At 43.1% G+C, this 137,286-nt stretch overlaps 57 non-coding genes and 11 pseudogenes across 57 annotated transcripts; 36 read left to right on the forward strand and 32 right to left on the reverse strand.

The window, feature by feature from the left end:
* The first annotated feature begins 23,707 nt into the window (after nt 1–23,707).
* Nucleotides 23,708–23,781, forward strand: TRNAN-AUU (transfer RNA asparagine (anticodon AUU)). Its single transcript has one exon. It is a non-coding gene; the product is annotated as a tRNA-Asn (tRNA).
* Nucleotides 23,782–29,649: 5,868 nt separating this feature from the next.
* LOC135016480 (U1 spliceosomal RNA) lies at nt 29,650–29,800 on the forward strand (annotated as a pseudogene).
* Nucleotides 29,801–29,952: 152 nt separating this feature from the next.
* LOC135016349 (U1 spliceosomal RNA) lies at nt 29,953–30,115 on the forward strand. Its single transcript, XR_010214482.1, has one exon. It is a non-coding gene; the product is annotated as a U1 spliceosomal RNA (small nuclear RNA).
* Nucleotides 30,116–40,016: 9,901 nt separating this feature from the next.
* LOC135016210 (U1 spliceosomal RNA) lies at nt 40,017–40,180 on the reverse strand. Its single transcript, XR_010214345.1, has one exon. It is a non-coding gene; the product is annotated as a U1 spliceosomal RNA (small nuclear RNA).
* A 654-nt stretch (nt 40,181–40,834) lies between these two features.
* LOC135016312 (U1 spliceosomal RNA) lies at nt 40,835–40,997 on the reverse strand. Its single transcript, XR_010214447.1, has one exon. It is a non-coding gene; the product is annotated as a U1 spliceosomal RNA (small nuclear RNA).
* A 152-nt stretch (nt 40,998–41,149) lies between these two features.
* On the reverse strand, nt 41,150–41,313 carry LOC135016221 (U1 spliceosomal RNA). Its single transcript, XR_010214356.1, has one exon. It is a non-coding gene; the product is annotated as a U1 spliceosomal RNA (small nuclear RNA).
* A 674-nt stretch (nt 41,314–41,987) lies between these two features.
* On the reverse strand, nt 41,988–42,150 carry LOC135016389 (U1 spliceosomal RNA). The gene has a single exon (XR_010214519.1). It is a non-coding gene; the product is annotated as a U1 spliceosomal RNA (small nuclear RNA).
* Nucleotides 42,151–42,302: 152 nt separating this feature from the next.
* LOC135016532 (U1 spliceosomal RNA) lies at nt 42,303–42,466 on the reverse strand. Its single transcript, XR_010214617.1, has one exon. It is a non-coding gene; the product is annotated as a U1 spliceosomal RNA (small nuclear RNA).
* A 691-nt stretch (nt 42,467–43,157) lies between these two features.
* Nucleotides 43,158–43,299, reverse strand: LOC135016400 (U1 spliceosomal RNA; annotated as a pseudogene).
* A 152-nt stretch (nt 43,300–43,451) lies between these two features.
* LOC135016533 (U1 spliceosomal RNA) lies at nt 43,452–43,615 on the reverse strand. The gene has a single exon (XR_010214618.1). It is a non-coding gene; the product is annotated as a U1 spliceosomal RNA (small nuclear RNA).
* Nucleotides 43,616–50,376: 6,761 nt separating this feature from the next.
* Nucleotides 50,377–50,492, reverse strand: LOC135016515 (U5 spliceosomal RNA). The gene has a single exon (XR_010214600.1). It is a non-coding gene; the product is annotated as a U5 spliceosomal RNA (small nuclear RNA).
* Nucleotides 50,493–50,766: 274 nt separating this feature from the next.
* LOC135016489 (U5 spliceosomal RNA) lies at nt 50,767–50,882 on the reverse strand. The gene has a single exon (XR_010214573.1). It is a non-coding gene; the product is annotated as a U5 spliceosomal RNA (small nuclear RNA).
* Nucleotides 50,883–51,026: 144 nt separating this feature from the next.
* Nucleotides 51,027–51,189, forward strand: LOC135016371 (U1 spliceosomal RNA). The gene has a single exon (XR_010214503.1). It is a non-coding gene; the product is annotated as a U1 spliceosomal RNA (small nuclear RNA).
* A 671-nt stretch (nt 51,190–51,860) lies between these two features.
* LOC135016211 (U1 spliceosomal RNA) lies at nt 51,861–52,024 on the forward strand. Its single transcript, XR_010214346.1, has one exon. It is a non-coding gene; the product is annotated as a U1 spliceosomal RNA (small nuclear RNA).
* Nucleotides 52,025–52,176: 152 nt separating this feature from the next.
* Nucleotides 52,177–52,339, forward strand: LOC135016464 (U1 spliceosomal RNA). Its single transcript, XR_010214562.1, has one exon. It is a non-coding gene; the product is annotated as a U1 spliceosomal RNA (small nuclear RNA).
* A 671-nt stretch (nt 52,340–53,010) lies between these two features.
* LOC135016166 (U1 spliceosomal RNA) lies at nt 53,011–53,174 on the forward strand. The gene has a single exon (XR_010214303.1). It is a non-coding gene; the product is annotated as a U1 spliceosomal RNA (small nuclear RNA).
* A 152-nt stretch (nt 53,175–53,326) lies between these two features.
* On the forward strand, nt 53,327–53,489 carry LOC135016427 (U1 spliceosomal RNA). The gene has a single exon (XR_010214539.1). It is a non-coding gene; the product is annotated as a U1 spliceosomal RNA (small nuclear RNA).
* A 671-nt stretch (nt 53,490–54,160) lies between these two features.
* On the forward strand, nt 54,161–54,324 carry LOC135016289 (U1 spliceosomal RNA). The gene has a single exon (XR_010214424.1). It is a non-coding gene; the product is annotated as a U1 spliceosomal RNA (small nuclear RNA).
* A 152-nt stretch (nt 54,325–54,476) lies between these two features.
* Nucleotides 54,477–54,639, forward strand: LOC135016380 (U1 spliceosomal RNA). Its single transcript, XR_010214513.1, has one exon. It is a non-coding gene; the product is annotated as a U1 spliceosomal RNA (small nuclear RNA).
* A 615-nt stretch (nt 54,640–55,254) lies between these two features.
* Nucleotides 55,255–55,418, forward strand: LOC135016163 (U1 spliceosomal RNA). The gene has a single exon (XR_010214300.1). It is a non-coding gene; the product is annotated as a U1 spliceosomal RNA (small nuclear RNA).
* A 151-nt stretch (nt 55,419–55,569) lies between these two features.
* On the forward strand, nt 55,570–55,711 carry LOC135016386 (U1 spliceosomal RNA; annotated as a pseudogene).
* Nucleotides 55,712–56,403: 692 nt separating this feature from the next.
* Nucleotides 56,404–56,567, forward strand: LOC135016216 (U1 spliceosomal RNA). Its single transcript, XR_010214351.1, has one exon. It is a non-coding gene; the product is annotated as a U1 spliceosomal RNA (small nuclear RNA).
* Nucleotides 56,568–56,719: 152 nt separating this feature from the next.
* Nucleotides 56,720–56,861, forward strand: LOC135016441 (U1 spliceosomal RNA; annotated as a pseudogene).
* Nucleotides 56,862–57,556: 695 nt separating this feature from the next.
* On the forward strand, nt 57,557–57,720 carry LOC135016270 (U1 spliceosomal RNA). The gene has a single exon (XR_010214405.1). It is a non-coding gene; the product is annotated as a U1 spliceosomal RNA (small nuclear RNA).
* Nucleotides 57,721–57,872: 152 nt separating this feature from the next.
* Nucleotides 57,873–58,035, forward strand: LOC135016463 (U1 spliceosomal RNA). Its single transcript, XR_010214561.1, has one exon. It is a non-coding gene; the product is annotated as a U1 spliceosomal RNA (small nuclear RNA).
* A 670-nt stretch (nt 58,036–58,705) lies between these two features.
* Nucleotides 58,706–58,869, forward strand: LOC135016528 (U1 spliceosomal RNA). Its single transcript, XR_010214613.1, has one exon. It is a non-coding gene; the product is annotated as a U1 spliceosomal RNA (small nuclear RNA).
* Nucleotides 58,870–68,224: 9,355 nt separating this feature from the next.
* On the forward strand, nt 68,225–68,388 carry LOC135016520 (U1 spliceosomal RNA). The gene has a single exon (XR_010214605.1). It is a non-coding gene; the product is annotated as a U1 spliceosomal RNA (small nuclear RNA).
* Nucleotides 68,389–68,540: 152 nt separating this feature from the next.
* Nucleotides 68,541–68,676, forward strand: LOC135016461 (U1 spliceosomal RNA; annotated as a pseudogene).
* A 701-nt stretch (nt 68,677–69,377) lies between these two features.
* On the forward strand, nt 69,378–69,541 carry LOC135016530 (U1 spliceosomal RNA). Its single transcript, XR_010214615.1, has one exon. It is a non-coding gene; the product is annotated as a U1 spliceosomal RNA (small nuclear RNA).
* A 152-nt stretch (nt 69,542–69,693) lies between these two features.
* On the forward strand, nt 69,694–69,856 carry LOC135016330 (U1 spliceosomal RNA). Its single transcript, XR_010214464.1, has one exon. It is a non-coding gene; the product is annotated as a U1 spliceosomal RNA (small nuclear RNA).
* Nucleotides 69,857–70,530: 674 nt separating this feature from the next.
* LOC135016267 (U1 spliceosomal RNA) lies at nt 70,531–70,694 on the forward strand. Its single transcript, XR_010214402.1, has one exon. It is a non-coding gene; the product is annotated as a U1 spliceosomal RNA (small nuclear RNA).
* A 152-nt stretch (nt 70,695–70,846) lies between these two features.
* Nucleotides 70,847–71,009, forward strand: LOC135016313 (U1 spliceosomal RNA). Its single transcript, XR_010214448.1, has one exon. It is a non-coding gene; the product is annotated as a U1 spliceosomal RNA (small nuclear RNA).
* Nucleotides 71,010–71,683: 674 nt separating this feature from the next.
* Nucleotides 71,684–71,847, forward strand: LOC135016195 (U1 spliceosomal RNA). The gene has a single exon (XR_010214330.1). It is a non-coding gene; the product is annotated as a U1 spliceosomal RNA (small nuclear RNA).
* Nucleotides 71,848–71,999: 152 nt separating this feature from the next.
* On the forward strand, nt 72,000–72,141 carry LOC135016348 (U1 spliceosomal RNA; annotated as a pseudogene).
* Nucleotides 72,142–72,990: 849 nt separating this feature from the next.
* LOC135016340 (U1 spliceosomal RNA) lies at nt 72,991–73,153 on the reverse strand. The gene has a single exon (XR_010214473.1). It is a non-coding gene; the product is annotated as a U1 spliceosomal RNA (small nuclear RNA).
* A 468-nt stretch (nt 73,154–73,621) lies between these two features.
* On the forward strand, nt 73,622–73,784 carry LOC135016314 (U1 spliceosomal RNA). Its single transcript, XR_010214449.1, has one exon. It is a non-coding gene; the product is annotated as a U1 spliceosomal RNA (small nuclear RNA).
* An 849-nt stretch (nt 73,785–74,633) lies between these two features.
* LOC135016385 (U1 spliceosomal RNA) lies at nt 74,634–74,775 on the reverse strand (annotated as a pseudogene).
* Nucleotides 74,776–74,927: 152 nt separating this feature from the next.
* On the reverse strand, nt 74,928–75,091 carry LOC135016531 (U1 spliceosomal RNA). The gene has a single exon (XR_010214616.1). It is a non-coding gene; the product is annotated as a U1 spliceosomal RNA (small nuclear RNA).
* A 674-nt stretch (nt 75,092–75,765) lies between these two features.
* Nucleotides 75,766–75,928, reverse strand: LOC135016341 (U1 spliceosomal RNA). The gene has a single exon (XR_010214474.1). It is a non-coding gene; the product is annotated as a U1 spliceosomal RNA (small nuclear RNA).
* Nucleotides 75,929–76,080: 152 nt separating this feature from the next.
* On the reverse strand, nt 76,081–76,244 carry LOC135016188 (U1 spliceosomal RNA). The gene has a single exon (XR_010214324.1). It is a non-coding gene; the product is annotated as a U1 spliceosomal RNA (small nuclear RNA).
* Nucleotides 76,245–76,918: 674 nt separating this feature from the next.
* Nucleotides 76,919–77,081, reverse strand: LOC135016398 (U1 spliceosomal RNA). The gene has a single exon (XR_010214527.1). It is a non-coding gene; the product is annotated as a U1 spliceosomal RNA (small nuclear RNA).
* A 152-nt stretch (nt 77,082–77,233) lies between these two features.
* Nucleotides 77,234–77,397, reverse strand: LOC135016245 (U1 spliceosomal RNA). Its single transcript, XR_010214380.1, has one exon. It is a non-coding gene; the product is annotated as a U1 spliceosomal RNA (small nuclear RNA).
* A 674-nt stretch (nt 77,398–78,071) lies between these two features.
* Nucleotides 78,072–78,234, reverse strand: LOC135016365 (U1 spliceosomal RNA). Its single transcript, XR_010214498.1, has one exon. It is a non-coding gene; the product is annotated as a U1 spliceosomal RNA (small nuclear RNA).
* A 152-nt stretch (nt 78,235–78,386) lies between these two features.
* LOC135016223 (U1 spliceosomal RNA) lies at nt 78,387–78,550 on the reverse strand. Its single transcript, XR_010214358.1, has one exon. It is a non-coding gene; the product is annotated as a U1 spliceosomal RNA (small nuclear RNA).
* Nucleotides 78,551–79,248: 698 nt separating this feature from the next.
* Nucleotides 79,249–79,384, reverse strand: LOC135016422 (U1 spliceosomal RNA; annotated as a pseudogene).
* A 152-nt stretch (nt 79,385–79,536) lies between these two features.
* On the reverse strand, nt 79,537–79,700 carry LOC135016235 (U1 spliceosomal RNA). The gene has a single exon (XR_010214370.1). It is a non-coding gene; the product is annotated as a U1 spliceosomal RNA (small nuclear RNA).
* Nucleotides 79,701–82,929: 3,229 nt separating this feature from the next.
* Nucleotides 82,930–83,093, reverse strand: LOC135016167 (U1 spliceosomal RNA). The gene has a single exon (XR_010214304.1). It is a non-coding gene; the product is annotated as a U1 spliceosomal RNA (small nuclear RNA).
* Nucleotides 83,094–83,763: 670 nt separating this feature from the next.
* LOC135016346 (U1 spliceosomal RNA) lies at nt 83,764–83,926 on the reverse strand. Its single transcript, XR_010214479.1, has one exon. It is a non-coding gene; the product is annotated as a U1 spliceosomal RNA (small nuclear RNA).
* A 152-nt stretch (nt 83,927–84,078) lies between these two features.
* LOC135016200 (U1 spliceosomal RNA) lies at nt 84,079–84,242 on the reverse strand. The gene has a single exon (XR_010214335.1). It is a non-coding gene; the product is annotated as a U1 spliceosomal RNA (small nuclear RNA).
* Nucleotides 84,243–84,937: 695 nt separating this feature from the next.
* LOC135016460 (U1 spliceosomal RNA) lies at nt 84,938–85,079 on the reverse strand (annotated as a pseudogene).
* Nucleotides 85,080–85,231: 152 nt separating this feature from the next.
* Nucleotides 85,232–85,395, reverse strand: LOC135016218 (U1 spliceosomal RNA). The gene has a single exon (XR_010214353.1). It is a non-coding gene; the product is annotated as a U1 spliceosomal RNA (small nuclear RNA).
* A 671-nt stretch (nt 85,396–86,066) lies between these two features.
* Nucleotides 86,067–86,229, reverse strand: LOC135016450 (U1 spliceosomal RNA). Its single transcript, XR_010214552.1, has one exon. It is a non-coding gene; the product is annotated as a U1 spliceosomal RNA (small nuclear RNA).
* Nucleotides 86,230–86,381: 152 nt separating this feature from the next.
* LOC135016212 (U1 spliceosomal RNA) lies at nt 86,382–86,545 on the reverse strand. The gene has a single exon (XR_010214347.1). It is a non-coding gene; the product is annotated as a U1 spliceosomal RNA (small nuclear RNA).
* A 671-nt stretch (nt 86,546–87,216) lies between these two features.
* On the reverse strand, nt 87,217–87,379 carry LOC135016372 (U1 spliceosomal RNA). The gene has a single exon (XR_010214504.1). It is a non-coding gene; the product is annotated as a U1 spliceosomal RNA (small nuclear RNA).
* A 144-nt stretch (nt 87,380–87,523) lies between these two features.
* Nucleotides 87,524–87,639, forward strand: LOC135016491 (U5 spliceosomal RNA). Its single transcript, XR_010214575.1, has one exon. It is a non-coding gene; the product is annotated as a U5 spliceosomal RNA (small nuclear RNA).
* Nucleotides 87,640–87,909: 270 nt separating this feature from the next.
* On the forward strand, nt 87,910–88,025 carry LOC135016500 (U5 spliceosomal RNA). The gene has a single exon (XR_010214584.1). It is a non-coding gene; the product is annotated as a U5 spliceosomal RNA (small nuclear RNA).
* A 274-nt stretch (nt 88,026–88,299) lies between these two features.
* On the forward strand, nt 88,300–88,415 carry LOC135016499 (U5 spliceosomal RNA). Its single transcript, XR_010214583.1, has one exon. It is a non-coding gene; the product is annotated as a U5 spliceosomal RNA (small nuclear RNA).
* A 275-nt stretch (nt 88,416–88,690) lies between these two features.
* LOC135016516 (U5 spliceosomal RNA) lies at nt 88,691–88,806 on the forward strand. Its single transcript, XR_010214601.1, has one exon. It is a non-coding gene; the product is annotated as a U5 spliceosomal RNA (small nuclear RNA).
* A 6,755-nt stretch (nt 88,807–95,561) lies between these two features.
* LOC135016162 (U1 spliceosomal RNA) lies at nt 95,562–95,725 on the forward strand. The gene has a single exon (XR_010214299.1). It is a non-coding gene; the product is annotated as a U1 spliceosomal RNA (small nuclear RNA).
* Nucleotides 95,726–95,876: 151 nt separating this feature from the next.
* LOC135016438 (U1 spliceosomal RNA) lies at nt 95,877–96,018 on the forward strand (annotated as a pseudogene).
* A 691-nt stretch (nt 96,019–96,709) lies between these two features.
* On the forward strand, nt 96,710–96,873 carry LOC135016249 (U1 spliceosomal RNA). The gene has a single exon (XR_010214384.1). It is a non-coding gene; the product is annotated as a U1 spliceosomal RNA (small nuclear RNA).
* A 152-nt stretch (nt 96,874–97,025) lies between these two features.
* LOC135016387 (U1 spliceosomal RNA) lies at nt 97,026–97,188 on the forward strand. Its single transcript, XR_010214517.1, has one exon. It is a non-coding gene; the product is annotated as a U1 spliceosomal RNA (small nuclear RNA).
* A 654-nt stretch (nt 97,189–97,842) lies between these two features.
* On the forward strand, nt 97,843–98,006 carry LOC135016214 (U1 spliceosomal RNA). The gene has a single exon (XR_010214349.1). It is a non-coding gene; the product is annotated as a U1 spliceosomal RNA (small nuclear RNA).
* A 10,098-nt stretch (nt 98,007–108,104) lies between these two features.
* Nucleotides 108,105–108,267, reverse strand: LOC135016351 (U1 spliceosomal RNA). The gene has a single exon (XR_010214484.1). It is a non-coding gene; the product is annotated as a U1 spliceosomal RNA (small nuclear RNA).
* A 152-nt stretch (nt 108,268–108,419) lies between these two features.
* On the reverse strand, nt 108,420–108,583 carry LOC135016271 (U1 spliceosomal RNA). Its single transcript, XR_010214406.1, has one exon. It is a non-coding gene; the product is annotated as a U1 spliceosomal RNA (small nuclear RNA).
* Nucleotides 108,584–109,258: 675 nt separating this feature from the next.
* LOC135016288 (U1 spliceosomal RNA) lies at nt 109,259–109,421 on the reverse strand. Its single transcript, XR_010214423.1, has one exon. It is a non-coding gene; the product is annotated as a U1 spliceosomal RNA (small nuclear RNA).
* A 152-nt stretch (nt 109,422–109,573) lies between these two features.
* On the reverse strand, nt 109,574–109,737 carry LOC135016247 (U1 spliceosomal RNA). Its single transcript, XR_010214382.1, has one exon. It is a non-coding gene; the product is annotated as a U1 spliceosomal RNA (small nuclear RNA).
* A 2,729-nt stretch (nt 109,738–112,466) lies between these two features.
* LOC135016474 (U1 spliceosomal RNA) lies at nt 112,467–112,645 on the forward strand (annotated as a pseudogene).
* Nucleotides 112,646–137,286: the final 24,641 nt, after the last annotated feature.

Raw genomic sequence — 137,286 nt, forward strand, 5'->3', positions numbered from 1 at the left:
TTAAGTAAAAATAAAAGAGCAAAAATATCAATCCCAGTTTTGGATTACTTTAATTAACAAAAAAAAATGCATATAGCAGAGGATAGTTTCAATCTGCCTACCTCTGGGTTATGGGCCCAGCATGCTTCCATTGCAGTACTCTGCTGCACATGTAAGTGCAAGAGATCCTGAAGCACTCACTCATCATGGGAAAGTACCAATGCGTTTCTTCATTGGTTGATGGAAGAAACATCTTACAAAAACTCTCCAGATTATTGACTTTTTAAAGTTTTCTAGGAAACGTTCTAGATGAATGCTTATTAGCCTTTGTCAGTATGTACTTTTGCAAAGTGTCTCTGTGGTGCAATCGGTTAGTGTGTTTGGTTATTAACCAAAGGGTTGGTGGTTCAATCCCACCCAGGGATGTTATTGACCTTGTCATCAGATTTTGGTGATCTTTAAGTAGACAAGTCAAAATTTCAAACCCCCTCTTATGGTGTAGGGTACCTGGCCTACTCTGATGTAATCAGAGTTAGATTTGATTAAGTGATTTTATCAAAAAACAGCTAGGAAGCACAATTTAGCAGTGGGTTGCAGAGAAAATGAAATATGCTGGCAGAAAAATCCAATTGAGTGATTAAACAGCTCTTCATTTTCTGGCTTTATTTTTATGCTAACAAATTTGTTCTCTGAAAAGTGTCCAAAAAGCCAAGTATCGGATTAACATCTTTGTAGGGATGGTTTTTAACCTATTACTAAATTAAACTTGCTTCATTGGAAAGGCAGCAAGATGCATCCTCATTTCAATATCTACTGAAATAATACAGGTTGACACCAGGAAACATTAACGCCACTGCATCCTTGCTGCTTTTTCATGTGGAAGTCTGTTTAATGTGAAAACAAGGTGATATCTAATTAGCACACAGGTAAGGAATTAAGAAAATCTTTATTTAAGGGTGAAGATGTTTCTCACAAAATCGTTGCCCCAATGCATCATTGAAATTCAAGCTGGAAAGATGATTTTAATATATCACTTGTACATTTTGTATTGCTCTTCTGGTGACAATGTAGTTTGTTTTTGTCAATTACCATTTTAATAATCGGGTAAAGAAAATTAAGTGGATTTTTGAAAGAAAACAATACTGTCAATATACTATTAAAACAAATTAAAATGGTAAAAGTTATTGTACTTTAAGTAAAAATAAAAGAGCAAAAATATCAATCCCAGTTTTGGTTTACTTTAACAAAAAAAAATGCATATAGCAGAGGATAGTTTCAATCTGCCTACCTCTGGGTTATGGACCCAGCATGCTTCCATTACAGTACTCTGCTGCACATGTAATTGCAAGAGATCCTGAAGCACTCACTCATCATGGGAAAGTACCAATGTGTTTCTTCATTGGTTGATGGAAGAAACATCTTACAAAAACTCTCCAGATTATTGACTATTTAAAGTTTTTCTAGGAAACGTTCTAGATGAATGCTTATTAGCCTTTGTCAGTATATACTTTTGTAAAGTGTCGCTGTGGCGCAATCAGTTAGTGTGTACGGCAATTAACCAAAAGGTTAGTGGTTCAATCCCACCCAGGGACGTAATTGACCTTGTTATCAGATTTTGGTGATCTTTAAGTAGACAAGTCAAAATTTCAAAAACCCCTGTTATGGTGTAGGGTACCTGGCCTTCTCTGATGTAATCAGAGTTCGATTTGATTCAGTGATTTTATAAAAACAGCTAGGAAGCACAATTTAGCAGTGGTTTGCAGAGAAAAAGAAATATGCTGGCAAAAAAATCCAATTGAGTGATTAAACAGCTCTTCATTTTCTGGCTTTATTTTTATGCTAACAAATTTGTTCTCTGAAAAGTGTCCACAAAGCCAAGTATCTGATTAACATCTTTGTAGGGATGGTTTTTCACCTATTACTAAATTAAACTTGCTTCATTGGAAAGGCAGCAAGATGCATCCTCATTTCAATATCTACTGAAATAATACAGGTTGACACCAGGAAACATTAACGCCACTGCATCCTTGCTGCTTTCTCATGTGGAAGTCTGTTTAATGTGAAAACAAGGTGATATCTAATTAGCACACAGGTAAGGAATTAAGAAAATCTTTATTTAAGGGTGAAGATGTTTCTCACAATATCGTTGCCCCAATGCATCATTGAAATTCAAGCTGGAAAGATGATTTTAATATATCACTTGTACATTTTGTATTGCTCTTCTGGTGACAATGTAGTTTGTTTTTGTCAATTACCATTTTAATAATAGGGTAAAGAAAATTAAGTGGATTTTTGAAAGAAAACAATACTGTCAATATACTATTAAAACAAATTAAAATGGTAAAAGTTATTGTACTTTAAGTAAAAATAAAAGAGCAAAAATATCAATCCCAGTTTTGGATTACTTTAATTAACACAAAAAAAATGCATATAGCAGAGGATAGTTTCAATCTGCCTACCTCTGGGTTATGGGCCCAGCATGCTTCCATTGCAGTACTCTGCTGCACATGTAAGTGCAAGAGATCCTGAAGCACTCACTCATCATGGGAAAGTACCAATGCGTTTCTTCATTGGTTGATGGAAGAAACATCTTACAAAAACTCTCCAGATTATTGACTTTTTAAAGTTTTCTAGGAAACGTTCTAGATGAATGCTTATTAGCCTTTGTCAGTATGTACTTTTGCAAAGTGTCTCTGTGGTGCAATCGGTTAGTGTGTTTGGTTATTAACCAAAGGGTTGGTGGTTCAATCCCACCCAGGGATGTTATTGACCTTGTCATCAGATTTTGGTGATCTTTAAGTAGACAAGTCAAAATTTCAAACCCCCTCTTATGGTGTAGGGTACCTGGCCTACTCTGATGTAATCAGAGTTAGATTTGATTAAGTGATTTTATCAAAAAACAGCTAGGAAGCACAATTTAGCAGTGGGTTGCAGAGAAAATGAAATATGCTGGCAGAAAAATCCAATTGAGTGATTAAACAGCTCTTCATTTTCTGGCTTTATTTTTATGCTAACAAATTTGTTCTCTGAAAAGTGTCCAAAAAGCCAAGTATCGGATTAACATCTTTGTAGGGATGGTTTTTCACCTATTACTAAATTAAACTTGCTTCATTGGAAAGGCAGCAAGATGCATCCTCATTTCAATATCTACTGAAATAATACAGGTTGACACCAGGAAACATTAACGCCACTGCATCCTTGCTGCTTTCTCATGTGGAAGTCTGTTTAATGTGAAAACAAGGTGATATCTAATTAGCACACAGGTAAGGAATTAAGAAAATCTTTACTTAAGGGTGAAGATGTTTCTCACAAAATCGTTGCCCCAATGCATCATTGAAATTCAAGCTGGAAAGATGATTTTAATATATCACTTGTACATTTTGTATTGCTCGTCTGGTGACAATGTAGTTTGTTTTTGTCAATTACCATTTTAATAATCGGGTAAAGAAAATTAAGTGGATTTTTGAAAGAAAACAATACTGTCAATATACTATTAAAACAAATTAAAATGGTAAAAATTATTGTACTTTAAGTAAAAATAAAAGAGCAAAAATATCAATCCCAGTTTTGGATTACTTTAATTAACAAAAAAAAAATGCATATAGCAGAGGATAGTTTCAATCTGCCTACCTCTGGGTTATGAACCCAGCATGCTTTCATTACAGTACTCTGCTGCACATGTAAGTGCAAGAGATCCTGAAGCACTCACTCATCATGGGAAAGTACCAATGTGTTTCTTCGTTGGTTGATGGAAGAAACATCTTACAAAAACTCTCCAGATTATTGACTTTTTAAAGTTTTTCTAGGAAACGTTCTAGATGAATGCTTATTATCCTTTGTCAGTATGGACTTTTGCAAAGTGTCTCTGTGGCGCAATCGGTTAGTGTGATTGGTTATTAACCAAAGGGTTGGTGGTTCAATCCCACCCAGGGATGTAATTGACCTTGTTATCAGATTTTGGTGATCTTTAAGTAGACAAGTCAAAATTTCAAAAACCCCTGTTATGGTGTAGGGTACCTGGCCTTCTCTGATGTAATCAGAGTTAGATTTGATTCAGTGATTTTATAAAAACAGCTAGGAAGCACAATTTAGCAGTGGTTTGCAGAGAAAAAGAAATATGCTGGCAAAAAAATCCAATTGAGTGATTAAACAGCTCTTCATTTTCTGGCTTTATTTTTATGCTAACAAATTTGTTCTCTGAAAAGTGTCCACAAAGCCAAGTATCTGATTAACATCTTTGTAGGGATGGTTTTTCACCTATTACTAAATTAAACTTGCTTCATTGGAAAGGCAGCAAGATGCATCCTCATTTCAATATCTACTGAAATAATACAGGTTGACACCAGGAAACATTAACGCCACTGCATCCTTGCTGCTTTCTCATGTGGAAGTCTGTTTAATGTGAAAACAAGGTGATATCTAATTAGCACACAGGTAAGGAATTAAGAAAATCTTTATTTAAGGGTGAAGATGTTTCTCACAAAATCGTTGCCCCAATGCATCATTGAAATTCAAGCTGGAAAGATGATTTTAATATATCACTTGTACATTTTGTATTGCTCTTCTGGTGACAATGTAGTTTGTTTTTGTCAATTACCATTTTAATAATCGGGTAAAGAAAATTAAGTGGATTTTTGAAAGAAAACAATACTGTCAATATACTATTAAAACAAATTAAAATGGTAAAAGTTATTGTACTTTAAGTAAAAATAAAAGAGCAAAAATATCAATCCCAGTTTTGGTTTACTTTAATTAACAAAAAAAAAATGCATATAGCAGAGGATAGTTTCAATCTGCCTACCTCTGGGTTATGGACCCAGCATGCTTCCATTACAGTACTCTGCTGCACATGTAATTGCAAGAGATCCTGAAGCACTCACTCATCATGGGAAAGTACCAATGTGTTTCTTCATTGGTTGATGGAAGAAACATCTTACAAAAACTCTCCAGATTATTGACTTTTTAAAGTTTTTCTAGGAAACGTTCTAGATGAATGCTTATTAGCCTTTGTCAGTATATACTTTTGCAAAGTGTCGCTGTGGCGCAATCAGTTAGTGTGTACGGCTATTAACCAAAAGGTTAGTGGTTCAATCCCACCCAGGGACGTAATTGACCTTGTTATCAGATTTTGGTGATCTTTAAGTAGACAAGTCAAAATTTCAAAAACCCCTGTTATGGTGTAGGGTACCTGGCCTTCTCTGATGTAATCAGAGTTAGATTTGATTCAGTGATTTTATAAAAACAGCTAGGAAGCACAATTTAGCAGTGGTTTGCAGAGAAAAAGAAATATGCTGGCAAAAAAATCCAATTGAGTGATTAAACAGCTCTTCATTTTCTGGCTTTATTTTTATGCTAACAAATTTGTTCTCTGAAAAGTGTCCACAAAGCCAAGTATCTGATTAACATCTTTGTAGGGATGGTTTTTCACCTATTACTAAATTAAACTTGCTTCATTGGAAAGGCAGCAAGATGCATCCTCATTTCAATATCTACTGAAATAATACAGGTTGACACCAGGAAACATTAACGCCACTGCATCCTTGCTGCTTTCTCATGTGGAAGTCTGTTTAATGTGAAAACAAGGTGATATCTAATGAGCACACAGGTAAGGAATTAAGAAAATCTTTATTTAAGGGTGAAGATGTTTCTCACAATATCGTTGCCCCAATGCATCATTGAAATTCAAGCTGGAAAGATGATTTTAATATATCACTTGTACATTTTGTATTGCTCTTCTGGTGACAATGTAGTTTGTTTTTGTCAATTACCATTTTAATAATAGGGTAAAGAAAATTAAGTGGATTTTTGAAAGAAAACAATACTGTCAATATACTATTAAAACAAATTAAAATGGTAAAAGTTATTGTACTTTAAGTAAAAATAAAAGAGCAAAAATATCAATCCCAGTTTTGGATTACTTTAATTAACAAAAAAAAATGCATATAGCAGAGGATAGTTTCAATCTGCCTACCTCTGGGTTATGGGCCCAGCATGCTTCCATTGCAGTACTCTGCTGCACATGTAAGTGCAAGAGATCCTGAAGCACTCACTCATCATGGGAAAGTACCAATGCGTTTCTTCATTGGTTGATGGAAGAAACATCTTACAAAAACTCTCCAGATTATTGACTTTTTAAAGTTTTCTAGGAAACGTTCTAGATGAATGCTTATTAGCCTTTGTCAGTATGTACTTTTGCAAAGTGTCTCTGTGGTGCAATCGGTTAGTGTGTTTGGTTATTAACCAAAGGGTTGGTGGTTCAATCCCACCCAGGGATGTTATTGACCTTGTCATCAGATTTTGGTGATCTTTAAGTAGACAAGTCAAAATTTCAAACCCCCTCTTATGGTGTAGGGTACCTGGCCTACTCTGATGTAATCAGAGTTAGATTTGATTAAGTGATTTTATCAAAAAACAGCTAGGAAGCACAATTTAGCAGTGGGTTGCAGAGAAAATGAAATATGCTGGCAGAAAAATCCAATTGAGTGATTAAACAGCTCTTCATTTTCTGGCTTTATTTTTATGCTAACAAATTTGTTCTCTGAAAAGTGTCCAAAAAGCCAAGTATCGGATTAACATCTTTGTAGGGATGGTTTTTAACCTATTACTAAATTAAACTTGCTTCATTGGAAAGGCAGCAAGATGCATCCTCATTTCAATATCTACTGAAATAATACAGGTTGACACCAGGAAACATTAACGCCACTGCATCCTTGCTGCTTTTTCATGTGGAAGTCTGTTTAATGTGAAAACAAGGTGATATCTAATTAGCACACAGGTAAGGAATTAAGAAAATCTTTATTTAAGGGTGAAGATGTTTCTCACAAAATCGTTGCCCCAATGCATCATTGAAATTCAAGCTGGAAAGATGATTTTAATATATCACTTGTACATTTTGTATTGCTCTTCTGGTGACAATGTAGTTTGTTTTTGTCAATTACCATTTTAATAATCGGGTAAAGAAAATTAAGTGGATTTTTGAAAGAAAACAATACTGTCAATATACTATTAAAACAAATTAAAATGGTAAAAGTTATTGTACTTTAAGTAAAAATAAAAGAGCAAAAATATCAATCCCAGTTTTGGTTTACTTTAACAAAAAAAAATGCATATAGCAGAGGATAGTTTCAATCTGCCTACCTCTGGGTTATGGACCCAGCATGCTTCCATTACAGTACTCTGCTGCACATGTAATTGCAAGAGATCCTGAAGCACTCACTCATCATGGGAAAGTACCAATGTGTTTCTTCATTGGTTGATGGAAGAAACATCTTACAAAAACTCTCCAGATTATTGACTATTTAAAGTTTTTCTAGGAAACGTTCTAGATGAATGCTTATTAGCCTTTGTCAGTATATACTTTTGTAAAGTGTCGCTGTGGCGCAATCAGTTAGTGTGTACGGCAATTAACCAAAAGGTTAGTGGTTCAATCCCACCCAGGGACGTAATTGACCTTGTTATCAGATTTTGGTGATCTTTAAGTAGACAAGTCAAAATTTCAAAAACCCCTGTTATGGTGTAGGGTACCTGGCCTTCTCTGATGTAATCAGAGTTCGATTTGATTCAGTGATTTTATAAAAACAGCTAGGAAGCACAATTTAGCAGTGGTTTGCAGAGAAAAAGAAATATGCTGGCAAAAAAATCCAATTGAGTGATTAAACAGCTCTTCATTTTCTGGCTTTATTTTTATGCTAACAAATTTGTTCTCTGAAAAGTGTCCACAAAGCCAAGTATCTGATTAACATCTTTGTAGGGATGGTTTTTCACCTATTACTAAATTAAACTTGCTTCATTGGAAAGGCAGCAAGATGCATCCTCATTTCAATATCTACTGAAATAATACAGGTTGACACCAGGAAACATTAACGCCACTGCATCCTTGCTGCTTTCTCATGTGGAAGTCTGTTTAATGTGAAAACAAGGTGATATCTAATTAGCACACAGGTAAGGAATTAAGAAAATCTTTATTTAAGGGTGAAGATGTTTCTCACAATATCGTTGCCCCAATGCATCATTGAAATTCAAGCTGGAAAGATGATTTTAATATATCACTTGTACATTTTGTATTGCTCTTCTGGTGACAATGTAGTTTGTTTTTGTCAATTACCATTTTAATAATAGGGTAAAGAAAATGAAGTGGATTTTTGAAAGAAAACAATACTGTCAATATACTATTAAAACAAATTAAAATGGTAAAAGTTATTGTACTTTAAGTAAAAATAAAAGAGCAAAAATATCAATCCCAGTTTTGGATTACTTTAATTAACACAAAAAAAATGCATATAGCAGAGGATAGTTTCAATCTGCCTACCTCTGGGTTATGGGCCCAGCATGCTTCCATTGCAGTACTCTGCTGCACATGTAAGTGCAAGAGATCCTGAAGCACTCACTCATCATGGGAAAGTACCAATGCGTTTCTTCATTGGTTGATGGAAGAAACATCTTACAAAAACTCTCCAGATTATTGACTTTTTAAAGTTTTCTAGGAAACGTTCTAGATGAATGCTTATTAGCCTTTGTCAGTATGTACTTTTGCAAAGTGTCTCTGTGGTGCAATCGGTTAGTGTGTTTGGTTATTAACCAAAGGGTTGGTGGTTCAATCCCACCCAGGGATGTTATTGACCTTGTCATCAGATTTTGGTGATCTTTAAGTAGACAAGTCAAAATTTCAAACCCCCTCTTATGGTGTAGGGTACCTGGCCTACTCTGATGTAATCAGAGTTAGATTTGATTAAGTGATTTTATCAAAAAACAGCTAGGAAGCACAATTTAGCAGTGGGTTGCAGAGAAAATGAAATATGCTGGCAGAAAAATCCAATTGAGTGATTAAACAGCTCTTCATTTTCTGGCTTTATTTTTATGCTAACAAATTTGTTCTCTGAAAAGTGTCCAAAAAGCCAAGTATCGGATTAACATCTTTGTAGGGATGGTTTTTCACCTATTACTAAATTAAACTTGCTTCATTGGAAAGGCAGCAAGATGCATCCTCATTTCAATATCTACTGAAATAATACAGGTTGACACCAGGAAACATTAACGCCACTGCATCCTTGCTGCTTTCTCATGTGGAAGTCTGTTTAATGTGAAAACAAGGTGATATCTAATTAGCACACAGGTAAGGAATTAAGAAAATCTTTATTTAAGGGTGAAGATGTTTCTCACAAAATCGTTGCCCCAATGCATCATTGAAATTCAAGCTGGAAAGATGATTTTAATATATCACTTGTACATTTTGTATTGCTCGTCTGGTGACAATGTAGTTTGTTTTTGTCAATTACCATTTTAATAATCGGGTAAAGAAAATTAAGTGGATTTTTGAAAGAAAACAATACTGTCAATATACTATTAAAACAAATTAAAATGGTAAAAATTATTGTACTTTAAGTAAAAATAAAAGAGCAAAAATATCAATCCCAGTTTTGGATTACTTTAATTAACAAAAAAAAAATGCATATAGCAGAGGATAGTTTCAATCTGCCTACCTCTGGGTTATGAACCCAGCATGCTTTCATTACAGTACTCTGCTGCACATGTAAGTGCAAGAGATCCTGAAGCACTCACTCATCATGGGAAAGTACCAATGTGTTTCTTCGTTGGTTGATGGAAGAAACATCTTACAAAAACTCTCCAGATTATTGACTTTTTAAAGTTTTTCTAGGAAACGTTCTAGATGAATGCTTATTATCCTTTGTCAGTATGGACTTTTGCAAAGTGTCTCTGTGGCGCAATCGGTTAGTGTGATTGGTTATTAACCAAAGGGTTGGTGGTTCAATCCCACCCAGGGATGTAATTGACCTTGTTATCAGATTTTGGTGATCTTTAAGTAGACAAGTCAAAATTTCAAAAACCCCTGTTATGGTGTAGGGTACCTGGCCTTCTCTGATGTAATCAGAGTTAGATTTGATTCAGTGATTTTATAAAAACAGCTAGGAAGCACAATTTAGCAGTGGTTTGCAGAGAAAAAGAAATATGCTGGCAAAAAAATCCAATTGAGTGATTAAACAGCTCTTCATTTTCTGGCTTTATTTTTATGCTAACAAATTTGTTCTCTGAAAAGTGTCCACAAAGCCAAGTATCTGATTAACATCTTTGTAGGGATGGTTTTTCACCTATTACTAAATTAAACTTGCTTCATTGGAAAGGCAGCAAGATGCATCCTCATTTCAATATCTACTGAAATAATACAGGTTGACACCAGGAAACATTAACGCCACTGCATCCTTGCTGCTTTCTCATGTGGAAGTCTGTTTAATGTGAAAACAAGGTGATATCTAATTAGCACACAGGTAAGGAATTAAGAAAATCTTTATTTAAGGGTGAAGATGTTTCTCACAAAATCGTTGCCCCAATGCATCATTGAAATTCAAGCTGGAAAGATGATTTTAATATATCACTTGTACATTTTGTATTGCTCTTCTGGTGACAATGTAGTTTGTTTTTGTCAATTACCATTTTAATAATAGGGTAAAGAAAATTAAGTGGATTTTTGAAAGAAAACAATACTGTCAATATACTATTAAAACAAATTAAAATGGTAAAAGTTATTGTACTTTAAGTAAAAATAAAAGAGCAAAAATATCAATCCCAGTTTTGGATTACTTTAATTAACAAAAAAAATGCATATAGCAGAGGATAGTTTCAATCTGCCTACCTCTGGGTTATGAACCCAGCATGCTTTCATTACAGTACTCTGCTGCACATGTAAGTGCAAGAGATCCTGAAGCACTCACTCATCATGGGAAAGTACCAATGTGTTTCTTCGTTGGTTGATGGAAGAAACATCTTACAAAAACTCTCCAGATTATTGACTTTTTAAAGTTTTTCTAGGAAACGTTCTAGATGAATGCTTATTAGCCTTTGTCAGTATGGACTTTCGCAAAGTGTCTCTGTGGCGCAATCGGTTAGTGTGTTTGGTTATTAACCAAAGGGTTGGTGGTTCAATCCTACCCAGGGACATAATTGACCTTGTTATCAGATTTTGGTGATCTTTAAGTAGACAAGTCAAAATTTCAAACCCCCTGTTATGGTGTAGCGTACCTGGCCTTCTCTGATGTAATCAGAGTTAGATTTGATTCAGTGATTTTATAAAAACAGCTAGGAAGCACAATTTAGCAGTGGGTTGCAGAGAAAAAGAAATATGCTGGCAAAAAAATCCAATTGAGTGATTAAACAGCTCTTCATTTTCTGGCTTTATTTTTATGCTAACAAATTTGTTCTCTGAAAAGTGTCCACAAAGCCAAGTCTCTGATTAACACCTTTGTAGGGATGGTTTTTCACCTATTACTAAATTAAACTTGCTTCATTGGAAAGGCAGCAAGATGCATCCTCATTTCAATGTCTACTGAAATAGTACAGGTTGACACCAGGAAACATTAACGCCACTGCATCCTTGCTGCTTTCGCATGTGGAAGTCTGTTTAATGTGAAAACAAGGTGATATCTAATTAGCACACAGGTAAGGAATTAAGAAAATCTTTATTTAAGGGTGAAGGTGTTTCTCACAAAATTGTTGCCCCAATGCATCATTGAAATTCAAGCTGGAAAGATGATTTTAATATATCACTTGTACATTTTGTATTGCTCTTCTGGTGACAATGTAGTTTGTTTTTGTCAATTACCATTTTAATAATAGGGTAAAGAAAATTAAGTGGATTTTTGAAAGAAAACAATACTGTCAATATACTATTAAAACAAATTAAAATGGTAAAAGTTATTGTACTTTAAGTAAAAATAAAAGAGCAAAAATGTCAATCCCAGTTTTGGATTACTTTAATTAACAAAAAAAATGCATATAGCAGAGGATAGTTTCAATCTGCCTACCTCTGGGTTATGGACCCAGCATGCTTCCATTACAGTACTCTGCTGCACATGTAAGTGCAAGAGATCCTGAAGCACTCACTCATCATGGGAAAGTACCAATGTGTTTCTTCATTGGTTGATGGAAGAAACATCTTACAAAAACTCGCCACATTATTGACTTTTTAAAATGTTTCTAGGAAACGTTCTAGATGAATGCTTATTAGCCTTTGTCAGTATGTACTTTTGCAAAGTGTCGCTGTGGCGCAATCAGTTAGTGTGTATGGTTATTAACCAAAAGGTTGGTGGTTCAATCCCACCCAGGGACGTAATTGACCTTGTTATCAGATTTTGGTGATCTTTAAGTAGACAAGTCAAAATTTCAAACCCCCTGTTATGGTGTAGGGTACCTGGCCTTCTCTGATGTAATCAGAGTTAGATTTGATTCAGTGATTTTATAAAAACAGCCAGGAAGCACAATTTAGCAGTGGGTTGCAGAGAAAAAGAAATATGCTGGCAGAAAAATCCAATTGAGTGATTAAACAGCTCTTCATTTTCTGGCTTTATTTTTATGCTAACGAATTTGTTCTCTGAAAAGTGTGGACAAAGCCAAGTATCTGATTAACATATTTGTAGGGATGGTTTTTCACCTATTACTAAATTAAACTTGCTTCATTGGAAAGGCAGCAAGATGCATCCTCATTTCAATATCTACTGAAATAATACAGGTTGACACCAGGAAACATTAACGCCACTGCATCCTTGCTGCTTTCTCATGTGGAAGTCTGTTTAATGTGAAAACAAGGTGATATCTAATTAGCACACAGGTAAGGAATTAAGAAAATCTTTATTTAAGGGTGAAGATGTTTCTCACAAAATCGTTGCCCCAATGCATCATTGAAATTCAAGCTGGAAAGATGATTTTAATATATCACTTGTACATTTTGTATTGCTCTTCTGGTGACAATGTAGTTTGTTTTTGTCAATTACCATTTTAATAATCGGGTAAAGAAAATTAATTGGATTTTTGAAAGAAAACAATACTGTCAATATACTATTAAAACAAATTAAAATGGTAAAAGTTATTGTACTTTAAGTAAAAATAAAAGCTAAAATATCAATCCCAGTTTTGGATTACTTTAATGAACAAAAAAAATGCATATAGCAAAGGATAGTTTCAATCTGCCTACCTCTGGGTTATGGGCCCAGCATGCTTCCATTGCAGTACTCTGCTGCACATGTAAGTGCAAGAGATCCTGAAGCACTCACTCATCATGCGAAAGTACCAATGTGTTTCTTCATTGGTTGCTGGAAGAAACATCTTACAAAAACTCTCCAGATTATTGACTTTTTAAAGTTTTTTTAGGAAACGTTCTAGATGAATGCTTATTAGTCTTTGTCAGTATGTACTTTTCGCAAAGTGTCTCTGTGGCGCAATCGGTTAGTGTGTTCAGCTATTAATCAAAAGGTTGGTGGTTCAATCCCATCCAGAGACGTAATTGACCTTGTGATCAGATTTTGGTAATATTTAAGTAGACAAGTCAAAATTGCAAACCCCCTCTTATGGTGTAGGGTACCTGGCCTTCTCTGATGTAATCAGAGTTAGATTTGATTAAGTGATTTTATCAAAAAACAGCTAGGAAGCACAATTTAGCAGTGGGTTGCAGAGAAAATGAAATATGCTGGCAGAAAAATCCAATTGAGTGATTAAACAGCTCTTCATTTTCTGGCTTTATTTTTATGCTAACAAATTTGTTCTCTGAAAAGTGTCCAAAAAGCCAAGAATCGGATTAACATCTTTGTAGGGATGGTTTTTCACCTATTACTAAATTAAACTTGCTTCATTGGAAAGGCAGCAAGATGCATCCTCATTTCAATATCTACTGAAATAATACAGGTTGACACCAGGAAACATTAACGCCACTGCATCCTTGCTGCTTTCTCATGTGGAAGTCTGTTTAATGTGAAAACAAGGTGATATCTAATTAGCACACAGGTAAGGAATTAAGAAAATCTTTATTTAAGGGTGAAGATTTTTCTCACAAAATCGTTGCCCCAATGCATCATTGAAATTCAAGCTGGAAAGATGATTTTAATATATCACTTGTACATTTTGTATTGCTCTTCTGGTGACAATGTAGTTTGTTTTTGTCAATTACCATTTTAATAATCGGGTAAAGAAAATTAAGTGGATTTTTGAAAGAAAACAATACTGTCAATATACTATTAAAACAAATTAAAATGGTAAAAGTTATTGTACTTTAAGTAAAAATAAAAGAGCAAAAATATCAATCCCAGTTTTGGTTTACTTTAATTAACAAAAAAAAATGCATATAGCAGAGGATAGTTTCAATCTGCCTACCTCTGGGTTATGGACCCAGCATGCTTCCATTACAGTACTCTGCTGCACATGTAATTGCAAGAGATCCTGAAGCACTCACTCATCATGGGAAAGTACCAATGTGTTTCTTCATTGGTTGATGGAAGAAACATCTTACAAAAACTCTCCAGATTATTGACTATTTAAAGTTTTTCTAGGAAACGTTCTAGATGAATGCTTATTAGCCTTTGTCAGTATGTACTTTTGCAAAGTGTCGCTGTGGCGCAATCAGTTAGTGTGTACGGCTATTAACCAAAAGGTTAGTGGTTCAATCCCACCCAGGGACGTAATTGACCTTGTTATCAGATTTTGGTGATCTTTAAGTAGACAAGTCAAAATTTCAAAAACCCCTGTTATGGTGTAGGGTACCTGGCCTTCTCTGATGTAATCAGAGTTAGATTTGATTCAGTGATTTTATAAAAACAGCTAGGAAGCACAATTTAGCAGTGGTTTGCAGAGAAAAAGAAATATGCTGGCAAAAAAATCCAATTGAGTGATTAAACAGCTCTTCATTTTCTGGCTTTATTTTTATGCTAACAAATTTGTTCTCTGAAAAGTGTCCACAAAGCCAAGTATCTGATTAACATCTTTGTAGGGATGGTTTTTCACCTATTACTAAATTAAACTTGCTTCATTGGAAAGGCAGCAAGATGCATCCTCATTTCAATATCTACTGAAATAATACAGGTTGACACCAGGAAACATTAACGCCACTGCATCCTTGCTGCTTTCTCATGTGGAAGTCTGTTTAATGTGAAAACAAGGTGATATCTAATTAGCACACAGGTAAGGAATTAAGAAAATCTTTATTTAAGGGTGAAGATGTTTCTCACAATATCGTTGCCCCAATGCATCATTGAAATTCAAGCTGGAAAGATGATTTTAATATATCACTTGTACATGCTCTTCTGGTGACAATGTAGTTTGTTTTTGTCAATTACCATTTTAATAATAGGGTAAAGAAAATTAAGTGGATTTTTGAAAGAAAACAATACTGTCAATATACTATTAAAACAAATTAAAATGGTAAAAATTATTGTACTTTAAGTAAAAATAAAAGAGCAAAAATATCAATCCCAGTTTTGGATTACTTTAATTAACAAAAAAAAAAATGCATATAGCAGAGGATAGTTTCAATCTGCCTACCTCTGGGTTATGAACCCAGCATGCTTTCATTACAGTACTCTGCTGCACATGTAAGTGCAAGAGATCCTGAAGCACTCACTCATCATGGGAAAGTACCAATGTGTTTCTTCGTTGGTTGATGGAAGAAACATCTTACAAAAACTCTCCAGATTATTGACTTTTTAAAGTTTTTCTAGGAAACGTTCTAGATGAATGCTTATTATCCTTTGTCAGTATGGACTTTTGCAAAGTGTCTCTGTGGCGCAATCGGTTAGTGTGATTGGTTATTAACCAAAGGGTTGGTGGTTCAATCCCACCCAGGGATGTAATTGACCTTGTTATCAGATTTTGGTGATCTTTAAGTAGACAAGTCAAAATTTCAAAAACCCCTGTTATGGTGTAGGGTACCTGGCCTTCTCTGATGTAATCAGAGTTAGATTTGATTCAGTGATTTTATAAAAACAGCTAGGAAGCACAATTTAGCAGTGGTTTGCAGAGAAAAAGAAATATGCTGGCAAAAAAATCCAATTGAGTGATTAAACAGCTCTTCATTTTCTGGCTTTATTTTTATGCTAACAAATTTGTTCTCTGAAAAGTGTCCACAAAGCCAAGTATCTGATTAACATCTTTGTAGGGATGGTTTTTCACCTATTACTAAATTAAACTTGCTTCATTGGAAAGGCAGCAAGATGCATCCTCATTTCAATATCTACTGAAATAATACAGGTTGACACCAGGAAACATTAACGCCACTGCATCCTTGCTGCTTTCTCATGTGGAAGTCTGTTTAATGTGAAAACAAGGTGATATCTAATTAGCACACAGGTAAGGAATTAAGAAAATCTTTATTTAAGGGTGAAGATGTTTCTCACAAAATCGTTGCCCCAATGCATCATTGAAATTCAAGCTGGAAAGATGATTTTAATATATCACTTGTACATTTTGTATTGCTCTTCTGGTGACAATGTAGTTTGTTTTTGTCAATTACCATTTTAATAATAGGGTAAAGAAAATTAAGTGGATTTTTGAAAGAAAACAATACTGTCAATATACTATTAAAACAAATTAAAATGGTAAAAGTTATTGTACTTTAAGTAAAAATAAAAGAGCAAAAATATCAATCCCAGTTTTGGATTACTTTAATTAACAAAAAAAATGCATATAGCAGAGGATAGTTTCAATCTGCCTACCTCTGGGTTATGAACCCAGCATGCTTTCATTACAGTACTCTGCTGCACATGTAAGTGCAAGAGATCCTGAAGCACTCACTCATCATGGGAAAGTACCAATGTGTTTCTTCGTTGGTTGATGGAAGAAACATCTTACAAAAACTCTCCAGATTATTGACTTTTTAAAGTTTTTCTAGGAAACGTTCTAGATGAATGCTTATTAGCCTTTGTCAGTATGGACTTTCGCAAAGTGTCTCTGTGGCGCAATCGGTTAGTGTGTTTGGTTATTAACCAAAGGGTTGGTGGTTCAATCCTACCCAGGGACATAATTGACCTTGTTATCAGATTTTGGTGATCTTTAAGTAGACAAGTCAAAATTTCAAACCCCCTGTTATGGTGTAGCGTACCTGGCCTTCTCTGATGTAATCAGAGTTAGATTTGATTCAGTGATTTTATAAAAACAGCTAGGAAGCACAATTTAGCAGTGGGTTGCAGAGAAAAAGAAATATGCTGGCAAAAAAATCCAATTGAGTGATTAAACAGCTCTTCATTTTCTGGCTTTATTTTTATGCTAACAAATTTGTTCTCTGAAAAGTGTCCACAAAGCCAAGTCTCTGATTAACACCTTTGTAGGGATGGTTTTTCACCTATTACTAAATTAAACTTGCTTCATTGGAAAGGCAGCAAGATGCATCCTCATTTCAATGTCTACTGAAATAGTACAGGTTGACACCAGGAAACATTAACGCCACTGCATCCTTGCTGCTTTCGCATGTGGAAGTCTGTTTAATGTGAAAACAAGGTGATATCTAATTAGCACACAGGTAAGGAATTAAGAAAATCTTTATTTAAGGGTGAAGGTGTTTCTCACAAAATTGTTGCCCCAATGCATCATTGAAATTCAAGCTGGAAAGATGATTTTAATATATCACTTGTACATTTTGTATTGCTCTTCTGGTGACAATGTAGTTTGTTTTTGTCAATTACCATTTTAATAATAGGGTAAAGAAAATTAAGTGGATTTTTGAAAGAAAACAATACTGTCAATATACTATTAAAACAAATTAAAATGGTAAAAGTTATTGTACTTTAAGTAAAAATAAAAGAGCAAAAATGTCAATCCCAGTTTTGGATTACTTTAATTAACAAAAAAAATGCATATAGCAGAGGATAGTTTCAATCTGCCTACCTCTGGGTTATGGACCCAGCATGCTTCCATTACAGTACTCTGCTGCACATGTAAGTGCAAGAGATCCTGAAGCACTCACTCATCATGGGAAAGTACCAATGTGTTTCTTCATTGGTTGATGGAAGAAACATCTTACAAAAACTCGCCACATTATTGACTTTTTAAAATGTTTCTAGGAAACGTTCTAGATGAATGCTTATTAGCCTTTGTCAGTATGTACTTTTGCAAAGTGTCGCTGTGGCGCAATCAGTTAGTGTGTATGGTTATTAACCAAAAGGTTGGTGGTTCAATCCCACCCAGGGACGTAATTGACCTTGTTATCAGATTTTGGTGATCTTTAAGTAGACAAGTCAAAATTTCAAACCCCCTGTTATGGTGTAGGGTACCTGGCCTTCTCTGATGTAATCAGAGTTAGATTTGATTCAGTGATTTTATAAAAACAGCCAGGAAGCACAATTTAGCAGTGGGTTGCAGAGAAAAAGAAATATGCTGGCAGAAAAATCCAATTGAGTGATTAAACAGCTCTTCATTTTCTGGCTTTATTTTTATGCTAACGAATTTGTTCTCTGAAAAGTGTGGACAAAGCCAAGTATCTGATTAACATATTTGTAGGGATGGTTTTTCACCTATTACTAAATTAAACTTGCTTCATTGGAAAGGCAGCAAGATGCATCCTCATTTCAATATCTACTGAAATAATACAGGTTGACACCAGGAAACATTAACGCCACTGCATCCTTGCTGCTTTCTCATGTGGAAGTCTGTTTAATGTGAAAACAAGGTGATATCTAATTAGCACACAGGTAAGGAATTAAGAAAATCTTTATTTAAGGGTGAAGATGTTTCTCACAAAATCGTTGCCCCAATGCATCATTGAAATTCAAGCTGGAAAGATGATTTTAATATATCACTTGTACATTTTGTATTGCTCTTCTGGTGACAATGTAGTTTGTTTTTGTCAATTACCATTTTAATAATCGGGTAAAGAAAATTAATTGGATTTTTGAAAGAAAACAATACTGTCAATATACTATTAAAACAAATTAAAATGGTAAAAGTTATTGTACTTTAAGTAAAAATAAAAGCTAAAATATCAATCCCAGTTTTGGATTACTTTAATGAACAAAAAAAATGCATATAGCAAAGGATAGTTTCAATCTGCCTACCTCTGGGTTATGGGCCCAGCATGCTTCCATTGCAGTACTCTGCTGCACATGTAAGTGCAAGAGATCCTGAAGCACTCACTCATCATGCGAAAGTACCAATGTGTTTCTTCATTGGTTGCTGGAAGAAACATCTTACAAAAACTCTCCAGATTATTGACTTTTTAAAGTTTTTTTAGGAAACGTTCTAGATGAATGCTTATTAGTCTTTGTCAGTATGTACTTTTCGCAAAGTGTCTCTGTGGCGCAATCGGTTAGTGTGTTCAGCTATTAATCAAAAGGTTGGTGGTTCAATCCCATCCAGAGACGTAATTGACCTTGTGATCAGATTTTGGTAATATTTAAGTAGACAAGTCAAAATTGCAAACCCCCTCTTATGGTGTAGGGTACCTGGCCTTCTCTGATGTAATCAGAGTTAGATTTGATTAAGTGATTTTATCAAAAAACAGCTAGGAAGCACAATTTAGCAGTGGGTTGCAGAGAAAATGAAATATGCTGGCAGAAAAATCCAATTGAGTGATTAAACAGCTCTTCATTTTCTGGCTTTATTTTTATGCTAACAAATTTGTTCTCTGAAAAGTGTCCAAAAAGCCAAGAATCGGATTAACATCTTTGTAGGGATGGTTTTTCACCTATTACTAAATTAAACTTGCTTCATTGGAAAGGCAGCAAGATGCATCCTCATTTCAATATCTACTGAAATAATACAGGTTGACACCAGGAAACATTAACGCCACTGCATCCTTGCTGCTTTCTCATGTGGAAGTCTGTTTAATGTGAAAACAAGGTGATATCTAATTAGCACACAGGTAAGGAATTAAGAAAATCTTTATTTAAGGGTGAAGATTTTTCTCACAAAATCGTTGCCCCAATGCATCATTGAAATTCAAGCTGGAAAGATGATTTTAATATATCACTTGTACATTTTGTATTGCTCTTCTGGTGACAATGTAGTTTGTTTTTGTCAATTACCATTTTAATAATCGGGTAAAGAAAATTAAGTGGATTTTTGAAAGAAAACAATACTGTCAATATACTATTAAAACAAATTAAAATGGTAAAAGTTATTGTACTTTAAGTAAAAATAAAAGAGCAAAAATATCAATCCCAGTTTTGGTTTACTTTAATTAACAAAAAAAAATGCATATAGCAGAGGATAGTTTCAATCTGCCTACCTCTGGGTTATGGACCCAGCATGCTTCCATTACAGTACTCTGCTGCACATGTAATTGCAAGAGATCCTGAAGCACTCACTCATCATGGGAAAGTACCAATGTGTTTCTTCATTGGTTGATGGAAGAAACATCTTACAAAAACTCTCCAGATTATTGACTATTTAAAGTTTTTCTAGGAAACGTTCTAGATGAATGCTTATTAGCCTTTGTCAGTATGTACTTTTGCAAAGTGTCGCTGTGGCGCAATCAGTTAGTGTGTACGGCTATTAACCAAAAGGTTAGTGGTTCAATCCCACCCAGGGACGTAATTGACCTTGTTATCAGATTTTGGTGATCTTTAAGTAGACAAGTCAAAATTTCAAAAACCCCTGTTATGGTGTAGGGTACCTGGCCTTCTCTGATGTAATCAGAGTTAGATTTGATTCAGTGATTTTATAAAAACAGCTAGGAAGCACAATTTAGCAGTGGTTTGCAGAGAAAAAGAAATATGCTGGCAAAAAAATCCAATTGAGTGATTAAACAGCTCTTCATTTTCTGGCTTTATTTTTATGCTAACAAATTTGTTCTCTGAAAAGTGTCCACAAAGCCAAGTATCTGATTAACATCTTTGTAGGGATGGTTTTTCACCTATTACTAAATTAAACTTGCTTCATTGGAAAGGCAGCAAGATGCATCCTCATTTCAATATCTACTGAAATAATACAGGTTGACACCAGGAAACATTAACGCCACTGCATCCTTGCTGCTTTCTCATGTGGAAGTCTGTTTAATGTGAAAACAAGGTGATATCTAATTAGCACACAGGTAAGGAATTAAGAAAATCTTTATTTAAGGGTGAAGATGTTTCTCACAATATCGTTGCCCCAATGCATCATTGAAATTCAAGCTGGAAAGATGATTTTAATATATCACTTGTACATGCTCTTCTGGTGACAATGTAGTTTGTTTTTGTCAATTACCATTTTAATAATAGGGTAAAGAAAATTAAGTGGATTTTTGAAAGAAAACAATACTGTCAATATACTATTAAAACAAATTAAAATGGTAAAAGTTATTGTACTTTAAGTAAAAATAAAAGAGCAAAAATATCAATCCCAGTTTTGGATTACTTTAATTAACAAAAAAAAAATGCATATAGCAGAGGATAGTTTCAATCTGCCTACCTCTGGGTTATGGGCCCAGCATGCTTCCATTGCAGTACTCTGCTGCACATGTAAGTGCAAGAGATCCTGAAGCACTCACTCATCATGGGAAAGTACCAATGCGTTTCTTCATTGGTTGATGGAAGAAACATCTTACAAAAACTCTCCAGATTATTGACTTTTTAAAGTTTTCTAGGAAACGTTCTAGATGAATGCTTATTAGCCTTTGTCAGTATGTACTTTTGCAAAGTGTCTCTGTGGTGCAATTGGTTAGTGTGTTTGGTTATTAACCAAAGGGTTGGTGGTTCAATCCCACCCAGGGATGTTATTGACCTTGTCATCAGATTTTGGTGATCTTTAAGTAGACAAGTCAAAATTTCAAACCCCCTCTTATGGTGTAGGGTACCTGGCCTACTCTGATGTAATCAGAGTTAGATTTGATTAAGTGATTTTATAAAAAAAACAGCTAGGAAGCACAATTTAGCAGTGGGTTGCAGAGAAAATGAAATATGCTGGCAGAAAAATCCAATTGAGTGATTAAACAGCTCTTCATTTTCTGGCTTTATTTTTATGCTAACAAATTTGTTCTCTGAAAAGTGTCCAAAAAGCCAAGTATCGGATTAACATCTTTGTAGGGATGGTTTTTCACCTATTACTAAATTAAACTTGCTTCATTGGAAAGGCAGCAAGATGCATCCTCATTTCAATATCTACTGAAATAATACAGGTTGACACCAGGAAACATTAACGCCACTGCATCCTTGCTGCTTTCTCATGTGGAAGTCTGTTTAATGTGAAAACAAGGTGATATCTAATTAGCACACAGGTAAGGAATTAAGAAAATCTTTATTTAAGGGTGAAGATGTTTCTCACAAAATCGTTGCCCCAATGCATCATTGAAATTCAAGCTGGAAAGATGATTTTAATATATCACTTGTACATTTTGTATTGCTCTTCTGGTGACAATGTAGTTTGTTTTTGTCAATTACCATTTTAATAATCGGGTAAAGAAAATTAAGTGGATTTTTGAAAGAAAACAATACTGTCAATATACTATTAAAACAAATTAAAATGGTAAAAGTTATTGTACTTTAAGTAAAAATAAAAGAGCAAAAATATCAATCCCAGTTTTTGTTTACTTTAATTAACAACAAAAAAATGCATATAGCAGAGGATAGTTTCAATCTGCCTACCTCTGGGTTATGGACCCAGCATGCTTCCATTACAGTACTCTGCTGCACATGTAATTGCAAGAGATCCTGAAGCACTCACTCATCATGGGAAAGTACCAATGTGTTTCTTCATTGGTTGATGGAAGAAACATCTTACAAAAACTCTCCAGATTATTGACTATTTAAAGTTTTTCTAGGAAACGTTCTAGATGAATGCTTATTAGCCTTTGTCAGTATATACTTTTGCAAAGTGTCGCTGTGGCGCAATCAGTTAGTGTGTATGGCTATTAACCAAAAGGTTAGTGGTTCAATCCCACCCAGGGACGTAATTGACCTTGTTATCAGATTTTGGTGATCTTTAAGTAGACAAGTCAAAATTTCAAAAACCCCTGTTATGGTGTAGGGTACCTGGCCTTCTCTGATGTAATCAGAGTTAGACTTGATTCAGTGATTTTATAAAAACAGCTAGGAAGCACAATTTAGCAGTGGTTTGCAGAGAAAAAGAAATATGCTGGCAAAAAAATCCAATTGACTGATTAAACAGCTCTTCATTTTCTGGCTTTATTTTTATGCTAACAAATTTGTTCTCTGAAAAGTGTCCACAAAGCCAAGTATCTGATTAACATCTTTGTAGGGATGGTTTTTCACCTATTACTAAATTAAACTTGCTTCATTGGAAAGGCAGCAAGATGCATCCTCATTTCAATATCTACTGAAATAATACAGGTTGACACCAGGAAACATTAACGCCACTGCATCCTTGCTGCTTTCTCACGTGGAAGTCTGTTTAATGTGAAAACAAGGTGATATCTATTAGCACACAGGTAAGGAATTAAGAAAATCTTTATTTAAGGGTGAAGATGTTTCTCACAAAATTGTTGCCCCAATGCATCATTGAAATTCAAGCTGGAAAGATGATTTTAATATATCACTTGTACATTTTGTATTGCTCTTCTGGTGACAATGTAGTTTGTTTTTGTCAATTACCATTTTAATAATAGGGTAATGAAAATTAAGTGGATTTTTGAAAGAAAACAATACTGTCAATATACTATTAAAACAAATTAAAATGGTAAAAGTTATTGTACTTTAAGTAAAAATAAAAGAGCAAAAATATCAATCCCAGTTTTGGATTACTTTAATTAACAAAAAAAAATGCATATAGCAAAGGATAGTTTCAATCTGCCTACCTCTGGGTTATGAACCCAGCATGCTTTCATTACAGTACTCTGCTGCACATGTAAGTGCAAGAGATCCTGAAGCACTCACTCATCATGGGAAAGTACCAATGTGTTTCTTCGTTGGTTGATGGAAGAAACATCTTACAAAAACTCTCCAGATTATTGACTTTTTAAAGTTTTACTAGGAAACGTTCTAGATGAATGCTTATTAGCCTTTGTCAGTATGGACTTTCGCAAAGTGTCTCTGTGGCGCAATCGGTTAGTGTGTTTGGTTATTAACCAAAGGGTTGGTGGTTCAATCCCACCCAGGGACATAATTGACCTTGTTATCAGATTTTGGTGATCTTTAAGTAGACAAGTCAAAATTTCAAACCCCCTGTTATGGTGTAGGGTACCTGGCCTTCTCTGATGTAATCAGAGTTAGATTTGATTCAGTGATTTTATAAAAACAGCCAGGAAGCACAATTTAGCAGTGGGTTGCAGAGAAAAAGAAATATGCTGGCAGAAAAATCCAATTGAGTGATTAAACAGCTCTTCATTTTCTGGCTTTATTTTTATGCTAACGAATTTGTTCTCTGAAAAGTGTCCACAAAGCCAAGTATCTGATTAACATATTTGTAGGGATGGTTTTTCACCTATTACTAAATTAAACTTGCTTCATTGGAAAGGCAGCAAGATGCATCCTCATTTCAATATCTACTGAAATAATACAGGTTGACACCAGGAAACATTAACGCCACTGCATCCTTGCTGCTTTCTCATGTGGAAGTCTGTTTAATGTGAAAACAAGGTGATATCTAATTAGCACACAGGTAAGGAATTAAGAAAATCTTTATTTAAGGGTGAAGATGTTTCTCACAAAATCGTTGCCCCAATGCATCATTGAAATTCAAGCTGGAAAGATGATTTTAATATATCACTTGTACATTTTGTATTGCTCTTCTGGTGACAATGTAGTTTGTTTTTGTCAATTACCATTTTAATAATCGGGTAAAGAAAATTAATTGGATTTTTGAAAGAAAACAATACTGTCAATATACTATTAAAACAAATTAAAATGGTAAAAGTTATTGTACTTTAAGTAAAAATAAAAGAGCAAAAATATCAATCCCAGTTTTGGATTACTTTAATTAACAAAAAAAATGCATATAGCAGAGGATAGTTTCAATCTGCCTACCTCTGGGTTATGGACCCAGCATGCTTCCATTACAGTACTCTGCTGCACATGTAAGTGCAAGAGATCCTGAAGCACTCACTCATCATGGGAAAGTACCAATGTGTTTCTTCATTGGTTGATGGAAGAAACATCTTACAAAAACTCTCCACATTATTGACTTTTTAAAATGTTTCTAGGAATCATTCTAGATGAATGCTTATTAGCCTTTGTCAGTAAGTACTTTTGCAAAGTGTCGCTGTGGCGCAATCAGTTAGTGTGTAAGGCTATTAACCAAAAGGTTGGTGGTTCAATCCCACCCAGGGACTTAATTGACCTTGTTATCAGATTTTGGTGATCTTTAAGTAGACAAGTCAAAATTTCAAACCCCCTGTTATGGTGTAGGGTACCTGGCCTTCTCTAATGTAATCAGAGTTAGATTTGATTCAGTGATTTTATTAAAACAGCTAGGAAGAACAATTTAGCAGTGGGTTGCAGAGAAAAAGAAATATGCTGGCAGAAAAATCCAATTGAGTGATTAAACAGCTCTTCATTTTCTGGCTTTACTTTTATACTAACAAATTTGTTCTCTGAAAAGTGTCCACAAAGCCAAGTCTCTGATTAACACCTTTGTAGGGATGGTTTTTCACCTATTACTAAATTAAACTTGCTTCATTGGAAAGGCAGCAAGATGCATCTTCATTTCAATGTCTACTGAAATAATACAGGTTGACACCAGGAAACATTAACGCCACTGCATCCTTGCTGCTTTCGCATGTGGAAGTCTGTTTAATGTGAAAACAAGGTGATATCTAATTAGCACACAGGTAAGGAATTAAGAAAATCTTTATTTAAGGGTGAAGATGTTTCTCACAAAATCGTTGCCCCAATGCATCATTGAAATTCAAGCTGGAAAGATGATTTTAATATATCACTTGTACATTTTGTATTGCTCTTCTGGTGACAATGTAGTTTGTTTTTGTCAATTACCATTTTAATAATCGGGTAAAGAAAATTAAGTGGATTTTTGAAAGAAAACAATACTGTCAATATACTATTAAAACAAATTAAAATGGTAAAAGTTATTGTACTTTAAGTAAAAATAAAAGAGCAAAAATATCAATCCCAGTTTTGGATTACTTTAATTAACAAAAAAAAAATGCATATAGCAGAGGATAGTTTCAATCTGCCTACCTCTGGGTTATGGACCCAGCATGCTTCCATTACAGTACTCTGCTGCACATGTAAGTGCAAGAGGTCCTGAAGCACTCACTTATCATGGGAAAGTACCAATGTGTTTCTTCATTGGTTGATGGAAGAAACATCTTACAAAAACTCTCCACATTATTGACTTTTTAAAATGTTTCTAGGAATCGTTCTAGATGAATGCTTATTAGCCTTTGTCAGTATGTACTTTTGCAAAGTGTAGCTGTGGCGCAATCAGTTAGTGTGTAAGGCTATTAACCAAAAGGTTGGTTGTTCAATCCCACCCAGGGACTTAATTGACCTTGTTATCAGATTTTGGTGATCTTTAAGTAGACAAGTCAAAATTTCAAACCCCCTGATATGGTGTAGGGTACCTGGCCTTCTCTGATGTAATCAGAGTTAGATTTGATTCAGTTATTTTATAAAAACAGCTAGGAAGCACAATTTGGCAGTGGGTTGCAGAGAGAAAGAAATATGCTGGCAGAAAAATCCAATTGAGTGATTAAACAGCTGTTCATTTTCTGGCTTTATTTTTATGCTAACTAATTTGTTCTCTGAAAAGTGTCCACAAAGCCAAGTATCTGATTAACATATTTGTAGGGATGGTTTTTCACCTATTACTAAATTAAACTTGCTTCATTGGAAAGGCAGCAAGATGCATCCTCATTTCAATATCTACTGAAATAATACAGGTTGACACCAGGAAACATTAACGCCACTGCATCCTTGCTGCTTTCTCATGTGGAAGTCTGTTTAATGTGAAAACAAGGTGATATCTAATTAGCACACAGGTAAGGAATTAAGAAAATCTTTATTTAAGGGCGAAGATGTTTCTCACAAAATCGTTGCCCCAATGCATCATTGAAATTCAAGCTGGAAAGATGATTTTAATATATCACTTGTACATTTTGTATTGCTCTTATGGTGACAATGTAGTTTGTTTTTGTCAATTACCATTTTAATAATAGGGTAAAGAAAATTAAGTGGATTTTTGAAAGAAAACTATACTGTCAATATACTATTAAAACAAATTAAAATGCTAAAAGTTATTGTACTTTAAGTAAAAATAAAAGCTAAAATATCAATCCCAGTTTTGGATTACTTTAATGAACAAAAAAAAAATTCATATAGCAAAGGATAGTTTCAATCTGCCTACCTCTGGGTTATGGGCCCAGCATGCTTCCATTGCAGTACTCTGCTGCACATGTAAGTGCAAGAGATCCTGAAGCACTCACTCATCATGCGAAAGTACCAATGTGTTTCTTCATTGGTTGCTGGAAGAAACATCTTACATAAACTCTCCAGATTATTGACTTTTTAAAGTTTTTCTAGGAAACGTTCTAGATGAATGCTTATTAGTCTTTGTCAGTATGTGCTTTTTGCAAAGTGTCTCTGTGGCACAGTCGGTTAGTGTGTTCAGCTATTTATCAAAAGGTTGGTGGTTCAATCCCACCCAGGGACGTAATTGACCTTGTGATCAGATTTTGGTGATATTTAAGTAGACAAGTCAAAATTGCAAACCCCCTCTTATGGTGTAGGGTACCTGGCCTTCTCTGATGTAATCAGAGTTAGATTTGATTAAGTGATTTTATAAAAAAACAGCTTGGAAGCACAATTTAGCAGTGGGTTGCAGAGAAAAAGAAAAATGCTGGCAGAAAAATCCAATTGAGTGATTAAACAGCTCTTCATTTTCTGGCTTTATTTTTATGATTACAAATTTGTTCTCTGAAAAGTGTCCACAAAGCCAAGTATCTGATTAACATCTTTGTAGGGATGGTTTTTCACCTATTACTAAATTAAACTTGCTTCATTGGAAAGGCAGCAAGATGCATCCTCATTTCATTATCTACGGAAATAATACAGGTTGACACCAGGAAACATTAACGCCACTGCATCTTTGCTGTTTTCTCATGTGGAAGTCTGTTTAATGTGAAAACAAGGTGATATCTAATTAGCACACAGGTAAGGAATTAAGAAAATCTTTATTTAAGGGTGAATCGTTGCCCCAATGCATCATTGAAATTCAAGCTGGAAAGATGATTTTAATATATCACTTGTACATTTTGTATTGCTCTTCTGGTGACAATGTAGTTTGTTTTTGTCAATTACCATTTTAATAATCGGGTAAAGAAAATTAATTGGATTTTTGAAAGAAAACAATACTGTCAATATACTATTAAAACAAATTAAAATGGTAAAAGTTATTGTACTTTAAGTAAAAATAAAAGAGCAAAAATATCAATCCCAGTTTTGGATTACTTTAATTAACAAAAAAAATGCATATAGCAGAGGATAGTTTCAATCTGCCTACCTCTGGGTTATGGACCCAGCATGCTTCCATTACAGTACTCTGCTGCACATGTAAGTGCAAAAGATCCTGAAGCACTCACTCATCATGGGAAAGTACCAATGTGTTTCTTCATTGGTTGATGGAAGAAACATCTTACAAAAACTCTCCACATTATTGACTTTTTAAAATGTTTCTAGGAATCGTTCTAGATGAATGCTTATTAGCCTTTGTCAGTATGGACTTTTGCAAAGTGTCGCTGTGGCGCAATCAGTTAGTGTGTAAGGCTATTAACCAAAAGGTTGGTGGTTCAATCCCACCCAGGGACTTAATTGACCTTGTTATCAGATTTTGGTGATCTTTAAGTAGACAAGTCAAAATTTCAAACCCCCTGTTATGGTGTAGGGTACCTGGCCTTCTCTGATGTAATCAGAGTTAAATTTGATTCAGTGATTTTATAAAAACAGCTAGGAAGCACAATTTAGCAGTGGGTTGCAGAGAAAAAGAAATATGCTGGCAGAAAAATCCAGACAAAGGCTAATAAACAATCATCTAGAACGTTTCCTAGAAAAACTTTAAAAAGTCAATAATCTGGAGTGTTTTTGTAAGATGTTTCTGCCATCAACCAATGAAGAAACACATTGGTACTTTCCCATGATGAGTGAGTGCTTCAGGATCTCTTGCACTTACATGTGCAGCAGAGTACTGCAATGGAAGCATGCTGGGCCCATAACCCAGAGGTAGACAGATTGAAACTATCCTCTGCTATATGCATTTTTTTTGTTAATTAAAGTAATCCAAAACTGGGATTGATATTTTTGCTCTTTTATTTTTACTTAAAGTACAATAACTTTTACCATTTTAATTTGTTTTAATAGTATATTAACAGTATTGTTTTCTTTCAAAAATTCACTTAATTTTCTTTTCTGTGTGCTAATTAGATATCACCTTGTTTTCACATTAAATAGACTTCCACATGAGAAAGCAGCAAGGATGCAGTGGCGTTAATGTTTCCTGGTTGTAGTGGGGGACTGTGTTTTACATGCCTTACAGAGCAACTCTGGAGCTGTTACAGTGCCCAGCTGCGGCAAGAAATCAGCTTGAATGCTTCAGGGGCTGGGGCATAGCCAACATGAGCCCCACACCGAAGGAGGGTGGAGGTGTTTAATGTGAACTAGGGGTCATCCAAGCACCGCAAAAGGCCGCCATGCCCTGCATAACCCTTTTCTCTTTTCATATACAGATGAGGGTTCCAGCCAACTTTGGCCCACTGCTTGGATGACATCACCGTATGCAAATCCGTCTTCTGCAGACCTTCACCCAGGAATGCTTTTACTAGTTGTTGCATTTGGTTTGTTGTTTGGGGGTGCTTCAGTATTAGGCAGCCTTCTGCCCTCCCATGTTCATCTGAAAATATGTGTTCTCCCTGCAGTTGTTGTCCCCAGATGAGAGTTCCCTTGTGCTGCCTCAGTTGAATCTCCTTTACTTGACAGAGATGTGCCTGAGCAGCGGCCCTCCCCAGCCCTATCCCAAATCATACTTATTACCATGGTCATGAAGATTGTTCTCCCAGGGTGAGGTTCATTCATTGCATTCTGGGTATGCTGACCCCTGTGATTTCCCCAAATGTGGGAAACTCGACTGCATTATTTGTGGTAGTGGGGGACTGTGTTTGTGCTTTCCTCTGGTCAGCTCTGGTAAAAGTCAGATTTCTTTGTCTCAGATATTCCTCTAGCCTTGTTCTTCTTTCGAGAGTTCCCTTGTGCTGCCTCAGTTGGATCTCCTTCACTTGACAGGGGGGTGCCCGAGCAGTGACCCTCCCCAGCTCTAGCCCAACTCCTACTTACCTGCCAGGTGAGATACTATGATCATGAAGGTGCTTCTCCCAGGGCAAGGCTCACCCATTGCACTCTGGGTGTGCTGCTCCTGCAATTTCCCCAAATGTGGGAAACTTGATTGCATAATTTGTGTTTCCCCTGGTCGGCTCTCGTATAATTCAGATCTCTTTGTCTCAGGTCTCTCTCCAGCCTAGTTTGCTGTCTGTTTCCACTTCTCTTTTCTGGAGCCGCTCCCTTCTATGCCCTTGCGCACTATCCTGACTTCTCCCGTCTGCTTACTTTGTGCCTTCCAACGCACAATGCGAACTACAGGTAGTGCTGCAGGGCCCACACCCTTTTAGTTGCCTTACAGAGCAGCTCTGGAGCTGTTACAGTGCCCAGCTGCTGCAAGAAATCAGCTTGAATGCTTCAGGGGCTGGGGCATAGCCAACATGAGCCCCACACCAAAGGAGGGTGGGGTTGTTTAATGCGAACTAGGGGTCATCCAAGCACTGCAAAAGGCCGCCATGCCCTGCATGCCCCTTTTCTCTTTTTATATGCAGATGAGGGTTCCAGCCAACTTTGGCCCACTGCTTGGATGACATCACCGTATGCAAATCCGTCTGCTGCAGACCTTCCCCCAGGAATGCTTGTACTAGTTGTTGCATATGGTTTGGTATTTGATGGTGCTTCAGTATTAGGCAGCCTTCCGCCCTCCCATGTTCATCTGAAAAGATGTGGTCTCCCTGCAGTTGTTGTCCCCAGACGAGAGTTCCCTTGTGCTTCCTCAGTTGAATCTCCTTAACTTGACGGGGGAGGGGCTGCCCGAGCAGCCACCCTCCCCAGCCCTATCCCAACTCATACTTATTTTGCATATGAGATCTCTTGATCATGAAGATTGTTCTCACAGGGTGAGGTTCATCCATTATATTTTAAAATAGGAAGGTACAAATTACATATTTGAATTGCATCTATGTGCTGGATTCAAATGTCCCCCCCCCCTTCCTTTCTCAATTGTGCCCGTCAGCAGCTATTCTAAGGTTGCTGCCAATGGGTGTGACACATTAATTTCTTCTGTGGGGTACACTGGACCCCACAAGGATTCACATTGGGGTGTAGAGTAGGATCTTGATCTGAGGCACCAACCGGCTCAAAGCTTTTGACTGTTCCCAAGATGCTCAGCGCATCCTCCTCTATAACCCCGCTTCCATGAACAGGGAGCTCAGTTTGTAGTTGGTGCCTTCAGTAGCAGGCCACTTAACAGGGGCCTGCCTCAGGCAGCCTATTCTTAGCTATTAATTTTGACAAGAAAAGAAGAACTTGTTTTATGAGAATCTACAAGGGCTGCAGCAGGCTAGGTCTAATAGACATCTTTACTGCAGCTTCATCACTCCCAGCGGCGCTGTATACTCCCGTGCCCTGGTTGCTGGGTCACTGCAGCGGAGGCTCCGGTTTCTTCCTAAGGTCAGTCACACACACACCGCCCTTCCGGATCACGAGGCCGCTGATGAAGGGGAGCATGGCCGTAGGGGGTGGACCGTGTGCGCACTGGTGTGGACACTGATTACTGGGCAGCCGCTCCACTAGAAACCAGGTACAGTTAAGGAGCACAGGTCTGGGGGTTTTTCTCCTATATTAAACCAATTTTGTACTGCCCGCAGCACATTGTGATAGGTAATGGGGCCTGATTCAGTTTGGATTGCAATCACAATAAGCTATCCAACTGCAAAAATTGCTAAGAGCATACGCATGTGCCTGCATTTTCTGCGGCACCCCGCAGAGAATGCGATCGCCTCTGCCTGTCAATCGGGGCAGGGGGGGGGAGAGGGGGGTCAGCAACACTCCATTTCCAAGTCAGGGATGGAGCGGTGCGGGGGCAAGGCTTCAAAATGGGGTCTGCAATGGAGGAGACACAGGGGGCGTGGTCACAGCAGCTGTATGACATCACATTCAGCCGCTGTGATCACAAAAATGGTGGCGGCTTCCTGCGCGCACATACAGTCTGTACCAGCAGGAGGCTACACCATTTTTTATGATCACGCTGAACTGCAGTGCGACTGCAATTACAGCATGGTCAAGAAGGGAGGCGTCATGCTGGGTGGCCATTAGAGATGAGCGGGTTCGGTTCCTCGGAATCCGAACCCGCCCGAACTTCACCCTTTTTTGCACGGGTCCGAGCAGACTCGGATCCTCCCGCCTTGCTCGGTTAACCCGAGCGCGCCCGAACGTCATCATCCCGCTGTCGGATTCTCACGAGACTCGGATTCTATATAAGGAGCCGCGCGTTGCCGCCATTTTCACACGTGCATTGAGATTGATAGGGAGAGGACGTGGCTGGGGTCCTCTCCGTTTAGATTAGAAGATAGAGACGAGTGACATTTGATTTACTACTAATTTGGGGAGCAGTTGAACTTGTCAGGAGTACTCAGTAGTGCAGAGTTTTGCTGATAGTGACCACCAGTTTTATTATTTATAATCCGTTCTCTGCCTGAAAAAAAACGATACACATACCATATCTGTGCTCAGCCTCAGTGTGCTGCATGATATATCATCTATGTATATCTGACTGTGCTGAGTGCTCACTGCTCACACAGCTTAATTGTGGGGGAGACTGGGGAGCAGTTATAGCAGGAGTACAGTGCACACTTTTGCTGCCAGTGTGACCACCAGTATATTGTCTGCCTGAAAAAGTTAAACACTCCTGTGGTGTTTTTTTTTTTTATTCTATAAACGCATTCTGCTGACAGTGTCCAGCAGGTCCGTCATACATTATATTATATAAATATTTACCTGCAGTAGTGTTATATTTTTTTTTTCATCTCTATCATCTTTATCATCTCTATATTAGCAGACGCAGTACGGTAGTCCACGGCTGTGGCTATCTCTGTGTCGTCAGTGCTCGTCCATAATTGTATACCTACCTACCTGTGGTGGGTTTTTTTTTTCTATCTTCTTCATACTAGTAGTTTAGGAGTCTGCTGACAGTGTCCACCAGGTCCATCATTATATTATATACCTACAGTAGTAATATATTTATTATATTATCTATACTAGCAGACGCAGTACGGTAGTCCACGGCTGTGGCTATCTCTGTGTCGTCAGTGCTCGTCCATAATTGTATACCTACCTGTGGTGGGGTTTTTTTCTATCTTCTTCATACTAGTAGTTTAGGAGTCTGCTGACAGTGTCCACCAGGTCCGTCATTATATTATATACCTACAGTAGTAATATATTTAGTATATTATCTATACTAGCAGACGCAGTACGGTAGTCCATGGCTGTACCTACCTCTGTGTCGTCACTCGTCCATAATTGTATACCTAACTGTGGTGGGTTTTTTTTCTATCTTCTTCATACTAGTAGTTTAGGAGTCTGCTGACAGTGTCCACCAGGTCCGTAATTATATTATATACCTACAGTAGTAATATATTTAGTATATTATCTATACTAGCAGACGCAGTACGGTAGTCCACAGCTGTACCTACCTCTGTGTCGTCACTCGTCCATAATTGTATACCAACCTGTGGTGGGGTTTTTTTTTTCTATCTTCTTCATACTAGTAGTTTAGGAGTCTGCTGACAGTGTCCACCAGGTCCGTCATTATATTATATACCTACAGTAGTAATATATTTAGTATATTATCTATGCTAGCAGACGCAGTACGGTAGGCCACGGCTGTGGCTATCTCTGTGTCGTCAGTGCTCGTCCATAATTGTATACCTACCTACCTGTGGTGGGGGTTTTTTTTCTATCTTCTTCATACTAGTAGTTTAGGAGTCTGCTGACAGTGTCCACCAGGTCCGTCATTATATTATATACCTACAGTAGTAATATATTTAGTATATTATCTATACTAGCAGACGCAGTACGGTAGTCCACGGCTGTACCTACCTCTGTGTCGTCACTCGTCCATAATTGTATACCTACCTGTGGTGGAGTTTTTTTTCTATCTTCTTCATACTAGTAGTTTAGCAGTCTGCTGACAGTGTCCACCAGGTCCGTCATTATATTATATATACCTACAGTAGTTATATATATTTTTTTTATATCATTAATTATCATCTCTATACTAGCAGACGCAGTATGGTAGGCCACGGCTGTGGCTATCTCTGTGTCGTCAGTGCTCGTCCATAATTGTATACCTACCTACCTGTGGTGGGGTTTTTTTTCTATCTTCTTCATACTAGTAGTTTAGCAGTCTGCTGACAGTGTCCACCAGGTCCGTCATTATATTATATATACCTACAGTAGTTATATATATTTTTTTTTTATATCATTAATTATCATCTCTATACTAGCAGACGCAGTACGGTAGTCCACGGCTGTAGCTACCTCTGTGTCGTCAGTCACTCGTCATCCATAAGTATACTAGTATCCATCCATCTCCATTGTTTACCTGAGGTGCCTTTTAGTTGTGCCTATTAAAATATGGAGAACAAAAATGTTGAGGTTCCAAAAATAGGGAAAGATCAAGATCCACTTCCACCTCGTGCTGAAGCTGCTGCCACTAGTCATGGCCGAGAAGATGAAATTCCATCAACGTCGTCTGCCAAGGCCGATGCCCAATGTCATAGTACAGAGCATGTAAAATCCAAAACACAAAAGATCAGTAAAAAAAGGACTCAAAAATCTAAATAAAAATCGTCGGAGGAGAAGCGTAAACTTGCCAATATGCCGTTTACCACACGGAGTGGCAAGGAACGGCTGAGGCCCTGGCCTATGTTCATGGCTAGTGGTTCAGCTTCAGATGAGGATGGAAGCACTCAGCCTCTCGCTAGAAAAATTAAAAGACTTAAGCTGGCAAAAGCACAGCAAAGAACTGTGCGTTCTTCAAAATCACAAATCCACAAGGAGAGTCCAATTGTGTCGGTTGCGATGCCTGACCTTCCCAACACTGGACGTGAAGAGCATGCACCTTCCACCATTTGCACACCCCCTGCAAGTGCTGGAAGGAGCACCCACAGTCCAGTTCCTGATAGTCAGATTGAAGATGTCAGTGTTGAAGTACACCAGGATGAGGAGGATATGGGTGTTGCTGGCGCTGGGGAGGAAATTGACAAGGAGGATTCTGATGGTGAGGTGGTTTGTTTAAGTCAGGCACCCGGAGAGACACCTGTTGTCCGTGGGAGGAATATGGCCATTGACATGCCTGGTGAAAATACCAAAAAAATCAGCTCTTCGGTGTGGAAGTATTTCAACAGAAATGCGAACAACAGGTGTCAAGCCGTGTGTTGCCTTTGTCAAGCTGTAATAAGTAGGGGTAAGGACGTTAACCACCTCGGGAACATCCTCCCTTATACGTCACCTGCAGCGCATTCATCATAAGTCAGTGACAAGTTCAAAAACTTTGGGTGACAGCGGAAGCAGTCCACTAACCAGTAAATCCCTTCCTCTTGTAACCAAGCTCACGCAAACCACCCCACCAACTCCCTCAGTGTCAATTTCCTCCTTCCCCAGGAATGCCAATAGTCCTGCAGGCCATGTCACTGGCAATTCTGACGAGTTCTCTCCTGCCTGGGATTCCTCCGATGCATCCTTGAGTGTAACGCCTACTGCTGCTGGCGCTGCTGTTGTTGCTGCTGGGAGTCGATGGTCATCCCAGATAACTGAGGCCTTGGCATCCTGGGCGGTGAGAAACGTGGTTCCGGTATCCATCATTACTTCAGAGCCAACTATAGACTTGATTGAGGTACTGTGTCCCCGGTACCAAATACCATCTAGGTTCCATTTCTCTAGGCAGGCGATACCGAAAATGTACACAGACCTCAGAAAAAGACTCACCAGTGTCCTAAAAAATGCAGTTGTACCCAATGTCCACTTAACCACGGACATGTGGACAAGTGGGGCAGGGCAGACTCAGGACTATATGACTGTGACAGCCCACTGGGTAGATGTATTGACTCCCGCCGCAAGAACAGCAGCAGCGGCACCAGTAGCAGCATCTCGCAAACGCCAACTCTTTCCTAGGCAGGCTACGCTTTGTATCACCGCTTTCCAGAATACGCACACAGCTGAAAACCTCTTACCGCAACTGAGGAAGATCATCGCAGAATGGCTTACCCCAATTGGACTCTCCTGTGGATTTGTGGCATCGGACAACGCCAGCAATATTGTGCGTGCATTATATCTGGGCAAATTCCAGCACGTCCCATGTTTTGCACATACCTTGAATTTGGTGGTGCAGAATTATTTAAAAAACGACAGGGGCGTGCAAGAGATGCTGTCGGTGGCCAGAAGAATTGCGGGACACTTTCTGCGTACAGGCACCACGTACAGAAGACTGGAGCAACACCAAAAACGCCTGAACCTGCCCTGCCATCATCTGAAGAAAGAAGTGGTAACGAGGTGGAATTCAACCCTCTATATGCTTCAGAGGATGGAGGAGCAGCAAAAGGCCATTCAAGCCTATACATCTGACCACGATATAGGAGGTGGAATGCACCTGTCTCAAGCGCAGTGGAGAATGATTTCAACGTTGTGCAAGGTTCTGAAACCTTTTGAACTTGCCACACGTGAAGTCAGTTCAGACACTGCCAGCCTGAGTCAGGTCATTCCCGTCATCAGGCTTTTGCAGAAGAAGCTGGAGACATTGAAGGAGGAGCTAAGACAGAGCGATTCCGCTAGGCATGTGGGACTTGTGGATGGAGCCCTTCATTCGCTTAACCAGGATTCACGGGTGGTCAATCTGTTGAAATCAGAGCACTACATTTTGGCCACCGTGCTCGATCCTAGATTTAAAACCTACGTTGTATCTCTCTTTCCGGCAGACACAAGTCTGCAGGGGTTCAAAGACCTGCTGGTGAGAAAATTATCAAGTCAAGTAGAACTTGATCGGTCAACATCTCCTCCTTCACATTCTCCCGCAATTGGGGGTGCGAGGAAAAGGCTCAGAATTCCGAGCCCACCCGCTGGCGGTGATGCAGGGCAGTCTGGAGCGACTGCTGATGCTGACATCTGGTCCGGACTGAAGGACCTGCCAACGATTACGGACATGTCGTCTACTGTCACTGCATATGATTCTCTCACCATTGAAAGAATGGTGGAGGATTATATGAGTGACCGCATCCAAGTAGGCACGTCAGACAGTCAGTACGTATACTGGCAGGAAAAAGAGGCAATTTGGAGGCCCTTGCACAAACTGGCTTTATTCTACCTAAATTGCCCTCCCACAAGTGTGTACTCCGAAAGAGTGTTTAGTGCCGCCGCTCACCTTGTCAGCAATCGGCGTACGAGGTTACTTCCAGAAAATGTGGAGAAGATGATGTTCATTAAAATGAATTATAATCAATTGCTCCGTGGAGACATTGACCAGCAGCAATTGCCTCCACAAAGTACACAGGGAGCTGAGATGGTGGATTCCAGTGGGGACGAATTGATAATCTGTGAGGAGGGGGATGTACACGGTGATGAATCGGAGGATGATGATGAGGTGGACATCTTGCCTCTGTAGAGCCAGTTTGTGCAAGGAGAGATTAATTGCTTCTTTTTTGGTGGGGGTCCAAACCAACCCGTCATATCAGTCACAGTCGTGTGGCAGACCCTGTCACTGAAATGATGGGTTGGTTAAAGTGTGCATGTCCTGTTTATACAACATAAGGGTGGGTGGGAGGGCCCAAGGACAATTCCATCTTGCACCTCTTTTTTCTTTCATTTTTCTTTGCGTCATGTGCTGTTTGGGGAGTGTTTTTTGGAAGGGCCATCCTGCGTGACACTGCAGTGCCACTCCTAGATGGGCCAGGTGTTTGTGTCGGCCATTAGGGTCGCTGAGCTTAGTCACGCAGCTACCTCATTGCGCCTCTTTTTTTCTTTGCGTCATGTGCTGTTTGGGGAGTGTTTTTTGGAAGGGCCATCCTGCGTGACACTGCAGTGACACTCCTAGATGGGCCAGGTGTTTGTGTCGGCCACTTGGGTCGCTGAGTTTAGTCACACAGCTACCTCATTGCGCCTCTTTTTTTCTTTGCGTCATGTGCTGTTTGGGGAGTGTTTTTTGGAAGGGCCATCCTGCGTGACACTGCAGTGCCACTCCTAGATGGGCAAGGTGTTTGTGTCGGCCACTTGGGTCGCTGAGCTTAGTCACACAGCTACCTCATTGCGCCTCTTTTTTTCTTTGCGTCATGTGCTGTTTGGGGAGTGTTTTTGGAAGGGCCATCCTGCGTGACACTGCAGTGCCACTCCTAGATGGGCCAGGTGTTTGTGTTGGCCACTTGGGTCGCTGAGCTTAGTCACACAGCTACCTCATTGCGCCTCTTTTTTTCTTTGCGTCATGTGCTGTTTGGGGAGTGTTTTTTGGAAGGGCCATCCTGCGTGACACTGCAGTGCCACTCCTAGATGGGCCAGGTGTTTGTATCGGCCACTTGGGTCGCTGAGCTTAGTCATCCAGCGACCTCGGTGCAAATTTTAGGACTAAAAATAATATTGTGAGGTGTGAGGTGTTAAGAATAGACTGAAAATGAGTGGAAATTATGGTTATTGAGGTTAATAATACTTTGGGATCAAAATGACTCCCAAATTTTATGATTTAAGCTGTTTTTTAGGGTTTTTTTGAAAAAAACACCCGAATCCAAAACACACCCGAATCCGACAAAAAAAATTCGGTGAGGTTTAGCCAAAACGCGTTCGAACCCAAAACACGGCCGCGGAACCGAACCCAAAACCAAAACACAAAACCCGAAAAATTTCTGGTGCACATCTCTAGTGGCCATGCCCTGTCACTGTGCAGGAGCCAGCACCGCTCACACACTAGTCCCCGGTGCAGCCCCCAACCCCCGGGACACCCGGAGCAACAAAATGTAGATTCAGGCCACCAGGCCACGCCCCTACCTATCAAACCATGCCTCCTTTTTACCATTGCGCTGCTTATCTGCGCGCACTGCATTACAATCTCCCTCGCCACCTCTCTGGGTGTCACCAGTGATAGTGACACCTCTGCCATGCTTGTAGCAGCTGGTCCTAAGATCTACGCCTCAAGCCCTGAGTGTTTGCCCTTGTGACTTGTTGATCATCATAGCAAAGCAGATGCTTACAGAAAACTGCAGGGGCTTAGATTGAAAATAAAAAAAATTGATGGGTATAAGGTAGAGAGGAGCGGGTTCGGTTCTCCGAGAACCGAATTCCCCACGAACTCCACGTGGTTTACACTGGTCCGAGGCAGGCTCGGTTGTTCCCGCCTGACTCGGAAAACCTGAACAAGGGAAAATGTCATCATCCCGCTGTCGGATTCTCGCGAGATTCGGATTCCATATAAAGAGCTGCGCGTTGCCGCCATTTTTACTCGTGCATTGAAGAGAGAGCGGAGAGGACGTGGCTATGTTCTCTCAGTGGAAATCTCAATATCAGTGCTCAGTATCAGTGGTTACTTATTGCTGCTCAGTAATACTAGTAGTGTGTCTCTCCTGCTCAGTGTCAGTTCTCAGTAGTATCCTCATCAGTGCTCAGTATCACTGCTCATTGTCTTGTGCTGCATTGTGGTGCTCAGCATACTACAGTACATTACTAATAGTCCAGTGCTGCATCTTGCTGCTCAGTGTCAGTTCTAGTATCCTCATCAGTGCTCACTATCACTGCTCATTGCATTGTGGTGTTCTGTATACTACAGTAACATAGTAATATAGTAACATATAGTAACATAGTTTTTGAGGTTGAATAGAGGCAAATTGCCCATCGTGTTCAACCTGTTTTAAGTTGTGATGATTCTACATACTTGCTGAATAATGTTTTATGACAAGTTAGCTACTACAACTCATGTTACCCCCGGATTAACCATGTTGATATTTTAAGTATTATAACCTTGGATAGCTTTTTCATTCAGAAATGTATCCATTCCTTTTTTAAATCCAATTACAGAGTCCGCCATTACCACCTTCCCTGGCAGGGAATTCCACATCCTGATTGCCCTAACAGTGAAGATCATAGTATCTCACCTGGCAGGTAAGTAGGAGTTGGGCCAGAGCTGTGGAGGATTGCTGCTCGGGCACCCCCTGTCAAGTGAAGGAGATCCAACTGAGGCAGCACAAGGGAACTCTCGAAAGAAGAACAAGGCTAGAGGAAGATCTGAGACAAAGAAATCTGACTTTTACCAGAGCTGACCAGAGGAAAGCACAAACACAGTCCCCCACTACCACAAATAATGCAGTCGAGTTTCCCACATTTGGGGAAATCACAGGGGTCAGCATACCCAGAATGCAATGAATGAACCTCACCCTGGGAGAACAATCTTCATGACCATGGTATCGCCTATGCAAAATAAGTATGATTTGGGATAGGGCTGGGGAGGGCAGCTGCTCAGGCACATCTCTGTCAAGTATAGGAGATTCAACTGAGTCAGCACAAGGGAACTCTCATCTGGGGACAACAACTGCAGGGAGAACACATATTTTCAGATGAACATGGGAGGGCAGAAGGCTGCCTAATACTGAAGCACCCCAAACAACAAACCAAATGCAACAACTAGTACAAGCATTCCAGGGGGAAGTTCTGCAGAAGACGGATTTGCATACGGTGATGTCATCCAAGCAGTGGGCCAAAGTTGGCTGGAACCCTCATCTGCATATGAAAAGAGAAAAGGGGTATGCAGGGCATGGCGGCCTTTTGCGGCACTTGGATGACCCTTAGTTCGCATTAAACACCCCCACCCTCCTACGGTGTGGGGCTCATGTTGACAATGCCCCAGCCCCTGAAGCATTCAAGCTGATTTCTTACAGCAGCTTGGCACTGTAACAGCTCCAGAGCTGCTCTGTAAGGCAAGTAAAAGGGTGTGTAGTTTGCATTGTGCATTGGAAGGCACAAAGTAAGCAGACAGGAGGAGAAGTCAGGATAGTACACAAGGGTATAAAAGGGAGGGGCTCAAGAAAAAAGAAGTGGAAACAGACAGCAAACTAGGCTGGAGAGAGACCTGAGACAAAGAGATCTGAATTATACGAGAGCCGACCAGGGGAAACACAAATTATGCAGTCAAGTTTCCCACATTTGGGGAAATCGCAGGGGCAGCACACCCAGAGTGCAATGGGTGAGCCTTGCCCTGGGAGAAGCACCTTCATGATCATAGTATCTCACCTGGCAGGTAAGTAGGTGTTGGGCTTGAGCTGGGGAGGGTCGCTGCTCGGGCACCCCCCTGTCAAGTGAAGGAGATCCAACTGAGGCAGCACAAGGGAACTCTCGAAAGAAGAACAAGGCTAGAGGAAGATCTGAAACAAAGAAATCTGACTTTTACCAGAGCTGACCAGAGGAAAACACAAACACAGTCCCCCACTACCACAAATAATGCAGTCGAGTTACCCACATTTGGGGAAATCGCAGGGGTCAGCATACCCAGAATGCAATGAATGAACCTCACCCTGGGAGAATAATCTTCATGACCATGGTATCTCCTATGCAAAATAAGTATGATTTGGGATAGGGCTGGGGAGGGCCGCTGCTCAGGCACATCTCTGTCAAGTAAAGGAGATTCAACTGAGGCAGCACAAGGGAACTCTCATCTGGGGACAACAACTGCAGGGAGAACACATATTTTCAGATGAACATGGGAGGGCAGAACGCTGCCTAATACTGAAGCACCCCCAAACAACAAACCAAATGCAACAACTAGTGCAAGCATTCCTGGGGGAAGGCCTGCCGCAGATGGATTTGCATATGGTGATGTCATCCAAGCAGTGGGTCAAAGTTGGCTTCAACCCTCGTCTGCATATGAAAAGAGAAAAGGGGCGTGCAGGGCATGGCGGCCTTTTGCGGCGCTTGGATGACCCTTAGTTTGCATTAAACACCCCCACCCTCCTTCGGTGTTGGTCTCATGTTGGCCATGCCCCAGCCCCTGAAGCATTCAAGCTGATTTCTTGCAGCAGCTGGGCACTGTAACAGCTCCAGAGCTGCTCTGTAAGGCAAGTAAAAGGGTGTGGGCCCTGCAGCACTACCTGTAGTTTGCATTGTGCATTGGAAGGCACAAAGTAAGCAGAGAGGAGGAGAAGTCAGGATAGTGCACAAGGGTATAAAAGGGAGGGGCTCAAGAAAAAAGAAGTGGAAACAGACAGCAAACTAGGCTGTAGAGAGACCTGTGACAAAGAGATCTGAATTATACGAGAGCCGACCAGGGGAAACACAAATTCTGCAGTCAAGTTTCCCACATTTGGGGAAATCGCAGGGGCAGCACACCCAGAGTGCAATGGGTGAGCCTTGCCCTGGGAAAAGCACCTTCATGATCATAGTATCTCACCTGGCAGGTAAGTAGGAGTTGGGCTAGAGCTGGGGAGGGTCGCTGCTCGGGCACATCCCTGTCAAGTGAAGGAGATCCAACTGAGGCAGCACAAGGGAACTCTCGAAAGAAGAACAAGGCTAGAGGAAGATCTGAGACAAAGAAATCTGACTTTTACCATAGCTGACCAGAGGAAAGCACAAACACAGTCCCCCACTACCACAAATAATGCAGTTGAGTTTCCCACATTTGGGGAAATCACAGGGGTCAGCATACCCAGAATGCAATGAATGAACCTAACCCTGGGAGAACAATCTTCATGACCATGGTATCTCCTATGCAAAATAAGTATGATTTGGGATAGGGCTGGGGAGGGCCGCTGCTCAGGCACATCTCTGTCAAGTAAAGGAGATTCAACTGAGGCAGCACAAGGGAACTCTCATCTGGGGACAACAACTGCAGGGAGAACACATATTTTCAGATGAACATGGGAGGGCAGAAGGCTGCCTAATACTGAAGCACCCCCAAACAACAAACCAAATGCAACAACTAGTGCAAGCATTCCTGGGGGAAGGCCTGCAGCAGATGGATTTGAATATGGTGATGTCATCCAAGCAGTGGGTCAAAGTTGGCTTCAACCCTCGTCTGCATATGAAAAGAATAAAGGGGTGTGCAGGGCATGGCGGCCTTTTGCGGCGCTTGGATGACCCCTAGTTCGCATTAAACACCTCCACCCTCCTTCGGTGTGGGGCTCATGTTGGCTATGCCCCAGCCCCTGGAGCATTCAAGCTGATTTCTTGCAGCAGCTGGGCACTGTAACAGCTCCAGAGCTGCTCTGTAAAGCAAGTAAAAGGGTGTGGGCCCTGCAGCACTACCTGTAGTTTGCATTGTGCGTTGGAAGGCACAAAGTAAGCAGACGGGAGAAGTCAGGATAGTGCACAAGGGTATAGAAGGGAGGGGCTCAAGAAAAAGTAGTGGAAACAGACAGCAAACTAGGCTGGAGAGCGACCTGAGACAAAGAGATCTGAATTATATGAGAGCCGACCAGGGGAAACACAAATTCTGCAGTCAAGTTTCCCACATTTGGGGAAATCGCAGGGGCAGCACACCCAGAGTGCAATGGGTGAGCCTTGCCCTGGGAGAAGCATCTTCATGATCATAGTATCTCACCTGGCAGGTAAGTAGGAGTTGGGCTAGAGCTGGGGAGGGTCGCTGCTCGGGCACCCCCCTGTCAAGTGAAGGAGATCCAACTGAGGCAGCACAAGGGAACTCTCGAAAGAAGAACAAGGCTAGAGGAAGATCTGAGACAAAGAAATCTGACTTTTACCAGAGCTGACCAGAGGAAAGCACAAACACAGTCCCCCACTACCACAAATAATGCAGTTGAGTTTCCCACATTTGGGGAAATCACAGGGGTCAGCATACCCAGAATGCAATGAATGAACCTAACCCTGGGAGAACAATCTTCATGACCATGGTATCTCCTATGCAAAATAAGTATGATTTGGGATAGGGCTGGGGAGGGCCGCTGCTCAGGCACATCTCTGTCAAGTAAAGGAGATTCAACTGAGGCAGCACAAGGGAACTCTCATCTGGGGACAACAACTGCAGGGAGAACACATATTTTCAGATGAACATGGGAGGGCAGAAGGCTGCCTAATACTGAAGCACCCCCAAACAACAAACCAAATGCAACAACTAGTGCAAGCATTCCTGGGGGAAGGCCTGCCGCAGATGGATTTGCATATGGTGATGTCATCCAAGCAGTGGGTCAAAGTTGGTTCAAACACCTTTGCAAAGTTCTATAAGTTTGATACCCTGGCTGAGGAGGACCTCCTGTTTGCTCAATCGGTGCTGCAGAGTCATCCGCACTCTCCTGCCCGTTTGGGAGCTTTGGTATAATCCCCATGGTCCTTACGGAGTCCCCAGCATCCTCTAGGACGTAAGAGAAAATAAGATTTTAAACCTACCGGTAAATCTTTTTCTCGTAGTCCGTAGAGGATGCTGGGTGCCCGTCCCAAGTGCGGTCTACTTCTGCAAGACTTGTATATAGTTATTGCTTACATAAGGGTTATATGTTAGTTTTCATCGGTCTTGGACTGATGCTATGTTGTTTTCATACTGTTAACTGGGTAGTATATCACAAGTTATACGGTGTGATTGGTGTGGCTGGTATGAATCTTGACCTTGGATTAACAAAAATCCTTTCCTCGTACTGTCCGTCTCCTCTGGGCACAGTTTCTCTAACTGAGGTATGGAGGAGGGGCATAGAGGGAGGAGCCAGTGCACACCCAGATCTAAAGTCTTTCTTAAAGTGCCCATGTCTGCTGCGGAGCCCGTCTATCCCCCATGGTCCTTACGGAGTCCCCATCATCCTCTACGGACTACGAGAAAAAAAAATTACCGGTAGGTTTAAAATGTTATTTTTTTCTCTGCAACCCACTGCTAAATTGTGCTTCCTAGCTGTTTTTTATAAAATCACTTAATTAAATCTAACTCTGATTACGTCAGAGAAGGCCAGGTACCCTACACCATAAGAGGGGGTTTGAAATTTTGACTTGTCTACTTAAAGATCACCAAAATCTGATGACAAGGTCAATTACATCCCTGGGTGGGATTGAACCACCAACCTTTTGGTTAATAGCCCATGTAAGTGCAAGAAATCCTGAAGCACTCACTCATCATGGGAAAGTACCAATGTGTTTCTTACAAAAATTCTCCAGATTATTGACTTTTTAAAGTTTTTCTAGGAAACGTTCTAGATGAATGATTATTAGCCTTTGTCAGTATTGACTTTTGCAAGGTGTCTCTGTGGCGCAATCGGTTAGCATGTTTGGCTATTAACCAAAAGGTTGGTGGTTCAATCCCACCCAGGGATGTAATTGACCTTGTAATCAGATTTTGGTGATCTTTAAGTAGACAAGTCAAAATTTCAAAAACCCCCCTTATGGTGTAGGGTACCTGGCCTTCTCTGATGTAATCAGAGTTAGATTTGATTAAGTGATTTTATAAAAAAAACAGCTAGGAAGCACAATTTAGCAGTGGGTTGCAGAGAAAAAAAAATATGCTGGCAGAAAAGTCCAATTGAGTGATTAAACAGCTCTTCATTTTCTGATTTTATGTTTATGCTAACAAATTTGCTCTCTGAAAAGTGTCCACAAAGCCAAGTCTCTGATTAACACCTTTGTAGGAATGGTTTTTCACCTATTACTGAAATAAACTTGCTTCATTGGAAAGGCATCAAAGATGCATCCTCATTTCAATGTCTACTGAAATAATACAGGTTGACACCAGGAAACGTCACTGCATCCTTGCTGCTTCCTCACGGGGAAGTCTGTTTAATGTGAAAACAAGGTGATATCTAATCAGCACACAGGTAAGGAATTAAGAAAATCTTTCTTTATGGGTGAAGATGTTTCTCACAAATTGTTGTCCCAATGCATCATTGAAATTCAAGATGGAAGATGATTTTCATATATCACTTGTACATTTTGCATTGCTCTTCTGGTGACAATGTAGTTTGTTTTTGTCAATTACCATTTCAGTAATAGGGTAAAGAAAATTAAGTGGATTTTTTAAAGAAAACAATGCTGTCAATATACTATTAAAACAAATTAAAATGATAAAAGTTATTGTACTTTAAGTAAAAATAAAAGAGCCAAAATATCAATCCCAGTTTTTGATTACTTTAATTATAAAAAAAAAATGCACATAGCAGTGGATAGTTTCGATCAATCGACCTCTGGGTTATGGGCCCAGCATGCTTCCATTGCACTACTCTGCTGCTCATGGAAGTGTAAGAGATCCTGAAGACTAAATTGATTAAAGGCCTAAAAGTACTGGACTATAAGGAAAGACTTACTAGGCTGAATATTTATACACTAGAAAAGAGGTGCCTAAGAGGAGATATTATTAATATCTTCAAATATGTAAAGATACATAACAAAGAGTTATCAGAGGAATTATTTATTAAAAGAACACGTGGTCACTCGCTGCGACTGGAGGAAAGTTCAGAACGCAATGGAGGAAAGGTTTCTTCACTGTTAGGGCAATCAGGATGTGGAATTCCCTGCCAGGGAAGGTGGTAATGGCGGACTCTGTAATTGGATTTAAAAAAGGAATGGATACATTTCTGAATGAAAAAGCTATCCAAGGTTATAATACTTAAAATATCAACATGGTTAATCCGGGGGTAACATGAGTTATAGTAGCTAACTAGTCATAAAACATTATTCAGCAAGTATGTAGAATCATCACAACTTAAAACAGGTTGAACACGATGGGCAATCTGCCTCTATTTAACCTCAAAAACTATGTTACTATATTACTATGTTATTGTAGTATACAGAACACCACAATGCAATGAGCAGTGATAGTGAGCACTGATGAGGATACTAGAACTGACACTGAGCAGCAAGATGCAGCACTGGACTATTAGTAATGTACTGTAGTATGCTGAGCACCTCAATGCAGCACAAGACAATGAGCAGTGATACTGAGCACTGATGAGGATACTACTGAGAACTGACACTGAGCAGGAGAGACACACTACTAGTATTACTGAGCAGCAATAAGTAACCACTGATACTGAGCACTGATATTGAGATTTCCACTGAGAGAACATAGCCACGTCCTCTCCGCTCTCTCTTCAATGCACAAGTAAAAATGGCAGCAACGCGCAGCTCTTTATATGGAATCCGAATCTCGCGAGAATCCGACAGCGGGATGATGACATTTTCCCTTGTTCAGGTTTTCCGAGTCAGGCGGGAACAACCGAGCCTGCCTCGGACCAGTGTAAACCACGTGGAGTTCGTGGGGAATTCGGTTCTCGGAGAACCGAACCCGCTCCTCTCTACCTTATACCCATCAATTTTTTTATTTTCAATCTAAGCCCCTGCAGTTTTCTGTAAGCATCTGCTTCGCTATGATGATCAACAAGTCACAAGGGCAAACACTCAGGGTTTGAGGCGTAGATCTTAGGACCAGCTGCTACAAGCATGGCAGAGGTGTCACTATCACTGGTGACACCCAGAGAGGTGGCGAGGGAGATTGTAATGCAGTGCGCGCAGATAAGCAGCGCAATGGTAAAAAGGAGGCATGGTTTCATAGGTAGGGGCGTGGCCTGGTGGCCTGAATCTACATTTTGTTGCTCCGGGTGTCCCGGGGGTTGGGGGCTGCACCCGGGGACTAGTGTGTGAGCGGTGCTGGCTCCTGCACAGTGACAGGGCATGGCCACCCAGCATGACGCCTCCCTTCTTGACCATGCTGTAATTGCAGTCGCACTGCAGTTCAGCGTGATCATAAAAAATGGTGTAGGCTCCTGCTGGTGCAGACTGTATGTGCGCGCAGGAAGCCGCCACCATTTTTGTGATCACAGCGGCTGAATGTGATGTCATACAGCCGCTGTGACCACGCCCCCTGTGTCTCCTCCGTTGCAGACCCCATTTTGAAGCCTTGCCCCCGCACCGCTCCATCCCTGACTTGGAAATGGAGTGTTGCTGACCCACCTCTCCCCCCCTTCCCCGCCCCGATTGACAGGCAGAGGCGATCACATTCTCTGCGGGGTGCCGCAGAAAATGCAGGCACATGCGTATGCTCTTAGCAATTTTTGCAGTTGGATCGCTTATTGTGATTGCAATCCAACCTGAATCAGGCCCTATTACCTATCACAATGCGCTGCGGGCAGTACAAAATTGGGTTAATATAGGAGAAAAACCCCCAGACCTGTGCTCCTTAACTGTACCTGGTGGCTAGTGGAGCGGCTGCCCAGTAATAAGTGTCCACCGCAGTGCGCACACGGCCCACCCCCTACGGCCTCGCTCCCCTTCATCAGCGGCCTCGTGATCCGGAAGGGTGGTGTGTGTGTGACTGACCTTAGGATGAAACCGGAGCCTCCGCTGCAGTGACCCAGCAACCAGGGCACGGGAGTATATAGCGCCACTGGGAGTGATGAAGCTGCAGTAAAGATGTCTATTAGACCTAGCCTGCTGCAGCCCTTGTAGATTCTCATAAAACAAGTTCTTCTTTTCTTGTCAAAATTAATAGCTAAGAATAGGCTGCCTGAGGCAGGCCCCTGTTAATTGGCCTGCTACTGAAGGCACCAACTACAAACTGAGCTCCCTGTTCATGGAAGCGGGGTTATAGAGGAGAATGCACTGAGCTTCTTGGGAACAGTCAAAAGCTTTGAGCCGGTTGGTGCCTCAGATCAAGATCCTACTCTACACCCCAATGTGAATCCTTGTGGAGTCCAGTGTACCCCACAGAAGAAATTAATATGTCACACCCATTGGCAGCAACCTTAGAATAGCTGCTGACGGGCACAATTGAGAAAGGAAGGGGGGGGGACATTTGAATCCAGCACATAGATGCAATTCAAATATGTAATTTGTACCTTCCTATTTTAAAATATAATGGATGAACCTCACCCTGTGAGAACAATCTTCATGATCAAGAGATCTAATATGTAAAATAAGTATGAGTTGGGATAGGGCTGGGGAGGGTGGCAGCTCGGGCAGCCCCTCCCCCGTCAAGTTAAGGAGATTCAACTGAGGAAGCACAAGGGAACTCTCGTCTGGGGACAACAACTGCAGGGAGACCACATCTTTTCAGATGAACATGGGAGGGCGGAAGGCTGCCTAATACTGAAGCACCATCAAATATCAAACCATATCCAACAACTAGTACAAGCATTCCTGGGGGAAGGTCTGCAGCAGACGGATTTGCATACGGTGATGTCATCCAAGCAGTGGGCCAAAGTTGGCTGGAACCCTCATCTGCATATAAAAAGAGAAAAGGGGCATGCAGGGCATGGCGGCCTTTTGCAGTGCTTGGATGACCCCTAGTTCGCATTAAACACCCCCACCCTCCTTTGGTGTGGGGCTCATGTTGGCCATGCCCCATCCCCTGAAGCATTCATGCTGATTTCTTGCAGCAGCTGGGCACTGTAACAGCTCCAGAGCTGCTCTGTAAGGCAAGTAAAATGGTGTGGGCCCTGCAGCACCACCTGTAGTTCGCATTGTGCGTTGGAAGGCACAAAGTAAGCAGACGGGAGGAGAAGTCAGGATAGTACACAAGGGCATCCTTTTCTCTTAGTCCGTAGAGGATGCTGGGGTCACATTAAGAACCATGGGGTATAGACGGGATCCGCAAGAGACATGGGCACTTTAAGACTTTCAAAGGGTGTGAACTGGCTCCTCCCTCTATGCCCCTCCTCCAGACTCCAGTTATAGGAACTGTGCCCAGGGAGACGGACATTTCGAGGAAAGGATTTATTGTTAAACTAAGGTGAGCATCTTACCAGCTCACACCTTAAGCATGCCGCAGAACGTGGCATTCAACAGAACACAAGCCAACGGCATGAACAATTGCAGCAAAAAGCTGACCAGAACCGTAACACAACATGTGTATAACCACAAGTAATAACTGCAGACACAGTATGGACTGGGACGGGTGCCCAGCATCCTCTAAGTACTAAGAGAAAAGGATTTACCGGTAGGTATTAAAATCCTATTTTCTCATACGAACTAGAGGATGCTGGGGTCACATTAAGAACCATGGGGTTATACCAAAGCTCTTGAACGGGTGGGAGAGTGCGTACGACTCTGCAGCACCGAATGACCCAACTTGAGGTTATCATCAGCCAAGGTATCAAACTTGTAAAACTTAGCAAAAGTGTTTACTAAATAGCTGCTCGGCAAAGTTGCAATGCCGAGACTCCCCGACCAGCTGCCCAGGATGAACCCACCTTTCTAGTAGAATGGGTCTTCACCTAATTCAGTAACGGCAATCCTGCCGTGGAATGAGCATGCTGAATCTTACCACAGATCCAGCGCATAATGGTCTGCATGGAAGCAGGACACCCAATCATGTTGGGAGCATACAGGACAAACAGAGCCTCTGTTTTCCTAATCTGAACCGTTCTGGTGACATAAATTTTCAAAGTTCTGACCACAGCCAGAGACTTTGACTCAACGAAGGTGTCAGTGGCCAAAGGCACCATGTGGAAAGATGAACCACCTTCGGCAGAAATTGTTGACGTGTCCTCAATTCTGCTCTATCTTCATGAAAGATCAAATAAAGGCTCTTGTGATACTGCATGGTTTGTACTGTTTTCCATGTGCTCCCAGATCTTTCAAGCAAGTAGCATGGTCAAGAAAGTTCTGTTTGAAAAGAAACAAACATTTACTGTCATTGTTATGCAAATAAACTTACATTAAAGCTAACAAGAAAGCACACTCGTTCTGTCTTTAAACTGATAAAAGAAACCCCAATAATATGGGGCATGCAAAAATTGAGATAAAACTCAGTTTTGCTCCTCTCCACGGAAATCTTTAATAAAAGGCAAAATATTTGTTAGTTCTGAAGAGAAACCAGAGCATGACCAAGATTCCACCTGTCGCCTGAGTGCCATGCCAGCAGTTCTCATTCAGCTCAAAGTGAGCACCCAATTTGAATGAAAGAAAGCAGATTTCTCACCAGGCTTCCCCTTGCTATAAACATGGTTTGTACTCTTTTCCATGTGCTCCCAGATCTTTCAAACAATTAGTGTGGTCAAGAAAGTTCTGTTTGAAAAGAAACAAACATTTACTGTCATTTCTATGCAAATGAGCTTACATTAAAGCACACTCATTCTATCTTTAAACCGATAAAAGAAACCCCAAAAAGATGGGGCATGCAAAAATTGAGATAAAACTCGGTTTTGCTCCTCTCCACGGAAATCTTTAGTAAAAGGCGAAAGATTTGTTCGTTCTGAAGAGAAACCAGAGCATGACCAAGATTTTTATCTGAAAATATGTGTTCTCCCTGCAGTTGTTGTCCCCAGATGAGAGTTCCCTTGTGCTGCCTCAGTTGAATCTCCTTTACTTGACAGGGGGATGCTCGAGCAGCGACCCTCCCCAGCTCTAGCCCAACTCCTACTTACCTGCCAGGTGAGATACTATGATCATGAAGGTGCTTCTCCCAGGGCAAGGCTCACCCATTGCACTCTGGGTGTGCTGCTTCTGCGATTTCCCCAAATGTGGGAAACTTGACTGCATAATTTGTGTTTCCCCTGGTCGGCTCTCGTATAATTCAGATCTCTTTGTCTCAGGTCTCTCTCCAGCCTAGTTTGCTGTCTGTTTCTACTTCTCTTTTCTTGAGCCGCTCCCTTCTATGCCCTTGCGCACTATCCTGACTTCTCCCGTCTGCTTACTTCGTGCCTTCCAACGCACAATGCAAACTACAGGTAGTGCTGCAGGACCCACACCCTTTTACTTGCCTTACAGAGCGTCTCTGGAGCAGTTACAGTGCCCAGCTGCTGCAAGAAATCAGCTTGAATGCTTCAGGGGCTGGGGAATAGCCAACATGAGCCCCACACCGAAGGAGGGTGGAGGTGTGTAATGCGAACTAGGGGTCATCCAAGCGCCGCAAAAGGCCGCCATGCCCTGCACGCCCCTTGTCTCTTTTCATATGCAGACGAGTGTTGAAGCCAACTTTGACCCACTGTTTGCATGACATCACCATATGCAAATCCATCTGCTGCAGGCCTTCCCCCAGGAATGCTTGCACTAGTTGTTGCATTTGGTTTGTTGTTTGGGGGTGCTTCAGTATTAGGCAGCCTTCTGCTCTCCCATGTTCATCTGAAAATATGTGTTCTCCCTGCAGTTGTTGTCCCCAGATGAGAGTTCCCTTGTGCTGCCTCAGTTGAATCTCCTTTACTTGACAGAGATGTGCCTGGGCAGCGGCCCTCCCCAGCCCTATCCCAAATCATACTTATTTTGCATAGGCGATACCATGGTCATGAAGATTGTTCTCCCAGGGTGAGGTTCATTCATTGCATTCTGGGTATGCTGACCCCTGTGATTTCCCCAAATGTGGGAAACTCGACTGCATTATTTGTGGTAGTGGGGGACTGTGTTTGTGCTTTCCTCTGGTCAGCTCTGGTTAAAATCAGATTTCTTTATCTCAGATCTTCCTCTAGCCTTGTTCTTCTTTCGAGAGTTCCCCTGTGCTGCCTCAGTTGGATCTCTTTCACTTGACAGGGGGGTGCCCGAGCAGCGACCCTCCCCAGCTCTAGCCCAACTCCTACTTACCTGCCAGGTGAGATACTATGATCATGAAGGTGCTTCTCCCAGGGCAAGGCTCACCCATTGCACTCTGGTTGTGCTGCAACTGTGATTTCCCCAAATGTGGGAAACTTGACTGCATAATTTGTGTTTCCCTTGGTCGGCTCTCGTATAATTCAGATCTCTTTGTCTCAGGTCTCTCTCCAGCCTAGTTTGCTGTCTGTTTCCACTTCTCTTTTCTTGAGCCGCTCCCTTCTATGCCCTTGCGCACTATCCTGACTTCTCCCGTCTGCTTACTTCGTGCCTTCCAACGCACAATGCAAACTACAGGTAGTGCTGCAGGGCCCACACCCTTTTACTTGCCTTACAGAGCAGCTCTGGAGCAGTTACAGTGCCCAGCTGCTGCAAGAAATCAGCTTGAATGCTTCAGGGGCTGGGGCATAGCCAACATGAGCCCCACACCGAAGGAGGGTGGAGGTGTGTAATGCGAACTAGGGGTCATCCAAGCGCCGCAAAAGGCCGCCATGCCCTGCACGCCCCTTTTCTCTTTTCATATGCAGACGAGGGTTGAAGCCAACTTTGACCCACTGCTTGGATGGCATCACCATATGCAAATCCATCTGCTGCAGGCCTTCCCCCAGGAATGCTTGCACTAGTTGTTGCATTTGGTTTGTTGTTTGGGGGTGCTTCAGTATTAGGCAGCCTTCTGCCCTCCCATGTTCATCTGAAAATATGTGTTCTCCCTGCAGTTGTTGTCCCCAGATGAGAGTTCCCTTTTGCTGCCTCAGTTGAATCTCCTTTACTTGACAGAGATGTGCCTGAGCAGCGGCCCTCCCCAGCCCTATCCCAAATCATACTTATTTTGCATAGGAGAGACCATGGTCTTGAAGATTGTTCTCCCAGGGTGAGGTTCATTCATTGCATTCTGGGTATGCTGACCCCTGTGATTTCCCCAAATGTGGGAAACTCAACTGCATTATTTGTGGTAGTGGGGGACTGTGTTTGTGCTTTCCTCTGGTCAGCTCTGGTAAAAGTCAGATTTCTTTGTTTCAGTTCTTCCTCTAGCCTTGTTCTTCTTTCGAGAGTTCCCTTGTGCTGCCTCAGTTGGATCTCCTTCACTTGACAGGGGGGTGCCCGAGCAGCGACCCTCCCCAGCTCTAGCCCAACTTCTACTTACCTGCCAGGTGAGATACTATAATCATGAAGGTGCTTCTCCCAGGGCAAGGCTCACCCATTGCACTCTGGATGTGCTGCCCCTGCGATTTCCCCAAATGTGGGAAACTTGACTGCATAATTTGTGTTTCCCCTGGTCGGCTCTCGTATAATTCAGATCTCTTTGTCTCAGGTCTCTCTCCAGCCTAGTTTGCTGTCTGTTTCCACTTCTCTTTTCTTAAGCCGCTCCATTCTATGGCCTTGCGCACTATCCTTACTTCTCCCGTCTGCTTACTTTGTGCCTTCCAATGCACAATGCAAACTACAGGTAGTGCTGCAGGGCCCACACCCTTTTACTTGCCGTACAGAGCAGCTCTGGAGCTGTTACAGTGCCCAGCTACTGCAAGAAATCAGCTTGAATGCTTCAGGGGCTGGGGCATAGCCAACATGAGCCCCACACCAAAGGAGGGTGGAGGTGTTTAATGCGAACTAGGGGTCATCCAAGCGCCGCAAAAGGCCGCCATGCCCTGCACGCCCCTTTTCTCTTTTCATATGCAGACGAGGGTTGAAGCCAACTTTGACCCACTGCTTGGATGACATCACCATATGCAAATCCATCTGCTGCAGGCCTTCCCCCAGGAATGCTTGCACTAGTTGTTGCATTTGGTTTGTTGTTTGGGGGTGCTTCAGTATTAGGCAGCCTTCTGCCCTCCCATGTTCATCTGAAAATATGTGTTCTCCCTGCAGTTGTTGTCCCCAGATGAGAGTTCCCTTATGCTGCCTCAGTTGAATCTCCTTTACTTGACAGAGATGTGCCTGAGCAGCGGCCCTCCCCAGCCCTATCCCAAATCATACTTATTTTGCATAGGAGATACCATGGTCATGAAGATTATTCTCCCAGTGTGAGGTTCATTCATTGCATTCTGGGTATGCTGACCCCTGTGATTTCCCCAAATGTGTGAAACTCGACAGCATTATTTGTGGTAGTGGGGGACTGTGTTTGTGTTTTCCTCTGGTCAGCTCAGGTAAAAGTCAGATTTCTTTGTCTCAGATCTTCCTCTAGCCTTGTTCTTCTTTCGAGAATTCCCTTGTGCTGCCTCAGTTGGATCTCCTTCACTTGACAGGGGGGTACCCGAGCAGCGACCCTCCCCAGCTCTAGCCCAACTCCTACTTACCTGCCAGGTGAGATACTATGATCACGTAGGTGCTTCTCCCAGGGCAAGGCTCACCCATTGCACTCTGGGTGTGCTGCTCCTGCGATTTCCCCAAATGTGGGAAACTTGACTGCATAATTTGTGTTTCCCCTGGTCGGCTCTCGTATAATTCAGATCTCTTTGTCTCAGGTCTCTCTCCAGCCTAGTTTGCTGTCTGTTTCCTCTTCTCTATTCTTAAGTGCCTTCCAATGCACAATGCAAACTACAGGTAGTGCTGCAGGGCCCACACCCTTTTACTTGCCGTACAGAGCAGCTCTGGAGCTGTTACAGTGCCCAGCTGCTGCAAGAAATCAGCTTGAATGCTTCAGGGGCTGGGGCATAGCCAACATGAGCCCCACACCGAAGGAGGGTGGGGGTGTTTAATGCGAACTAAGGGTCATCCAAGCGCCGCAAAAGGCCGCCATGCCCTGCATACCCCTTTTCTCTTTTCATATGCAGATGAGGGTTCCAGCCAACTTTGGCCCACTGCTTGGATGACATCACCGTATGCAAATCCCTCTTCTGCAGAACTTCCCCCAGGAATGCTTGTACTAGTTGTTGCATTTGGTTTGTTGTTTGGGGGTGCTTCAGTATTAGGCAGCCTTCTGCCCTCCCATGTTCATCTGAAAATATGTGTTCTCCCTGCAGTTGTTGTCCCCAGATGGGAGTTCCCTTGTGCTGCCTCAGTTGAATCTCCTTTACTTGACAGAGATGTGCCTGAGCAGCGGCCCTCCCCAGCCCTATCCCAAATCATACTTATTTTGCATAGGAGATACCATGGTCATGAAGATTGTTCTCCGAGGGTGAGGTTCATTCATTGCATTTTGGGTATGCTGACCCCTGTGATTTCCCCAAATGTGGGAAACTCGACTGCATTATTTGTGGTAGTGGGGGACTGTGTTTGTGCTTTCCTCTGGTCAGCTCTGGTAAAAGTCAGATTTCTTTGTCTCAGATTTTCCTCTAGCCTTGTTCTTCTTTGAGAGTTCCCTTGTGCTGCCTCAGTTGGATCTCCTTCACTTGACAGGGGGGTACCCGAGCAGCAACCCTCCCCAGCTCTAGCCCAACTCCTACTTACCTGCCAGGTGAGATACTATGATCATGAAGGTGCTTCTCCCAGGGCAAGGCTCACCCATTGCACTCTGGGTGTGCTGCTCCTGCGATTTCCCCAAATGTGGGACACTTGACTGCATAATTTGTGTTTCCCCTGGTCGGCTCTCGTATAATTTAGATCTCTTTGTCTCAGGTCTCTCTCCAGCCTAGTTTGCTGCCTGTTTCCACTTCTCTTTTCTTGAGCCGCTCCCTTCTATGCCCTTGCGCACTATCCTGACTTCTCCCGTCTGCTTACTTTGTGCCTTCCAACGCACAATGCGAACTACAGGTAGTGCTGCAGGGCCCACACCCTTTTACTTGCCTTACAGAGCAGCTCTGGAGCTGTTACAGTGCCCAGCTGCTGCAAGAAATCAGCTTGAATACTTCAGGGGCTGGGGCATAGCCAACATGAGCCCCACACCGAAGGAGAATGGAGGTGTTTAATGCGAACTAGGGGTCATCCAAGCGCCGCAAAAGGCCGCCATGCCCTGCATAACCCTTTTCTCTTTTCATATGCAGATGAGGGTTCCAGCCAACTTTGGCCCACTGCTTGGATGACATCACCGTATGCAAATCCGTCTTCTGCAGACCTTCTCCCAGGAATGCTTTTACTAGTTGTTGCATTTGGTTTGTTGTTTGGGGGTGCTTCAGTATTAGGCAGCCTTCTGCCCTCCCATGTTCATCTGAAAATATGTGTTCTCCCTGCAGTTGTTGTCCCCAGATGAGAGTTCCCTTGTGCTGCCTCAGTTGAATCTCCTTTACTTGACAGAGATGTGCCTGAGCAGCGGCCCTCCCCAGCCCTATCCCAAATCATACTTATTTTGCATAGGAGATACCATGGTCATGAAGATTGTTCTCCCAGGGTTAGGTTCATTCATTGCATTCTGGGTATGCTGACCCCTGTGATTTCTCCAAATGTGGGAAACTCAACTGCATTATTTGTGGTAGTGGGGGACTGTGTTTGTGCTTTCCTCTGGTCAGCTCTGGTAAAAGTCAGATTTCTTTGTCTCAGATCTTCCTCTAGCCTTGTTCTTCTTTCGAGAGTTCCCTTGTGCTGCCTCAGTTGGATCTCCTTCACTTGACAGGGGGGTGCCCGAGCAGCGACCCTCCCCAGCTCTAGCCCAACTCCTACTTACCTGCCAGGTGAGATACTATGATCATGTAGGTGCTTCTCCCAGGGCAAGGCTCACCCAATGCACTCTGGGTGTGCTGCCCCTGCGATTTCCCCAAATGTGGGAAACTTGACTGCATAATTTGTGTTTCCCCTGGTCGGCTCTCATATAATTCAGATCTCTTTGTCTCAGGTCTCTCTCCAGCCTAGTTTGCTGTCTGTTTCCACTTCTTTTTTCTTAAGCCCCTCCCTTCAATACCCTTGTGGACTATCCTGACATCTCCTCCTGTCTGCTTACTTTGTGCCTTCCAATGCACAATGCAAACTACAGGTAGTGCTGCAGGGCCCACACCCTTTTACTTGCCTTACAGAGCAGCTCTGGAGCTGTTACAGTGCCCAGCTGCTGCAAGAAATCAGCTTGAATGCTTCAGGGGCTGGGGCATAGCCAACATGAGCCCCACACCGACGGAGGGTGGAGGTGTTTAATGCAAACTAAGGGTCATCCAAGCACCGCAAAAGGCCGCCATGCCCTGCATACCCCTTTTCACTTTTCATATGCAGATGAGGGTTCCAGCCAACTTTGGCCCACTGCTTGGATGACATCACCGTATGCAAATCCGTCTTCTGCAGACCTTTTCCCAGGAATGCTTGTACTAGTTGTTGCATTTGGTTTGTTGTTTGGGGGTGCTTCAGTATTAGGCAGCCTTCTGCTCTCCCATTTTCATCTGAAAATATGTGTTCTCCCTGCAGTTGTTGTCCCCAGATGAGAGTTCCCTTGTGCTGCCTCAGTTGAATCTCCTTTACTTGACAGAGATGTGCCTGAGCAGCGGCCCTCCCCAGCCCTATCCCAAATCATACTTATTTTGCATAGAAGATACCATTATCATGAAGATTGATCTCCCAGGGTGAGGTTCATTCATTGCATTCTGGGTATGCTGACCCCTGTGATTTCCCCAAATGTGGGAAACTCGACTGCATTATTTGTTGTAGTGGGGGACTGTGTTTGTGCTTTCCTCTGGTCAGCTCTGGTAAAAGTCAGATTTCTATGTCTCAGATCTTCATCTAGCCTTGTTCTTTTTTCGAGAGTTTCCTTGTGCTGCCTCAGTTGGATCTCCTTCACTTGACAGGGGGGTGCCCGTACAGCGACCCTCCCCAGCTCTAGCCCAACTCCTACTTACCTGCCAGGTGAGATACTATGATCAGGAAGGTGCTTCTCCCAGGGCAAGGCTCACCCAATGCACTCTGGGTGTGCTGCTCCTACGATTTCCCCAAATGTGGGACACTTGATTACATAATTTGTGTTTCCTCTGGTCGGCTCTCGTATAATTCAGATCTCTTTGTCTCAGGTCTCTCTCCAGCCTAGTTTGCTGTCTGTTTCCATTTCTCTTTTCTTGAGCCGCTCCCTTCTATGCCCTTGTGCACTATCCTGACTTCCCCGTCTGCTTACTTTGTGCCTTCCAACGCACAATGCAAACTACAGGTAGTGCTGCAGGGCCCACACCCTTTTACTTGCTTTACAGAGCAGCTCTGGAGCTGTTACAGTGCCCAGCTGCTGCAAGAAATCAGCTTGAATGCTTCAGGGGCTGGGGCATAGCCAACATGAGCCCCACACCGAAGGAGGGTGGAGGTGTTTAATGCGAACTAGGGGTCATCCAAGCGCCGCAAAAGGCCGCCATGCCCTGCACACCCCTTTTTTATTTTCATATGCAGACGAGGGTTGAAGCCAACTTTGACCCACTGCTTGGATGACATCACCATATGCAAATCCGTCTGCTGCAGGCCTTCCCCCAGGAATGCTTGCATTAGTAGTTGCATTTGGTTTGTTGTTTGGGGGTGCTTCAGTATTAGGCAGCCTTCTGCCCTCCCATGTTCATCTGAAAATATGTGTTCTCCCTGCAGTTGTTGTCCCCAGATGAGAGTTCCCTTGTGCTGCCTCAGTTGAATCTCCTTTTCTTGACAGAGATGTGCCTGAGCAGCGGCCCTCCCCAGCCCTATCCCAAATCATACTTATTTTGCATAGGAGATACCATGGTCATGAAGATTGTTCTCCCAGGGTGAGGTTCATTCATTGCACTCTGGGTATGCTGACCCCTGTGATTTCCCCAAATGTGGGAAACTCGACTGCATTATTTGTGGTAGTGGGGGACTGTGTTTGTGCTTTCCTCTGGTCAGCTCTGGTAAAAGTCAGATTTCTTTGTCTCAGATCTTCCTCTAGCCTTGTTCTTCTTTCGAGAGTTCCCTTGTGCTGCCTCAGTTGGATCTCCTTCACTTGACAGGGGGTGCCCGAGCAGCAATCCTCCACAGCTCTAGCCCAACTCCTACTTACCTGCCAGGTGAGATACTATGATCTTCACTGTTAGGGCAATCAGGATGTGGAATTCCCTGCCAGGGAAGGTGGTAATGGCGGACTCTGTAATTGGATTTAAAAAAGGAATGGATACATTTCTGAATGAAAAAGCTATCCAAGGTTATAATACTTAAAATATCAACATGGTTAATCCGGGGGTAACATGAGTTATAGTAGCTAACTAGTCATAAAACATTATTCAGCAAGTATGTAGAATCATCACAACTTAAAACAGGTTGAACACGATGGGCAATTTGCCTCTATTCAACCTCAAAAACTATGTTACTATATGTTACTATATTACTATGTTACTGTAGTATACAGAACACCACAATGTAATGAGCAGTGATAGTGAGCACTGATGAGGATACTAGAACTGACACTGAGCAGCAAGATGCAGCACTGGAATATTAGTAATGTACTGTAGTATGCTGAGCACCACAATGCAGCACAAGACAATGAGCAGTGATACTGAGCACTGATGAGGATACTACTGAGAACTGACACTGAGCAGGAGAGACACACTACTAGTATTACTGAGCAGCAATAAGTAACCACTGATACTGAGCACTGATATTGAGATTTCCACTGAGAGAACATAGCCACGTCCTCTCCGCTCTCTCTTCAATGCACGAGTAAAAATGGCGGCAACGCGCAGCTCTTTATATGGAATCCGAATCTCGCGAGAATCCGACAGCGGGATGATGACATTTTCCCTTGTTCAGGTTTTCCGAGTCAGGCGGGAACAACCGAGCCTGCCTCGGACCAGTGTAAACCACGTGGAGTTCGTCGGGAATTCGGTTCTCGGAGAACCGAACCCGCTCCTCTATATATACTATATTACTATGTTACTGTAGTATACAGAACACCACAATGCAATGAGCAGTGATAGTGAGCACTGATGAGGATACTAGAACTGACACTGAGCAGCAAGATGCAGCACTGGACTATTAGTAATGTACTGTAGTATGCTGAGCACCACAATGCAGCACAAGACAATGAGCAGTGATACTGAGCACTGATGAGGATACTACTGAGAACTGACACTGAGCAGGAGAGACACACTACTAGTATTACTGAGCAGCAATAAGTAACCACTGATACTGAGCACTGATATTGAGATTTCCACTGAGAGAACATAGCCACGTCCTCTCCGCTCTCTCTTCAATGCACGAGTAAAAATGGCAGCAACGCGCAGCTCTTTATATGGAATCCGAATCTCACGAGAATCTGACAGCGGGATGATGACATTTTCCCTTGTTCAGGTTTTCCAAGTCAGGCGGGAACAACCGAGCCTGCCTCGGACCAGTGTAAACCACGTGGAGTTCGTGGGGAATTCGGTTCTCGGAGAACCGAACCCGCTCCTCTCTACCTTATACCCATCAATTTTTTTTATTTTCAATCTAAGCCCCTGCAGTTTTCTGTAAGCATCTGCTTCGCTATGATGATCAACAAGTCACAAGGGCAAACACTCAGGGCTTGAGGCGTAGATCTTAGGACCAGCTGCTACAAGCATGGCAGAGGTGTCACTATCACTGGTGACACCCAGAGAGGTGGCGAGGGAGATTGTAATGCAGTGCGCGCAGATAAACAGCGCAATGGTAAAAAGGAGGCATGGTTTCATAGGTAGGGGCGTGGCCTGGTGGCCTGAATCTACATTTTGTTGCTCCGGGTGTCCCGGGGGTTGGGGGCTGCACCCGGGGACTAGTGTGTGAGCGGTGCTGGCTCCTGCACAGTGACAGGGCATGGCCACCCAGCATGACGCCTCCCTTCTTGACCATGCTGTAATTGCAGTCGCACTGCAGTTCAGCGTGATCATAAAAAATGGTGTAGGCTCCTGCTGGTGCAGACTGTAGAGAAAAGCTGCTGTGACCACTAGAGGTGAGCGGGTTCGGTTTCTATGAATCCGAACCCGCACGAACTTCATGTTTTTTTCACGGGTCCGAGCAGACTCGGATCCTCCCGCCTTGCTCGGTTAACCCGAGCGCGCCCGAACGTCATCATGACGCTGTCGGATTCTCGCGAGACTCGGATTCTATATAAGGAGCCGCGCGTCGCCGCCATTTTCACACGTGCATTGAGATTGATAGGGAGAGGACGTGGCTGGCGTCCTCTCCATTTAGATTAGGGTTGAGAGAGAGAGAGATTGACCTGAGGCTGTGATACTGTAGAAGAGAGTGCAGAGTTTAGTGACTGACGACCACAGTGACCACCAGATAGTGCAGTTGTTTGTTTTATTTAATATATCCGTTCTCTGCCTGAAAAAAACGATACACACAGTGACTCAGTCACATACCATATCTGTGTGCACTGCTCAGCCCAGTGTGCTGCATCAATGTATATATATATCTGACTGTGCTCAGCTCACACAGCTTATAATTGTGGGGGAGACTGGGGAGCACTGCAGTGCCAGTTATAGGTTATAGCAGGAGCCAGGAGTACATAATATTATATTAAAATTAAACAGTGCACACTTTTGCTGCAGGAGTGCCACTGCCAGTGTGACTAGTGACCAGTGACCTGACCACCAGTATATATAATATTAGTAGTATACTATCTCTTTATCAACCAGTCTATATTAGCAGCAGACACAGTACAGTGCGGTAGTTCACGGCTGTGGCTACCTCTGTGTCGGCACTCGGCAGCCCGTCCATAATTGTATATACCACCTAACCGTGGTTTTTTTTTCTTTCTTTATACATACATACTAGTTACGAGTATACTATCTCTTTATCAACCAGTCTATATTAGCAGCAGACACAGTACAGTGCGGTAGTTCACGGCTGTGGCTACCTCTGTGTCGGCACTCGGCAGCCCGTCCATAATTGTATATACCACCTAACCGTGGTTTTTTTTTCTTTCTTTATACATACATACTAGTTACGAGTATACTATCTCTTTATCAACCAGTCTATATATTAGCAGCAGACACAGTACAGTGCGGTAGTTCACGGCTGTGGCTACCTCTGTGTCGGCACTCGGCAGCCCGTCCATAATTGTATATACCACCTAACCGTGGTTTTTTTTTCTTTCTTTATACATACATACTAGTTACGAGTATACTATCTCTTTATCAACCAGTCTATATATTAGCAGCAGACACAGTACAGTGCGGTAGTTCACGGCTGTGGCTACCTCTGTGTCGGCACTCGGCAGCCCGTCCATAATTGTATATACCACCTAACCGTGGTTTTTTTTTCTTTCTTTATAGTCATACTAGTTACGAGTATACTATCTCTTTATCAACCAGTCTATATTAGCAGCAGACACAGTAAAGTGCGGTAGTTCACGGCTGTGGCTACCTCTGTGTCGGCACTCGGCAGCCCGTCCATAATTGTATATACCACCTAACCGTGGTTTTTTTTCTTTCTTTATACATACATACTAGTTACGAGTATACTATCTCTTTATCAACCAGTCTATATTAGCAGCAGACACAGTACAGTGCGGTAGTTCACGGCTGTGGCTACCTCTGTGTCGGCACTCGGCAGCCCGTCCATAATTGTATATACCACCTAACCGTGGTTTTTTTTTTCTTTCTTTATACATACATACTAGTTACGAGTATACTATCTCTTTATCAATCAGTCTATATATTAGCAGCAGACACAGTACAGTGCGGTAGTTCACGGCTGTGGCTACCTCTGTGTCGGCACTCGGCAGCCCGTCCATAATTGTATACTAGTATCCAATCCATCCATCTCCATTGTTTACCTGAGGTGCCTTTTAGTTGTGCCTATTAAAATATGGAGAACAAAAATGTTGAGGTTCCAAAATTAGGGAAAGATCAAGATCCACTTCCACCTCGTGCTGAAGCTGCTGCCACTAGTCATGGCCGAGACGATGAAATGCCAGCAACGTCGTCTGCCAAGGCCGATGCCCAATGTCATAGTACAGAGCATGTCAAATCCAAAACACCAAATATCAGTAAAAAAAGGACTCCAAAACCTAAAATAAAATTGTCGGAGGAGAAGCGTAAACTTGCCAATATGCCATTTACCACACGGAGTGGCAAGGAACGGCTGAGGCCCTGGCCTATGTTCATGGCTAGTGGTTCAGCTTCACATGAGGATGGAAGCACTCAGCCTCTCGCTAGAAAAATGAAAAGACTAAAGCTGGCAAAAGCAGTAGCACCGTAAAGAACTGTGCGTTCTTCGAAATCCCAAATCCACAAGGAGAGTCCGACTCCAATTGTGTCGGTTGCGATGCCTGACCTTCCCAACACTGGACGTGAAGAGCATGCGCCTTCCACCATTTGCACGCCCCCTGCAAGTGATGGAAGGAGCACCCGCAGTCCAGTTCCTGATAGTCAGATTGAAGATGTCAGTGTTGAAGTACACCAGGATGAGGAGGATATGGGTGTTGCTGGCGCTGGGGAGGAAATTGACCAGGAGGATTCTGATGGTGAGGTGGTTTGTTTAAGTCAGGCACCCGGGGAGACACCTGTTGTCCGTGGTAGGAATATGGCCGTTGACATGCCTGGTGAAAATACCAAAAAAATCAGCTCTTCGGTGTGAAAGTATTTCACCAGAAATGCGGACAACAGGTGTCAAGCCGTGTGTTCCCTTTGTCAAGCTGTAATAAGTAGGGGTAAGGACGTTAACCACCTCGGAACATCCTCCCTTATACGTCACCTGCAGCGCATTCATAATAAGTCAGTGACAAGTTCAAAAACTTTGGGTGACAGCGGAAGCAGTCCACTGACCAGTAAATCCCTTCCTCTTGTAACCAAGCTCACGCAAACCACCCCACCAACTCCCTCAGTGTCAATTTCCTCCTTCCCCAGGAATGCCAATAGTCCTGCAGGCAATGTCACTGGCAATTCTGACGAGTCCTCTCCTGCCTGGGATTCCTCCGATGCATCCTTGCGTGTAACGCCTACTGCTGCTGGCGCTGCTGTTGTTGCTGCTGGGAGTCGATGGTCATCCCAGAAGGGAAGTCGTAAGCACACTTTTACTACTTCCACCAAGCAATTGACTGTCCAACAGTCCTTTGCGAGGAAGATGAAATATCACAGCAGTCATCCTGTTGCAAAGCGGATAACTGAGGCCTTGACAACTATGTTGGTTTTAGACGTGCGTCCGGTATCCGCCGTTAGTTCACAGGGAACTAGACAATTTCTTGAGGTAGTGTGCCCCCGTTACCAAATACCATCTAGGTTCCACTTCTCTATGCAGGCGATACCGAGAATGTACACGGACATCAGAAAAAGACTCACCAGTGTCCTAAAAAATGCAGTTGTACCCAATGTCCACTTAACCACGGACATGTGGACAAGTGGAGCAGGGCAGGGTCAGGACTATATGACTGTGACAGCCCACTGGGTAGATGTATGGACTCCCGCCGCAAGAACAGCAGCGGCGGCACCAGTAGCAGCATCTCGCAAACGCCAACTCTTTCCTAGGCAGGCTACGCTTTGTATCACCGGTTTCCAGAATACGCACACAGCTGAAAACCTCTTACGGCAACTGAGGAAGATCATCGCGGAATGGCTTACCCCAATTGGACTCTCCTGTGGATTTGTGGCATCGGACAACGCCAGCAATATTGTGTGTGCATTAAATCTGGGCCAATTCCAGCACGTCCCATGTTTTGCACATACCTTGAATTTGGTGGTGCAGAATTTTTTTAAAAACGACAGGGGCGTGCAAGAGATGCTGTCGGTGGCCAGAAGAATTGCGGGACACTTTCGGCGTACAGGCACCACGTACAGAAAACAGGAGCACCACCAAAAACTACTGAACCTGCCCTGCCATCATCTGAAGCAAGAAGTGGTAACGAGGTGGAATTCAACCCTGTATATGCTTCAGAGGTTGGAGGAGCAGCAAAAGGCCATTCAAGCCTATACAATTGAGCACGATATAGGAGGTGGGATGCACCTGTCTCAAGCGCAGTGGAGAATGATTTCAACGTTGTGCAAGGTTCTGATGCCCTTTGAACTTGCCACACGTGAAGTCAGTTCAGACACTGCCAGCCTGAGTCAGGTCATTCCCCTCATCAGGCTTTTGCAGAAGAAGCTGGAGACATTGAAGGAGGAGCTAACACGGAGCGATTCCGCTAGGCATGTGGGACTTGTGGATGGAGCCCTTAATTCGCTTAGCAAGGATTCACGGGTGGTCAATCTGTTGAAATCAGAGCACTACATTTTGGCCACCGTGCTCGATCCTAGATTTAAAGCCTACCTTGGATCTCTCTTTCCGGCAGACACAAGTCTGCTGGGGTTCAAACACCTGCTGGTGAGTAAATTGTCAAGTCAAGCGGAACGCGACCTGTCAACAACATCTCCTCCTTCACATTCTCCCGCAACTGGGGGTGCGAGGAAAAGGCTCAGAATTCCGAGCCCACCCGCTGGCGGTGATGCAGGGCAGTCTGGAGCGACTGCTGATGCTGACATCTGGTCCGGACTGAAGGACCTGACAACGATTACGGACATGTCGTCTACTGTCACTGCATATGATTCTCTCCCCATTGAAAGAATGGTGGAGGATTATATGAGTGACCGCATCCAAGTAGGCACGTCACACAGTCCGTACTTATACTGGCAGGAAAAAGAGGCAATTTGGAGGCCCTTGCACAAACTGGCTTTATTCTACCTAAGTTGCCCTCCCACAAGTGTGTACTCCGAAAGAGTGTTTAGTGCCGCCGCTCACCTTGTCAGCAATCGGCGTACGAGGTTACATCCAGAAAATGTGGAGAAGATGATGTTCATTAAAATGAATTATAATCAATTCCTCCGTGGAGACATTGACCAGCAGCAATTGCCTCCACAAAGTACACAGGGAGCTGAGATGGTGGATTCCAGTGGGGACAAATTGATAATCTGTGAGGAGGGGGATGTACACGGTGATATATCGGAGGATGATGATGAGGTGGACATCTTGCCTCTGTAGAGCCAGTTTGTGCAAGGAGAGATTAATTGCTTCTTTTTTGGTGGGGGTCCAAACCAACCCGTCATATCAGTCACAGTCGTGTGGCAGACCCTGTCACTGAAATGATGGGTTGGTTAAAGTGTGCATGTCCTGTTTATACAACATAAGGGTGGGTGGGAGGGCCCAAGGACAATTCCATCTTGCACCTCTTTTTTCTTTTCTTTTTCTTTGCGTCATGTGCTGTTTGGGGAGGGTTTTTTGGAAGGGACATCCTGCGTGACACTGCAGTGCCACTCCTAGATGGGCCCGGTGTTTGTGTCGGCCACTAGGGTCGCTTATCTTACTCACACAGCTACCTCATTGCGCCTCTTTTTTTCTTTGCGTCATGTGCTGTTTGGGGAGGGTTTTTTGGAAGGGACATCCTGCGTGACACTGCAGTGACACTCCTAGATGGGCCCGGTGTTTGTGTCGGCCACTAGGGTCGCTTATCTTACTCACACAGCTACCTCATTGCGCCTCTTTTTTTCTTTGCGTCATGTGCTGTTTGGGGAGGGTTTTTTGGAAGGGACATCCTGCGTGACACTGCAGTGCCACTCCTAGATGGGCCCGGTGTTTGTGTCGGCCACTAGGGTCGCTAATCTTACTCACACAGCTACCTCATTGCGCCTCTTTTTTTCTTTGCGTCATGTGCTGTTTGGGGAGGGTTTTTTGGAAGGGCCATCCTGCGTGACACTGCAGTGCCACTCCTAGATGGGCCCGGTGTTTGTGTCGGCCACTAGGGTCGCTTTTCTTACTCACACAGCGACCTCGGTGCAAATTTTAGGACTAAAAATAATATTGTGAGGTGTGAGGTATTCAGAATAGACTGAAAATGAGTGGAAATTATGGTTTTTGAGGTTAATAATACTTTGGGATCAAAATGACCGCCAAATTCTATGATTTAAGCTGTTTTTTAGGTTTTTTGGAAAAAAACACCCGAATCCAAAACACACCCGAATCCGACAAAAAAAATTCGGTGAGGTTTTGCCAAAACGCGGTCGAACCCAAAACACGGCCGCGGAACCGAACCCAAAACCAAAACACAAAACCCGAAAAATTTCCGGCGCTCATCTCTAGTGACCACGCCCCCTGTGTCTCCTCCGTTGCAGACCCCATTTTGAAGCCTTGCCCCCGGACTAAGAGAAAAGAATGCCCTTGCGCACTATCCTGACTTCTCCTCCCGTCTGCTTAATTTGTGCCTTCCAACGCACAATGCGAACAACAGGTGGTGCTGCAGGGCCCACACCCTTTTACTTGCCTTACAGAACAGCTCTGGAGCTGTTACAGTGCCCAGCTGCTGCAAGAAATCAGCTTGAATGCATCAGGGGATGGGGCATGGCCAACATGAGCCCCACACCAAAGGAGGGTGGGGGTGTTTAATGCGAACTAGGGGTCATCCAAGCACTGCAAAAGGCCGCCATGCCCTGCATGCCCCTTTTCTCTTTTCATATGCAGATGAGGGTTCCAGTCAACTTTGGCCCACTGCTTGGATAACATCACCGTATGCAAATCCGTCTGCTGCAGACCTTCCCCCAGGAGTGCTTGTACTAGTTGTTGCATATGGACCCTCATTCCGAGTCGTTCGCTCTGTAAATTTCATCGCATCGCAGTGAAATTCTGCTTAGTACGCATGCGCAATATTCGCACTGCGACTGCGCCAAGTAATTTTACAATGAAGAAAGTATTTTTACTCACGGCTTTTTCTTCGCTCCGGCGATCGTAATGTGATTGACAGGAAATGGGTGTTACTGGGCGGAAACAGGCCGTTTTATGGGCGTGTGGGAAAAAACGCTACAGTTTCCGGAAAAAACGCAGGAGTGGCCGGAGAAACGGGGGAGTGTCTGGGCGAACTCTGGGAGTGTTTGTGACGTCAAACCAGGAACGACAAGCACTGAACTGATCGCAGATGCCGAGTAAGTCTGAAGCTACTCTGAAACTGCTAAGTAGTTTGTAATCGCAATATTGCAAATACATCGGTCACAATTTTAAGAAGCTAAGATTCACTCCCAGTAGGCGGCGGCTTAGCGTGTGTAACTCTGCTAAAATCGCCTTGCGAGCGATCAACTCGGAATGAGGGCCATGGTTTGATATTTGATGGTGCTTCAGTATTAGGCAGCCTTCCGCCCTCCCATGTTCATCTGAAAAGATGTGGTCTCCCTGCAGTTGTTGTCCCCAGATGAGAGTTCCCTTGTGCTGCCTCAGTTGAATCTCCTTTACTTGACAGAGATGTGCCTGAGCAGCGGCCCTCACCAGCCCTATCCCAAATCATACTTATTTTGCATAGGAGATACCATGGTCATGAAGATTGTTCTCCCAGGGTGAGGTTCATTCATTGCATTCTGGGTATGCTGACCCCTGTGATTTTCCCAAATGTGGGAAACTCGACTGCATTATTTGTGGTAGTGGGGGACTGTGTTTGTGCTTTCCTCTGGTCAGCTCTGGTAAAAGTCAGATTTCTTTGTCTCAGATCTTCCTCTAGCCTTGTTCTTCCTTCGAGAGTTCCCTGGTGCTGCATCAGTTGGATCTCCTTCACTTCACAGGGGGGAACCCGAGCAGCGACCCTCCCCAGCTCTAGCCCAACTCCTACTTACCTGCCAGGTGAGATACTATGATCATGAAGGTGCTTCTCCCAGGGCAAGGCTCAACCATTGCACTCTGGGTGTGCTGCTCCTGCGATTTCCCCAAATGTGGGAAACTTGACTCCATAATTTGTGTTTCCCCTCGTCGGCTCTCGTATAATTCAGATCTCTTTGTCTCAGGTCTCTCTCCAGCCTAGTTTGCTGTCTGTTTCCACTTCTCTTTTCTTCAGCCGCTCCCTTCTATACCCTTGTGCACTATCCTGACTTCTCCTCCCGTCTGCTTACTTTGTGCCTTCCAATGCACAATGCAAACTACAGGTAGTGCTGCAGGGCCCACACCCTTTTACTTGCCTTACAGAGCAGCTCTGGAGCTGTTACAGTGCCCAGCTGCTGCAAGAAATCAGCTTGAATGCTTCAGGGGATGGGGCATGGCCAACATGAGCCCCACACCAAAGGAGGGTGGAGGTGTTTAATGCGAACTAGGGGTAATCCAAGCACCGCAAAAGGCCGCCATGCCCTGCACGCCCCTTTTCTCTTTTCATATGCAGATGAGGGTTGAAGCCAACTTTGACCCACTGCTTGGATGACATCACCGTATGCAAATCCGTCTTCTGCAGAACTTTCCCCAGGAATGCTTGCACTAGTTGTTGCATTTGGTTTGTTGTTTGGGGGTGCTTCAGTATTAGGCAGCCTTCTGCCCTCCCATGTTCATCTGAAAATATGTGTTCTCCCTGCAGTTGTTGTCCCCAGATGAGAGTTCCCTTGTGCTGCCTCCGTTAAATCTCCTTTACTTGACAGAGATGTGCATGAGCAGCGGCCCTCCCCAGCCCTATTCCAAATCATACTTATTTTGCATAGGAGATACCATGGTCATGAAGATTTTTCTCCCAGGGTGAGGTTCATTCATTGCATTTTGGGTATGCTGACCCCTGTGATTTCCCCAAATGTGGGAAACTCAACTGCATTATTTGTGGTAGTGGGGGACTGTGTTTGTGCTTTCCTCTGGTCAGCTCTGGTAAAAGTCAGATTTCTTTGTCTCAGATTTTCCTCTAGCCTTGTTCTTCTTTCGAGAGTTCCCTTGTGCTGCCTTAGTTGGATCTCCTTCACTTTACAGGGGGGTACCCGAGCAGCGACCCTCCCCAGCTCTAGCCCAACTCCTACTTACCTGCCAGGTGAGATACTATGATCATGAAGGTGCTTCTCCCAGGGCAAGGCTCACCCATTGCACTCTGGGTGTGCTGCTCCTGCGATTTCCCCAAATGTGGGAAACTTGACTGTATAATTTGTGTTTCCCCTGGTCGGCTCTCGTATAATTCAGATCTCTTTGTCTCAGGTCTCTCTCCAGCCTAGTTTGCTGTCTGTTTCCACTTCTCTTTTCTTGAGCCGCTCCCTTCTATGCCCTTGCGCACTATCCTGACTTCTCCTCCTGTCTGCTTACTTTGTGCCTTCCAACGCACAATGCGAACTACAGGTAGTGCTGCAGGGCCCACACCCTTTTACTTGCCTTACAGAGCAGCTCTGGAGCTGTTACAGTGCCCAGCTGCTGCAAGAAATCAGCTTGAATGCTTCAGGGGCTGGGGCATAGCCAACATGAGCCCCACACCAAAGGAGGGTGGAGGTGTTTAATGCAAACTAGGGGTCAGCCAAGCGCCGCAAAAGGCCACCATGCCCTGCACGCCCCTTTTCTCTTTTCATATGCAGACGAGGGTTGAAGCCAACTTTGACCCACTGCTTGGATGACATCACCATATGCAAATCCATCTGCGGCAGGCCTTCCCCCAGGAATGCTTGCACTAGTTGTTGCATTTGGTTTGTTGTTTGGGGGTGCTTCAGTATTAGGCAGTCTTCTGCCCTCCCATGTTCATCTGAAAATATATGTTCTCCCTGCAGTTGTTGTCCCAAGATGAGAGTTCCCTTGTGCTGCCTCAGTTGAATCTCCTTTACTTGACAGAGATGTGCCTGAGCAGCGGCCCTCCCCAGCCCTATTCCAAATCATACTTATTTTGCATAGGAGATACCATGGTCATGAAGATTTTTCTCCCAGGGTGAGGTTCATTCATTGCATTTTGGGTATGCTGACCCCTGTGATTTCCCCAAATGTGGGAAACTTGACTGCATTATTTGTGGTAGTGGGAGACTGTGTTTGTGCTTTCCTCTGGTCAGCTCTGGTAAAAGTCAGATTTCTTTGTCTCAGATCTTCCTCTAGCCTTGTTCTTCTTTCGAGAGTTCCCTGGTGCTGCCTCAGTTGGATCTCCTTCACTTCACAGGGGGGAACCCGAGCAGCGACCCTCCCCAGCTCTAGCCCAACTCCTACTTACCTGCCAGGTGAGATACTATGATCATGAAGGTGCTTCTCCCAGGGCAAGGCTCACCCATTGCACTCTGGGTGTGCTGCCCCTGCGATTTCCCCAAATGTGGGAAACTTGACTGCATAATTTGTGTTTCCCCTGGTCGGCTCTCGTATAATTCAGATCTCTTTGTCTCAGGTCTCTCTCCAGCCTAGTTTGCTGTCTGTTTCCACTTCTCTTTTCTTCAGCCGCTCCCTTCTATACCCTTGTGCACTATCCTGACTTCTCCTCCCGTCTGCTTACTTTGTGCCTTCCAATGCACAATGCAAACTACAGGTAGTGCTGCAGGGCCCACACCCTTTTACTTGCCTTACAGAGCAGCTCTGGAGCTGTTACAGTGCCCAGCTGCTGCAAGAAATCTGCTTGAATGCTTCAGGGGATGGGGCATGGCCAACATGAGCCCCACACCAAAGGAGGGTGGAGGTGTTTAATGCGAACTAGGGGTCATCCAAGCACCGTAAAAGGCCGCCATGCCCTGCACGCCCCTTTTCTCTTTTCATATGCAGATGAGGGTTGAAGCCAACTTTGACCCACTGCTTGGATGACATCACCGTATGCAAATCCGTCTTCTGCAGAACTTCCCCCAGGAATGCTTGCACTAGTTGTTGCATTTGGTTTGTTGTTTGGGGGTGCTTCAGTATTAGGCAGCCTTCTGCCCTCCCATGTTCATCTGAAAATATGTGTTCTCCCTGCAGTTGTTGTCCCCAGATGAGAGTTCCCTTGTGCTGCCTCAGTTGAATCTCCTTTACTTGACAGAGATGTGCATGAGCAGCGGCCCTCCCCAGCCCTATTCCAAATCATACTTATTTTGCATAGGAGATACCATGGTCATGAAGATTGTTCTCCCAGAGTGAGGTTCATTCATTGCATTTTGGGTATGCTGACCCCTGTGATTTCCCCAAATGTGGGAAACTCAACTGCATTATTTGTGGTAGTGGGGGACTGTGTTTGTGCTTTCCTCTGGTCAGCTCTGGTAAAAGTCAGATTTCTTTGTCTCAGATTTTCCTCTTGCCTTGTTCTTCTTTCGAGAGTTCCCTTGTGCTGCCTCAGTTGGATCTCCTTCACTTTACAGGGGGGTACCCGAGCAGCGACCCTCCCCAGCTCTAGCCCAACTCCTACTTACCTGCCAGGTGAGATACTATGATCATGAAGGTGCTTCTCCCAGGGCAAGGCTCACCCATTGCACTCTGGGTGTGCTGCTCCTGCGATTTCCCCAAATGTGGGAAACTTGACTGCATAATTTGTGTTTCCCCTGGTCGGCTCTCGTATAATTGAGATCTCTTTGTCTCAGGTCTCTCTCCAGCCTAGTTTGCTGTCTGTTTCCACTTCTCTTTTCTTCAACCGCTCCCTTCTATACCCTTGTGCACTATCCTGACTTCTCCTCCCGTCTGCTTACTTTGTGCCTTTGAATGCACAATGCAAACTACAGGTAGTGCTGCAGGGCCCACACCCTTTTACTTGCCTTACAGAGCAGCTCTGGAGCTGTTACAGTGCCCAGCTGCTGCAAGAAATCTGCTTGAATGCTTCAGGGGCTGGGGCATAGCCAACATGAGCCCCACACCGAAGGAGGGTGGAGGTGTTTAATGCAACCTAGGGGTCGGTCAAGCGCCGCAAAAGGCCACCATGCCCTGCACGCCCCTTTTCTGTTTTCATATGCAGACAAGGGTTGAAGCTAACTTTGACCCACTGCTTGGATGACATCACCATATGCAAATCCGTCTGCGGCAGGCCTTCCCCCAGGAATGCTTGCACTAGTTGTTGCATTTGGTTTGTTGTTTGGGTGTGCTTCAGTATTAGTCAGCCTTCTGCTCCACCCTCCTTTGGTGTGGGGCTCATGTTGGCCATGTCCCATCCCCTGAAGCATTCAAGCAGATTTCTTGCAGCAGCTGGGCACTGTAACAGCTCCAGAGCTGCTCTGTAAGGCAAGTAAAAGGGTGTGGGCCCTGCAGCACTACCTGTAGTTTGCATTGTGCATTGGAAGGCACAAAGTAAGCAGACGGGAGGAGAAGTCAGGATAGTGCACAAGGGTATAGAAGGGAGCGGCTGAAGAAAAGAGAAGTGGAAACAGACAGCAAACTAGGCTGGAGAGAGATCTGAGACAAAGAGATCTGAATTATACGAGAGCCGACCAGGGGAAACACAAATTATGCAGTCAAGTTTCCCACATTTGGGGAAATCGCAGGAGCAGCACACCCAGAGTGCAATGGGTGAGCCTTGCCCTGGGAGAAGCACCTTCATGATCATAGTATCTCACCTGGCAGGTAAGTAGTAGTTGGGCTAGAGCTGGGGAGGGTCGCTGCTCGGGCACCCCCCTGTTAAGTGAAGGAGATCCAACTGAGGCAGCACAAGGGAACTCTCAAAAGAAGAACAAGGCTAGAGGAAGATCTGAAACAAAGAAATCTGACTTTTACCAGAGCTGACCAGAAGAAAACACAAACACAGTCCCCCACTACCACAAATAAAGCAATCGAGTTTCCCACATTTGGGGAAATCACAGGGGTCAGCATACCCAAAATGCAATGAATGAACCTCACCTCAACTGCTTTATTTGTGGTAGTGGGGGACTGTGTTTGTGTTTTCTTCTGGTCAGCTCTGGTAAAAGTCAGATTTCTTTGTTTCAGATCTTCCTCTAGCCTTGTTCTTCTTTTGAGAGTTCCCTTGTGCTGCCTCAGTTGGATTTCCTTCACTTAACAGGGGGGTGCCCGACCAGCGACCCTCCCCAGCTCTAGCCCAACTCCTACTTACCTGCCAGGTGAGATACTATGATCATGAAGGTGCTTCTCCCAGGGCAAGGCTCACCCATTGCACTCTGGGTGTGCTGCCCCTGCGATTTCCCCAAATGTGGGAAACTTGACTGCATAATTTGTGTTTCCCCTGGTCGGCTCTCGTATAATTCAGATCTCTTTGTCTCAGATCTCTCTCCAGCCTAGTTTGCTGTCTGTTTCCACTTCTCTTTTCTTCAGCCGCTCCCTTCTATACCCTTGTGCACTATCCTGACTTCTCCTCCTGTCTGCTTACTTTGTGCCTTCCAATGCACAATGCAAACTACAGGTAGTGCTGCAGGGCCCACACCCTTTTACTTGCCTTACAGAGCAGCTCTTGAGCTCTTACAGTGCCCAGCTGCTGCAAGAAATCTGCTTGAAAGCTTCAGGGGATGGGGCATGGCCAACATGAGCCCCACACCAAAGCAGGGTGCAGCAGAAGGCTGCCTAATACTGAAGCACCCCCAAACAACAAACCAAATGCAACAACTAGTGCAAGCATTCCTGGGGGTAGGCCTGCCGCAGATGGATTTGCATATGGTGATGTCATCCAAGCAGTGGGTCAAAGTTGGCTTCAACCCTCGTCTGCATATGAAAACAGAAAAGGGGCGTGCAGGGCATGGTGGCCTTTTGCGGCGCTTGACTGACCCCTAGTTTGCATTAAACACCTCCACCCTCCTTCGGTGTGGGGCTGATGTTGGCTATGCCCCAGCCCCTGAAGCATTCAAGCTGATTTCTTGCAGCAGCTGGGCACTGTAACAGCTCCAGAGCTGCTCTGTAAGGCAAGTAAAAGGGTGTGGGCCCTGAAGCACTACCTGTAGTTTGCATTGTGCATTGGAAGGCACAAAGTAAGCAGACGGGAGGAGAAGTCAGGATAGTGCACAAGGGTATAGAAGGGAGCGGCTGAAGAAAAGAGAAGTGGAAACAGACAGCAAACTAGGCTGGAGAGAGACCTGAGACAAAGAGATCTCAATTATACGAGAGCCGACCAGGGGAAACACAAATTATGCAGTCAAGTTTCCCACATTTGGGGAAATCGCAGGAGCAGCACACCCAGAGTACAATGGGTGAGCCTTGCCCTGGGAGAAGCACCTTCATGATCATAGTATCTCACCTGGCAGGTAAGTAGGAGTTGGGCTAGAGCTGGGGAGGGTCGCTGCTCGGGTACCCCCCTGTAAAGTGAAGGAGATCCAACTAAGGCAGCACAAGGGAACTCTCGAAAGAAGAACAAGGCTAGAGGAAAATCTGAGACAAAGAAATCTGACTTTTACTAGAGCTGACCAGAGGAAAGCACAAACACAGTCCCCCACTACCACAAATAATGCAGTTGAGTTTCCCACATTTGGGGAAATCACAGGGGTCAGCATACCCAAAATGCAATGAATGAACCTCACCCTGGGAGAAAAATCTTCATGACCATGGTATCTCCTATGCAAAATAAGTATGATTTGGAATAGGGCTGGGGAGGGCCGCTGCTCATGCACATCTCTGTCAAGTAAAGGAGATTCAACTGAGGCAGCACAAGGGTACTCTCATCTGGGGACAACAACTGCAGGGAGAACATATATTTTCAGATGAACATGGGAGGGCAGAAGGCTGCCTAATACTGAAGCACCCCCAAACAACAAACCAAATGCAACAACTAGTGCAAGCATTCCTGGGGGAAGGCCTGCCGCAGATGGATTTGCATATGGTGATGTCATCCAAGCAGTGGGTCAAAGTTGGCTTCAACCCTCGTCTGCATATGAAAAGAGAAAAGGGGCGTGCAGGGCATGGTGGCCTTTTGCGGCGCTTGGCTGACCCCTAGTTTGCATTAAACACCTCCACCCTCCTTTGGTGTGGGGCTCATGTTGGCTATACCCCAGCCCCTGAAGCATTCAAGCTGATTTCTTGCAGCAGCTGGGCACTGTAACAGCTCCAGAGCTGCTCTGTAAGGCAAGTAAAAGGGTGTGGGCCCTGCAGCACTACCTGTAGTTCGCATTGTGCGTTGGAAGGCACAAAGTAAGCGGACAGGAGGAGAAGTCAGGATAGTGCGCAAGGGCATAGAAGGGAGCGGCTCAAGAAAAGAGAAGTGGAAACAGACAGCAAACTAGGCTGGAGAGAGACCTGAGACAAAGAGATCTGAATTATACGAGAGCCGACCAGGGGAAACACAAATTATGCAGTCAAGTTTCCCACATTTGGGGAAATCGCAGGAGCAGCACACCCAGAGTGCAATGGGTGAGCCTTGCCCTGGGAGAAGCACCTTCATGATCATAGTATCTCACCTGGCAGGTAAGTAGGAGTTGGGCTAGAGCTGGGGAGGATCGCTGCTCGGGTACCCCCCTGTAAACTGAAGGAGATCCAACTGAGGCAGCACAAGGGAACTCTCGAAAGAAGAACAAGGCTAGAGGAAAATCTGAGACAAAGAAATCTGACTTTTACCAGAGCTGACCAGAGGAAAGCACAAACACAGTCCCCCACTACCACAAATAATGCAGTCAAGTTTCCCACATTTGGGGAAATCACAGGGGTCAGCATACCCAAAATGCAATGAATGAACCTCACCCTGGGAGAACAATCTTCATGACCATGGTATCTCCTATGCAAAATAAGTATGATTTGGAATAGGGCTGGGGAGGGCCGCTGCTCATGCACATCTCTGTCAAGTAAAGGAGATTCAACTGAGGCAGCACAAGGGAACTCTCATCTGGGGACAACAACTGCAGGGAGAACACATATTTTCAGATGAACATGGGAGGGCAGAAGGCTGCCTAATACTGAAGCACCCCCAAACAACAAACCAAATGCAACAACTAGTGCAAGCATTCCTGGGGGAAGTTCTATAGAAGACGGATTTGCATACAGTGATGTCATCCAAGCAGTGGGTCAAAGTTGGCTTCAACCCTCATCTGCATATGAAAAGAGAAAAGGAGCGTGCAGGGCATGGCGGCCTTTTGCGGTGCTTGGATGACCCCTAGTTCGCATTAAACACCTCCACCCTCCTTTGGTGTGGGGCTCATGTTGGCCATGCCCCATCCCCTGAAGCATTCAAGCAGATTTCTTGCAGCAGCTGGGCACTGTAACATCTCCAGAGCTGCTCTGTAAGGCAAGTAAAAGGGTGTGGGCCCTGCAGCACTACCTGTAGTTTGCATTGTGCATTGGAAGGCACAAAGTAAGCAGACGGGAGGAGAAGTCAGGATAGTGCACAAGGGTATAGAAGGGAGCGGCTGAAGAAAAGAGAAGTGGAAACAGACAGCAAACTAGGTTGGAGAGAGACCTGAGACAAAGAGATCTGAATTATACGAGAGCCGACCAGGGGAAACACAAATTATGCAGTTAAGTTTCCCACATTTGGGGAAATCGCAGGGGCAGCACACCCAGAGTGCAATGGGTGAGCCTTGCCCTGGGAGAAGCACCTTCATGATCATAGTATCTCACCTGGCAGGTAAGTAGGAGTTGGGCTAGAGCTGGGGAGGGTCTCTGCTTGGGCACCCCCCTGTCAAGTGAAGGAGATCCAACTGAGGCAGCACAAGGGAACTCTCGAAAGAAGAACAAGGCTAGAGGAAGATCTGAAACAAAGAAATCTGACTTTTACCAGAGCTGACCAGAGGAACACACAAACACAGTCCCCCACTACCACAAATAAAGCAGTCGAGTTTCCCACATTTGGGGAAATCACAGGGGTCAGCATACCCAGAATGCAATGAATGAACCTCACCCTGGGAGAATAATCTTCATGACCATGGTATCTCCTATGCAAAATAAGTATGATTTGGGATAGAGCTGGGGAGGGCCGCTGCTCAGGCACATCTCTGTCAAGTTAAGGAGATTCAACTGAGGCAGCACAAGGTAACTCTCATCTGGGGACAACAACTGCAGGGAGAACACATATTTTCAGATGAACATGGGAGGGCAGAAGGCTGCCTAATACTGAAGCACCCCCAAACAACAAACCAAATGCAACAACTAGTGCAAGCATTCCTGGGGGAAGTTCTGCAGAAGACGGATTTGCATATGGTAATGTCATCCAAGCAGTGGGTCAAAGTTGGCTTCAACCCTCGTCTGCATATGAAAACAGAAAAGGGGCGTGCAGGGCATGGTGGCCTTTTGCGGCGCTTGTCTGACCCCTAGTTTGCATTAAACACCTCCACCCTCCTTCGGTGTGGGGCTCATGTTGGCTATGCCCCAGCCCCTGAAGCATTCAAGCTGATTTCTTGCAGCAGCTGGGCACTGTAACAGCTCCAGAGCTGCTCTGTAAGGCAAGTAAAAGGGTGTGGGCACTGCAGCACTACCTGTAGTTTGCATTGTGCATTGGAAGGCACAAAGTAAGCAGACGGGAGGAGAAGTCAGGATAGTGCACAAGGGTATAGAAGGGAGCGGCTGAAGAAAAGAGAAGTGGAAACAGACAGCAAACTAGGCTGGAGAGAGACCTGAGACAAAGAGATCTGAATTATACGAGAGCCGACCAGGGGAAACACAAATTATGCAGTCAAGTTTCCCACATTTGGGGAAATCGCAGGAGCAGCACACCCAGAGTACAATGGGTGAGCCTTGCCCTGGGAGAAGCACCTTCATGATCATAGTATCTCACCTGGCAGGTAAGTAGGAGTTGGGCTAGAGCTGGGGAGGGTCGCTGCTCGGGTACCCCCCTGTAAAGTGAAGGAGATCCAACTGAGGCAGCACAAGGGAACTCTCGAAAGAAGAACAAGGCTAAAGGAAAATCTGAGACAAAGAAATCTGACTTTTACCAGAGCTGACCAGAGGAAAGCACAAACACAGTCTCCCACTACCACAAATAATGCAGTCGAGTTTCCCACATTTGGGGAAATCACAGGGGTCAGCATACCCAAAATGCAATGAATGAACCTCACCCTGGGAGAAAAATCTTCATGACCATGGTATCTCCTATGCAAAATAAGTATGATTTGGAATAGGGCTGGGGAGGGCCGCTGCTCATGCACATCTCTGTCAAGTAAAGGAGATTCAACTGAGGCAGCACAAGGGAACTCTCATCTTGGGACAACAACTGCAGGGAGAACATATATTTTCAGATGAACATGGGAGGGCAGAAGGCTGCCTAATACTGAAGCACCCCCAAACAACAAACCAAATGCAACAACTAGTGCAAGCATTCCTGGGGGATGGCCTGCCGCAGATGGATTTGCATATGGTGATGTCATCCAAGCAGTGGGTCAAAGTTGGCTTCAACCCTCGTCTGCATATGAAAAGAGAAAAGGGGCGTGCAGGGCATGGCGGCCTTTTGCAGCGCTTGCATGACCCCTAGTTTGCATTACACACCTCCTCCCTCCTTCGGTGTGGGGCTCATGTTGGCTATGCCCCAGCCCCTGAAGCATTCAAGCTGATTTCTTGCAGCAGCTGGGCACTGTAACTGCTCCAGAGCTACTCTGTAAGGCAAGTAAAAGGGTGTGGGCCCTGCAGCACTACCTGTAGTTCGCATTGTGCGTTGGAAGGCACGAAGTAAGCAGACGGGAGAAGTCAGGATAGTGCGCAAGGGCATAGAAGGGAGCGGCTCAAGAAAAGAGAAGTGGAAACAGACAGCAAACTAGGCTGGAGAGAGACCTGAGACAAAGAGATCTGAATTATACGAGAGCCGACGAGGGGAAACACAAATTATGCAGTCAAGTTTCCCACATTTGGGGAAATCGCAGGAGCAGCACACCCAGAGTGCAATGGTTGAGCCTTGCCCTGGGAGAAGCACCTTCATGATCATAGTATCTCACCTGGCAGGTAAGTAGGAGTTGGGCTAGAGCTGGGGAGGGTCGCTGCTCGGGTTCCCCCCTGTGAAGTGAAGGAGATCCAACTGATGCAGCACCAGGGAACCCTCGAAAGAAGAACAAGGCTAGAGGAAGTTCTGAGACAAAGAAATCTGACTTTTACCAGAGCTGACCAGAGGAAAGCACAAACACAGTCCCCCACTACCACAAATAATGCAGTTGAGTTTCCCACATTTGGGAAAATCACAGGGGTCAGCATACCCAGAATGCAATGAATGAACCTCACCCTGGGAGAACAATCTTCATGACCATGGTATCTCCTATGCAAAATAAGTATGATTTGGGATAGGGCTGGTGAGGGCCGCTGCTCAGGCACATCTCTGTCAAGTAAAGGAGATTCAACTGAGGCAGCACAAGGGAACTCTCATCTGGGGACAACAACTGCAGGGAGACCACATCTTTTCAGATGAACATGGGAGGGCGGAAGGCTGCCTAATACTGAAGCACCATCAAATATCAAACCATGGCCCTCATTCCGAGTTGATCGCTCGCAAGGCGATTTTAGCAGAGTTACACACGCTAAGCCGCCGCCTACTGGGAGTGAATCTTAGCTTCTTAAAATTGCGACCGATGTATTCGCAATATTGCGATTACAAACTACTTAGCAGTTTCAGAGTAGCTTCAGACTTACTCGGCATCTGCGATCAGTTCAGTGCTTGTCGTTCCTGGTTTGACGTCACAAACACTCCCAGAGTTCGCCCAGACACTCCCCCGTTTCTCCGGCCACTCCTGCGTTTTTTCCGGAAATTGTAGCGTTTTTTCCCACACGCCCATAAAACGGCCTGTTTCCGCCCAGTATCACCCATTTCCTGTCAATCACATTACGATCGCCGGAGCGAAGAAAAAGCCGTGAGTAAAAATACTTTCTTCATTGTAAAATTACTTGGCGCAGTCGCAGTGCGAATATTGCGCATGCGTACTAAGCAGAATTTCACTGCGATGCGATGAAATTTACAGAGCGAACGACTCGGAATGAGGGTCCATATGCAACAACTAGTACAAGCACTCCTGGGGGAAGGTCTGCAGCAGACGGATTTGCATACGGTGATGTTATCCAAGCAGTGGGCCAAAGTTGACTGGAACCCTCATCTGCATATGAAAAGAGAAAAGGGGCATGCAGGGCATGGCGGCCTTTTGCAGTGCTTGGATGACCCCTAGTTCGCATTAAACACCCCCACCCTCCTTTGGTGTGGGGCTCATGTTGGCCATGCCCCATCCCCTGATGCATTCAAGCTGATTTCTTGCAGCAGCTGGGCACTCCAGAGCTGTTCTGTAAGGCAAGTAGAAGGGTGTGGGCCCTGCAGCACCACCTGTTGTTCGCATTGTGCGTTGGAAGGCACAAATTAAGCAGACGGGAGGAGAAGTCAGGATAGTGCGCAAGGGCATTCTTTTCTCTTAGTCCGGGGGCAAGGCTTCAAAATGGGGTCTGCAACGGAGGAGACACAGGGGGCGTGGTCACAGCAGCTTTTCTCTACAGTCTGCACCAGCAGGAGCCTACACCATTTTTTATGATCACGCTGAACTGCAGTGCGACTGCAATTACAGCATGGTCAAGAAGGGAGGCGTCATGCTGGGTGGCCATGCCCTGTCACTGTGCAGGAGCCAGCACCGCTCACACACTAGTCCCCGGGTGCAGCCCCCAACCCCGGGACACCCGGAGCAACAAAATGTAGATTCAGGCCACCAGGCCACGCCCCTACCTATGAAACCATGCCTCCTTTTTACCATTGCGCTGTTTATCTGCGCGCACTGCATTACAATCTCCCTCGCCACCTCTCTGGGTGTCACCAGTGATAGTGACACCTCTGCCATGCTTGTAGCAGCTGGTCCTAAGATCTACGCCTCAAGCCCTGAGTGTTTGCCCTTGTGACTTGTTGATCATCATAGCGAAGCAGATGCTTACAGAAAACTGCAGGGGCTTAGATTGAAAATAAAAAAAATTGATGGGTATAAGGTAGAGAGGAGCGGGTTCGGTTCTCCGAGAACCGAATTCCCCACGAACTCCACGTGGTTTACACTGGTCCGAGGCAGGCTCGGTTGTTCCCGCCTGACTTGGAAAACCTGAACAAGGGAAAATGTCATCATCCCGCTGTCAGATTCTCGTGAGATTCGGATTCCATATAAAGAGCTGCGCGTTGCTGCCATTTTTACTCGTGCATTGAAGAGAGAGCGGAGAGGACGTGGCTATGTTCTCTCAGTGGAAATCTCAATATCAGTGCTCAGTATCAGTGGTTACTTATTGCTGCTCAGTAATACTAGTAGTGTGTCTCTCCTGCTCAGTGTCAGTTCTCAGTAGTATCCTCATCAGTGCTCAGTATCACTGCTCATTGTCTTGTGCTGCATTGTGGTGCTCAGCATACTACAGTACATTACTAATAGTCCAGTGCTGCATCTTGCTGCTCAGTGTCAGTTCTAGTATCCTCATCAGTGCTCACTATCACTGCTCATTGCATTGTGGTGTTCTGTATACTACAGTAACATAGTAATATAGTATATATAGAGGAGCGGGTTCGGTTCTCCGAGAACCGAATTCCCGACGAACTCCACGTGGTTTACACTGGTCCGAGGCAGGCTCGGTTGTTCCCGCCTGACTCGGAAAACCTGAACAAGGGAAAATGTCATCATCCCGCTGTCGGATTCTCGCGAGATTCGGATTCCATATAAAGAGCTGCGCGTTGCCGCCATTTTTACTCGTGCATTGAAGAGAGAGCGGAGAGGACGTGGCTATGTTATCTCAGTGGAAATCTCAATATCAGTGCTCAGTATCAGTGGTTACTTATTGCTGCTCAGTAATACTAGTAGTGTGTCTCTCCTGCTCAGTGTCAGTTCTCAGTAGTATCCTCATCAGTGCTCAGTATCACTGCTCATTGTCTTGTGCTGCATTGTGGTGCTCAGCATACTACAGTACATTACTAATAGTCCAGTGCTGCATCTTGCTGCTCAGTGTCAGTTCTAGTATCCTCATCAGTGCTCACTATCACTGCTCATTACATTGTGGTGTTCTGTATACTACAGTAACATAGTAATATAGTAACATATAGTAACATAGTTTTTGAGGTTGAATAGAGGCAAATTGCCCATCGTGTTCAACCTGTTTTAAGTTGTGATGATTCTACATACTTGCTGAATAATGTTTTATGACTAGTTAGCTACTATAACTCATGTTACCCCCGGATTAACCATGTTGATATTTTAAGTATTATAACCTTGGATAGCTTTTTCATTCAGAAATGTATCCATTCCATTTTTAAATCCAATTACAGAGTCCGCCATTACCACCTTCCCTGGCAGGGAATTCCACATCCTGATTGCCCTAACAGTGAAGATCATAGTATCTCACCTGGCAGGTAAGTAGGAGTTGGGCTAGAGCTGTGGAGGATTGCTGCTCGGGCACCCCCTGTCAAGTGAAGGAGATCCAACTGAGGCAGCACAAGGGAACTCTCGAAAGAAGAACAAGGCTAGAGGAAGATCTGAGACAAAGAAATCTGACTTTTACCAGAGCTGACCAGAGGAAAGCACAAACACAGTCCCCCACTACCACAAATAATGCAGTCGAGTTTCCCACATTTGGGGAAATCACAGGGGTCAGCATACCCAGAGTGCAATGAATGAACCTCACCCTGGGAGAACAATCTTCATGACCATGGTATCTCCTATGCAAAATAAGTATGATTTGGGATAGGGCTGGGGAGGGCCGCTGCTTAGGCACATCTCTGTCAAGTAAAGGAGATTCAACTGAGGCAGCACAAGGGAACTCTCATCTGGGGACAACAACTGCAGGGAGAACACATATTTTCAGATGAACATGGGAGGGCAGAAGGCTGCCTAATACTTATGCACCCCCAAACAACAAACCAAATGCAACTACTAGTGCAAGCATTCCTGGGGGAAGGCCTGCAGCAGACGGATTTGCATATGGTGATGTCATCCAAGCAGTGGGTCAAAGTTGGCTTCAACCCTCGTCTGCATATGAAAATAAAAAAGGGGTGTGCAGGGCATGGCGGCCTTTTGCGGCGCTTGGATGACCCCTAGTTCGCATTAAACACCTCCACCCTCCTTCGGTGTGGGGCTCATGTTGGCTATGCCCCAGCCCCTGAAGCATTCAAGCTGATTTCTTGCAGCAGCTGGGCACTGTAACAGCTCCAGAGCTGCTCTGTAAAGCAAGTAAAAGGGTGTGGGCCCTGCAGCACTACCTGTAGTTTGCATTGTGCGTTGGAAGGCACAAAGTAAGCAGACGGGGAAGTCAGGATAGTGCACAAGGGCATAGAAGGGAGCGGCTCAAGAAAAGAGAAGTGGAAACAGACAGCAAACTAGGCTGGAGAGAGACCTGAGACAAAGAGATCTGAATTATACGAGAGCCGACCAGGGGAAACACAAATTATACAGTCAAGTTTCCCACATTTGGGGAAATCGCAGGAGCAGCACACCCAGAGTGCAATGGGTGAGCCTTGCCCTGGGAGAAGCACCTTCCTGATCATAGTATCTCACCTGGCAGGTAAGTAGGAGTTGGGCTAGAGCTGGGGAGGGTCGCTGTACGGGCACCCCCCTGTCAAGTGAAGGAGATCCAACTGAGGCAGCACAAGGAAACTCTCGAAAAAAGAACAAGGCTAGATGAAGATCTGAGACATAGAAATCTGACTTTTACCAGAGCTGACCAGAGGAAAGCACAAACACAGTCCCCCACTACAACAAATAATGCAGTCGAGTTTCCCACATTTGGGGAAATCACAGGGGTCAGCATACCCAGAATGCAATGAATGAACCTCACCCTGGGAGAACAATCTTCATGATAATGGTATCTCCTATGCAAAATAAGTATGATTTGGGATAGGGCTGGGGAGGGCCGCTGCTCAGGCACATCTCTGTCAAGTAAAGGAGATTCAACTGAGGCAGCACAAGGGAACTCTCATCTGGGGACAACAACTGCAGGGAGAACACATATTTTCAGATGAAAATGGGAGAGCAGAAGGCTGCCTAATACTGAAGCACCCCCAAACAACAAACCAAATGCAACAACTAGTTCAAGCATTCCTGGGAAAAGGTCTGCAGAAGACGGATTTGCATACGGTGATGTCATCCAAGCAGTGGGCCAAAGTTGGCTGGAACCCTCATCTGCATATGAAAAGAGAAAAGGGGTATGCAGGGCATGGCGGCCTTTTGCGGTGCTTGGATGACCCTTAGTTTGCATTAAACACCTCCACCCTCCGTCGGTGTGGGGCTCATGTTGGCTATGCCCCAGCCCCTGAAGCATTCAAGCTGATTTCTTGCAGCAGCTGGGCACTGTAACAGCTCCAGAGCTGCTCTGTAAGGCAAGTAAAAGGGTGTGGGCCCTGCAGCACTACCTGTAGTTTGCATTGTGCATTGGAAGGCACAAAGTAAGCAGACAGGAGGAGATGTCAGGATAGTCCACAAGGGTATAGAAGGGAGGGGCTTAAGAAAAAAGAAGTGGAAACAGACAGCAAACTTGGCTGGAGAGAGACCTGAGACAAAGAGATCTGAATTATATGAGAGCCGACCAGGGGAAACACAAATTATGCAGTCAAGTTTCCCACATTTGGGGAAATCGCAGGGGCAGCACACCCAGAGTGCATTGGGTGAGCCTTGCCCTGGGAGAAGCACCTTCATGATCATAGTATCTCACCTCGCAGGTAAGTAGGAGTTGGGCTAGAGCTGGGGAGGGTCGCTGCTCGGGCACCCCCCTGTCAAGTGAAGGAGATCCAACTGAGGCAGCACAAGGGAACTCTCGAAAGAAGAACAAGGCTAGAGGAAGATCTGAGACAAAGAAATCTGACTTTTACCAGAGCTGACCAGAGGAAAGCACAAACACAGTCCCCCACTACCACAAATAATGCAGTTGAGTTTCCCACATTTCGGGAAATCACAGGGGTCAGCATACCCAGAATGCAATGAATGAACCTAACCCTGGGAGAACAATCTTCATGACCATGGTATCTCCTATGCAAAATAAGTATGATTTGGGATAGGGCTGGGGAGGGCCGCTGCTCATGCACATCTCTGTCAAGTAAAGGAGATTCAACTGAGGCAGCACAAGGGAACTCTCATCTGGGGACAACAACTGCAGGGAGAACACATATTTTCAGATGAACATGGGAGGGCAGAAGGCTGCCTAATACTGAAGCACCCCCAAACAACAAACCAAATGCAACAACTAGTGCAAGCATTCCTGGGGGAAGGCCTGCAGCAGATGGATTTGCATATGGTGATGCCATCCAAGCAGTGGGTCAAAGTTGGCTTCAACCCTCGTCTCCATATGAAGAGAGAAAAGGGGCGTGCAGGGCATGGCGGCCTTTTGCGGCGCTTGGATGACCCCTAGTTCGCATTACACACCTCCACCCTCCTTTGGTGTGGGGCTCATGTTGGCTATGCCCCAGCCCCTGAAGCATTCAAGCTGATTTCTTGCAGCAGCTGGGCACTGTAACTGCTCCAGAGCTGCTCTGTAAGGCAAGTAAAAGGGTGTGGGCCCTGCAGCACTACCTGTAGTTTGCATTGTGCGTTGGAAGGCACGAAGTAAGCAGACGGGAGAAGTCAGGATAGTGCGCAAGGGCATAGAAGGGAGCGGCTCAAGAAAAGAGAAGTGGAAACAGACAGCAAACTAGGCTGGAGAGAGACCTGAGACAAAGAGATCTGAATTATACGAGAGCCGACCAAGGGAAACACAAATTATGCAGTCAAGTTTATCACATTTGGGGAAATCACAGGGGCAGCACAACCAGAGTGCAATGGGTGAGCCTTGCCCTGGGAGAAGCACCTTCATGATCATAGTATCTCACCTGGCAGGTAAGTAGGAGTTGGGCTAGAGCTGGGGAGGGTCGCTGCTCGGGCACCCCCCTGTCAAGTGAAAGAGATCCAACTGAGGCAGCACAGGGGAACTCTCGAAAGAGGAACAAGGCTAGAGGAAGATCTGAGATAAAGAAATCTGATTTTTACCAGAGCTGACCAGAGGAAAGCACAAACACAGTCCCCCACTACCACAAATAATGCAGTCGAGTTTCCCACATTTGGGGAAATCACAGGGGTCAGCATACCCAGAATGCAATGAATGAACCTCACCCTGGGAGAACAATCTTCATGACCATGGTATCGCCTATGCAAAATAAGTATGATTTGGGATAGGGCTGGGGAGGGCCGCTGCTCAGGCACATCTCTGTCAAGTAAAGGAGATTCAACTGAGGCAGCACAAGGGAACTCTCATCTGGGGACAACAACTGCAGGGAGAACACATATTTTCAGATGAACATGGGAGGGCAGAAGGCTGCCTAATACTGAAGCACCCCCAAACAACAAACCAAATGCAACAACTAGTGCAAGCATTCCTGGGGGAAGGCCTGCAGCAGATGGATTTGCATATGGTGATGTCATCCAAACAGTGGGTCAAAGTTGGCTTCAACCCTCGTCTGCATATGAAAAGAGACAAGGGGCGTGCAGGGCATGGCGGCCTTTTGCGGCGCTTGGATGACCCCTAGTTCGCATTACACACCTCCACCCTCCTTCGGTGTGGGGCTCATGTTGGCTATTCCCCAGCCCCTGAAGCATTCAAGCTGATTTCTTGCAGCAGCTGGGCACTGTAACTGCTCCAGAGACGCTCTGTAAGGCAAGTAAAAGGGTGTGGGTCCTGCAGCACTACCTGTAGTTTGCATTGTGCGTTGGAAGGCACGAAGTAAGCAGACGGGAGAAGTCAGGATAGTGCGCAAGGGCATAGAAGGGAGCGGCTCAAGAAAAGAGAAGTAGAAACAGACAGCAAACTAGGCTGGAGAGAGACCTGAGACAAAGAGATCTGAATTATACGAGAGCCGACCAGGGGAAACACAAATTATGCAGTCAAGTTTCCCACATTTGGGGAAATCGCAGAAGCAGCACACCCAGAGTGCAATGGGTGAGCCTTGCCCTGGGAGAAGCACCTTCATGATCATAGTATCTCACCTGGCAGGTAAGTAGGAGTTGGGCTAGAGCTTGGGAGGGTCGCTGCTCGAGCATCCCCCTGTCAAGTAAAGGAGATTCAACTGAGGCAGCACAAGGGAACTCTCATCTGGGGACAACAACTGCAGGGAGAACACATATTTTCAGATAAAAATCTTGGTCATGCTCTGGTTTCTCTTCAGAACGAACAAATCTTTCGCCTTTTACTAAAGATTTCCGTGGAGAGGAGCAAAACCGAGTTTTATCTCAATTTTTGCATGCCCCATCTTTTTGGGGTTTCTTTTATCGGTTTAAAGATAGAATGAGTGTGCTTTAATGTAAGCTCATTTGCATAGAAATGACAGTAAATGTTTGTTTCTTTTCAAACAGAACTTTCTTGACCATGCTACTTGCTTGAAAGATCTGGGAGCACAAGGAATACAGTACAAACCATGCTTATAGCAAGGAGAAGACAGGTGAGAAATCTGCTTTCTTTCAAATTGGGCGCTCACTTTGATCTGAATGAGGACTGCTGGCACGGCACTCAGGCGACAGGTGGAATCTTGGTCATGCTCTGGTTTCTCTTCAGAACGAACAAATCTTTTGCCTTTTACTAAAGATTTCTGTGGAGAGGAGCAAAACTGAGTTTTATCTCAATTTTTGCATGCCCCGTCTTATTGGGGTTTCTTTTATCAGTTTAAAGATAGAACGAGTGTGCTTTAATGTAAGCTCATTTGCGTAGAAATGACAGTAAATGTTTGTTTCTTTTCAAACAGAACTTTCTTGACTATACTAATTGCTTGAAAGATCTGGGAGCACATGGAAAAGAGTACAAACCATGTTTATAGCAAGGGGAAGCCTGGTGAGAAATCTGCTTTCTTTCTTTCAAATTGGGTGCTCACTTTGAGCTGAATGAGGACTGCTGGCATGGCACTCAGGCGACAGGTAGAATCTTGGTCATGCTGTGGTTTCTCTTCAGAACGAACAAATCTTTCGCCTTTTACTAAAGATTTCCGTGGAGAGGAGCAAAACTGAGTTTTATCTCAATTTTTGCATGCCCCATCTTATTGGGGTTTTATTTTATTGGTTTAAAGATAGAACGAGTGTGCTTTAATGTAAGCTCATTTGCATAGAAATGACAGTAAATGTTTGTTTCTTTTCAAACAGAACTTTCTTGACCACACTAATTGTTTGAAAGATCTGGGAGCACATGGAAAAGAGTACAAACCATGTTTATAGCAAGGGGAAGCCTGGTGAGAAATCTGCTTTCTTTCATTCAAATTGGGTGCTCACTTTGAGCTGAATGAGAACTGCTGGCATGGCACTCAGGCGACAGGTGGAATCTTGGTCATGCTCTGGTTTCTCTTCAGAACTAACAAATATTTTGCCTTTTATTAAAGATTTCCGTGGAGAGGAGCAAAACTGAGTTTTATCTCAATTTTTGCATGCCCCATATTATTGGGGTTTCTTTTATCAGTTTAAAGACAGAACGAGTGTGCTTTCTTGTTAGCTTTAATGTAAGTTTATTTGCATAACAATGACAGTAAATGTTTGTTTCTTTTCAAACAGAACTTTCTTGACCATGCTACTTGCTTGAAAGATCTGGGAGCACATGGAAAACAGTACAAACCATGCAGTATCACAAGAGCCTTTATTTGATCTTTCATGAAGATAGAGCAGAATTGAGGACACGTCAACAATTTCTGCCGAAGGTGGTTCATCTTTCCACATGGTGCCTTTGGCCACTGACACCTTCGTTGAGTCAAAGTCTCTGGCTGTGGTCAGAACTTTGAAAATTTATGTCACCAGAACGGTTCAGATTAGGAAAACAGAGGCTCTGTTTGTCCTGTATGCTCCCAACATGATTGGGTGTCCTGCTTCCATGCAGACCATTATGCGCTGGATCTGTGGTAAGATTCAGCATGCTCATTCCACGGCAGGATTGCCGTTACTGAATTAGGTGAAGACCCATTCTACTAGAAAGGTGGGTTCATCCTGGGCAGCTGGTCGGGGAGTCTCGGCATTGCAACTTTGCCGAGCAGCTATTTAGTAAACACTTTTGCTAAGTTTTACAAGTTTGATACCTTGGCTGATGATAACCTCAAGTTGGGTCATTCGGTGCTGCAGAGTCGTACGCACTCTCCCACCCGTTCAAGAGCTTTGGTATAACCCCATGGTTCTTAATGTGACCCCAGCATCCTCTAGGTCGTATGAGAAAATAGGATTTTAATACCTACCGGTAAATCCTTTTCTCTTAGTACGTAGAGGATGCTGGGCACCCGTCCCAGTCCATACTGTGTCTGCAGTTATTACTTGTGGTTATACACATGTTGTGTTACGGTTCTGGTCAGCTTTTTGCTGCAATTGTTCATGCCGTTGGCTTGTGTTCTGTTGAATGCCACGTTCTGCGGCATGCTTAAGGTGTGAGCTGGTAAGATGCTCACCTTAGTTTAACAATAAATCCTTTCCTCGAAATGTCCGTCTCCCTGGGCACAGTTCCTATAACTGGAGTCTGGAGGAGGGGCATAGAGGGAGGAGCCAGTTCACACCCTTTGAAAGTCTTAAAGTGCCCATGTCTCTTGCGGATCCCGTCTATACCCCTTGGTTCTTAATGTGACCCCAGCATCCTCTACGGACTAAGAGAAAAGGATGCCCTTGTGTACTATCCTGACTTCTCCTCCCGTCTGCTTACTTTGTGCCTTCCAACGCACAATGCGAACTACAGGTGGTGCTGCAGGGCCCACACCCTTTTACTTGCCTTACAGAGCAGCTCTGGAGCTGTTACAGTGCCCAGCTGCTGCAAGAAATCAGCATGAATGCTTCAGGGGATGGGGCATGGCCAACATGAGCCCCACACCAAAGGAGGGTGGGGGTGTTTAATGCGAACTAGGGGTCATCCAAGCACTGCAAAAGGCCGCCATGCCCTGCATGCCCCTTTTCTCTTTTCATATGCAGATGAGGGTTCCAGCCAACTTTGGCCCACTGCTTGGATGACATCACCATATGCAAATCCGTCTGCTGCAGACCTTCCCCCAGGAATGCTTGTACTAGTTGTTGGATATGGTTTGATATTTGATGGTGCTTCAGTATTAGGCAGCCTTCCGCCCTCCCATGTTCATCTGAAAAGATGTGGTCTCCCTGCAGTTGTTGTCCCCAGACGAGAGTTCCCTTGTGCTTCCTCAGTTGAATCTCCTTAACTTGACGGGGGAGGGGCTGCCCGAGCTGCCACCCTCCCCAGCCCTATCCCAACTCATACTTATTTTACATATTAGATCTCTTGATCATGAAGATTGTTCTCACAGGGTGAGGTTCATCCATTATATTTTAAAATAGGAAGGTACAAATTACATATTTGAATTGCATCTATGTGCTGGATTCAAATGTCCCCCCCCCTTCCTTTCTCAATTGTGCCCGTCAGCAGCTATTCTAAGGTTGCTGCCAATGGGTGTGACACATTAATTTCTTCTGTGGGGTACACTGGACTCCACAAGGATTCACATTGGGGTGTAGAGTAGGATCTTGATCTGAGGCACCAACCGGCTCAAAGCTTTTGACTGTTCCCAAGAAGCTCAGTGCATTCTCCTCTATAACCCCGCTTCCATGAACAGGGAGCTCAGTTTGTAGTTGGTGCTTTCAGTAGCAGGCCAATTAACAGGGGCCTGCCTCAGGCAGCCTATTCTTAGCTATTAATTTTGACAAGAAAAGAAGAACTTGTTTTATGAGAATCTACAAGGGCTGCAGCAGGCTAGGTCTAATAGACATCTTTACTGCAGCTTCATCACTCCCAGCGGCGCTATATACTCCCGTGCCCTGGTTGCTGGGTCACTGCAGCGGAGGCTCCGGTTTCATCCTAAGGTCAGTCACACACACACCACCCTTCCGGATCACGAGGCCGCTGATGAAGGGGAGCGAGGCCGTAGGGGGTGGGCCGTGTGCGCACTGCGGTGGACACTGATTACTGGGCAGCCGCTCCACTAGCCACCAGGTACAGTTAAGGAGCACAGGTCTGGGGGTTTTTCTCCTATATTAACCCAATTTTGTACTGCCCGCAGCGCATTGTGATAGGTAATAGGGCCTGATTCAGGTTGGATTGCAATCACAATAAGCGATCCAACTGCAAAAATTGCTAAGAGCATACGCATGTGCCTGCATTTTCTGCGGCACCCCGCAGAGAATGTGATCGCCTCTGCCTGTCAATCGGGGCGGGGAAGGGGGGGAGAGGTGGGTCAGCAACACTCCATTTCCAAGTCAGGGATGGAGCGGTGCGGGGGCAAGGCTTCAAAATGGGGTCTGCAACGGAGGAGACACAGGGGGCGTGGTCACAGCGGCTGTATGACATCACATTCAGCCGCTGTGATCACAAAAATGGTGGCGGCTTCCTGCGCGCACATACAGTCTGCACCAGCAGGAGCCTACACCATTTTTTATGATCACGCTGAACTGCAGTGCGACTGCAATTACAGCATGGTCAAGAAGGGAGGCGTCATGCTGGGTGGCCATGCCCTGTCACTGTGCAGGAGCCAGCACCGCTCACACACTAGTCCCCGGGTGCAGCCCCCAACCCCCGGGACACCCGGAGCAACAAAATGTAGATTCAGGCCACCAGGCCACGCCCCTACCTATGAAACCATGCCTCCTTTTTACCATTGCGCTGCTTATCTGCGCGCACTGCATTACAATCTCCCTCGCCACCTCTCTGGGTGTCACCAGTGATAGTGACACCTCTGCCATGCTTGTAGCAGCTGGTCCTAAGATCTACGCCTCAAACCCTGAGTGTTTGCCCTTGTGACTTGTTGATCATCATAGCGAAGCAGATGCTTACAGAAAACTGCAGGGGCTTAGATTGAAAATAAAAAAATTGATGGGTATAAGGTAGAGAGGAGCGGGTTCGGTTCTCCGAGAACCGAATTCCCCACGAACTCCACGTGGTTTACACTGGTCCGAGGCAGGCTCGGTTGTTCCCGCCTGACTCGGAAAACCTGAACAAGGGAAAATGTCATCATCCCGCTGTCGGATTCTCGCGAGATTCGGATTCCATATAAAGAGCTGCGCGTTGCTGCCATTTTTACTCGTGCATTGAAGAGAGAGCGGAGAGGACGTGGCTATGTTCTCTCAGTGGAAATCTCAATATCAGTGCTCAGTATCAGTGGTTACTTATTGCTGCTCAGTAATACTAGTAGTGTGTCTCTCCTGCTCAGTGTCAGTTCTCAGTAGTATCCTCATCAGTGCTCAGTATCACTGCTCATTGTCTTGTGCTGCTTTGTGGTGCTCAGCATACTACAGTACATTACTAATAGTCCAGTGCTGCATCTTGCTGCTCAGTGTCAGTTCTAGTATCCTCATCAGTGCTCACTATCACTGCTCATTGCATTGTGGTGTTCTGTATACTACAATAACATAGTAATATAGTAACATAGTTTTTGAGGTTGAATAGAGGCAAATTGCCCATCGTGTTCAACCTGTTTTAAGTTGTGATGATTCTACATACTTGCTGAATAATGTTTTATGACTAGTTAGCTACTATAACTCATGTTACCCCCGGATTAACCATGTTGATATTTTAAGTATTATAACCTTGGATAGCTTTTTCATTCAGAAATGTATCCATTCCTTTTTTAAATCCAATTACAGAGTCCGCCATTACCACCTTCCCTGGCAGGGAATTCCACATCCTGATTGCCCTAACAGTGAAGAAACCTTTCCTCCATTGCGTTCTGAACTTTCCTCCAGTCGCAGCGAGTGACCACGTGTTCTTTTAATAAATAATTCCTCTGATAACTCTTTGTTATGTATCTTTACATATTTGAAGATATTAATAATATCTCCTCTTAGGCACCTCTTTTCTAGTGTATAAATATTCAGCCTAGTAAGTCTTTCCTTATAGTCCAGTACTTTTAGGCCTTTAATCAATTTAGTCTTCAGGATCTCTTACACTTCCATGAGCAGCAGAGTAGTGCAATGGAAGCATGCTGGGCCCATAACCCAGAGGTCGATTGATCGAAACTATCCTCTGCTATGTGCATTTTTTTTTTTATAATTAAAGTAATCAAAAACTGGGATTGATATTTTGGCTCTTTTATTTTTACTTAAAGTACAATAACTTTTATCATTTTAATTTGTTTTAATAGTATATTGACAGCATTGTTTTCTTTAAAAAATCCACTTAATTTTCTTTACCCTATTACTGAAATGGTAATTGACAAAAACAAACTACATTGTCACCAGAAGAGCAATGCAAAATGTACAAGTGATATATGAAAATCATCTTCCATCTTGAATTTCAATGATGCATTGGGACAACAATTTGTGAGAAACATCTTCACCCATAAAGAAAGATTTTCTTAATTCCTTACCTGTGTGCTGATTAGATATCACCTTGTTTTCACATTAAACAGACTTCCCCGTGAGGAAGCAGCAAGGATGCAGTGACGTTTCCTGGTGTCAACCTGTATTATTTCAGTAGACATTGAAATGAGGATGCATCTTTGATGCCTTTCCAATGAAGCAAGTTTATTTCAGTAATAGGTGAAAAACCATTCCTACAAAGGTGTTAATCAGAGACTTGGCTTTGTGGACACTTTTCAGAGAGCAAATTTGTTAGCATAAACATAAAATCAGAAAATGAAGAGCTGTTTAATCACTCAATTGGACTTTTCTGCCAGCATATTTTTTTTTCTCTGCAACCCATTGCTAAATTGTGCTTCCTAGCTGTTTTTTTATAAAATCACTTAATCAAATCTAACTCTGATTACATCAGAGAAGGCCAGGTACCCTACACCATAAGGGGGGTTTTTGAAATTTTGACTTGTCTACTTAAAGATCACCAAAATCTGATTACAAGGTCAATTACATCCCTGGGTGGGATTGAACCACCAACCTTTTGGTTAATAGCCAAACATGCTAACCGATTGCGCCACAGAGACACCTTGCAAAAGTCAATACTGACAAAGGCTAATAATCATTCATCTAGAACGTTTCCTAGAAAAACTTTAAAAAGTCAATAATCTGGAGAATTTTTGTAAGAAACACATTGGTACTTTCCCATGATGAGTGAGTGCTTCAGGATTTCTTGCACTTACATGGGCTATTAACCAAAAGGTTGGTGGTTCAATCCCACCCAGGGATGTAATTGACCTTGTCATCAGATTTTGGTGATCTTTAAGTAGACAAGTCAAAATTTCAAACCCCCTCTTATGGTGTAGGGTACCTGGCCTTCTCTGACGTAGTTAGATTTAATTAAGTGATTTTATAAAAAACAGCTAGGAAGCACAATTTAGCAGTGGGTTGCAGAGAAAAAAATAACATTTTAAACCTACCGGTAATTTTTTTTTCTCGTAGTCCGTAGAGGATGATGGGGACTCCGTAAGGACCATGGGGGATAGACGGGCTCCGCAGCAGACATGGGCACTTTAAGAAAGACTTTAGATCTGGGTGTGCACTGGCTCCTCCCTCTATGCCCCTCCTCCATACCTCAGTTAGAGAAACTGTGCCCAGAGGAGACGGACAGTACGAGGAAAGGATTTTTGTTAATCCAAGGTCAAGATTCATACCAGCCACACCAATCACACCGTATAACTTGTGATATACTACCCAGTTAACAGTATGAAAACAACATAGCATCAGTCCAAGACCGATGAAAACTAACATATAACCCTTATGTAAGCAATAACTATATACAAGTCTTGCAGAAGTAGACCGCACTTGGGACGGGCACCCAGCATCCTCTACGGACTACGAGAAAAAGATTTACCGGTAGGTTTAAAATCTTATTTTCTCTTACGTCCTAGAGGATGCTGGGGACTCTGTAAGGACCATGGGGATTATACCAAAGCTCCCAAACGGGCAGGAGAGTGCGGATGACTCTGCAGCACCGATTGAGCAAACAGGAGGTCCTCCTCAGCCAGGGTATCAAACTTATAGAACTTTGCAAAGGTGTTTGAACCAACTTTGACACACTGCTTGGATGACATCACCATATGCAAATCCATCTGCGGCAGGCCTTCCCCCAGGAATGCTTGCACTAGTTGTTGCATTTGGTTTGTTGTTTGGGGGTGCTTCAGTATTAGGCAGCCTTCTGCCCTCCCATGTTCATCTGAAAATATGTGTTCTCCCTGCAGTTGTTGTCCCCAGATGAGAGTTCCCTTGTGCTGCCTCAGTTGAATCTCCTTTACTTGACAGAGATGTGCCTGAGCAGCGGCCCTCCCCAGCCCTATCCCAAATCATACTTATTTTGCATAGGAGATACCATGGTCATGAAGATTGTTCTCCCAGGGTTAGGTTCATTCATTGCATTCTGGGTATGCTGACCCCTGTGATTTCCCCAAATGTGGGAAACTCAACTGCATTATTTGTGGTAGTGGGGGACTGTGTTTGTGCTTTCCTCTGGTCAGCTCTGGTAAAAGTCAGATTTCTTTGTCTCAGATCTCCTCTAGCCTTGTTCTTCTTTCGAGAGTTCCCTTGTGCTGCCTCAGTTGGATCTCCTTCACTTGACAGGGGGGTGCCCGAGCAGCGACCCTCCCCAGCTCTAGCCCAACTCCTACTTACCAGCCAGGTGAGATACTATGATCATGAAGATGCTTCTCCCAGGGCAAGGCTCACCCATTGCACTCTGGGTGTGCTGCCCCTGTGATTTCCCCAAATGTGGGAAACTTGACTGCATAATTTGTGTTTCCCCTGGTCGGCTCTCATATAATTCAGATCTCTTTGTCTCAGGTCGCTCTCCAGCCTAGTTTGCTGTCTGTTTCCACTACTTTTTCTTGAGCCCCTCCCTTCTATACCCTTGTGCACTATCCTGACTTCTCCCGTCTGCTTACTTTGTGCCTTCCAACGCACAATGCAAACTACAGGTAGTGCTGCAGGGCCCACACCCTTTTACTTGCTTTACAGAGCAGCTCTGGAGCTGTTACAGTGCCCAGCTGCTGCAAGAAATCAGCTTGAATGCTCCAGGGGCTGGGGCATAGCCAACATGAGACCAACACCGAAGGAGGGTGGGGGTGTTTAATGCAAACTAAGGGTCATCCAAGCGCCGCAAAAGGCCGCCATGCCCTGCACGCCCCTTTTCTCTTTTCATATGCAGACGAGGGTTGAAGCCAACTTTGACCCACTGCTTGGATGACATCACCATATGCAAATCCATCTGCGGCAGGCCTTCCCCCAGGAATGCTTGCACTAGTTGTTGCATTTGGTTTGTTGTTTGGGGGTGCTTCAGTATTAGGCAGCCTTCTGCCCTCCCATGTTCATCTGAAAATATGTGTTCTCCCTGCAGTTGTTGTCCCCAGATGAGAGTTCCCTTGTGCTGCCTCAGTTGAATCTCCTTTACTTGACAGAGATGTGCCTGAGCAGCGGCCCTCCCCAGCCCTATCCCAAATCATACTTATTTTGCATAGGAGATACCATGGTCATGAAGATTATTCTCCCAGGGTGAGGTTCATTCATTGCATTCTGGGTATGCTGACCCCTGTGATTTCCCCAAATGTGGGTAACTCGACTGCATTATTTGTGGTAGTGGGGGACTGTGTTTGTGTTTTCCTCTGGTCAGCTCTGGTAAAAGTCAGATTTCTTTGTTTCAGATCTTCCTCTAGCCTTGTTCTTCTTTCGAGAGTTCCCTTGTGCTGCCTCAGTTGGATCTCCTTCACTTGACAGGGGGGTGCCCGAGCAGCGACCCTCCCCAGCTCAAGCCCAACACCTTCTTACCTGCCAGGTGAGATACTATGATCATGAAGGTGCTTCTCCCAGGGCAAGGCTCACCCATTGCACTCTGGGTGTGCTGCCCCTGCGATTTCCCCAAATGTGGGAAACTTGACTGCATAATTTGTGTTTCCCCTGGTCGGATCTCGTATAATTCAGATCTCTTTGTCTCAGGTCTCTCTCCAGCCTAGTTTGCTGTCTGTTTCCACTTCTTTTTTCTTGAGCCCCTCCCTTTTATACCCTTGTGTACTATCCTGACTTATCCTCCTGTCTGCTTACTTTGTGCCTTCCAATGCACAATGCAAACAACACACCCTTTTACTTGCCTTACAGAGCAGCTCTGGAGCTGTTACAGTGCCAAGCTGCTGTAAGAAATCAGCTTGAATGCTTCAGGGGCTGGGGCATTGTCAACATGAGCCCCACACCGTAGGAGGGTGGGGGTGTTTAATGCGAACTAAGGGTCATCCAAGTGCCGCAAAAGGCCGCCATGCCCTGCATACCCCTTTTCTCTTTTCATATGCAGATGAGGGTTCCAGCCAACTTTGGCCCACTGCTTGGATGACATCACCGTATGCAAATCCGTCTTCTGCAGAACTTCCCCCAGGAATGCTTGTACTAGTTGTTGCATTTGGTTTGTTGTTTGGGGTGCTTCAGTATTAGGCAGCCTTCTGCCCTCCCATGTTCATCTGAAAATATGTGTTCTCCCTGCAGTTGTTGTCCCCAGATGAGAGTTCCCTTGTGCTGCCTCAGTTGAATCTCCTATACTTGACAGAGATGTGCCTGAGCAGCGGCCCTCCCCAGCCCTATCCCAAATCATACTTATTTTGCATAGGCGATACCATGGTCATGAAGATTGTTCTCCCAGGGTGAGGTTCATTCATTGCATTCTGGGTATGCTGACCCCTGTGATTTCCCCAAATGTGGGAAACTCGACTGCATTATTTGTGGTAGTGGGGGACTGTGTTTGTGCTTTCCTCTGGTCAGCTCTGGTAAAAGTCAGATTTCTTTGTCTCAGATCTTCCTCTAGCCTTGTTTTTCTTTCGAGAGTTCCCTTGTGCTGCCTCAGTTGGATCTCCTTCACTTGACAGGGGGTGCCCGAGCAGCAATCCTCCACAGCTCTGGCCCAACTCCTACTTACCTGCCAGGTGAGATACTATGATCTTCACTGTTAGGGCAATCAGGATGTGGAATTCCCTGCCAGGGAAGGTGGTAATGGCGGACTCTGTAATTGGATTTAAAAAAGGAATGGATACATTTCTGAATGAAAAAGCTATCCAAGGTTATAATACTTAAAATATCAACATGGTTAATCCGGGGGTAACATGAGTTGTAGTAGCTAACTTGTCATAAAACATTATTCAGCAAGTATGTAGAATCATCACAACTTAAAACAGGTTGAACACGATGGGCAATTTGCCTCTATTCAACCTCAAAAACTATGTTACTAAATGTTACTATATTACTATGTTACTGTAGTATACAGAACACCACAATGCAATGAGCAGTGATAGTGAGCACTGATGAGGATACTAGAACTGACACTGAGCAGCAAGATGCAGCACTGGACTATTAGTAATGTACTGTAGTATGCTGAGCACAACAATGCAGCACAAGACAATGAGCAGTGATACTGAGCACTGATGAGGATACTACTGAGAACTGACACTGAGCAGGAGAGACACACTACTAGTATTACTGAGCAGCAATAAGTATCCACTGATACTGAGCACTGATATTGAGATTTCCACTGAGAGAACATAGCCACGTCCTCTCCGCTCTCTCTTCAATGCACGAGTAAAAATGGCGGCAACGCGCAGCTCTTTATATGGAATCCGAATCTCGCGAGAATCCGACAGCGGGATGATGACATTTTCCCTTGTTTAGGTTTTCCGAGTCAGGCGGGAACAACCGAGCCTGCCTCGGACCAGTGTAAACCACGTGGAGTTCGTGGGGAATTCGGTTCTCGGAGAACCGAACCCGCTCCTCTCTACCTTATACCCATCAATTTTTTTTATTTTCAATCTAAGCCCCTGCAGTTTTCTGTAAGCATCTGCTTTGCTATGATGATCAACAAGTCACAAGGGCAAACACTCAGGGCTTGAGGCGTAGATCTTAGGACCAGCTGCTACAAGCATGGCAGAGGTGTCACTATCACTGGTGACACCCAGAGAGGTGGCGAGGGAGATTGTAATGCAGTGCGCGCAGATAAGCAGCGCAATGGTAAAAAGGAGGCATGGTTTCATAGGTAGGGGCGTGGCCTGGTGGCCTGAATCTACATTTTGTTGCTCCGGGTGTCCCGGGGGTTGGGGGCTGCACCGGGGACTAGTGTGTGAGTGGTGCTGGCTCCTGCACAGTGACAGGGCATGGCCACTAGAGATGTGCACCAGAAATTTTTCGGGTTTTGTGTTTTGGTTTTGGGTTCGGTTCCGCGGCCGTGTTTTGGGTTCAAACGCGTTTTGGTTAAACCTCACCGAATTTTTTTTGTCGGATTCGGGTGTGTTTTGGATTCGGGTGTTTTTTTCAAAAAAACCCTAAAAAACAGCTTAAATCATAGAATTTGGGAGTCATTTTGATCCCAAAGTATTATTAACCTCAATAACCATAATTTCCACTCATTTTCAGTCTATTCTTAACACCTCACACCTCACAATATTATTTTTAGTCCTAAAATTTGCACCGAGGTCGCTGGATGACTAAGCTCAGCGACCCAAGTGGCCGATACAAACACCTGGCCCATCTAGGAGTGGCACTGCAGTGTCACGCAGGATGGCCCTTCCAAAAAACACTCCCCAAACAGCACATGACGCAAAGAAAAAAAGAGGCGCAATGAGGTAGCTGTGTGACTAAGCTCAGCGACCCAAGTGGCCGACACAAACACCTGGCCCATCTAGGAGTGGCACTGCAGTGTCACGCAGGATGGCCCTTCCAAAAACACTCCCCAAACAGCACATGACGCAAAGAAAAAAAGAGGCGCAATGAGGTAGCTGTGTGACTAAGCTCAGCGACCCAAGTGGCCGACACAAACACCTTGCCCATCTAGGAGTGGCACTGCAGTGTCACGCAGGATGGCCCTTCAAAAAAACACTCCCCAAACAGCACATGACGCAAAGAAAAAAAGAGGCGCAATGAGGTAGCTGTGTGACTAAGCTCAGCGACCCAAGTGGCCGACACAAACACCTGGCCCATCTAGGAGTGTCACTGCAGTGTCACGCAGGATGGCCCTTCCAAAAAACACTCCCCAAACAGCACATGACGCAAAGAAAAAAAGAGGCGCAATGAGGTAGCTGTGTGACTAAGCTCAGCGACCCAAGTGGCCGACACAAACACCTGGCCCATCTAGGAGTGGCACTGCAGTGTCACGCAGGATGGCCCTTCCAAAAAACACTCCCCAAACAGCACATGACGCAAAGAAAAATGAAAGAAAAAAGAGGTGCAAGATGGAATTGTCCTTGGGCCCTCCCACCCACCCTTATGTTGTATAAACAGGACATGCACACTTTAACCAACCCATCATTTCAGTGACAGGGTCTGCCACACGACTGTGACTGAAATGACGGGTTGGTTTGGACCCCCACCAAAAAAGAAGCAATTAATCTCTCCTTGCACAAACTGGCTCTACAGAGGCAAGATGTCCACCTCATCATCATCCTCCGATTCATCACCGTGTACATCCCCCTCCTCACAGATTATCAATTCGTCCCCACTGGAATCCACCATCTCAGCTCCCTGTGTACTTTGTGGAGGCAATTGCTGCTGGTCAATGTCTCCACGGAGCAATTGATTATAATTCATTTTAATGAACATCATCTTCTCCACATTTTCTGGAAGTAACCTCGTACGCCGATTGCTGACAAGGTGAGCGGCGGCACTAAACACTCTTTCGGAGTACACACTTGTGGGAGGGCAACTTAGGTAGAATAAAGCCAGTTTGTGCAAGGGCCTCCAAATTGCCTCTTTTTCCTGCCAGTATACGTACGGACTGTCTGACGTGCCTACTTGGATGCGGTCACTCATATAATCCTCCACCATTCTTTCAATGGTGAGAGAATCATATGCAGTGACAGTAGACGACATGTCCGTAATCGTTGGCAGGTCCTTCAGTCCGGACCAGATGTCAGCATCAGCAGTCGCTCCAGACTGCCCTGCATCACCGCCAGCGGGTGGGCTCGGAATTCTGAGCCTTTTCCTCGCACCCCCAATTGCGGGAGAATGTGAAGGAGGAGCTGTTGACCGATCAAGTTCCACTTGACTTGATAATTTTCTCACCAGCAGGTCTTTGAACCCCTGCAGACTTGTGTCTGCCGGAAAGAGAGATACAACGTAGGTTTTAAATCTAGGATCGAGCACGGTGGCCAAAATGTAGTGCTCTGATTTCAACAGATTGACCACCCGTGAATCCTGGTTAAGCGAATGAAGGGCTCCATCCACAAGTCCCACATGCCTAGCGGAATCGCTCTGTCTTAGCTCCTCCTTCAATGTCTCCAGCTTCTTCTGCAAAAGCCTGATGACGGGAATGACCTGACTCAGGCTGGCAGTGTCTGAACTGACTTCACGTGTGGCAAGTTCAAAAGGTTTCAGAACCTTGCACAACGTTGAAATCATTCTCCACTGCGCTTGAGACAGGTGCATTCCACCTCCTATATCGTGGTCAGATGTATAGGCTTGAATGGCCTTTTGCTGCTCCTCCATCCTCTGAAGCATATAGAGGGTTGAATTCCACCTCGTTACCACTTCTTGCTTCAGATGATGGCAGGGCAGGTTCAGGCGTTTTTGGTGTTGCTCCAGTCTTCTGTACGTGGTGCCTGTACGCAGAAAGTGTCCCGCAATTCTTCTGGCCACCGACAGCATCTCTTGCACGCCCCTGTCGTTTTTTAAATAATTCTGCACCACCAAATTCAAGGTATGTGCAAAACATGGGACGTGCTGGAATTTGCCCAGATATAATGCACGCACAATATTGCTGGCGTTGTCCGATGCCACAAATCCACAGGAGAGTCCAATTGGGGTAAGCCATTCTGCGATGATCTTCCTCAGTTGCCGTAAGAGGTTTTCAGCTGTGTGCGTATTCTGGAAAGCGGTGATACAAAGCGTAGCCTGCCTAGGAAAGAGTTGGCGTTTGCGAGATGCTGCTACTGGTGCCGCCGCTGCTGTTCTTGCGGCGGGAGTCAATACATCTACCCAGTGGGCTGTCACAGTCATATAGTCCTGAGTCTGCCCTGCCCCACTTGTCCACATGTCCGTGGTTAAGTGGACATTGGGTACAACTGCATTTTTTAGGACACTGGTGAGTCTTTTTCTGAGGTCTGTGTACATTTTCGGTATCGCCTGCCTAGAGAAATGGAACCTAGATGGTATTTGGTACCGGGGACACAGTACCTCAATCAAGTCTATAGTTGGCTCTGAAGTAATGATGGATACCGGAACCACGTTTCTCACCGCCCAGGATGCCAAGGCCTCAGTTATCTGGGATGACCATCGACTCCCAGCAGCAACAACAGCAGCGCCAGCAGCAGTAGGCGTTACACTCAAGGATGCATCGGAGGAATCCCAGGCAGGAGAGAACTCGTCAGAATTGCCAGTGACATGGCCTGCAGGACTATTGGCATTCCTGGGGAAGGAGGAAATTGACACTGAGGGAGTTGGTGGGGTGGTTTGCGTGAGCTTGGTTACAAGAGGAAGGGATTTACTGGTCAGTGGACTGCTTCCGCTGTCGCCCAAAGTTTTTGAACTTGTCACTGACTTATGATGAATGCGCTGCAGGTGACGTATAAGGGAGGATGTTCCCGAGGTGGTTAACGTCCTTACCCCTACTTATTACAGCTTGACAAAGGCAATACACGGCTTGACACCTGTTGTTCGCATTTCTGTTGAAATACTTCCACACCGAAGAGCTGATTTTTTTTGTATTTTCACCAGGCATGTCAATGGCCATATTCCTCCCACGGACAACAGGTGTCTCTCCGGGTGCCTGACTTAAACAAACCACCTCACCATCAGAATCCTCCTTGTCAATTTCCTCCCCAGCGCCAGCAACACCCATATCCTCCTCATCCTGGTGTACTTCAACACTGACATCTTCAATCTGACTATCAGGAACTGGACTGTGGGTGCTCCTTCCAGCACTTGCAGGGGGTGTGCAAATGGTGGAAGGTGCATGCTCTTCACGTCCAGTGTTGGGAAGGTCAGGCATCGCAACCGACACAATTGGACTCTCCTTGTGGATTTGTGATTTTGAAGAACGCACAGTTCTTTGCTGTGCTTTTGCCAGCTTAAGTCTTTTCATTTTTCTAGCGAGAGGCTGAGTGCTTCCATCCTCATGTGAAGCTGAACCACTAGCCATGAACATAGGCCAGGGCCTCAGCCGTTCCTTGCCACTCCGTGTGGTAAATGGCATATTGGCAAGTTTACGCTTCTCCTCCGACGATTTTTATTTAGATTTTTGAGTCCTTTTTTTACTGATCTTTTGTGTTTTGGATTTTACATGCTCTGTACTATGACATTGGGCATCGGCCTTGGCAGACGACGTTGATGGAATTTCATCTTCTCGGCCATGACTAGTGGCAGCAGCTTCAGCACGAGGTGGAAGTGGATCTTGATCTTTCCCTATTTTTGGAACCTCAACATTTTTGTTCTCCATATTTTAATAGGCACAACTAAAAGGCACCTCAGGTAAACAATGGAGATGGATGGATACTAGTATACTTATGGATGACGAGTGACTGACGACACAGAGGTAGCTACAGCCGTGGACTACCGTACTGCGTCTGCTAGTATAGAGATGATAATTAATGATATAAAAAAAATATATATATAACTACTGTAGGTATATATAATATAATGACGGACCTGGTGGACACTGTCAGCAGACTGCTAAACTACTAGTATGAAGAAGATAGAAAAAAACCCCCACCACAGGTAGGTAGGTTTACAATTATGGACGAGCACTGACGACACAGAGATAGCCACAGCCGTGGCCTACCATACTGCGTCTGCTAGTATATAGATGATAATTAATGATATAAAAAATATATATATAACTACTGTAGGTATATATAATATAATGACGGACCTGGTGGACACTGTCAGCAGACTGCTAAACTACTAGTATGAAGAAGATAGAAAAAAAACTCCACCACAGGTAGGTATACAATTATGGACGAGTGACGACACAGAGGTAGGTACAGCCGTGGACTACCGTACTGCGTCTGCTAGTATAGATAATATACTAAATATATTACTACTGTAGGTATATAATATAATGACGGACCTGGTGGACACTGTCAGCAGACTCCTAAACTACTAGTATGAAGAAGATAGAAAAAAAAACCCACCACAGGTAGGTAGGTATACAATTATGGACGAGCACTGACGACACAGAGATAGCCACAGCCGTGGCCTACCGTACTGCGTCTGCTAGCATAGATAATATACTAAATATATTACTACTGTAGGTATATAATATAATGACGGACCTGGTGGACACTGTCAGCAGACTCCTAAACTACTAGTATGAAGAAGATAGAAAAAAAACCCCACCACAGTTAGGTATACAATTATGGACGAGTGACGACACAGAGGTAGGTACAGCCATGGACTACCGTACTGCGTCTGCTAGTATAGATAATATACTAAATATATTACTACTGTAGGTATATAATATAATGACGGACCTGGTGGACACTGTCAGCAGACTCCTAAACTACTAGTATGAAGAAGATAGAAAAAAAACCCCACCACAGGTTGGTATACAATTATGGACGAGTGACGACACAGAGGTAGGTACAGCCGTGGACTACCGTACTGCGTCTGCTAGTATAGATAATATACTAAATATATTACTACTGTAGGTATATAATATAATTACGGACCTGGTGGACACTGTCAGCAGACTCCTAAACTACTAGTATGAAGAAGATAGAAAAAAAAACCCACCACAGTTAGGTATACAATTATGGACGAGTGACGACACAGAGGTAGGTACAGCCATGGACTACCGTACTGCGTCTGCTAGTATAGATAATATACTAAATATATTACTACTGTAGGTATATAATATAATGACGGACCTGGTGGACACTGTCAGCAGACTCCTAAACTACTAGTATGAAGAAGATAGAAAAAAAACCCCACCACAGGTAGGTATACAATTATGGACGAGCACTGACGACACAGAGATAGCCACAGCCGTGGACTACCGTACTGCGTCTGCTAGTATAGATAATATAATAAATATATTACTACTGTAGGTATATAATATAATGATGGACCTGGTGGACACTGTCAGCAGACTCCTAAACTACTAGTATGAAGAAGATAGAAAAAAAAAAACCCACCACAGGTAGGTAGGTATACAATTATGGACGAGCACTGACGACACAGAGATAGCCACAGCCGTGGACTACCGTACTGCGTCTGCTAATATAGAGATGATAAAGATGATAGAGATGAAAAAAAAAAATATAACACTACTGCAGGTAAATATTTATATAATATAATGTATGACGGACCTGCTGGACACTGTCAGCAGAATGCGTTTATAGAATAAAAAAAAAAAACACCACAGGAGTGTTTAACTTTTTCAGGCAGACAATATACTGGTGGTCACACTGGCAGCAAAAGTGTGCACTGTACTCCTGCTATAACTGCTCCCCAGTCTCCCCCACAATTAAGCTGTGTGAGCAGTGAGCACTCAGCACAGTCAGATATACATAGATGATATATCATGCAGCACACTGAGGCTGAGCACAGATATGGTATGTGTATCGTTTTTTTTCAGGCAGAGAACGGATTATAAATAATAAAACTGGTGGTCACTATCAGCAAAACTCTGCACTACTGAGTACTCCTGACAAGTTCAACTGCTCCCCAAATTAGTAGTAAATCAAATGTCACTCGTCTCTATCTTCTAATCTAAACGGAGAGGACGCCAGCCACGTCCTCTCCCTATCAATCTCAATGCACGTGTGAAAATGGCGGCAACGCGCGGCTCCTTATATAGAATCCGAGTCTCGTGAGAATCCGACAGCGGGATGATGACGTTCGGGCGCGCTCGGGTTAACCGAGCAAGGCGGGAGGATCCGAGTCTGCTCGGACCCGTGCAAAAAAGGGTGAAGTTCGGGCGGGTTCGGATTCCGAGGAACCGAACCCGCTCATCTCTAATGGCCACCCAGCATGACGCCTCCCTTCTTGACCATGCTGTAATTGCAGTCGCACTGCAGTTCAGCGTGATCATAAAAAATGGTGTAGCCTCCTGCTGGTACAGACTGTATGTGCGCGCAGGAAGCCGCCACCATTTTTGTGATCACAGCGGCTGAATGTGATGTCATACAGCTGCTGTGACCACGCCCCCTGTGTCTCCTCCATTGCAGACCCCATTTTGAAGCCTTGCCCCCGCACCGCTCCATCCCTGACTTGGAAATGGAGTGTTGCTGACCCCCCTCTCCCCCCCCTGCCCCGATTGACAGGCAGAGGCGATCGCATTCTCTGCGGGGTGCCGCAGAAAATGCAGGCACATGCGTATGCTCTTAGCAATTTTTGCAGTTGGATCGCTTATTGTGATTGCAATCCAAACTGAATCAGGCCCTATTACCTATCACAATGCGCTGCGGGCAGTACAAAATTGGTTTAATATAGGAGAAAAACCCCCAGACCTGTGCTCCTTAACTGTACCTGGTGGCTAGTGGAGCGGCTGCCCAGTAATCAGTGTCCACACCAGTGCGCACACGGTCCACCCCCTACGGCCATGCTCCCCTTCATCAGCGGCCTCGTGATCCGGAAGGGCGGTGTGTGTGTGACTGACCTTAGGAAGAAACCGGAGCCTCCGCTGCAGTGACCCAGCAACCAGGGCACGGGAGTATACAGCGCCGCTGGGAGTGATGAAGCTGCAGTAAAGATGTCTATTAGACCTAGCCTGCTGCAGCCCTTGTAGATTCTCATAAAACAAGTTCTTCTTTTCTTGTCAAAATTAATAGCTAAGAATAGGCTGCCTGAGGCAGGCCCCTGTTAAGTGGCCTGCTACTGAAGGCACCAACTACAAACTGAGCTCCCTGTTCATGGAAGCGGGGTTATAGAGGAGGATGCGCTGAGCATCTTGGGAACAGTCAAAAGCTTTGAGCCGGTTGGTGCCTCAGATCAAGATCCTACTCTACACCCCAATGTGAATCCTTGTGGAGTCCAGTGTACCCCACAGAAGAAATTAATGTGTCACACCCATTGGCAGCAACCTTAGAATAGCTGCTGACGGGCACAATTGAGAAAGGAAGGGGGGGGGACATTTGAATCCAGCACATAGATGCAATTCAAATATGTAATTTGTACCTTCCTATTTTAAAATATAATGGATGAACCTCACCCTGTGAGAACAATCTTCATGATCAAGAGATCTCATATGCAAAATAAGTATGAGTTGGGATAGGGCTGGGGAGGGTGGCTGCTCGGGCAGCCCCTCCCCCGTCAAGTTAAGGAGATTCAACTGAGGAAGCACAAGGGAACTCTCGTCTGGGGACAACAACTGCAGGGAGACCACATCTTTTCAGATGAACATGGGAGGGCGGAAGGCTGCCTAATACTGAAGCACCATCAAATATCAAACCATATGCAACAACTAGTACAAGCATTCCTGGGGGAAGGTCTGGAGCAGACGGATTTGCATACGGTGATGTCATCCAAGCAGTGGGCCAAAGTTGGCTGGAACCCTCATCTGCATATGAAAAGAGAAAAGGGGCGTGCAGGGCATGGCGACCTTTTGCGGTGCTTGGATGACCCCTAGTTCGCATTAAACAACCCCACCCTCCTTTGGTGTGGGGCTCATGTTGGCTATGCCCCAGCCCCTGAAGCATTCAAGCTGATTTCTTGCAGCAGCTGGGCACTGTAACAGCTCCAGAGCTGCTCTGTAAGGCAACTAAAAGGGTGTGGGCCCTGCAGCACTACCTGTAGTTCGCATTGTGCGTTGGAAGGCACAAAGTAAGCAGACGGGAGAAGTCAGGATAGTGCGTAAGGGCATAGAAGGGAGCGGCTCCAGAAAAGAGAAGTGGAAACAGACAGCAAACTAGGCTGGAGAGAGACCTGAGACAAAGAGATCTGAATTATACGAGAGCCGACCAGGGGAAACACAAATTATGCAATCAAGTTTCCCACATTTGGGGAAATTGCAGGAGCAGCACACCCAGAGTGCAATGGGTGAGCCTTGCCCTGGGAGAAGCACCTTCATGATCATAGTATCTCACCTGGCAGGTAAGTAGGAGTTGGGCTAGAGCTGGGGAGGGTCACTGCTCGGGCACCCCCCTGTCAAGTGAAGGAGATCCAACTGAGGCAGCACAAGGGAACTCTCGAAAGAAGAACAAGGCTAGAGGAATATCTGAGACAAAGAAATCTGACTTTTACCAGAGCTGACCAGAGGAAAACACAAACACAGTCCCCCACTACCACAAAAAATGCAGGCGAGTTTCCCACATTTGGGGAAATCACAGGGGTCAGCATACCCAGAATGCAATGAATGAACCTCACCCTGGGTGAACAATCTTCATGACCATGGTGTCTCCTATGCAAAATAAGTATGATCTGGGATAGGGCTGGGGAGGGCCGCTGCTCAGGCACATCTCTGTCAAGTAAAGGAGATTCAACTGAGGCAGCACAAGGGAACTCTCATCTGGGGACAATAACTGCAGGGAGAACACATATTTTCAGATGAACATGGGAGGGCAGAAGGCTGCCTAATACTGAAGCACCCCCAAACAACAAACCAAATGCAACAACTAGTGCAAGCATTCCTGGGGGAAGGCCTGCAGCAGATGGATTTGCATATGGTGATGTCATCCAAGCAGTGGGTCAAAGTTGGCTTCAACCCTCATCTGCATATGAAAAGAGAAAAGGGGCGTGCAGGGCATGGCGGCCTTTTGCGGTGCTTGGATGACCCCTAGTTCGCATTAAACACCCCCACCCTCCTTTGGTGTGGGGCTCATGTTGGCCATGCCCCATCCCCTGAGCATTCAAGCTGATTTCTTGCAGCAGCTGGGCACTGTAACAGCTCCAGAGCTGCTCTGTAAGGCAAGTAAAATATTGTGTGGGCCCTGCAGCACTACCTGTAGTTTGCATTGTGCATTGGAAGGCACAAAGTAAGCAGACGGGAGGAGAAGTCAGGATAGTGCACAAGGGTATAGAAGGGAGGGGCTCAAGATAAAAGAAGTGGAAACAGACAGCAAACTAGGCTGGAGAAAGACCTGAGACAAAGAGATCTGAATTATACGAGAACCGACCAGAGGAAACACAAATTATGCAGTCAAGTGTCCCACATTTGGGGAAATCGTAGGAGCAGCACACCCAGAGTGCAATGGGTGAGCCTTGCCCTGGGAGAAGCACCTTCCTGATCATAGTATCTCACCTGGCAGGTAAGTAGGAGTTGGGCTAGAGCTGGGGAGGGTCGCTGCTCGGGCACCCCCCTGTCAAGTGAAGGAGATCCAACTGAGGCAGCACAAAGAAACTCTCGAAAGAAGAACAAGGCTAGAGGAAGATCTGAGACAAAGAAATCTGACTTTTACCAGAGCTGACCAGAGGAAAGCACAAACACAGTCCCCCACTACCACAAATAATGCAGTCGAGTTTCCCACATTTGGGGAAATCACAGGGGTCAGCATACCCAGAATGCAATGAATGAACCTCACCCTGGGAGAACAATCTTCATGACCATAGTATCTCCTATGCAAAATAAGTATGATTTGGGATAGGGCTGGGGAGGGCCGCTGCTCAGGCACATCTCTGTCAAGTAAAGGAGATTCAACTGAGGCAGCACAAGGGAACTCTCATCTGGGGACAACAACTGCAGGGAGAACACATATTTTCAGATGAACATGGGAGGGCAGAAGGCTGCCTAATACTGAAGCACCCCCAAACAACAAACCAAATGCAACAACTAGTAAAAGCATTCCTGGGTAAAGGTCTGCAGAAGACGGATTTGCATACGGTGATGTCATCCAAGCAGTGGGCCAAAGTTGGCTGGAACCCTCATCTGCATATGAAAAGAGAAAAGGGTTATGCAGGGCATGGCGGCCTTTTGCGGCGCTTGGATGACCCCTAGTTCACATTAAACACCTCCACCCTCCTTCGGTGTGGGGCTCATGTTGGCTATGCCCCAGCCCCTGAAGCATTCAAGCTGATTTCTTGCCGCAGCTGGGCACTGTAACAGCTCCAGAGTTGCTCTGTAAGGCATGTAAAACACAGTCCCCCACTACAACCAGGAAACATTAACGCCACTGCATCCTTGCTGCTTTCTCATGTGGAAGTCTATTTAATGTGAAAACAAGGTGATATCTAATTAGCACACAGAAAAGAAAATTAAGTGAATTTTTGAAAGAAAACAATACTGTTAATATACTATTAAAACAAATTAAAATGGTAAAAGTTATTGTACTTTAAGTAAAAATAAAAGAGCAAAAATATCAATCCCAGTTTTGGATTACTTTAATTAAAAAAAAAAATGCATATAGCAGAGGATAGTTTCAATCTGTCTACCTCTGGGTTATGGGCCCAGCATGCTTCCATTGCAGTACTCTGCTGCACATGTAAGTGCAAGAGATCCTGAAGCACTCACTCATCATGGGAAAGTACCAATGTGTTTCTTCATTGGTTGATGGCAGAAACATCTTACAAAAACACTCCAGATTATTGACTTTTTAAAGTTTTTCTAGGAAACGTTCTAGATGATTGTTTATTAGCCTTTGTCAGTATGTACTTTTGCAAAGTGTCGCTGTGGCGCAATCAGTTAGTGTGTATGGCTATTAACCAAAAGGTTGGTGGTTCAATCCCACCCAGGGATGTAATTGACCTTGTTATCAGATTTTGGTGATCTTTAAGTAGACAAGTCAAAATTTCAAACCCCCTGTTATGGTGTTAGGTATTTAGACTTCTCTGATGTAATCAGAGTTAGATTTGATTCAGTGATTTTATAAAAACAGCTAGGAAGCACAATTTAGCAGTGGGTTGCAGAGAAAAAGAAATATGCTTGCAAAAAAATCCAATTGAGTGATTAAACAGCTCTTGGATGGTTTTTCACCTATTACTAAATTAAACTTGCTTCATTGGAAAGGCAGCAAGATGCATCCTCATTTCAATAGCTACTCTTTGTCTCAGGTCTTTCTCCAGCCTAGTTTGCTGTCTGTTTCCACTTCTTTTATCTTGAGCCCCTCCCTTCTATACCCTTGTGCACTATCCTGACTTCTCCTCCCGTCTGCTTACTTTGTGCCTTCCAATGCACAATGCAAACTACAGGTAGTGCTGCAGGGCCCACACAATATTTTACTCCCTGAAAAGCACCCAGTCTCCTCTGGGCACAGTAGTAAACTGAGGTCTGGAGGAGGGGCATAGAGGGAGGAGCCAGTGCACACCCAGATCTAAAGTCTTTCTTAAAGTGCCCATGTCTCCTGCGGAGCCCGTCTATCCCCCATGGTCCTTACGGAGTCCCCAGCATCCTCTAGGACGTAAGAGAAAAATTATGCTGGCAGAAAAATCCAATTGAGTGATTAAACAGCTCCAGAGCTGCTCTGTAAGGCAAGTAAAAGGGTGTGGGCCCTGCAGCACTACCTGTAGTTTGCATTGTGCATTGAAAGCCTAGTTTGCTGTCTGTTTCCACTTCTTTTTTCTTGAGCCCCTCCCGTCTATACCCTTGTGCACTATCCTGACTTCTCCTCCCGTCTGCTTACTTTGTGCCTTCCAATGCACAATGCAAACTACAGGTAGTGCTGCAGGGCCCACACCCTTTTACTTGCCTTACAGAGCAGCTCTTGAGCTGTTACAGTGCCCAGCTGCTGCAAGAAATCAGTGTGAATGCTTCAGGGGCTGGGGCATGGCCAACATGAGCCCCACACCGAAGGAGGGTGGGGGTGTTTAATGCGAACTAGGGGTCTCGCACAATGCGAACTACAGGTAGTGCTGCAGGGCCCACACCCTTTTACTTGCCTTACAGAGCAGCTCTGGAGCTGTTACAGTGCCCAGCTGCTGCAAGAAATCAGCTTGAATCCTTTAGGGGCTGGGGCATAGCCAACATGAGCCCCACACCGACGGAGGGTGGAGGTGTTTAATGCGAACTAGGGGTCATCCAAGTGCCGCAAAAGGCCGCCATGCCCTGCACGCCCCTTTTCTCTTTTCATATGCAGACGAGGGTTGAAGCCAACTTTGACCCACTGCTTGGATGACATCGCCATATGCAAATCCATCTTCTGCAGGCCTTCCCCCAGGAATGCTTGCACTAGTTGTTGCATTTGGTTTGTTGTTTGGGGGTGCTTCAGTATTAGGCAGCCTTCTGCCCTCCCATGTTCATCTGAAAATATGTGTTCTCCCTGCAGTTGTTGTCCCCAGATCAGAGTTCCCTTGTGCTGCCTCAGTTGAATCTCCTTTACTTGACAGAGATGTGCCTGAGCAGCGGCCCTCCCCAGCCCTATCCCAAATCATACTTATTTTGCATAGGAGATACCATGGTCATGAAGACTGTTCTCCCAGGGTGCGGTTCATTCATTGCATTCTGGGTATGCTGACCCCTGTGATTTCCCCAAATGTGGGAAACTCGACTGCATTATTTAATGCGAACTAGGGGTCATCCAAGCACCGCAAAAGGCCGCCATGCCCTGCATACCCCTTTTCTCTTTTCATAAGCAGACGAGGTTTGAAGCCAACTTTGACCCACTGCTTGGATGACATCACTTGCTGCCTTTCCAATGAAGCAAGTTTAATTTAATAATAGGTGAAAAACCATCCCTACAAAGGTGTTAATCAGATACTTGGCTTTGTGGACACTTTTCAGAGCACAAATTTGTTAGCATAAAAATAAAGCCAGAAAATGAAGAGCTGTTTAATCACTCAATTGGATTTTTCTGCCAGCATATTTCTTTTTCTCTGCAACCCACTGCTAAATTGTGCTTCCTAGCTGTTTTTATAAAATCACTGAATCAAATCTAACTCTGATTACATCAGAGAAGGCCAGGTACCCTACACCATAACAGGGGGTTTGAAATTTTGACTTGTCTACTTAAAGATCACCAAAATCTGATAACAAGGTCAATTAAGTCCCTGGGTGGGATTGAACCACCAACCTTTTGGTTAATAGCCTTACACACTAACTGATTGCGCCACAGCGACACTTTGCAAAAGTACATACTGACAAAGGCTAATAAGCATTCATCTAGAACGATTCCTAGAAACATTTTAAAAAGTCAATAATGTGGAGAGTTTTTGTAAGATGTTTCTTCCATCAACCAATGAAGAAACACATTGGTACTTTCCCATGATGAGTGAGTGCTTCAGGATCTTTTGCACTTACATGTGCAGCAGAGTACTGTAATGGAAGCATGCTGGGTCCATAACCCAGAGGTAGGCAGATTGAAACTATCCTCTGCTATATGCATTTTTTTTTTGTTAATTAAAGTAATCCAAAACTGGGATTGATATTTTTGCTCTTTTATTTTTACTTAAAGTACAATAACTTTTACCATTTTAATTTGTTTTAATAGTATATTGACAGTATTGTTTTCTTTCAAAAATCCAATTAATTTTCTTTACCCGATTATTAAAATGGTAATTGACAAAAACAAACTACATTGTCACCAGAAGAGCAATACAAAATGTACAAGTGATATATTAAAATCATCTTTCCAGCTTGAATTTCAATGATGCATTGGGGCAACGATTCACCCTTAAATAAAGATTTTCTTAATTCCTTACTTGTGTGCTAATTAGATATCACCTTGTTTTCACATTAAACAGACTTCCACATGAGAAAACAGCAAAGATGCAGTGGCGTTAATGTTTCCTGGTGTCAACCTGTATTATTTCCGTAGATATTGAAATGAGGATGCATCTTGCTGCCTTTCCAATGAAGCAAGTTTAATTTAGTAATAGGTGAAAAACCATCCCTACAAAGATGTTAATCAGATACTTGGCTTTGTGGACACTTTTCAGAGAACAAATTTGTTATCATAAAAATAAAGCCAGAAAATGAAGAGCTGTTTAATCACTCAATTGGATTTTTCTGCCAGCATTTTTCTTTTTCTCTGCAACCCACTGCTAAATTGTGCTTCCTAGCTGTTTTTTTATAAAATCACTTAATCAAATCTAACTCTGATTACATCAGAGAAGGCCAGGTACCCTACACCATAAGAGGGGGTTTGCAATTTTGACTTGTCTACTTAAATATCACCAAAATCTGATCACAAGGTCAATTACGTCCCTGGGTGGGATTGAACCACCAACTTTTTGATAAATAGCTGAACACACTAAGCGATTGTGCCACAGAGACACTTTGCAAAAAGCACATACTGACAAAGACTAATAAGCATTCATCTAGAACGTTTCCTAGAAAAACTTTAAAAAGTCAATAATCTGGAGAGTTTATGTAAGATGTTTCTTCCAGCAACCAATGAAGAAACACATTGGTACTTTTGCATGATGAGTGAGTGCTTCAGGATCTCTTGCACTTACATGTGCAGCAGAGTACTGCAATGGAAGCATGCTGGGCCCATAACCCAGAGGTAGGCAGATTGAAACTATCCTTTGCTATATGAATTTTTTTTTTGTTCATTAAAGTAATCCAAAACTGGGATTGATATTTTAGCTTTTATTTTTACTTAAAGTACAATAACTTTTACCATTTTAATTTGTTTTAATAGTATATTGACAGTATTGTTTTCTTTCAAAAATCCACTTAATTTTCTTTACCCTATTATTAAAATGGTAATTGACAAAAACAAACTACATTGTCACCATAAGAGCAATACAAAATGTACAAGTGATATATTAAAATCATCTTTCCAGCTTGAATTTCAATGATGCATTGGGGCAACGATTTTGTGAGAAACATCTTCACCCTTAAATAAAGATTTTCTTAATTCCTTACCTGTGTGCTAATTAGATATCACCTTGTTTTCACATTAAACAGACTTCCACATGAGAAAGCAGCAAGGATGCAGTGGCGTTAATGTTTCCTGGTGTCAACCTGTATTATTTCAGTAGATATTGAAATGAGGATGCATCTTGCTGCCTTTCCAATGAAGCAAGTTTAATTTAGTAATAGGTGAAAAACCATCCCTACAAATATGTTAATCAGATACTTGGCTTTGTGGACACTTTTCAGAGAACAAATTAGTTAGCATAAAAATAAAGCCAGAAAATGAAGAGCTGTTTAATCACTCAATTGGATTTTTCTGCCAGCATATTTCTTTTTCTCTGCAACCCACTGCCAAATTGTGCTTCCTAGCTGTTTTTATAAAATCACTGAATCAAATCTAACTCTGATTACATCAGAGAAGGCCAGGTACCCTACACCATAACAGGGGGTTTGAAATTTTGACTTGTCTACTTAAAGATCACCAAAATCTGATAACAAGGTCAATTAAGTCCCTGGGTGGGATTGAACAACCAACCTTTTGGTTAATAGCCTTACACACTAACTGATTGCGCCACAGCTACACTTTGCAAAAGTACCTACTGACAAAGGCTAATAAGCATTCATCTAGAACGATTCCTAGAAACATTTTAAAAAGTCAATAATGTGGAGAGTTTTTGTAAGATGTTTCTTCCATCAACCAATGAAGAAACACATTGGTACTTTCCCATGATAAGTGAGTGCTTCAGGACCTCTTGCACTTACATGTGCAGCAGAGTACTGTAATGGAAGCATGCTGGGTCCATAACCCAGAGGTAGGCAGATTGAAACTATCCTCTGCTATATGCATTTTTTTTTTTGTTAATTAAAGTAATCCAAAACTGGGATTGATATTTTTGCTCTTTTATTTTTACTTAAAGTACAATAACTTTTACCATTTTAATTTGTTTTAATAGTATATTGACAGTATTGTTTTCTTTCAAAAATCCAATTAATTTTCTTTACCCGATTATTAAAATGGTAATTGACAAAAACAAACTACATTGTCACCAGAAGAGCAATACAAAATGTACAAGTGATATATTAAAATCATCTTTCCAGCTTGAATTTCAATGATGCATTGGGGCAACGATTCACCCTTAAATAAAGATTTTCTTAATTCCTTACTTGTGTGCTAATTAGATATCACCTTGTTTTCACATTAAACAGACTTCCACATGAGAAAACAGCAAAGATGCAGTGGCGTTAATGTTTCCTGGTGTCAACCTGTATTATTTCCGTAGATATTGAAATGAGGATGCATCTTGCTGCCTTTCCAATGAAGCAAGTTTAATTTAGTAATAGGTGAAAAACCATCCCTACAAAGATGTTAATCAGATACTTGGCTTTGTGGACACTTTTCAGAGAACAAATTTGTTATCATAAAAATAAAGCCAGAAAATGAAGAGCTGTTTAATCACTCAATTGGATTTTTCTGCCAGCATTTTTCTTTTTCTCTGCAACCCACTGCTAAATTGTGCTTCCTAGCTGTTTTTTTATAAAATCACTTAATCAAATCTAACTCTGATTACATCAGAGAAGGCCAGGTACCCTACACCATAAGAGGGGGTTTGCAATTTTGACTTGTCTACTTAAATATCACCAAAATCTGATCACAAGGTCAATTACGTCCCTGGGTGGGATTGAACCACCAACTTTTTGATAAATAGCTGAACACACTAAGCGATTGTGCCACAGAGACACTTTGCAAAAAGCACATACTGACAAAGACTAATAAGCATTCATCTAGAACGTTTCCTAGAAAAACTTTAAAAAGTCAATAATCTGGAGAGTTTATGTAAGATGTTTCTTCCAGCAACCAATGAAGAAACACATTGGTACTTTTGCATGATGAGTGAGTGCTTCAGGATCTCTTGCACTTACATGTGCAGCAGAGTACTGCAATGGAAGCATGCTGGGCCCATAACCCAGAGGTAGGCAGATTGAAACTATCCTTTGCTATATGAATTTTTTTTTTGTTCATTAAAGTAATCCAAAACTGGGATTGATATTTTAGCTTTTATTTTTACTTAAAGTACAATAACTTTTACCATTTTAATTTGTTTTAATAGTATATTGACAGTATTGTTTTCTTTCAAAAATCCACTTAATTTTCTTTACCCTATTATTAAAATGGTAATTGACAAAAACAAACTACATTGTCACCATAAGAGCAATACAAAATGTACAAGTGATATATTAAAATCATCTTTCCAGCTTGAATTTCAATGATGCATTGGGGCAACGATTTTGTGAGAAACATCTTCACCCTTAAATAAAGATTTTCTTAATTCCTTACCTGTGTGCTAATTAGATATCACCTTGTTTTCACATTAAACAGACTTCCACATGAGAAAGCAGCAAGGATGCAGTGGCGTTAATGTTTCCTGGTGTCAACCTGTATTATTTCAGAAGATATTGAAATGAGGATGCATCTTGCTGCCTTTCCAATGAAGCAAGTTTAATTTAGTAATAGGTGAAAAACCATCCCTACAAATATGTTAATCAGATACTTGGCTTTGTGGACACTTTTCAGAGAACAAATTAGTTAGCATAAAAATAAAGCCAGAAAATGAAGAGCTGTTTAATCACTCAATTGGATTTTTCTGCCAGCATATTTCTTTTTCTCTGCAACCCACTGCCAAATTGTGCTTCCTAGCTGTTTTTATAAAATCACTGAATCAAATCTAACTCTGATTACATCAGAGAAGGCCAGGTACCCTACACCATAACAGGGGGTTTGAAATTTTGACTTGTCTACTTAAAGATCACCAAAATCTGATAACAAGGTCAATTAAGTCCCTGGGTGGGATTGAACAACCAACCTTTTGGTTAATAGCCTTACACACTAACTGATTGCGCCACAGCTACACTTTGCAAAAGTACCTACTGACAAAGGCTAATAAGCATTCATCTAGAACGATTCCTAGAAACATTTTAAAAAGTCAATAATGTGGAGAGTTTTTGTAAGATGTTTCTTCCATCAACCAATGAAGAAACACATTGGTACTTTCCCATGATAAGTGAGTGCTTCAGGACCTCTTGCACTTACATGTGCAGCAGAGTACTGTAATGGAAGCATGCTGGGTCCATAACCCAGAGGTAGGCAGATTGAAACTATCCTCTGCTATATGTATTTTTTTTTTGTTAATTAAAGTAATCCAAAACTGGGATTGATATTTTTGCTCTTTTATTTTTACTTAAAGTACAATAACTTTTACCATTTTAATTTGTTTTAATAGTATATTGACAGTATTGTTTTCTTTCAAAAATCCACTTAATTTTCTTTACCCGATTATTAAAATGGTAATTGACAAAAACAAACTACATTGTCACCAGAAGAGCAATACAAAATGTACAAGTGATATATTAAAATCATCTTTCCAGCTTGAATTTCAATGATGCATTGGGGCAACGATTTTGTGAGAAACATCTTCACCCTTAAATAAAGATTTTCTTAATTCCTTACCTGTGTGCTAATTAGATATCACCTTGTTTTCACATTAAACAGACTTCCACATGCGAAAGCAGCAAGGATGCAGTGGCGTTAATGTTTCCTGGTGTCAACCTGTATTATTTCAGTAGACATTGAAATGAAGATGCATCTTGCTGCCTTTCCAATGAAGCAAGTTTAATTTAGTAATAGGTGAAAAACCATCCCTACAAAGGTGTTAATCAGAGACTTGGCTTTGTGGACACTTTTCAGAGAACAAATTTGTTAGTATAAAAATAAAGCCAGAAAATGAAGAGCTGTTTAATCACTCAATTGGATTTTTCTGCCAGCATATTTCTGTTTCTCTGCAACCCACTGCTAAATTGTTCTTCCTAGCTGTTTTAATAAAATCACTGAATCAAATCTAACTCTGATTACATTAGAGAAGGCCAGGTACCCTACACCATAACAGGGGGTTTGAAATTTTGACTTGTCTACTTAAAGATCACCAAAATCTGATAACAAGGTCAATTAAGTGCCTGGGTGGGATTGAACCACCAACCTTTTGGTTAATAGCCTTACACACTAACTGATTGCGCCACAGCGACACTTTGCAAAAGAACATACTGACAAAGGCTAATAAGCATTCATCTAGAACGATTCCTAGAAACATTTTAAAAAGTCAATAATGTGGAGAGTTTTTGTAAGATGTTTCTTCCATCAACCAATGAAGAAACACATTGGTACTTTCCCATGATGAGTGAGTGCTTCAGGATCTCTTGCATTGGAAAATGCAGGGCTATAACGTGTAGATGAAGCACTAACAGGAGGCTTTACAATTTTCATTCTAGTGTCTTTCGTTTGGGAGAAAAATGCAAAAGTACAATGCAACTTTTCCTTGCCGATATCTCTCTTTTGCAAAGAGATAGGCATTGGAAAATGCAGGGCTATAACGTGTAGATGAAGCACTAACAGGAGGCTTTAAAATTTTCATTCTAGTGTCTTTCGTTTGGGAGAAAAATGCAAAGGTACAATACAGCATTTCCTTGCCGATATCTCTCTTTTGCAAAGAGATAGGCATTGGAAAATGCAGGGCTATAACGTGTAGATGAAGCACTAACAGGAGGCTTTAAAATTTTCATTCTAGTGTCTTTCGTTTGGGAGAAAAATGCAAAAGTACAATACACTTTTCCTTGCCGATATCTCTCTTTTGCAAAGAGATAGGCATTGGAAAATTCAGGGCTATAACGTGTAGATGAAGCACTAATAGGAGGCTTTAAAATTTTCATTCTAGTGTCCTTCGTTTGGGAGAAAAATGCAAAGGTACAATACAGCTTTTCCTTGCCGATATCTCTCTTTTGCAAAGAGATAGGCATTGGAAAATTAAGGGCTATAACGTGTAGATGAAGCACTAACAGGAGGCTTTTAAATCTTCATTCTAGTGTCCTTCGTTTGGGAGAAAAATGCAAAGGTACAATACAGCTTTTCCTTGCCGATATCTCTCTTTTGCAAAGAGATAGGCATTGGAAAATTCAGGGCTATAACGTGTAGATGAAGCACTAACAGGAGGCTTTAAAATTTTCATTCTAGTGTCTTTCGTTTGGGAGAAAAATGCAAAGGTACAATACAGTTTTTCCATGCCGATATCTCTCTTTTGCAAAGAGATAGGCATTGGAAAATGCAGGGCTATAACGTGTAGATGAAGCACTAACAGGAGGCTTTAAAATTTTCATTCTAGTGTCCTTCGTTTGGGAGAAAAATGCAAAGGTACAATACAGCTTTTCCTTGCCAATATCTCTCTTTTGCAAAGAGCTAGGCATTGGAAAATTCAGGGCTATACCGTGTAGATGAAGCACTAACAGGAGGCTTTTAAATCTTCATTCTAGTGTCCTTCGTTTGGGAGAAAAATGCAAAGGTACAATACAGCTTTTCCTTGCCGATATCTCTCTTTTGCAAAGAGATAGGCATTGGAAATTTCAGGGCTATAACGTGTAGATGAAGCACTAACAGGAGGCTTTAAAATTTTCATTCTAGTGTCTTTCGTTTGGGAGAAAAATGCAAAAGTACAATGCAGCTTTTCCTTGCCGATATCTCTCTTTTGCAAAGAGATAGGCATTGGAAAATGCAGGGCTATAACGTGTAGATGAAGCACTAACAGGAGGCTTTAAAATTTTCATTCTAGTGTCTTTCGTTTGGGAGAAAAATGCAGAAGTACAATACACTTTTCCTTGCCGATATCTCTCTTTTGCAAAGAGATAGGCATTGGAAAATTCAGGGCTATAACGTGTAGATGAAGCACTAATAGGAGGCTTTAAAATTTTCATTCTAGTGTCCTTCGTTTGGGAGAAAAATGCAAAGGTACAATACAGCTTTTCCTTGCCGATATCTCTCTTTTGCAAAGAGATAGGCATTGGAAAATTCAGGGCTATAACGTGTAGATGAAGCACTAACAGGAGGCTTTTAAATCTTCATTCTAGTGTCCTTCGTTTGGGAGAAAAATGCAAAAGTACAATGCAGCTTTTCCTTGCCGATATCTCTCTTTTGCAAAGAGATAGGCATTGGAAAATGCAGGGCTATAACGTGTAGATGAAGCACTAACAGGAGGCTTTAAAATTTTCATTCTAGTGTCTTTCGTTTGGGAGAAAAATGCAAAAGTACAATGCAACTTTTCCTTGCAGATATCTCTCTTTTGCAAAGAGATAGGCATTGGAAAATGCAGGGCTATAACGTGTAGATGAAGCACTAACAGGAGGCTTTAAAATTTTCATTCTAGTGTCTTTCGTTTGGGAGAAAAATGCAAAGGTACAATACAGCATTTCCTTGCCGATATCTCTCTTTTGCAAAGAGATAGGCATTGGAAAATTCAGGGCTATTACGCGTAGATGAAGCACTAACAGGAGGCTTTAAAATTTTTATTCTAGTGTCTTTCGTTTGGGAGAAAAATGCAAAAGTACAATGCAGCTTTTCCTTGCCGATATCTCTCTTTTGCAAAGAGATAGGCATTGGAAAATGCAGGGCTATAACGTGTAGATGAAGCACTAACAGGAGGCTTTAAAATTTTCATTCTAGTGTCTTTCGTTTGGGAGAAAAATGCAAAGGTACAATACAGCATTTCCTTGCCGATATCTCTCTTTTGCAAAGAGATAGGCATTGGAAAATTCAGGGCTATAACGTGTAGATGAAGCACTAACAGGAGGCTTTAAAATTTTCATTCTAGTGTCTTTCGTTTGGGAGAAAAATGCAAAGGTACAATACAGTTTTTCCTTGCCGATATCTCTCTTTTGCAAAGAGATAGGCATTGGAAAATGCAGGGCTATAACGTGTAGATGAAGCACTAACAGGAGGCTTTAAAATTTTCATTCTAGTGTCCTTCGTTTGGGAGAAAAATGCAAAGGTACAATACAGCTTTTCCTTGCCAATATCTCTCTTTTGCAAAGAGCTAGGCATTGGAAAATTCAGGGCTATACCGTGTAGATGAAGCACTAACAGGAGGCTTTTAAATCTTCATTCTAGTGTCCTTCGTTTGGGAGAAAAATGCAAAGGTACAATACAGCTTTTCCTTGCCGATATCTCTCTTTTGCAAAGAGCTAGGCATTGGAAAATTCAGGGCTATAACGTGTAGATGAAGCACTAACAGTAGGCTTTAACATTTTCATTCTAGTGTCTTTCGTTTGGGAGAAAAATGCAAAGGTACAATACAGCTTTTCCTTGCCGATATCTCTCTTTTGCAAAGAGATAGGCATTGGAAAATTCAGGGCTATAACGTGTAGATGAAGCACTAACAGGAGGCTTTAAAATTTTCATTCTAGTGTCTTTCGTTTGGGAGAAAAATGCAAAAGTACAATGCAGCTTTTCCTTGCCGATATCTCTCTTTTGCAAAGAGATAGGCATTGGAAAATTCAGGGCTATAACGTGTAGATGAAGCACTAACAGGAGGCTTTAAAATTTTCATTCTAGTGTCTTTCGTTTGGGAGAAAAATGCAAAGGTACAATACAGCTTTTCCTTGCCGATATCTCTCTTTTGCAAAGAGATAGGCATTGGAAAATTCAGGGCTATAACGTGTAGATGAAGCACTAACAGGAGGCTTTAAAATTTTCATTCTAGTGTCTTTCGTTTGGGAGAAAAATGCAAAGGTACAATACAGCTTTTCCTTGCCGATATCTCTCTTTTGCAAAGAGCTAGGCATTGGAAAATTCAGGGCTATAACGTGTAGATGAAGCACTAACAGGAGGCTTTAAAATTTTCATTCTAGTGTCTTTCGTTTGGGAGAAAAATGCAAAGGTACAATACAGCTTTTCCTTGCCGATATCTCTCTTTTGCAAAGAGCTAGGCATTGGAAAATTCAGGGCTATAACGTGTAGATGAAGCACTAACAGTAGGCTTTAACATTTTCATTCTAGTGTCTTTCGTTTGGGAGAAAAATGCAAAGGTACAATACAGCTTTTCCTTGCCGATATCTCTCTTTTGCAAAGAGATAGGCATTGGAAAATTCAGGGCTATTACGTGTAGATGAAGCACTAACAGGAGGCTTTAAAATTTTCATTCTAGTGTCCTTCGTTTGGGAGAAAAATGCAAAGGTACAATACAGCTTTTCCTTGCCGATATCTCTCTTTTGCAAAGAGATAGGCATTGGAAAATTCAGGGCTATAACGTGTAGATGAAGCACTAACAGGAGGCTTTAAAATTTTCATTCTAGTGTCTTTCGTTTGGGAGAAAAATGCAAAGGTACAATACAGCTTTTCCTTGTCGATATCTCTCTTTTGCAAAGAGCTAGGCATTGGAAAATTCAGGGCTATAACGTGTAGATGAAGCACTAACAGTAGGATTTAAAATTTTCATTCTAGTGTCTTTCGTTTGGGAGAAAAATGCAAAGGTACAATACAGCTTTTCCTTGCCGATATCTCTCTTTTGCAAAGAGATAGGCATTGGAAAATTCAGGGCTATAACGTGTAGATGAAGCACTAACAGGAGGCTTTAACATTTTCATTCTAGTGTACTTCGTTTGGGAGAAAAATGCAAAGGTACAATACAGCTTTTCCTTGCCGATATCTCTCTTTTGCAAAGAGATAGGCATTGGAAAATTCAGGGCTATAACGTGTAGATGAAGCACTAATAGGAGGCTTTAAAATTTTCATTCTAGTGTCCTTCGTTTGGGAGAAAAATGCAAAGGTACAATACAGCTTTTCCTTGCCGATATCTCTCTTTTGCAAAGAGATAGGCATTGGAAAATTCAGGGCTATAACGTGTAGATAAAGCACTAACAGGAGGCTTTAAAATTTTCATTCTAGTGTCTTTCGTGTGGGAGAAAAATGCAAAGGTACAATAAAGCTTTTCCTTGCCGATTTCTCTCTTTTGCAAAGAGATAGGCATTGGAAAATTCAGGGCTATAACGTGTAGATGAAGCACTAACAGTAGGCTTTAACATTTTCATTCTAGTGTCTTTCGTTTGGGAGAAAAATGCAAAGGTACAATACAGCTTTTCCTTGCCGATATCTCTCTTTTGCAAAGAGATAGGCATTGGAAAATTCAGGGCTATAACGTGTAGATGAAGCACTAACAGGAGGCTTTAAAATTTTCATTCTAGTGTCTTTCGTTTGGGAGAAAAATGCAAAAGTACAATGCAGCTTTTCCTTGCCGATATCTCTCTTTTGCAAAGAGATAGGCATTGGAAAATGCAGGGCTATAACGTGTAGATGAAGCACTAACAGGAGGCTTTAAAATTTTCATTCTAGTGTCTTTCGTTTGGGAGAAAAATGCAAAAGTACAATACACTTTTCCTTGCCGATATATCTCTTTTGCAAAGAGCTAGGCATTGGAAAATTCAGGGCTATAACGTGTAGATGAAGCACTAACAGTAGGCTTTAAAATTTTCATTCTAGTGTCTTTCGTTTGGGAGAAAAATGCAAAGGTACAATACAGCTTTTCCTTGCCGATATCTCTCTTTTGCAAAGAGATAGGCATTGGAAAATTCAGGGCTATAACGTGTAGATGAAGCACTAACAGGAGGCTTTAAAATTTTCATTCTAGTGTATTTCGTTTGGGAGAAAAATGCAAAAGTACAATACACTTTTCCTTGCCGATATCTCTCTTTTGCAAAGAGATAGGCATTGGAAAATTCAGGGCTATAACGTGTAGATGAAGCACTAACAGTAGGCTTTAAAATTTTCATTCTAGTGTCTTTCGTTTGGGAGAAAAATGCAAAGGTACAATACAGCTTTTCCTTGCCGATATCTCTCTTTTGCAAAGAGATAGGCATTGGAAAATTCAGGGCTATAACGTGTAGATGAAGCACTAACAGGAGGCTTTAAAATTTTCATTCTAGTGTCTTTCGTTTGGGAGAAAAATGCAAAGGTACAATACAGTTTTTCCTTGCCGATATCTCTCTTTTGCAAAGAGATAGGCATTGGAAATTTCAGGGCTATAACGTGTAGATGAAGCACTAATAGGAGGCTTTAAAATTTTCATTCTAGTGTCCTTCGTTTGGGAGAAAAATGCAAAGGTACAATACAGCTTTTCCTTGCCGATATCTCTCTTTTGCAAAGAGATAGGCATTGGAAAATTCAGGGCTATAACGTGTAGATGAAGCACTAACAGGAGGCTTTAAAATTTTCATTCTAGTGTCTTTCGTTTGGGAGAAAAATGCAAAGGTACAATACAGCTTTTCCTTGCCGATATCTCTCTTTTGCAAAGAGATAGGCATTGGAAAATTCAGGGCTATAACGTGTAGATGAAGCACTAACAGTAGGCTTTAACATTTTCATTCTAGTGTCTTTCGTTTGGGAGAAAAATGCAAAGGTACAATACAGCTTTTCCTTGCCGATATCTCTCTTTTGCAAAGAGATAGGCATAGGAAAATTCAGGGCTATAACGTGTAGATGAAGCACTAACAGGAGGCTTTAAAATTTTCATTCTAGTGTCTTTCGTTTGGGAGAAAAATGCAAAAGTACAATGCAGCTTTTCCTTGCCGATATCTCTCTTTTGCAAAGAGATAGGCATTGGAAAATGCAGGGCTATAACGTGTAGATGAAGCACTAACAGGAGGCTTTAAAATGTTCATTCTAGTGTCTTTCGTTTGGGAGAAAAATGCAAAGGTACAATACAGCATTTCCTTGCCGATATCTCTCTTTTGCAAAGAGATAGGCATTGGAAAATTCAGGGCTATAACGTGTAGATGAAGCACTAACAGGAGGCTTTAAAATTTTCATTCTAGTGTCTTTCGTTTGGGAGAAAAATGCAAAGGTACAATACAGCTTTTCCTTGCCGATATCTCTCTTTTGCAAAGAGCTAGGCATTGGAAAATTCAGGGCTATAACGTGTAGATGAAGCACTAACAGTAGGCTTTAAAATTTTCATTCTAGTGTCTTTCGTTTGGGAGAAAAATGCAAAGGTACAATACAGCTTTTCCTTGCCGATATCTCTCTTTTGCAAAGAGATAGGCATTGGAAAATTCAGGGCTATAACGTGTAGATGAAGCACTAACAGGAGGCTTTAAAATTTTCATTCTAGTGTCTTTCGTTTGGGAGAAAAATGCAAAGGTACAATACAGTTTTTCCTTGCCGATATCTCTCTTTTGCAAAGAGATAGGCATTGGAAAATTCAGGGCTATAACGTGTAGATGAAGCACTAATAGGAGGCTTTAAAATTTTCATTCTAGTGTCCTTCGTTTGGGAGAAAAATGCAAAGGTACAATACAGCTTTTCCTTGCCGATATATCTCTTTTGCAAAGAGATAGGCATTGGAAAATTCAGGGCTATAACGTGTAGATGAAGCACTAACAGGAGGTTTAAAATTTTCATTCTAGTGTCTTTCGTTTGGGAGAAAAATGCAAAGGTACAATACAGCTTTTCCTTGCCGATATCTCTCTTTTGCAAAGAGCTAGGCATTGGAAAATTCAGGGCTATAACGTGTAGATGAAGCACTAACAGTAGGCTTTAACATTTTCATTCTAGTGTCTTTCGTTTGGGAGAAAAATGCAAAGGTACAATACAGCTTTTTCTTGCCGATATCTCTCTTTTGCAATGAGATAGGCATTGGAAAATTCAGGGCTATAACGTGTAGATGAAGCACTAACAGGAGGCTTTAAAATTTTCATTCTAGTGTCTTTCGTTTGGGAGAAAAATGCAAAAGTACAATACACTTTTCCTTGCCGATATCTCTCTTTTGCAAAGAGATAGGCATTGGAAAATTCAGGGCTATAACGTGTTTATGAAGCACTAATAGGAGGCTTTAAAATTTTCATTCTAGTGTCTTTCGTTTGGGAGAAAAATGCAAAGGTACAATACAGCTTTTCCTTGCCGATATCTCTCTTTTGCAAAGAGCTAGGCATTGGAAAATTCAGGGCTATAACGTGTAGATGAAGCACTAAGAGTAGGCTTTAACATTTTCATTCTAGTGTCTTTCGTTTGGGAGAAAAATGCAAAGGTACAATACAGCTTTTCCTTACCGATATCTCTCTTTTGCAAAGAGATAGGCATTGGAAATTTCAGGGCTATAACGTGTAGATGAAGCACTAACAGGAGGCTTTAAAATTTTCATTCTAGTGTCTTTCGTTTGGGAGAAAAATGCAAAAGTACAATGCAGCTTTTCCTTGCCGATATCTCTCTTTTGCAAAGAGATAGGCATTGGAAAATGCAGGGCTATAACGTGTAGATGAAGCACTAACAGGAGGCTTTAAAATTTTCATTCTAGTGTCTTTCGTTTGGGAGAAAAATGCAAAAGTACAATACACTTTTCCTTGCCGATATCTCTCTTTTGCAAAGAGATAGGCATTGGAAAATTCAGGGCTATAACGTGTAGATGAAGCACTAATAGGAGGCTTTAAAATTTTCATTCTAGTGTCCTTCGTTTGGGAGAAAAATGCAAAGGTACAATACAGCTTTTCCTTGCCGATATCTCTCTTTTGCAAAGAGATAGGCATTGGAAAATTAAGGGCTATAACGTGTAGATGAAGCACTAACAGGAGGCTTTAAAATTTTCATTCTAGTGTCTTTCGTTTGGGAGAAAAATGCAAAGGTACAATACAGCTTTTCCTTGCCGATATCTCTCTTTTGCAAAGAGATAGGCATTGGAAAATTCAGGGCTATAACGTGTAGATGAAGCACTAACAGGAGGCTTTAAAATTTTCATTCTAGTGTCTTTCGTTTGGGAGAAAAATGCAAAAGTACAATGCAGCTTTTCCTTGCCGATATCTCTCTTTTGCAAAGAGATAGGCATTGGAAAATGCAGGGCTATAACGTGTAGATGAAGCACTAACAGGAGGCTTTAAAATTTTCATTCTAGTGTCTTTCGTTTGGGAGAAAAATGCAAAAGTACAATGCAACTTTTCCTTGCCGATATCTCTCTTTTGCAAAGAGATAGGCATTGGAAAATGCAGGGCTATAACGTGTAGATGAAGCACTAACAGGAGGCTTTAAAATTTTCATTCTAGTGTCTTTCGTTTGGGAGAAAAATGCAAAGGTACAATACAGCATTTCCTTGCCGATATCTCTCTTTTGCAAAGAGATAGGCATTGGAAAATTCAGGGCTATAACGTGTAGATGAAGCACTAACAGGAGGCTTTAAAATTTTCATTCTAGTGTCTTTCGTTTGGGAGAAAAATGCAAAGGTACAATACAGCTTTTCCTTGCCGATATCTCTCTTTTGCAAAGAGATAGGCATTGGAAAATTCAGGGCTATAACGTGTAGATGAAGCACTAACAGGAGGCTTTAACATTTTCATTCTAGTGTACTTCGTTTGGGAGAAAAATGCAAAGGTACAATACAGCTTTTCCTTGCCGATATCTCTCTTTTGCAAAGAGATAGGCATTGGAAAATTCAGGGCTATAACGTGTAGATGAAGCACTAATAGGAGGCTTTAAAATTTTCATTCTAGTGTCCTTCGTTTGGGAGAAAAATGCAAAGGTACAATACAGCTTTTCCTTGCCGATATCTCTCTTTTGCAAAGAGATAGGCATTGGAAAATTCAGGGCTATAACGTGTAGATGAAGCACTAACAGGAGGCTTTAAAATTTTCATTCTAGTGTCTTTCGTTTGGGAGAAAAATGCAAAGGTACAATACAGCTTTTCCTTGCCGATATCTCTCTTTTGCAAAGAGCTAGGCATTGGAAAATTCAGGGCTATAACGTGTAGATGAAGCACTAACAGGAGGCTTTAACATTTTCATTCTAGTGTCTTTCGTTTGGGAGAAAAATGCAAAGGTACAATACAGCTTTTCCTTGCCGATATCTCTCTTTTGCAAAGAGATAGGCATTGGAAAATTCAGGGCTATAACGTGTAGATGAAGCACTAACAGTAGGCTTTAACATTTTCATTCTAGTGTCTTTCGTTTGGGAGAAAAATGCAAAGGTACAATACAGCTTTTCCTTGCCGATATCTCTCTTTTGCAAAGAGATAGGCATTGGAAAATGCAGGGCTATAACGTGTAGATGAAGCACTAACAGGAGGCTTTACAATTTTCATTCTAGTGTCTTTCGTTTGGGAGAAAAATGCAAAAGTACAATGCAACTTTTCCTTGCCGATATCTCTCTTTTGCAAAGAGATAGGCATTGGAAAATGCAGGGCTATAACGTGTAGATGAAGCACTAACAGGAGGCTTTAAAATTTTCATTCTAGTGTCTTTCGTTTGGGAGAAAAATGCAAAGGTACAATACAGCATTTCCTTGCCGATATCTCTCTTTTGCAAAGAGATAGGCATTGGAAAATTCAGGGCTATTACGTGTAGATGAAGCACTAACAGGAGGCTTTAAAATTTTCATTCTAGTGTCTTTCGTTTGGGAGAAAAATGCAAAGGTACAATACAGCTTTTCCTTGTCGATATCTCTCTTTTGCAAAGAGCTAGGCATTGGAAAATTCAGGGCTATAACGTGTAGATGAAGCACTAACAGTAGGATTTAAAATTTTCATTCTAGTGTCTTTCGTTTGGGAGAAAAATGCAAAGGTACAATACAGCTTTTCCTTGCCGATATCTCTATTTTGCAAAGAGATAGGCATTGGAAAATTCAGGGCTATAACGTGTAGATGAAGCACTAACAGGAGGCTTTAACATTTTCATTCTAGTGTACTTCGTTTGGGAGAAAAATGCAAAGGTACAATACAGCTTTTCCTTGCCGATATCTCTCTTTTGCAAAGAGATAGGCATTGGAAAATTCAGGGCTATAACGTGTAGATGAAGCACTAATAGGAGGCTTTAAAATTTTCATTCTAGTGTCCTTCGTTTGGGAGAAAAATGCAAAGGTACAATACAGCTTTTCCTTGCCGATATCTCTCTTTTGCAAAGAGATAGGCATTGGAAAATTCAGGGCTATAACGTGTAGATGAAGCACTAACAGGAGGCTTTAAAATTTTCATTCTAGTGTCTTTCGTTTGGGAGAAAAATGCAAAGGTACAATACAGCTTTTCCTTGCCGATATCTCTCTTTTGCAAAGAGCTAGGCATTGGAAAATTCAGGGCTATAACGTGTAGATGAAGCACTAACAGGAGGCTTTAAAATTTTCATTCTAGTGTCTTTCGTTAGGGAGAAAAATGCAAAGGTACAATACAGCTTTTCCTTGCCGATATCTCTCTTTTGCAAAGAGATAGGCATTGGAAAATTCAGGGCTATAACGTGTAGATGAAGCACTAACAGTAGGCTTTAACATTTTCATTCTAGTGTCTTTCGTTTGGGAGAAAAATGCAAAGGTACAATACAGCTTTTCCTTGCCGATATCTCTCTTTTGCAAAGAGATAGGCATTGGAAAATGCAGGGCTATAACGTGTAGATGAAGCACTAACAGGAGGCTTTACAATTTTCATTCTAGTGTCTTTCGTTTGGGAGAAAAATGCAAAAGTACAATGCAACTTTTCCTTGCCGATATCTCTCTTTTGCAAAGAGATAGGCATTGGAAAATGCAGGGCTATAACGTGTAGATGAAGCACTAACAGGAGGCTTTAAAATTTTCATTCTAGTGTCTTTCGTTTGGGAGAAAAATGCAAAGGTACAATACAGCATTTCCTTGCCGATATCTCTCTTTTGCAAAGAGATAGGCATTGGAAAATTCAGGGCTATTACGTGTAGATGAAGCACTAACAGGAGGCTTTAAAATTTTCATTCTAGTGTCTTTCGTTTGGGAGAAAAATGCAAAGGTACAATACAGCTTTTCCTTGTCGATATCTCTCTTTTGCAAAGAGCTAGGCATTGGAAAATTCAGGGCTATAACGTGTAGATGAAGCACTAACAGTAGGATTTAAAATTTTCATTCTAGTGTCTTTCGTTTGGGAGAAAAATGCAAAGGTACAATACAGCTTTTCCTTGCCGATATCTCTCTTTTGCAAAGAGATAGGCATTGGAAAATTCAGGGCTATAACGTGTAGATGAAGCACTAACAGGAGGCTTTAACATTTTCATTCTAGTGTACTTCGTTTGGGAGAAAAATGCAAAGGTACAATACAGCTTTTCCTTGCCGATATCTCTCTTTTGCAAAGAGATAGGCATTGGAAAATTCAGGGCTATAACGTGTAGATGAAGCACTAATAGGAGGCTTTAAAATTTTCATTCTAGTGTCCTTCGTTTGGGAGAAAAATGCAAAGGTACAATACAGCTTTTCCTTGCCGATATCTCTCTTTTGCAAAGAGATAGGCATTGGAAAATTCAGGGCTATAACGTGTAGATGAAGCACTAACAGGAGGCTTTAAAATTTTCATTCTAGTGTCTTTCGTTTGGGAGAAAAATGCAAAGGTACAATACAGCTTTTCCTTGCCGATATCTCTCTTTTGCAAAGAGCTAGGCATTGGAAAATTCAGGGCTATAACGTGTAGATGAAGCACTAACAGGAGGCTTTAAAATTTTCATTCTAGTGTCTTTCGTTAGGGAGAAAAATGCAAAGGTACAATACAGCTTTTCCTTGCCGATATCTCTCTTTTGCAAAGAGATAGGCATTGGAAAATTCAGGGCTATAACGTGTAGATGAAGCACTAACAGTAGGCTTTAACATTTTCATTCTAGTGTCTTTCGTTTGGGAGAAAAATGCAAAGGTACAATACAGCTTTTCCTTGCCGATATCTCTCTTTTGCAAAGAGATAGGCATTGGAAAATGCAGGGCTATAACGTGTAGATGAAGCACTAACAGGAGGCTTTACAATTTTCATTCTAGTGTCTTTCGTTTGGGAGAAAAATGCAAAAGTACAATGCAACTTTTCCTTGCCGATATCTCTCTTTTGCAAAGAGATAGGCATTGGAAAATGCAGGGCTATAACGTGTAGATGAAGCACTAACAGGAGGCTTTAAAATTTTCATTCTAGTGTCTTTCGTTTGGGAGAAAAATGCAAAGGTACAATACAGCATTTCCTTGCCGATATCTCTCTTTTGCAAAGAGATAGGCATTGGAAAATTCAGGGCTATAACGTGTAGATGAAGCACTAACAGGAGGCTTTAAAATTTTCATTCTAGTGTCTTTCGTTTGGGAGAAAAATGCAAAGGTACAATACAGTTTTTCCATGCCGATATCTCTCTTTTGCAAAGAGATAGGCATTGGAAAATGCAGGGCTATAACGTGTAGATGAAGCACTAACAGGAGGCTTTAAAATTTTCATTCTAGTGTCCTTCGTTTGGGAGAAAAATGCAAAGGTACAATACAGCTTTTCCTTGCCAATATCTCTCTTTTGCAAAGAGCTAGGCATTGGAAAATTCAGGGCTATACCGTGTAGATGAAGCACTAACAGGAGGCTTTTAAATCTTCATTCTAGTGTCCTTCGTTTGGGAGAAAAATGCAAAGGTACAATACAGCTTTTCCTTGCCGATATCTCTCTTTTGCAAAGAGATAGGCATTGGAAATTTCAGGGCTATAACGTGTAGATGAAGCACTAACAGGAGGCTTTAAAATTTTCATTCTAGTGTCTTTCGTTTGGGAGAAAAATGCAAAAGTACAATGCAGCTTTTCCTTGCCGATATCTCTCTTTTGCAAAGAGATAGGCATTGGAAAATGCAGGGCTATAACGTGTAGATGAAGCACTAACAGGAGGCTTTAAAATTTTCATTCTAGTGTCTTTCGTTTGGGAGAAAAATGCAAAAGTACAATACACTTTTCCTTGCCGATATCTCTCTTTTGCAAAGAGATAGGCATTGGAAAATTCAGGGCTATAACGTGTAGATGAAGCACTAATAGGAGGCTTTAAAATTTTCATTCTAGTGTCCTTCGTTTGGGAGAAAAATGCAAAGGTACAATACAGCTTTTCCTTGCCGATATCTCTCTTTTGCAAAGAGATAGGCATTGGAAAATTAAGGGCTATAACGTGTAGATGAAGCACTAACAGGAGGCTTTTAAATCTTCATTCTAGTGTCCTTCGTTTGGGAGAAAAATGCAAAGGTACAATACAGCTTTTCCTTGCCGATATCTCTCTTTTGCAAAGAGATAGGCATTGGAAAATTCAGGGCTATAACGTGTAGATGAAGCACTAACAGGAGGCTTTAAAATTTTCATTCTAGTGTCTTTCGTTTGGGAGAAAAATGCAAAGGTACAATACAGTTTTTCCATGCCGATATCTCTCTTTTGCAAAGAGATAGGCATTGGAAAATGCAGGGCTATAACGTGTAGATGAAGCACTAACAGGAGGCTTTAAAATTTTCATTCTAGTGTCCTTCGTTTGGGAGAAAAATGCAAAGGTACAATACAGCTTTTCCTTGCCAATATCTCTCTTTTGCAAAGAGCTAGGCATTGGAAAATTCAGGGCTATACCGTGTAGATGAAGCACTAACAGGAGGCTTTTAAATCTTCATTCTAGTGTCCTTCGTTTGGGAGAAAAATGCAAAGGTACAATACAGCTTTTCCTTGCCGATATCTCTCTTTTGCAAAGAGATAGGCATTGGAAATTTCAGGGCTATAACGTGTAGATGAAGCACTAACAGGAGGCTTTAAAATTTTCATTCTAGTGTCTTTCGTTTGGGAGAAAAATGCAAAAGTACAATGCAGCTTTTCCTTGCCGATATCTCTCTTTTGCAAAGAGATAGGCATTGGAAAATGCAGGGCTATAACGTGTAGATGAAGCACTAACAGGAGGCTTTAAAATTTTCATTCTAGTGTCTTTCGTTTGGGAGAAAAATGCAAAAGTACAATACACTTTTCCTTGCCGATATCTCTCTTTTGCAAAGAGATAGGCATTGGAAAATTCAGGGCTATAACGTGTAGATGAAGCACTAATAGGAGGCTTTAAAATTTTCATTCTAGTGTCCTTCGTTTGGGAGAAAAATGCAAAGGTACAATACAGCTTTTCCTTGCCGATATCTCTCTTTTGCAAAGAGATAGGCATTGGAAAATTAAGGGCTATAACGTGTAGATGAAGCACTAACAGGAGGCTTTAAAATTTTCATTCTAGTGTCTTTCGTTTGGGAGAAAAATGCAAAGGTACAATACAGCTTTTCCTTGCCGATATCTCTCTTTTGCAAAGAGATAGGCATTGGAAAATTCAGGGCTATAACGTGTAGATGAAGCACTAACAGGAGGCTTTAAAATTTTCATTCTAGTGTCTTTCGTTTGGGAGAAAAATGCAAAAGTACAATGCAGCTTTTCCTTGCCGATATCTCTCTTTTGCAAAGAGATAGGCATTGGAAAATGCAGGGCTATAACGTGTAGATGAAGCACTAACAGGAGGCTTTAAAATTTTCATTCTAGTGTCTTTCGTTTGGGAGAAAAATGCAAAAGTACAATGCAACTTTTCCTTGCCGATATCTCTCTTTTGCAAAGAGATAGGCATTGGAAAATGCAGGGCTATAACGTGTAGATGAAGCACTAACAGGAGGCTTTAAAATTTTCATTCTAGTGTCTTTCGTTTGGGAGAAAAATGCAAAGGTACAATACAGCATTTCCTTGCCGATATCTCTCTTTTGCAAAGAGATAGGCATTGGAAAATTCAGGGCTATTACGCGTAGATGAAGCACTAACAGGAGGCTTTAAAATTTTTATTCTAGTGTCTTTCGTTTGGGAGAAAAATGCAAAAGTACAATGCAGCTTTTCCTTGCCGATATCTCTCTTTTGCAAAGAGATAGGCATTGGAAAATGCAGGGCTATAACGTGTAGATGAAGCACTAACAGGAGGCTTTAAAATTTTCATTCTAGTGTCTTTCGTTTGGGAGAAAAATGCAAAGGTACAATACAGCATTTCCTTGCCGATATCTCTCTTTTGCAAAGAGATAGGCATTGGAAAATTCAGGGCTATAACGTGTAGATGAAGCACTAACAGGAGGCTTTAAAATTTTCATTCTAGTGTCTTTCGTTTGGGAGAAAAATGCAAAGGTACAATACAGTTTTTCCTTGCCGATATCTCTCTTTTGCAAAGAGATAGGCATTGGAAAATTCAGGGCTATAACGTGTAGATGAAGCACTAACAGGAGGCTTTAAAATTTTCATTCTAGTGTCTTTCGTTTGGGAGAAAAATGCAAAAGTACAATGCAGCTTTTCCTTGCCGATATCTCTCTTTTGCAAAGAGATAGGCATTGGAAAATGCAGGGCTATAACGTGTAGATGAAGCACTAACAGGAGGCTTTAAAATTTTCATTCTAGTGTCTTTCGTTTGGGAGAAAAATGCAAAAGTACAATACACTTTTCCTTGCCGATATCTCTCTTTTGCAAAGAGATAGGCATTGGAAAATTCAGGGCTATAACGTGTAGATGAAGCACTAATAGGAGGCTTTAAAATTTTCATTCTAGTGTCCTTCGTTTGGGAGAAAAATGCAAAGGTACAATACAGCTTTTCCTTGCCGATATCTCTCTTTTGCAAAGAGATAGGCATTGGAAAATTCAGGGCTATAACGTGTAGATGAAGCACTAACAGGAGGCTTTAAAATTTTCATTCTAGTGTCTTTCGTTTGGGAGAAAAATGCAAAAGTACAATGCAACTTTTCCTTGCCGATATCTCTCTTTTGCAAAGAGATAGGCATTGGAAAATGCAGGGCTATAACGTGTAGATGAAGCACTAACAGGAGGCTTTAAAATTTTCATTCTAGTGTCTTTCGTTTGGGAGAAAAATGCAAAGGTACAATACAGCATTTCCTTGCCGATATCTCTCTTTTGCAAAGAGATAGGCATTGGAAAATTCAGGGCTATTACGCGTAGATGAAGCACTAACAGGAGGCTTTAAAATTTTTATTCTAGTGTCTTTCGTTTGGGAGAAAAATGCAAAAGTACAATGCAGCTTTTCCTTGCCGATATCTCTCTTTTGCAAAGAGATAGGCATTGGAAAATGCAGGGCTATAACGTGTAGATGAAGCACTAACAGGAGGCTTTAAAATTTTCATTCTAGTGTCTTTCGTTTGGGAGAAAAATGCAAAGGTACAATACAGCATTTCCTTGCCGATATCTCTCTTTTGCAAAGAGATAGGCATTGGAAAATTCAGGGCTATAACGTGTAGATGAAGCACTAACAGGAGGCTTTAAAATTTTCATTCTAGTGTCTTTCGTTTGGGAGAAAAATGCAAAGGTACAATACAGTTTTTCCTTGCCGATATCTCTCTTTTGCAAAGAGATAGGCATTGGAAAATTCAGGGCTATAACGTGTAGATGAAGCACTAACAGGAGGCTTTAAAATTTTCATTCTAGTGTCTTTCGTTTGGGAGAAAAATGCAAAAGTACAATGCAGCTTTTCCTTGCCGATATCTCTCTTTTGCAAAGAGATAGGCATTGGAAAATGCAGGGCTATAACGTGTAGATGAAGCACTAACAGGAGGCTTTAAAATTTTCATTCTAGTGTCTTTCGTTTGGGAGAAAAATGCAAAAGTACAATACACTTTTCCTTGCCGATATCTCTCTTTTGCAAAGAGATAGGCATTGGAAAATTCAGGGCTATAACGTGTAGATGAAGCACTAATAGGAGGCTTTAAAATTTTCATTCTAGTGTCCTTCGTTTGGGAGAAAAATGCAAAGGTACAATACAGCTTTTCCTTGCCGATATCTCTCTTTTGCAAAGAGATAGGCATTGGAAAATTCAGGGCTATAACGTGTAGATGAAGCACTAACAGGAGGCTTTAAAATTTTCATTCTAGTGTCTTTCGTTTGGGAGAAAAATGCAAAGGTACAATACAGCTTTTCCTTGCCGATATCTCTCTTTTGCAAAGAGCTAGGCATTGGAAAATTCAGGGCTATAACGTGTAGATGAAGCACTAACAGGAGGCTTTAAAATTTTCATTCTAGTGTCTTTCGTTTGGGAGAAAAATGCAAAGGTACAATACAGCATTTCCTTGCCGATATCTCTCTTTTGCAAAGAGATAGGCATTGGAAAATTCAGGGCTATAACGTGTAGATGAAGCACTAACAGGAGGCTTTAAAATTTTCATTCTATTGTCTTTCGTTTGGGAGAAAAATGCAAAGGTACAATACAGTTTTTCCATGCCGATATCTCTCTTTTGCAAAGAGATAGGCATTGGAAAATGCAGGGCTATAACGTGTAGATGAAGCACTAACAGGAGGCTTTAAAATTTTCATTCTAGTGTCCTTCGTTTGGGAGAAAAATGCAAAGGTACAATACAGCTTTTCCTTGCCAATATCTCTCTTTTGCAAAGAGCTAGGCATTGGAAAATTCAGGGCTATACCGTGTAGATGAAGCACTAACAGGAGGCTTTTAAATCTTCATTCTAGTGTCCTTCGTTTGGGAGAAAAATGCAAAGGTACAATACAGCTTTTCCTTGCCGATATCTCTCTTTTGCAAAGAGATAGGCATTGGAAATTTCAGGGCTATAACGTGTAGATGAAGCACTAACAGGAGGCTTTAAAATTTTCATTCTAGTGTCTTTCGTTTGGGAGAAAAATGCAAAAGTACAATGCAGCTTTTCCTTGCCGATATCTCTCTTTTGCAAAGAGATAGGCATTGGAAAATGCAGGGCTATAACGTGTAGATGAAGCACTAACAGGAGGCTTTAAAATTTCATTCTAGTGTCTTTCGTTTGGGAGAAAAATGCA

The sequence above is a fragment of the Pseudophryne corroboree genome, unplaced genomic scaffold (assembly GCF_028390025.1).
Source record: "Pseudophryne corroboree isolate aPseCor3 unplaced genomic scaffold, aPseCor3.hap2 scaffold_299, whole genome shotgun sequence".
Lineage (NCBI taxonomy): Eukaryota > Metazoa > Chordata > Amphibia > Anura > Myobatrachidae > Pseudophryne > Pseudophryne corroboree.